We start from the raw sequence: 144179 nt of genomic DNA, 5'->3' as shown, positions 1-144179 counted from the left end.
GGCCCAAACCCTCTAGAGATGAAATGCCTAACTCCAGGTCACTGTGGAGTCTGTTAGAGCTGCAAATATGAATTAGTTGTCAACTATTAAATTATTTGCCAACTAGTTTGATAATCGATTTATCATTTTAAAGATTCTCTGATTCCAGGTCTTAAATGTGAATATTTTCTAGTTTCCTTACTCCTCTATGAGTAAAGTTATGGACAAAATATTTGAGGACTTTTTTTTTCACATTTTTCCCCATTGTCTGCCACAATTAAAGCCCTAAACAGTGGTCAGTTTTTCAGATTCATGCATTTGAATTGAGAATGTGAATTCCTTTACATGGATGCATGTAGCGCTGATGATGCAGTTTGGCATCGCCAAAACTGTCCAATCAAGTCGAGTTATGATGAGCTAGTCCATTTGACTTCATGTTCAGCTCTACAAGGTCTGACCTAAAAGGCAACAATGATAATTTTCGATTCATTTTTTTTCAGGTGGACCAGATAAGTAACCTTAAAGTCTGAGACCTGCAAGTGTACCTAAAGTGAATCTATTATTTGTGGTTTAAAGGGAAACTTTGCCGATTTTTCAACCCGGCTTTGTGTCATTGCAGTGTGGGTAGGATATGCAGATGAGCGGTGTTTGGCTTCCCTCCTTGTTGCCGGCGCCCAGAGCTCCTCGCTCATTTGTCGACAAAAGTCAGGTTGATGATCCGGGCGCCAGCAAGGAGGAGGGAGGTTTGGCATTGTTCGTTTTCCTGAACTGCCCACATTGTAACGATAAAACGATCGGTAAAGTATCCCTTAAGTGCCATAAAACTGAAACAGCCACTCAATACTATTATGATAGTGTTGGATGTTTCCTGTATTGATTGCAGACAACAGCTTTCATATGGAATTCAAGGACACCTGTCACGCATGCTGCACTTCACCCGATATATACATCTTTATTCAGCAGCTTCAAGGACATTTAAAAGATCCTTTAATGCAGGACATAGTGAGATTTCAGTGTAACGCAGAATGAACTGCTCTTAGTTTTGACCGTCTGACAGGAGGTTTTATTCTCCAAACCAGAATGTGCCATTAGGCAAATGGGCCCCGACAAGTTGTCGTTAGGACCTGTCAGCGCTGAAAGATGCTCAGCCGGCTGTCCTCTCACACAGCAGCAGCAGCAGCCGCCGCGTTTTAGTCACCGCTCAGACAACTGAATCATTCAGACATCTGAGATGAAACATCTGTCCCCGCGGTAACAAAGTCTTTGAGCTCGTATGTCATTTGTTAAAACATGAATAGGTTTGAAATTTTTGGGAGATTATTCCTATTCTGTCTGTGTTCTCATAAAAAAAAAAATGAAGGAAACAATGTTATTATATAAATATGCAGACAAATTTAGAACAGGCTGTTCAAGAGACACCTTGTTCTTTGTTACCCGCCAGGTGTTTTCAACGTCTCGTTTAGTCTGCAACTATAAAGCAGCAGGATGTGCGTTAGTCAGCTGGGAAACCAGGAGGAGCAGCAGGGCTCGGTGTTTTCAATCTGTATTTCTCAGTTATGATTTTATTTAATTAAATTCTTGCATGACAACGACGAGCGTGGCCCAACAAAACCTTTAATATTTCCAGATGAAATTAGCTTATTATGTATTTTAAACACCGAACGCACCAGAACGCACCAACCGAATAAAAAAATAAAATAAAAAAATAAATCAAATAAAACTAGACCCATTCAGTGAGACAGCATGGTGGCTTGACTTGGTGGGAGAAGTGACAGCTTGCCTGTATCCAGAGCCTTGAACCTGTCCACAAAAGGTGTGACAGTCGGATCAGAGACACTGATCCAGGTGTTTTTTTTTTTTTTTGTGCCGCACGCAGTATGAACACACAGGTTTAGCGCTGGACTCTATTTCTCTTTTTGTTTTCAACTTTATGTTTATTGAGCAGTTTTATACATGAACATACATTCCAGTTGTTTTGTGTAGAATTCAGTTGTCTCTTATTCTCCGGTCTATCTGTTTTAAATTGAGTTGCATGTTACCCACAACTCATACAGACACTTCTTACCCGTACCCTTGTGGAACATATTTTCCGACAACTGCATCGGTTTGATCTTTTTACACAAAACAGAACAAACAAGGAAACGCACCCCAAAAGTAGCAACATAAAAGCCATGTCATTGACATTAACAGCCACTCTGTATCGCATACAGTTACATAGAAGTCTATTTCTCTTTCTAATTCTCTGTTGTTGTTTTTTTCTTTGCAATCTTTGTGAACAGCATCTCGCTGCTAACATTAGCGTCACATGCTGGACACACTGACCACTATTAAGAATGTGGATCAATAACCCATGCAGCGCTCAAACAGAAGAAAATATATCCCCACATAATGTTGTGTTACACGGACTGGTCCAGATTGATTTTCAGTCCAGGCCAGATCTGGAGCTTGGTCCAGACGTGAGAAGCCCGGTTTTGAACATGTGAACTACATCTGTAAAGATCGATCAAGGACCCTACTTTCACTTCGAGCTTTACAGTTTCACAACCGACATATAGAGCTACAGCGGGCAGAGGAAACAAGTACACGAACTCATGAATAAAATCAATGCCATTGTTTTCCTTTATGCTTCTCACAAAGGCTATTTTGCCCATTTGAATTAAGGATATTAGTTTTCCAGGGAAAGAGTTTTGTCGCGGCTGCTATCCCTTCAGCTCGGCAGGACGGGAAGGTTTAATGATGTTTTGCGTGTGTGTATTTGGGGAAAGATGGACACAAGAGTCCTCATGAGCTCCAGGGTCTCTGTAATGTACGGTATCTGACCTTTGACCTGAAGAGATAAAAGAATGAAAAGAATTTCACAATAAAATGTCATTATTTTTAATGGTTTTCAGGCGGATGGTGAGAATGAAGTCAACAATGAACTGGCCAATCGGATCTCTCTGTTCTACGCCGACGCCACGCCCATGCTGAAAGCGTTAAGTGACGGCACAACCAAGTTTGTATCGGAGGTGAGACTGGCGTGAGAAAGCAGTGAACACTTTGAACAGATGTGTGAAAGCATCCTCTCATTCACTTTTTCCGTCTTTCTCTTTTTTAAATTTTTTTTAATTTCTTTATACAGAACAAGAACCTGCCCATCGAAAACACGACAGACTGCTTAAGCACGATGGCGAGTGTGTGTAAAGTCATGTTGGAAACGCCGTGAGTGACTTCCTGTGTTGTTAACGAGCTGCTTCAGTTCTTGTTCTTTACGTTCATGCGTCTAATCCTTGCTTGGTGTCCTTTCAGGGAGTACCGCAGCCGGTTCACCAGTGAGGAGACGGTGTCTTTCTGCCTCCGGGTGATGGTCGGGGTCATCATCCTGTATGACTACGTCCATCCTGTAGGAGCTTTCGCCAAGTCGTCCAAAATTGACGTGAGTACAGTCACGTTCAGTGGTGTAATAGTTTTAATACCACATTGTGAAAAGTCCTGCATTCAAAACCTTATTTAAGTAAAAGTATTGTCAGCAAAATGTACCTAAAAGTACTCATTGTGCAGCAAAATGCTCCCTTTCAGTGTTTCACTATTATATATGATGTTTCTGGATGAATATTTGTAATATTTACTGCTGTTGAGGTTTAAGGTTGTGCTAATTTAAACTCATTTTATATACTGTTGAGTAGTTTAATTTACAGCAATGCATCATATTCTATAAGATCATCACGTTTGTAGCGTCAGTAGCGTCAGTCAATGTCCTGTGAGAACGTTGTATCTCTAAAATTTAAATCTATTCAACTTTTCAGGTCACAAAAAGAGCCCTGTTTTCAGCTTCATTGCGTTTTTTTCAGCTGATTCAAATGTTGTTGTTTTTTTTTTTATTGTTTATGTAGCTTAAGAAGTAGGATAATTTTTTTCCACACATAAAAGAACAATATCCTTCAGATTATCAGAAAAACTCAAATCCATAATTTCATCATTCTTTTGTTTTCACTGGACAGGAAGGATATACAAAAATGTAACCTGAAAAGTAGCTAAATCGGATAAATGTTTTGCAGTATAAAGTAGAATGTTTGTAGTGGAGTAGAAGTATAAAGTAGCATAAAATGGTACCTTAGATTTGTACTTTAGTGCAGTACATGAGTGAATGTGCCACCACTGGCCATGTTTGCTCCTCTATCCCACTTCAAAGCTTGCTATATAAAGCTAACAGCGCGTTTCTTGTCCACAGATGAAAGGCTGCATCAAAGTCCTCAAAGATCAGCCTCCGAACAGCGTAGAAGGCCTTCTCAACGCTCTCAGGTAAGCTCATGTTGAAACCAAATTGAGTTTTTCCTCATACAGCCTAGCATGTAATGTGATTGCAGCTACAGTTGTGGCTTTCATTGGAAAAGGAGAATGCTGCTCATGCAGTGCGTTGAATGATATGGGGCCTGTTCATGAGCAGCAGACAGACCTCTTGGTTGATTTCACTCCCCCCTCAGCACAGTGACTCATTCTCTGCATAGTCCAGCACGGATTCTGTCAGCTGTGGGCCCTTTGTGCCAGATCAGGGTCGGGTGTCAAGGCCTCTCCATAAAGGCCGATTACATCTGACACCTCGTCCCCCCCCTTACAGTCTCCCAAATTTATACCCGCTTCGCCTAACGCTTACAGCTGCTGCAGATGACAGGGCCATTTCTGTGGTGACCTCACATCTGTATCTCTCTCTCTGTATCTCTCTGAGGCACGCCAGCGCTACTCGGTCGCAAAAAGTCACTCTCATGCAGAAGTCGCCAGATTTTCTTTTAGAGGTTTTATCTCTGATCTGTCAGAAGATGACAAAATATTGTTGATACGCAGTGTTGGAAAGTAAATTGAGTACTGTACTTTGAGGTACCATTTTTATGCTACTTTATACTTATTAAATATTTTACTAAGCTTTTACTCTGTACAGTAGTTACCTGTTACTTTTTACTTTTTGTTTTTCTTCTTCTTTCCTCTCCCATTAATCATCTCACGACCCTATCAGATTTATCTTGTTTTAGCCATTTTCTAAAGCAGAAATGCTAAATATTTGTTGGTTGCAGCTTCTGGGATGTGAGGATTTTAGGCTTTTATTTGCAGTACATGAAATAAAACCTTTTGGATTGTTGCTCGACAAAACAGGACATTTGAAGAAGTCACATTCTGCTTTAGGACATTATGGTTATTTTTCACAATTTTGGCATTTTATAAAAAAAACTTGTTAATCAATAAATAATTAATATTCAGCAGATTAATCTAATAATGAAAATAATTGTTAGTTGCAGACCTACTAGCTCCAGCTCGACCACCTACAACAGTAAAATGCTGCTTCTGTCTGTCTGTCTGTCTGTCTGTCTGTCTGTCTGTCTGTCTGTCTGTCTGTCTGTCTGTCTATCTATCTATCTATCTATCTATCTATCTATCTATCTATCTATCTATCTATCTATCTATCTATCTATCTATCTATCTATCTATCTATCTATCTATCTATCTATCTATCTATCTATCTATCTGTCTATCTCAATGTTTTTGCATTGTTGTATAGGTACCATTACTAAAGCAAATGATCTGTAATACAGATTCTCTCTATTTCCTCCAACACTGTGTGTGCAGGAAGACGTGATCTGGATGCGTTTTATTTTCTCACCTGCAGGTACACAACCAAGCATCTGAATGATGAATCAACCAACAAGACTATCAAGAGCATGCTGCAGTAGGACTGAGCTGCTCCAACTGCTTGCCTCACACCCTGCTGGGGGGAGACGCCACTCTCCTGACTGATGTCGGTGCACAGAATGTTTTTTTTTTTTCTTTCTTCTTTTGTTGCTTTTTTATTTTATAATGGAAAAAGAGCTAATAGCTCCGCCCTCTTTTATAATGCAAAATGCTACTGCCATTATGAACGTCTTTTTCTGTGCCAAAAAGATGTTGCTGAGGTAATGTTTTCGATAAAAGGCCATGCGACAATGGCAGCTAATGAAAGCATTGTGGGTCCTCTGGTGTTTTTAAACTCGTTTTTTCCCTATATAAGGGACGGGAGTGCTTTGACTTGAAAATTTAAAAGAGAGAGAGAAATATATAGAGAAGTATATATTATTTTTGTTTGATTCGTTATTTAATATTACATACTCTGCATGATGAAAATTGTCTTTTCCTTCTATTTAAAAAAAACTAATGGTTCAGTTGAATTTGTCTGCTCTATTGTGCATTATTAAATGTTTTGTTATTGAAATGGTACTTGTCAAAATGAGATTTAAGAGTACTGTTTTTATATTTTTTATAGGTTTTAAATTTGTGCATATGTCTTTTTTTTCATTTCGTTGTGTTGTATTTTTCATTTGAAAACTTAAAACTGTGATGTGTGCTAAATCAAATTTTAAAATTGGGAGTCTGTACTGTAAATGAGCAGTATGCTGTGGCTGGAGAAATTAAAAGGAGAACTCTTGTTTTCTACAACCCGCCTTGTCAGGTTTGATCTCTTATCTTGTATTCTCGTCTCCGGATGGCTGGGAGTAAGTTTTTTTTTTTTTTTTTTTGTTCTCATGTGAAAAGCCATGAAATAAATTCTCATACTCAACCACTAGACAGGCAGCGAGGAAGAGCGTTCAGATCTCACAGCTTGATTAAATACACACAGAGGCAGTTTATTTTCTTTGAAATGACCTCAACTTCTAGGAATAGTTTTACAATATGCATTTTGGCATCTTTAAGCTCATTATTTTGGTTTTTGGGCCTGCAACTTTACTGTTTTGGTTTTACACACATCTGCAGCTTTTTTCAAAGAAAAAGCTCTAAAAGCCCTCTGTAAACTACCTGTTCAGCAGACCGCAAACAGCAGTTAGAGACTAACTGGTGAACATAGTGGATCATTTAATCCAAAATGTCTTTATTGTTTTTTTTGCATGGAGTTGAAAATTATTACAAAGTGACAAGGGCAATATAACAACGCAAGGAAGTCCTGTGATAATGGTCAAGTCCCACCCACCCCATTTCCCCACTGACCACACAATCACACTTTCACTTGGCTTAGAGAAGGCAGACAAGCACTAAAAAATATATAAAAGTAAATCAGCAGGTTTGTGATGTACTAAAATACATTTTGTCCTCTAGAACTTGAAATTAAAGTGAAGAGTGCAGACAAATGAGTGTATACTTAAGCATACATACAAACGCATATCAAAATAAAAAGGGAGGGGGGTAGATAAATAATGGAACGGTAATCGAGAAAACCTTAATAAAATAATAGTAATGATAATAATAAAAAGCAATGTTAAAAACAAAGCAACAAATAAAAAAGGGGGGGGGGAGGGGGGAGCTCAGCTAGTTGTCAGATTCTGCAATAGTCCGAGAATCAATGTATACTAGGAAGGGTTGCCTTATTTTGTAAAAAGTATCTAAAGAACCTTGCAAGGAGAGCCTACCTCCTTTTTTTTGTGTGATACAGCGCAATATTTCATGAATCCATTTGTTATGAGTCAGAGGTGCAGAATGGGTCCATTTGAGAAGAATAAGCCTTCGAGCAGGTAGGGTAGAAAATGCAAAAAATGTTGTGTGGATTTAGGCACATTATGTGTGGAGGAGATACCGAAGAGGGCGACAAGTGACTCAAAGTTTAAAATTGGGAGTTCGGCCTGACACTTTGCTGATTCTTTAAAATATTGAAGTCCAGAACTCTGATAGCTGCGGTCAAAACAGAAACATATGGCTAATAGTCAGCAGGTGACGGTATCTATTACACAAGTCTGTCCTGTCGGGGTACATTTTGGCCAGTCTGGCATTGGTGAGATGGACTCTGTAAAACTTTACACTGTAAAAGGCCTTGCCTTGCACATCTAGAAGAGGTATGTACACAGCCCAATATTTTCTTCCACTGTTCGTCAGAACAGAGAGATCCCGAGGTCCTGGTCCCAAGCCGCCCTTAGAGAGTTCAAACGGTTAGGTGACGGATTGCGGATGTAATTGTTTATGGTTGTTAAAAGCCCTTTTCGCTTAAAATTGAGAGCGAGGAAGAGATCCATCGCTGACTCTGGAGGACGATTGGGGAACTGGGGTGAACTAGATTTTGCGAAAGGCCTTTGTCAAACCAGGTCTGGAAGGTTGGATCGGAACAGGAGGGTAGGAATCGGTAATTGCAGAGAATTGGCGTTAGGCCTGATTGCGAGTGCAGGCCAAAATCTTTTCTAAACTGGTCCCAAATCAATGTATTGGTTACAATTGGGTTGGGGCTAACTTGTCTGACTGACATTGGGAGTTGAGAAAAGAAACCACTGACCAGAGTGAAAAACGTACTGAGGTTTCAAGCTGAGCCTAATGTGGTTTTTGCCAGATGTTTTACATGTGTTCCAGAAGAGAAGCGTATTAATATTACAGGAAAAGTAGTAATAGCGGAGATTCAGGAGAGCTAGTCCACCTTTGGATTTAGGAAGATGAAGGGCTGTTTGTGTAATTCCTCGCTTGCTACCCCAAAAGAACAAGCCTATCAGCTGGTCGAGCTTAGAAAAGAAGGATTTATTAATGAGAATAGGTACATGCTGAAAGAAATAGAGAAATTGTGGTAATATTGTCATTTTAATCAGATTGACACGCCCAATTAAAGAGAGGGGGAGCGAAGCCCATCTAGTAAGTTCTGATTTACAGCACTCAAATAATAGGTTAAAGTTTTTAGTAAAGAGCTCCATAAATGAATTTGTGACCGCAACACCAAGATATTTGTGGCCTTTCTGGAAGGGAAAGAGCCCTGAGGGAAACAATAAGCTGCAGAGTTAATAGGGATATAGTTGCTCTTTCCAAGGTTACGTTTTTAACAGCAATAAAGTATTTGCCGAATTTGTCCAGTATGTTTAACATTATAGGGAGACTGGATGCAGGATTGGAAATATAACAGGAGGTCGTCTGCATAAAAGGAAAGCTTATGGGATATGCCTTAGTGTGAGACGCCCTCAAACCTTCCTTCACTCCGAAGCCATATGGCCAATGGTTTGACTGCCAGGGCAAACAATAATGGGGATAGGGGACAACCCTGGCGGGTGGCCCGGTGCTATGAGAATAGACCTGACTTTATGCCATTGATGTTGAATGAGGCTACAGGAGATGCATAGAGGAGTTTTATCCATGCCACAAAACCTGGACTGAGGCCAAATTTATCAAGAGTATAAAATAGGTACCTCCAGTCTACATGATCAAATCCTTTTTCAGCATCTAAGGACGAAACTATTTCGGGTGAATTGGTAGAGGGGGGAAAACAGAATATTGAGTAACCTCCAAGTGTTTGAGAATGAATGCCTACCGGAGATGAAGCCGGTCTGGTCTGGATGTGTTAGGGTCAGCATGACTCTCTGGAGACGGCCAGCTAAGACTTAAAGTCCACCTTCAGGAGGAAAATCAGCCTGTAGCTACTGCAAAGAAGTGGATCTTTGTCCTTTTAGAGTAATAAGGTAATTGAGGCCTCCGACAGAGTAGGCAGAAGATAACCCTTAGAAAGGGGTCAGCAGAGTGTTGGGCATCTAATCTTAAAATCTAATCTGATATATCCTTCAATTTGGAGCACTCTGACTTCTTGAAGCTGGAGACAAAAGAGATAATTTGATCGTGTGAGGGGAACTTAGTCCTCCAGAGGTCTGTTATGCCTAGTTGGTCCGCATGAAACTTGAGCGCTGGCTGATTTAGACAAGGTAGATGGTTTAGTGGATGACCTGTCAAGATCTGTTTCTTCTGTTACCAGATTAAAATCGCCTCCAATTATTATATGATGATCAGCAAAGTTAGATATATTGGAGAAACATTTAGATATGAATTTGTCATCGTCCCAAGTTGGAGCGTATATTGAGGCCAGGACCACGGGAGTGTTCTGTAGCTTGCCTAGAGCTATAACATAGCGCCTATTGGGATCAAAAACCAATGTAGACGGTTCAAACGCGATGTCCCTATGCACAATAATAGCAGCCCCTCTAGCCCTCTCGGAAAACCTTGAATGAAAAAAGTGACCCATTCAAGTTTCTTCGTCCTAGGTATGGAGATGCGAACATATACCTCCTTTAAGGTGTAGGTGTGAAATTACCTTGTTGGCTTTTGGCAGCATTGTTCATCCCTGTGACATTCCAGCAGATGAAGCGGATATTTCTACCACTCACTAGCATTGCCCAACGATTGAGTACCTAGGAGCCAGGTGGTGAAATTCTAATTTGTACCTCTCTAAACGCGTGCTGGTGTCAATATCCATAACGTTGCAAAACCTACCGTGAGAAACAACAGCACTGAGTAGGGCTTATACGTGTAACGTAATGCAGGAGTATACAAATCGAACAGCCGTTTATTCCGTTAATAGTAGTTAACAAAATGTTAACCCTCCATCACTCAAATTAACCACAGTTTTAGCATATTTCAGTCTGAGTCCGTGGTTGTTTACAGTTAGCGTCACAGCTAACAGGCCTCTCGCCGAATAGTGTTACCCCAAGCTAAAGAGCTGGATATTTTCCTCAGGAGTTGGTAGAGACCAAAATCAGAGCTAAAAGAGAATATCGGACTTACATCCATCAGGTGGATAAATGCTAATGTTGCTCCGTAAGTGCTGGATGTGTACATGTTTGCTAACAAGTCCGCCAACTTAAATGGTGTTGTTATGTCAATTTTGCATTCACAACTTGTTTCCACTGCCTCCAAATGGCCAACAGAGTCAGTTATTGCAGGTTTAAGTATAAAGTTAGGCTTGTCCAAGCATAGTTGTATTTACACTTAAGTGTTTGTATGGATTAAACAATGTGACTGAGGTTTGGGTGGATTGTTTTTTTGTTTCTTACAGGCTAGCTTCCCTCGTTTTCTGTCTTAATGCTAAGCTAACCGGCTGCTTGCTGTAGCTTACCTTAAAAACATGAAAATGGTATCAATCTTCTTATCTAACGCTCAATAAGAAAGCAGGTACGTGTATTTTGAATGTTGAACTATTCCATTGAGCAGTAATGAATCAGCAACATTAGCAAGATAGGACAGATTAGTCCCAGTCTCATAAAAAATAAGAAACAAGAAAAGTATTGTCTTTTTTTCAATATCGTCACTGTTACATATTCACTTAATCTGCTTTTCAATTTGAGCTCTTTTTGTGACCACTCTATGTCTAATATAGTTAATAGCTCATTAAGAAAAAATGTTTTATGATGTCAGTGGCAAGTGGTCATCTCCTTTCCTTCTCCTTTCATTAAAAAGAAGCTTTTCATTATTCAATTTTTTCATCCTTACATAATAAAGCTAGTCTCCTTTTACTCATCCTTCAGTAAGAGAAAATGGAAATTTCCTTTCAATTCATTTTCGGTTCACTAACCTTTTTGTTTTTCCCCTGGTTTCAGTAGTGCTTTATAGTGAGAAGGGGGCTACTCTTGGGTGGGCACTGCAGCACTATCAGCAGTGCGTTGGAGAACTTCTCAGGGTCAAAGACAGAGAGGCAGCAGAGTGTGGATGGGTGTGTCCTCTGCAGCATCACTGCACTAACCGACATGGGAAAAGAAGGAAACGGGAGGGAGTCAAGGAGGGAGGAAATAAAGTGGTTTAATCTTGGGTGGGTTTTAAAGTCCTTGAGAGAGAGAGAGAGACAGTGGTAAAATATGGGCAAGTGCTGACTTGTGTTGCAGTTTTTTTATTGCATGAATGCAGCTCAGTAGGGTTGTAGAAGATGCACACTGTAAAAGCTGCCTGTTCGTCACCATGAAAACTTGTCCGTGGGCAGCGGTAACCTTATTCTGATCTCCCACTGTGACCCTCGATGCAGAGGCTTTCACTCATCCTGCACCATCACCTGCTGCAGGCAGAGACACAGCTCTGAAATCCAGATGAATGATTCCTTTCTCAGGAAGGGAAACCTTTCCTCTGAGCTGTTTAGATTCCTCACACCTGACAATTGTGCTGTTTGTAGGCGTGGCTGCAGCCAAAAAAACTCTTATGTGATCAAGTCAAAACCAAACTGCACTTTACACCCAGATGGTATCACAGATTTATTTGGGAGGAAAATAATTTGATTCTGTAGTCAAGTCAGGTCCATTATATTTATATTGCCCAAAATCACACTAATTTGCCTCAAGGGGCTTTACAGTCTGTTCAGCTGACGACAGCCTCTGTCCTTCGACCCTGGATTCAGATAATATATAAGGAAAACTCACCTTAAAAAAACCTTAACAGGTAAAAAATGGCAGAAACCTCAGTAAGAGCAACAGAGGACAGACATAAATGCAATAGATGTCATGTGTACAGAATAACCAACAATAAAATTACAATGTGGACAATCAGGATGACAAAATTACTGTATAAATAGATTGATCTACAGTCCGTTATGTCTTTTTTTGCAGCAAGCATTGTTTAAAACAATCAATGTTCCTGATTAAGATTTGATGTTAATTAAGGATAGTGCTTTAATTGAAGATCTTTTAGGCAATGTTATTTCTGTTGTTTGAGTAAAACATGAAACAGGAGGAGAAAAATAACTTTTATATACAGTATATAATTTACATATATATCATTCATGCCGTGAATCAGACATACAATGTTTTGGGGGCCCAACATAACCTCGGGCATACATGTATGTTATGTTGAATTTTGTATTTATGTGAGGCTGAGTAATTATTTAATTAGTATGAGGTTGATATACTGTGCTGTTAGATGCTTGTGTGGATGCACGATGTGAAGCCAATGGACTCTGTGCATGTCCAACCCCATTAAGGTGTCTGTGTTGGAGAAAAGCAGCATACAGAAACAAAAAAGAGACAGCTACAAACCAAAAATTTTATGAGGCGACATTTCGGCCTTCAAGGTCCTTCCCTGACGGAGATGTTGACTTTGAATGTTGGGACTTTTAACTTTTAAAATTATGGATGGGAGACATTTTTTTTTATGTGGTGTGTTCTTTATGTGACTTGCTAGATGTTGTAATTACCATGCCAGTGCCACCCATTTATTGTGCTTTTAAGTTTTGTATAAGCTAGTTTAATTTTTCATTTTGGACCATGTGTCGTCCTCCACACTGAATTAAAAAAAAACAATAGACTAACCCTGTTCTTGATGAGTTATCTGTGGTAAGGATGCATTGTGCATAGAGTGAGAGAACCAAGCATTCTATTCTGAAATTGAAGAAACTAAGGTTTTATTATTTTATTGTAATTTGAGATATAATGTTCGTAGAAAACAGAGAGTGAATAATCTCATTCAATGCAGAGACGTGACTTATTTTTTGCTTGATTTGTGCCTAAATGCACTAAGTGTGTGCAAGTAGGAGTAGCCTTTTTGTGTTTCTTTTTCCTTTTTACACCTGCATTTCTGCAAAAATCAAGCATATTTAAAATGTCTTTATGCTTTTTGCTATATTGGGATTTAGAGTTCAGACACATCAGGAGGACAGTCTACAAAGTGATCTGACACACACAGAGGAACATTCAGGTTTAAACAGTTAAATAAAACAAAACAGCACTTTGACTTTATTTTCTTTCTGCAAATGACTGATGACAATGTGAATATACAGATTAAGGTAGTAAACAGTAAATTGATTAGTCGACCCAAAATAAATTTATGTGAAACTATTTTTTAATCGATTAATTGCTTAAGTCATCTTTACGCACAAATGGCCAATATTAGCCTACGTTTTAACAGCTTCTCAGTGGTGAAGATCTTATATAATAGTAAACCAAATAACATTCTGGTTTGGTAATATTAGTTGGAATAATATGTTTAAATATGTGGAAAATTATAATTGAATAATTTTGTACTTTTTCATAAATATTAGACATATGGACTAAACAATTAATCAGGAAAATAAGGCCTAAATGCACTAAGTGTGTGCAAGTGGGAGTAGCCTTTTTGTGTTTCTTTTCCCTTTTTACACCTGCATTTCTGCACAAATCGAGCATATTTAAAATGTGTTTATGCTTTTTCTGCATTGACCCATTTGGGAAGTGGAGTCTTTCATGTGTTACCGTGTGTTACTGTGCATATGAATCATGCCATTTTCATACTCAATAAACCATTCAGTGACCTCATAGTGCCCTATAGGGAAGCATCTGGATTTGAGATGTTGCTCCACTCAGGGCTTTCCCTTAATTTGACACCGATCTGGATATTTTTGTATTTTCTCTTTTACAAACCATCAAAAAATATATAAATTAGTGTTTGATTAAAAAAGACTTGCTCAGTTGTCATGGAGATAGTTCAGTTGTGTCATGTAGCCTAACCATCTCCATGATAATTGAGCAACTCCATCCTCTGAGAAAGACCAGAGAAGGTTGAGATTGCTTGGTCCAAATGCTGTTTCCAACGTCTCTTCGAACCCTTCGATTAAAGATGTAGTGTTATTGATCCTTTAATGTGTGAGAACCTTTACTGTTGGAACCTAAATTTCCTCTGCTCTTTTAAGAAAGCAAGTCAGTCACTGAAAATATTCATTGATCCTGGCAGCTATGAAACCCAGAACTGGCTTCATTTTCTCTCTTCTTAAGGACTCTGACAAGATCTTATACAGCATCAGTACAAAATAAGGCAATGCTCAATAATTTCTTGTATGCATCCTCAATCACATGGCCCACTGTAATCTCCACACATGGGCCCCTAACAGAGGACCATAACAGCCATATGAGAACATCCAGGCGGCAGAGGAAGTGAATTATTATGTTGGTAACATCTCAGAGATAACATCTCTTTCTCATGAACCCGATCGCTCCGAGGGCTTTAGGACAGTTGTCACTGTATCTTTTATATTGTCACAGTACGACCGAAAAGCGGATGTGTGACTATATTCTAGGGTACGGCACAAAGAGTGAAAGGATATGGAACTGGTTTGAAACATTTTGATGTTTTTGTAGGACAAATCTGCATCCTCTTACATAATGAGGCCTTTTCTAAACACACATTGAGTTTGACTGATGTGTTGACAGTTTGACATTTGGACTATTACATTATGTGCCACAGTGAACTGGCACAACTGTCAGTTATTTCTGAGTAAAGAGTTTCTTCTTTTATTCCAGTGAAAACCCCGGCAGCCTGTTCTGTCCATAAACCGCAAGGCCCTAACACATTGCTCATCTGTCTCTAGGGTGAGACAAGTTCACTTTTCTGAGAAAGACAACGGCTATCCTCTGAGACCACCCCGCCACCCTCTCAACCACCCCTTCACACACAAACACACTCACAGATGTAGACCCCCCCCACCCCCCAAAAATCCCACTTCCTTCTGCACGTTGCTTTAATCGGGGGAGTCTTAGTTAATCAGTCGTGTCAAAACATTAACGGCTCATTGAGGATCACGTTTCATGCCAGCAAAACTGAACCAAGAGTGCTGTAATCTCTGTTCGTTGGGCAGATAGCACTATTTGCTTAGGCAAAGCATCGGTGCTTTATCAGGAACTAAGAGTCGGTGAAAGTATTGCTACACATCAGGGGGCACTCAAGTTCCTCTAAAATACTGTCAAAGAAAGTGGACGTTTTACACCAAGAAATATGTGCTTTTTGTTTTGCTGAACTTTTGCTCATAAACATTATGTAACACATTGAAAATTAGTTTTTCTATATTGGGATTTAGAGTTCAGACACATCAGGAGGACACTCTATACGAAGTGATCTGACACACACAGAGGAACATTTTAAACAGTTAAGTTAAAATAAAACAAAACATCACTTTGACTTTATTTTCTTTCTGCAAATGACTGCTGACAGTGTGAATATTCAGATTAAGGTAGTAAACAGTAAGTCGATTAGTACCCAAAAGAAATTTATGTGACACTATTTTTTAATCGATTAATTGCTTGAGTCATCTTCATGCACAAATGGCCAATATTTACAATATTAGCCTACGTTTTTACAGCTTCTCAGTGGTGAAGATCTTATATAATAGTAAACCAAATAACATTGTGGTTTGGTAATATTAGTTGGAATAATACGTTTAAATATGTGGGAAATTATAATAGCTAGCTACCGGCAGGATCGAGACAGGGAAGGTGAATTTAAACAATGTCTGATTTGAAAATGCATCTTGTTGTCACGTAAGGTCCCTGTTCATGTTGCACAGACATTTTAATTGCATTTTGTGTCTTTAACAGACACAAAATGCAATTAAAATGGCACAAAGGCACTCTAAAATATGCCCTGACAACTGCTGTTTTAGCTAAGTGGAAGCTCGTAGACGTAGCTGCAGCTACTCCGTGTTGACTGCACCAATTCGATTCCTTTTTTTATCTATCGACTCGCATATTTATAGTGATCAAGATTAATGTAAAAATTGGCCGGAATTCTCCTTTAATGTATTACCATGAATGTTGACATCAGTGGTGTCCAGAAGATAAAGCCTACTGACTTTAGTGATCCCCTGACCTGCCCTCTCACTTTAAGCACCATCATCAAGTCCAAAAAAAAAAACTTCTGCAAAACAAATACATTCCCATCAGTTTGTGTTGAGTGCTAATTATCAATATATTTAGTACAGTATTTTACAGTGACAGTTGTGTGCAGTTGAGTGATGATCGTATTGTGTGGATTGTTTATCTTTTATGCTCATGCTTCACACCTTCATAAGTTGTGATTTCCTTGTTGACAGTAGAAACAATGCTCTACATGTACTTCGATGTCCTCTCTTTTTGCAGATTCTCACATCAGCCATTCACACACAGAAGACCAACAAACAACTGTTATCACGATGGTTGCCACATAGATTTAGGCTAAAGATGACGGTAGCTTTTGCTCGTCTAAAGTCTGAAGTGAATCTTACTTTACTTATAAACATAAACACACACTGGTTCGTTTTCATGAAATGACCTCTCTGCTAACAAAATAGTTTTAACACGTGGTCCATACCAATTTTTTTCTGGTGTTTTCGACCACATCAGTCTTCATAAGGGGTGAAGTTTGCGATTGAAAGCTCTGGAAAAGGCTAGTAAATGGGCCTTGTGTGAAATTATTTTTGCCAAACTGTTTCCAAGATCCATAATAAAATGTTATGCTCAAAAGGAATAACAATACCACTTTCTAATTATACATACTTAACAAATGCTTAATGACTTGTAACTGATGTTGATTAATATTAATAACTTATTAATCAATGCTTTAATTAATTAAATTAATTTACCATCTGGTAGATAAAACCCCAGTCAGATGAATTAAAAACAACCTGGAAACCCAAAGGTTGTTGGTATTAAAGGTGTTTACTTATTTTGACAGATTTCCCCAATTCATTACTAGTTGATATAGTATTACAAATAATTTTAAATAGTATTTGAATAATTTATTAATGATAAATTTGTTAGAAATGTATGCTATTAGAAAGTGTTCAATTAGGTCTTTTACTTATTTTGACTAATGTTTTTGGAAATCAATTACAATCTATAACCATAAATGAATAACTCATTAATAAAGCCATTAGCTACAAGCTTACAAAGTATGATTTATTAAAAAATAGTACTGAAATATCATCTGTCCAGTCACAGATTTTGACAGATGTTTTCCAGTTTTGACAGGCCAATCAAAACAAAAGTGTTCCGATTCAAAAACTAAGAATAACCTCAAAGCTTCAGGTTCAGATTAAAACCTGAATTGGGCATTAACATTTTTTTGTCCGCGTCTACAAAACTGTCATGCCCACATTCACTTCCACTTGCAGTTTTGATACACCCTGCCTATTGCAATTTCCTCAGACGGAGGTCCTGAAGGGAGTCAACCGTTTTCTGTCTCTCTGTAGGACCATAAATCATGGCTCTGAGTCCTGATGACTGTGCAACTGTGGTCACAGTCTCCACAATCAAGCTTTTTCTCCAGCCATCCTGTCACTGAGTAATATCCGAGAGAACGGCACAACATTCAAATGAGAGGCCTGGCTGTGTGTGAAATCTGCTAGTGTGGTCTCACCAGGTTATTGTATTTCACTACTCGTCCTGTTCAGGCTAAATGGTGAAATAGTTTGAGTTTTTTATTCTTGGTAACAGGAAGTCTTGGGTACGACAGTGGGGACATGTTTAAGACCTTTGTAACACTTACGAAGCTTAGCATAGCATAAATACTGGAAACAGGGGGAAACAGCTAGCCTGGCTCTGTCCAAAGGTAAAACAAATCAGCCTCCCAGCACTTCCAAAGCTTATTAATGAACACCTTGGCTGGAGTCTTGTCCAGCACAAAACCTCCTGTAAAACCTCAACTTGTCAGTTTTATACTTTATTTGTATGCATTAAACAAACAAGGTATTAAGTGTTTATTGGTGAGATCTAAAAGTGCTGGTAGATGTCTCTAAACAATATGCTAATATAGGTTGTTTATTCCTACCCTCTAACACAACCCACAGAAGCCCCACTGGTGGCAGGGAATACGACCCACAGGAGCTTTTTTCATCCTCATATCTAAACCAGACAAATTAACGGCCACACTTTTAATCATGTTATAAGATGGTTGGGGTGTACCAAAAGTACTTGTCCAGTTTAGAAAAAAGCTAGTGGTTTTGGTTAAAATCATCTGTCCCTTAGCAGCGGCTCAGTGCGGAGCTTAGCACCGCCCATGATGATTGTGATTGGTTTAAAGAAATGCCAATAAACCAGAGCACGTTTTTCTCCCATCCCGGAATGCTGTGTGGACTAGCCAGACCCTCCTCCGCAGCGTTTGGAGGATGGTCTAGCAAAGCGAGACTATCTGTTACTCAACTTATCTTCAGGTTACACACGTGTCACAGAATGTGACGTAGTTTCATTTGTTCCGTAAAGTAACAAAAAACAACTTTCTGTTTACTTTTATTTTCAAACGTGACATGAAACAGGGTCTCCTGGTTGAAAGTCCTGTGTTTGTTTGACCCATCAACCACCCGAACCTCTACCTCCTTACGCAGAATTTCTCATCACCTCACTTCCTGCTTTGCTCTCACTATAATTACGGGAGGCAACTAGAGGGCAGAAACAGAAATATGACTTGTAATTGCTACTTATGGGAGCGTTTTTCGGGGGAGGACAGTCTCAGCTATTCCTCGAATTCCAGTCTTTATGCTAAGCTACGATAAGCGTCCCCTGGCTTCGGGTACATAGTTAATCTTCTCGTCTATCTCTTAGCAAGAAAGCGGATTTCCCAAAATGTCAAACTATTCCTTTAAGATCACATGTGATGTGTGCTATACTGTGATATTATGCATTTAGGTTTATTTTGTCATAATTAGTCATAAGATGCAGTGCATTAATGCGTGGAATTGTTCCTTATTTGTTTTCTGACATTCACCTGATTTCAGAAATGTTTTGATGTTATATCGACAACAAAATAATGACGATCATAAGAATACAGTTTTGACAGCTTCAAGATCACGAAATAATTATTTATGTTGAGATCATAAGACAAACTGTTTTCTCTTTAATGCTCTTAACAGGAAAAGAAAACATCTTTATCAGTTAATTTATGCAGTGCAAAAAAATGTGTTTGTGACTCATGTGTCCCTTTAACAAACAGAGAGGGAAGGCAAATGAAATGCATTTTTATCACAGTTTTTGGGTTTAATGTCTTCACAATGCTCATATTTTGAAGCAATCAATTAATTGATGTTAATTGATTGACTATCACAGGCCAGAAGAGTAGTGGAGTGAAGTAGAAATTAGATTTTTTTATTTGAAAATGATTATATCTTCAAAGTCATAGAGTGACAGTGATACCATCTTTTGGCTCTACAATGTTTCCCTCCAAAGGCTGATGTAGTGTATTTATATTGAATTAGAAACCAAGCAGTGTGTGTGTGCGTGTGTGTGTGTGTGTGTGTTTTTGAAAGAAGGGAGGGGTGTGTCAGCCGGTGCAGTGCTGCTGCTGCTGCTGACATTAGCCGAGAAGCTCCAGCTGCTACTGAGCGTTCACATTACTGTAATCAAACCCTGTTGGCACCAGTTACACTGTTCGTCTCCACCTCCAGCCTTCATGCCATGCTTCAGGATTATCTTACATTACTAGAAAGGCCGCTGGAAAAGATGTCCGGCCTAAATAAGGCTTTTTAGGTGAGCAGATTTCTGCATGCGGGTTTATTAATTATCTTTGCACGTTTTAAAAATAAATCTATAAAACAAATGTAACTAATGTCAGATAACTCCACTGGCATTAAGCAAGATTCAAGTGGATGTAAAATAATGTCACTTTATTTCATGATATGCTTTAGGACTAAGATGCATATTCGCTGCAGTGCGCAGTCTTCACCAGCAGCACTCTCATCATCACTGACCTCTTACTCTGCAGGGCGTGTCGCATGAGGAATGAATGGACACCAGCAACTACAACTGCAGCTATTTGTATCTAACATACAAGAAGTCTTTTTTTCTTTCTTTAAACATGAGATCTAACATCATGTCACTTTACAAACCATATCCTCTGCAGCTTAAAAAGAATAAAAAGAATCCAGCAAGGTTCTTTTTAATTTACCTTTGGCATAATATCCTTTTGTTGATATAATAATGATGTACTTCAGAGAAAAAACTTCCCAATGTTACGATTATTTTTGACTTATTCACACCCACAAACACACACACACACACACACACACACACACACACACACACACACACACACACACACACACACACACACACACACACACACACACACACACACACACACACACACACACACACACACACACACACTTGGTCTGGTTGTGAGCCTGCAGGTGGTGCAGTAGCATCAGCTTTGGCTTGCAGCTCTGTCTGTCAGCCTCTCCCTGACTGGAAGAGGAGCTGCTGACTGGAACATGTTTCCTCCGCTCTGCTCTGCAGAGGGAAAACACTGATTCAGCTCACATGGGAGAACCCCATCTTTGGGGTAAGTAGGGCCGAAGATATCAGCACCCCTGCTGAAGACACCCACTTCCCATCCCCATCACATCAATCTCTGATACAGAGCACGCTGTTTAAAGATTTTTTTATACTGTATAACACAGGTATTGATTTGCTGTTGTGGCTAAATCTATTAGCATCTGATGATGCTGAAGATTTCTTTGGGCACGTTTAGTTAAATGTATATTTGACATTATTAGCAGCCCAGGTTTACGTTCAGGCTCTTTGATGTGTCAAAACCATACATTTGCTAATCCCAGTGCAGCATTGTTGGTTGTCAGTGTGTTAGAGGAGCCTCAGGGTGATGATAAGTGACTGAGCCCAGTTGCTGGGTGGACGACCTTCGCTGGGCTTTACAGCCTGGCAACACCCTAACACTTTCATATGCCCCTGCAGAGGGTATCACCCCCCTTTTCCTCCTTCCTCTTTCACAACACCCAACCACTACCACACCCTCACCCTCTCCTGCTACTCTACATGAATAATGCAAGGAGCTTCCTCGATCGTCGCTACCAACATGCCACGGCATGTTTAATTCACACTAAAGTCAGACAGATATCCCCTCGCCGCCGCCCAGATCCGTAAGCCGCCTGTCGGCCTCAAAGATGTCAGCATCAGATCAGTGTGTCTGCATGCTCAGTCTCCTTGACCTGTACATCCCTGCAGACAAGAGCAACCCTGGTTTTTAATGGAAGTACGGAGCTGGAGATAAATATTTGCATTTAATTCTGGACACCCTGTCACATCCTGCTGAAAATAAATGTGCTTCATTCAGTCGTCCTTTTCCATTCTATTTAGCTGCTGTATTGTTGTTGTTGTTTGTTTGTTTGTACCTTTTCAAGGTGGCACCAATTCTACACTCTTAAAAACACTGTGAAATAAAATCAAGTACTTATATTGTGCTACTGCATTCATTGTTCTGCTTCTGTATTGTGTGCTGAACATTGTTTTTTTTTAATTAAAAACCCTTTTTTTCTGTGTCTGATGACACATTCTAGAGTGTCTGTTAGATAAATTGGTACAGTTTTTTGTAGGAAACCCTATATAAAGGGTCAATAATAAGAGCTAATTTGGGTTGTCAGTTTGGGAAAAATCCCTTTGGATAATTGGACTATGTGACCTCTGACCTTTTGGAAAAGGGCTGCAGAGGAGCCGGACTAAAAATACATTTCATAACAAGCATTATTAAGCATTTATTGAGAGATTGCTAGCATTTATAACTGCATTATTACCAAGAAAGAATATACGCCAGGAAAAGGGATTTTGCATTGACATGGCAGACCATAGGTTGTTCCTATGAATGGCTTATGGCATAACTGCAAATTATAAATCCTTTATACAGGGTGCTTTATACATGTATACAGTATAGTTAAATGTGATTTGGGATAAGCTAATCCCTCCAATCCATATATCACATTATAGATGCTAAAGGTTCTCGAAATTACTACTTCACTGTGTTTTTCAAAGAACACCACACCATGTTTACCTGTACCAAATGTTTACCTGGACTCTTCACTGAAGGTGAGATGTTCCCCAAACTCAACTGTTTTGTGTATCATTTGCACATGCATGCACCCATGAGTAACCACCTGTGTTCCTGTTTTGAAAACAACACGCTTCCTTTGCTCTAACAGACAGTGTTGCCACATCAGAGTTTTTCACCCTTATCTGGCAGCCTGATCACCTCTTCTCATTATCTTATGGCACAGTCCGAGGGGCGGCTTTGGTGATGCATTACCGACCCTCCATGGCCACGTCAGCGAGGGATGACGGAACTTTGATGAACCATTTGTTCCCCTATGGGACTCTTGTCTCCGCACCTTTCTGAAGTGCTTGATTTATTATTTATCTGTATTCCCGCCAGGGCTGAAGAGTCATTAGCAGGAAGGTCCCATGTCCAATACTTATATTTTGTCCTACAGTCCTAACACATTCAGCTCAGATGGACTGGAAACTGTTTCCAACTATATTAACCTCCTCCACCGCCGTAACAGGTTAAACAGCAAGGACTCAGGACGGTACAAAGCAGATGCCCAACAATGATATCGTGCATCATCCCGTCTCTCCTTAGTATGTCACCTCCGAGTGGTGAAACGTCCAGTGTCCAGATGGTCCGGCATGGAAGACTCTTGATCCTTGGAAGCATCATTAATGTGCCAATGTTGGCTGTTACCAATCATGTATTATTTCTCTTAGCAAAGAATACAAGCACTTTTAATATCTTAAATACTAAACATTTATTTTTTTTATTTATTCCTTTTTTGGTTGCATTTCACTAAGAAGTCAGTGATGTTCACAGAATATTTTTTACTCCTGCTTCCTTGCTGACCCACATACAGATAATACTTGTTTTGTTTTGACACAAAGACTTACACTGTATACAATATGATGATGCTCTTGATGACAGAAGAAGATTCAAACAGGATGTGTTTACATTCAGTAAATGGGTCGAAGGCCAAAAGTTGTGTTCATGTTTTGGATTCATTAACATCACCTTCCACCTTCTTTATGATACGTTTAGATTTAATAAGAAAAATCATCGGCTAAAAGCCCAATGAATCTTGAATAAAAATACTCCCATACACTGTCACAATTTCTGCTGGTATATTTATTTTTATGACATACTATACTATGACTTTTTATTATAAATTTTTATGACATACTATACTACGACTTTTTATCACTTTTATGTCTATGATTTTTTTAATGGCTTTTTTTCGACAAACAGTTTATCACTTTTTTCGACATGCTATACTATGACTTTTTTTGGTATGCTATACTATGACTTTTTTCGACTTGCTATAATATGACTTTTGTATTACTTTTTTTGACATGCTATAGTATGACTTTTTATCACTTTTTTTGACATGCTATAGTATGACTTTTTATCACCCTTTTCGACATGCTAAACTATGACTTTTTTATCACTTTTTTCGACAGGCTAAACTATGACTTTTTATCACTTTTTTGACATACTATAGTATGACTTTTTTATCACTTTGTTTGACATGCTATAGTATAACTTTTTATCACTTTTTTCAACATGCTAAACTATGACTTTTTATCACTTTTTTTGATATGCTATAATATGACTTTTTATCACTTTTTTCAACATGCTATACTATGACTTTTTTTATCACTCTTTTCAACATGCTAACAATGACTTTTTTGCAAAAGCTGGAGAGGGGAATATGGATTTTTAGAGATGAAAGTATATAAAAGGGCTTGGGAACGGGAGTCAAACGCGTTTACTACTCGTCCGCCATCTTGTCCTCCAACAATTACTTTTTTTATCACTTTTTTGACATACTATAGTATGACTTTTTATCACTTTTTTCGACATGCTAAACTATGACTTTTTTCGACATCCTACACTATGACTTCTTTCGACATGCTAATGCTATCACTTTTTTTTGGACATGCTATTGTATGACATTTTTGGACATGCTATACTATGACTTTTTTTGGCATGCTATACTATGACTTTTTTATCACTCGTTTTGACATGCTATGCAATGACTATTTTATCACTATTTTGACACACTATGGTATGACTTTTTTTGACATGCTATATTTTTTGGTATGCTATACTATGACTTTTTTCGACTTGCTATAATATGACTTTTTTATCTCTCTTTTCAACATGCTATACTATGACTTTTTATGACACACTAGAGTATGATTTTTTTCGACATGCTATACTATGACTTTTTTCCACGTGCTATACCATGACTTTTTGATCACTTTTTTGACATACTATAGCATGACTTTTTCCGACATACTATTCTATGACTTTTTATCACTTTTTTCGACATGCTATACTATCACTTTTTTATCACTTTTTTTCAACATGCTATACTGTCACTTTTTTTTCAACATGCTACAGTATGACATTTTTGGACATGCTCTACTATGACTTTTTTATAACTTTTTGACATGCTATAGAATGATTTTTTTCGACATGCTATACTATGACTTTTTGATCACTTTTTTGACATGATATACTATGACTTTATGATAACTTTTTTTCGACATGCTCTACTATGACTTTTTTATCACTTTTTGAGACATGCTATAGTATGACTTAGTATGTCATAAAAAGTGTATGATACTGTACTTTGACTTTTTAATCACAATCACACAAATACTTTACGATGACTTTGAATCACTTTTCATGACGTACTATACTATGACTCTTTTTATTATACAGTGACTTTTTTACTAGACTATAGATTAGTACTTAGAGATCTTAGACTATAGTATGACATTTTATAACTTTTCATGATTTTTTATGACCGACTATACTATGACTTTTTCATCACTTTTTTGACATGCTATATTATAACTTTTTATCACTTTTTTGACATGCTATACTATGACTTTTTTAGGTCATAGCCTACTACACATGACTTTTTAATGTCGTTACTGACATCCTCCAAGAGAAAATAAACTTTATTTATTCATCACATGCAATTGTATGTGTATAATGTAGTGAAATTCAATCTCTCTATTTAACACATCCATCTGGCTGGAGGAACCAGGTAACAACCCTACTATCTTATGGTTGAAGGACGACCCGCTCTTCTTCTGAGCCACACTATACATTAAACATACTATGACATTTTTTTTGATTTTTTATCTGGCATACTATTATATGCCTTTGTAATGACATTTTTATGACATACTACACTACAACATTTAAATGACATTTTATGGCATAATACTATGCTTTTTTATGCCTTTTGATATGATTAACATAAAGGATTTTGTATAAACAATGGCGTGTAAGTGTTGTAAAGGGAGAAGGTGTCCCTAATGAACTACACGCCCCACACACACACATACACACACACACACACACACACACACACACACACACACACACACACACACACACACACACACACACACACACACACACACACACACACACACACACACACACACACTCACCATATGACAACCTCATTTAAAGACCCTTGAAGCACTCATTCATGTTTAACATGCCTTACTTTATTGATTATGGTTGCTGAAATGCCCTTTACACCCAACAAGGAGCCTCCTGGGAGTCTCAGAATCTGCTCCCGTCCAGGTTTAGTAAATAAAAGCCTGAAAACAGATGTCACTACTCAGATAGTTATCAGGAGGAAGGACAGTGTACCCAGTAGAGCGATCCTGGCTGACAGAGGTCATGTTCTGCGGTGGGAGAGTAACTGAGCACATCATTGAGCGCTTAACTTGACCCTCTGTGAGTTATTGTGTAGAGGTGGTTTGGTCAGCAGGGAGGCCCTACTCAGATCACTTACATCCCACACTACCTGGGGTGCTCCAGAGACTACCGTGAGAAGATAGTTTGTGTTTGGTGGTGTAACATGTATGGGTGTTAATATTACTATCAAGGGAGAGCTTCAAAGAAAAAACATTTCTGCTTCAGCTGAAGTCATTTTCTGTGTTTCTCTCATGCTAAATTTATATAAAAATTGAGCTGCCGTACATCAAGCTCTTTCCTTTTCTCCCTGTGCAAAGTGTTCCCATCATTCACTCAAGACTTACTTAACCAGCAGAGTAGAGATGAAAGCTTGAGCATTCGAGTACCCCTAAGATCCTTTGATGCCCAACCATGAAGTATGTCTTAGAGCTTTTAGCATTCCTGACTCTGGAAATCAGTCAGAAAGATTTGTTTTTGTCTCAGAGAGCAGGAGGTCCTCACGGTGAACGCTTTTCCTGAATTGAATGTATGTTGTTAGACTGTTGAACCGAAATGAACTGAGTCAGGTACTGCGTAGCCACAGTGTGTCTAATCTTACCATGCTTGTTGCTGCAGATAGCACAACTGCTGGATTCAAACCGTTGTTGAGCGTTGAACGGGTGAAATGGTTTATGATAATGTGCAGCAGTTGTGCATTGTTTGTTCCAGATATACAAAGCCAACAAACGTTTATCTTCTATTTTGAGCACAGCTGTCTATTAGCTAAGTGCCTGTAAGCCACTTTTTTCTGCTCTCAGCTTTTTGTCAACTCTGCAGAGATTTGGGTAATGGCGCTCAGCTTAAGGAACAGCTCTAAGTGTACAGACAGACTTCATCTCCTTTCTTCAACAGGCTTCCCTCACCAAAAAGTCCCAAAGGCCGCTCTCTGCTGCCTGCACAGGCCCTTGTGGTCTCAGCAGCTTGGGCTCTGGAAAGCATCGCACCCACTCAGCTGTCTGTTCCCATCCTGAGCCGACTTCCCCTCTACTAACCACTGGCAGTATAACCCCCACTAGGATTGACAGCATCTGTCAGTGTCACTCATTCATGCAGCTTTTGAAGTTTGACCTTTTGACTGTAAACACTATTTGTTTTATCATTATTCTCCACTGTTACACTGCTACGAGGGAATATTACTGCTCAACACGGCTGTAAATATCCTCTTTCACCATTTTGTGCACAGTATACGACTTAATGTCAAACAATAATTCATACATGAGAGTGCATAAGCAGATAGATTACCTGCAGCAGCACTTCTCATTGAGCTTTCCTTTCAGATTGAAAATAAGAAACAGGACAGAAGCTTCATGATGCTGGCGTATAAGATCACGCCTTCACCCTTTTTATTAGAGGCACTCACTGATCCGGGGAAGTCGTTTGTCAAAGGCAGATCCCCTCAGGAGCTCTGCAGGATTTAGGGGTTTCCTCTGCTGTTCATGGGGCACATTTCCCAGACTCACACTCATTCATAATGAGTGAAAGCATCCAGAGGAGAAAGGAACTGCCTCTCGCCTCCATTCAGCAGCCCAGGCCCCTAATCTCTGGTGGGACGGCCCACAATGAGAAAGGAAGGCCAGCACTCACATCAAGCACCGGCCTCTGTAATAAAGGCACAATGACAATAGATAACATTTCAAGGTATAACATGGACTGCCTCACTGCTGCTGGAAACTTTTAAACAACTTCAAATAGCTTGCATTAAACCACATTCCTTTGTCACACATCAGTCATTACTGTGTCATATAATTACCATGTGTCACCTTGGGCAGATTTATTAGTCTAGTTTTGAAAAATACACATTTGTTTTACTTTTCAAAACAAACTATACTACAGAAACATATGTTTTGCCAGTAAGTCATGCTACAGCACAAATATGTGTGTGATCCCAAACAAAGACACATGGATGAACATAGTGTATTTACATACAGTAATGTACAGTTAACCCCTTAACATACAGTTTTCCCTTTGGTTTCTCCTTATGTACCTTTAAGGTTATTAAAATCATTGTCAGCTTTTTCAAGCTCTTCGGTAAAGCTATATGATATACAAATGTTTTGACATAATTTTATTCACATTTTCCCAAATTCACATATTTGGTATGTTTAAAAAAAATTGCGATCTGCACTAGAATATGAAACACAGTTCTGTGGGTTTGAATAATGCTTGGCTGCACAGCATGAATTTGTTATGACACATCAGTTAGCCACTGTTTGGTAAAGGTGTGTTCACGAACTAAGAAAAGCAGCTGGATTTTAACCTGCGAGACACATTTTATAAGAGTTTTACTAGCTGAAGAAGTAGAAGATATTTCTCAGCCAACGAAGGTCAGTAATTTATTAATAATTTCCCACAGAGTGCAATTTGGTACGAATTATGGAGGAAAATTATTCATTATTATTGTATTGCATTGCAATAATAATAATCTTGGTTATGCTACCAATTACTGGAATTGGAATTAATTAATTGGACACCAAAAATACAAACCTTGCATACTATATAGAGATGAGATAATATTGACACAAATATATACAGATCTGTAAAATGTACTGTATATTCATAATTAATTGCTGGCTGTTGTAGTGTTGGCAGTACTGTACATCAATATTGATCGGCAATAACAGTTCTACATACATTATGTTTTGATTTTTATCAATATATGCTTTGCATTAGTTAGTTGTGAAAACAGTTTGGATTCAAAACAGCAACCTGGGAAATTAAATACTTACAGCAGTGTATGTTTGTGTGTGTGTTGTTTGCATAATGAGGTGCTATAACCGATTGCCTGGAGGCAGTCTAAAAAAACTTCACTCTGTGGCTCTGTGACCTCATCATCACCTGGAAGAACACCAACAAGCACGCATCACTTACTTAAAGCCTACTTCACACCTGCTGCAAAACATAAACAAGTAGATACTAATTTGTCCTCCGTCTCTTAACCAGTTCAGTCTGGTGCACCAGAACCGGTAGCCTAGTTTAAAAAAACAAAACAAAAACAGCCAAACAAAGCCAGAGGACATTTTGGTAAATAGCAGTAGCCCTTGGAGCCGGTGTCTCTTTCCTCTTCTGGTGTTGTTGCTAGGAGACAGTGGGTCTAAAAATCTGGCTTCGGCGAGGTGCACCTGCTTCATGGGGTCTGGCACATTCAGTGTCTGCACATTCAACACATGGGAGGAAGAACTGATCTGAGCTGTGTGAATCTTGGGGGAGTTTCCCTGCTTTCTATCCTGCTTCTCGTAATTAGATAACTGAGCTGAGTAAAATCTTCAGGGACAGGTGTGTGTGAAGTGCGTGTGTGCAGGTGTTTTCTGCTCTTGTGCCCATACTGTACTGCACATTGCAAGTTATTCATGCTCTCCCAAAACTACAGAATGTCCTTTGTCTGTCTTTTGTGAGTCAGTAAACACAGCGTGGGCTCAAAAGTCAATAAAGGACAAAAGGATTTAAAATCACGCAGTTATGTGATTTATTTTTTATTTCATTTATTTGGATCCCCATTAGCTTCAGCATAAGCTAAAAGCTTTTCTTCCTGGGGTCCTACAATCTGAAGCAAAGCAGAGCATCCTCTCTGAAAGCAGTCACACCCCACTACAGCTCATCTCAGTTAGGTCTATAAAGACGGAAAAGACTCCAATTCTCTGTGAGAAAAATGGGTCAATTGCATTATAATTCACTGACATCACATGTGGGATGTGAGCCAAGGTGGTAAAAGCACATAATGTGTGATTATATAACTAGAGGTTTGGCTTTAGGGTAATCTCCAGTTGCTTTACTGTTGATCTAACAGCTGACTGGTGTGACCCTGAGAGCATCAAGAGGAGCTCTACTGTACACGCCATCATGTTGGGGGAAATTATATCAGCTTGCATACCTTAAATACCTTCACACCTTTTCATTGTGTCAGATACTATTCATGGGGAGTAAAAAATAGACCTCTTTTACAGACCTGTACAGAGGAAAGTGAAACAAAGCTCCTCACTGTGCATCACGTGAGGATGAAAATAGCACTTGAGACACTTTTCTGTTGTCTGATTGGTGCTGCTATGTGTGTCAGCCTCCTTCTGTGTGGCTGCTGGGCTCCACTGTACTGTGCGTGTGTCAGACTGGAGCGCCTCCAGCTCCAGTCTGGAAGATGATCAGCTGGGCACGACAGGGTCCTCAAGGGAACCAAAGCCAACAGCCAATAAACACGTCCGTATCTGCGTGCTGACCCGCTGAGCTGCAGAGTGTTAATTGTGCTGTGGGTCATTAGGCAGAACACAGGCATATTTCAGACCTGGCCTCTTTGCGGGCTTTGACCTTCTGCTGGGCACCCTGGGTAATACTGGGTGTGCGCGCCAGCACCAAACTGACTGGTGTGTGCCACCAAGCCAAAATTAACACTTTTTCTTCATAAATAATCATGAGGGTAACTGACCTAGTGGCCGTGTTACCAGATATATACTGTATAAACTTCTATAAGTTGGTTTTACTTGCTATTTAAAAATATGTATTTATTTATTCTGATTTCCTAGTTTATTTATCCTCAATTTTTGTGATTTTTTTGTACAGTTTACATATTAGGAACTATTTTCTACTTGGGTAGAAAAAACACTTAAATCTGTTCTATTGGGAATGTGCAGTCCACTCAAACCAGCTTTGGCCAAAAACACTTAATAATCATACACCAGTGTCTTTGAAAACATTTGCCAATTTGGAGAGCGTTGTTTAAAACTCAGTTCTCAGAATTCCAGTAACTGCATGTATGTAGTCTTACCAGCCATCCTTTAAAAACAGCATAACTTGTTTGAAGCTTGAGATTTTAAAGAAGAAGTTCACCAACAAATTATAAGCAAATTAACTCTCACCAGAAGTATAATGTATCGAGCCAACTGGTTTCAGTGGGATTTACTGTGGTTTGGAAGTATCTGTTTTAGCTCACACTAACTCAAAGCACCAAAAACCTCAACAGAAGTTCTCGCTCTGAATATAACGACATGGTTACTCACAATAATGTGAACAATAATGTGTTTGTTCCTACAGTTAGCACGCACACGTTTGCAGAAAATAGTTAAAAACACAGTTACAACACATTTATGGGAACATTCCAGCACCTTTCTGATAAACACACCTCAGCACATGCACAAACACTACTATTAATTTTAAGGTTCAGTGTTCAGTCTGTATATTCTACATGACATCTGTGTTTAGTTTGCGGGGATTACCTCAAAATACTGTCCAATAAGCGCTCTCTAATGTGACGTTCACTACTTTTGTTTGTATTTGTTGTTCTCATTTACTAATTAGGTATGTTCAGTGGAGAAACATTTGTAGCTCTTTTGTATTTTTTGAGTTTCCAATTAAGAATTAAACTCTATCTTCCCTCTGTTGCACTGAAGCTTTTTTGTGTTAAGATTCAGCAGCAGGAGCACAAAAACACACTTAGTCATGAGCACAGACATCAACACAAACAAATAAAATAAATAGAATTAATTTTAATAATGATCCAATCTTTAAAGTTATTTAATATTTACAACACTTTACTATCAGTATCATTTCCAGGAATACAAAATGTGATATAGTAACTGTCCCGACTCCCAACACATTTCCCATGCAGTCAAAAATCTCAACGGGGGATACAGGATTCCCTTCTTTTAAATTTTGGATTAAGGGTAAAAAATATAGGAAAGAGGGCACCACTATATGACCCTTTTACCTTGCAGAGAACTTATTTCTGGAAGCCATCACTGTGATTTATGAGCCCACTCAGGTCAATGGGCTGCTCCATTTAAGAAGCTCAGTGAGGCAGATGGGGAGAGAGTACAGTAAGACTTCAGGGAGGGCAGGAATCATCCGCTCTGCTCGTTTGATGTGTCTGTCTGGGGACGGGCAGATGAGACTTGAGGTATGTTTGATGGGTGCTGGTGGTGCCCGCTGGTGATTTATTTTTCCAGTTTTTGGGAACAACAACCCAGTGCACTGTTGGGAGTCTTTTTTTTGTTAATGTTTATTTGCTCAGTGGGGCTAAAAGGGTGCAGGGAAAAGTAAAGTAAAAAACAGATAAGGGCCTGGAGCTCCAGACCTATTTCATCCACTATCCTCTCCTCTTCAGGGCTTTTCTCTTTAATAGGCTGCTGTTGGTGAGCAAGTATGTGCACTGTTATCCTGAATTAGTTGAACACAGAGCGATAAGTTGATGCAGTAGACAAATCAAGTTTACATTAGTAGTCATTAAAAATCATTAGTAAACATCATTTTTGAGATTCATGTTGTCTAAAATAAGCATGTTAAGTTAAAGCTTTAGTGCGTACCTTTTTATATTAATGGACGTCAGTTACATTTAAGCCATTGCCTAATGCCTTGCTACAAAGCTAATTAAGACTCAGCTCCACAAAACTTTCTCTGTATTTCTCAGTATGGGTATGTTCAGAAACTAGTGAAGATAATTACCTCTTTGGAAGAGTCCATCATGTTTTTTTAATCCTCCGCGTCCTCCTTGGCTACAAGCTACTATGTGGAGGAGGGGTGGGGGTGGTGCGAGATCGCGGAAGGCTTGTGTGTGTGGACGCACCGACAGTGTTGTTGTCATTACTTAGAATTCCTCAAGGGGGAGACAGAAACTACGCACTATAGCTTTAATCATGCAAAGAAACATAACAAATATAAAACATTAGGCTACTTATCACTACTAAAGAAATAATTTGTTCATATAAATATTGTTTATTTTCCTTTATGACAGTATGACTTTAAGAATAATGTATTCAATACATTTATTCCACAAAAACAGAAAGGCAACAGTAAATGTAGATAAACATGTACACTAAATCAACCATACAAAACTAAAACCCAGATAACATAAATGCACACCCAAAACATTAACAGAACATTATTAAAACACACATTAACTAGGACAGAAACTGTTCCAGAACATATATTTTCTTTGTGTCACGTCAACAGTTCAAATCACCCCGCCCCTCCCATACAGAAACTTAAAATCCTTAGTCTCTCTGCTTAATATGATCTGTACACTGCATACTTAAGCTGATTATTACAAACAACTAATGTGACTTAGTGATGAATATGGCTCCATTCATGCTGCCTTTTTATAGTGGTGGTACACACACTTAACTCTGAGTGAACCTACTCAGAGTTTTTTTTTTTTTTTGGGGGGGCTTTTCCATTTTTTAGAAAGTGGATAGATAGGAAACTGGGGAGAGAGATGGGGTATAAACACGCAGCAAAGGGCAACAGGTTAGATTTGAACCCTGCGCCACTGCAGGACTCAGCCAACATGGGGAAAACGCTCCTACTGGGTGAGCTAGAGGCCGCACCAACCTACTCTGAGTTGATTGAACCAACTCAAATCAGCTGTTCTGGAACGGAAAACTCAGAGTTTCCCATCTCAGGGTAAATCAACTCAGAGATCAGGGTTAGACTCAGAGTTTGTTAAACCTCCTGCCTGAAACGAACCCCACGGCAATAAAGACTTTTTTCAATGTTTACCCGTTCTGGACCACTCTCATCCGCAGGCACTAAAATCCAGTATGCTATCTTTTGGGATATTTTCAGCACAAGAAAATAAAATCCTTCCTTCTTGTGTCACTACATGTATAGGAATAGGAAGATTACTGATGAACTTCTCTTTCATCACATAACAGCATTTTAAATTATATTGTGTGTTAAATAATATCAGGAGTATAAACTGTTCAACGAAAGCTACGGTGGGTGTTGAAATTCTGTTTATGTCCAAGAAGAAATTCCACTTGACATTTACATTCATGGTTTGAACCTCTGGGGTGATTCTCAGTAAATGACAGATCAACAATATTAAGAGACAGTGTCTGTCTCTTTGTTGTCTTAGAGACACTGCAGAGGCTTATTGTCCAGAGCCACTCCCACTATGGCACAAGCCTTTTAACCTTGACTTCTATCACAATAACAGTATTTCCATCAGACAGTGCAGAGTACCCTGGCGGTTTGCATGTATGTCGCAATCAATCTCCTTCTGCCAGCCAACAGGGACCTTTCCCAAGGCAGCACACAGAAATGGAACACTGAGCAGCTACCTTAAATCCCATCGCGTCGAGAGGCTCATTCAGTTTGAACATCATATTGGGTATTCACAAATTCTAGTGTTTGTTTTATCCTGCAGAAGAACCAAATGGGACACAGAGATAACATGACGAGTGCCATAAAGTTTAGAAAAGCGAAAGTAAATATTGTTCTGGTCTTTTGAAATTATCATGACGCTACTTTGTGGGGGAGGGGGGTTCTCAGGTTTCTAGAATTTGCTTGAGGAATATGTTTTAATAGGTTGGGAAACCTCTTCTAAAAGCTGTTGGATAAGCTTACAAACATATCATGGTTGAGCTAAAATTAGAGGTGCCATCAGTTTTAACATTTTGGACATATAAGACAAGGTCATTTTATTTATATAGCAATTTTTATGCACAATAGTTTTAATATTTGAAAAGCAATAGTAAAAAAAGTGGAGACAAAATCAGTGTTGAGCATGGAAGTTCATTCTTGTCCTTGGAAACATATCCGTGATAAAATATTTGAAACTCCAGGCTAAATAAGTTTTTTGCTGGAGCTTTTGATGGAATCTCCCAGACTTCTTCAGCAAATTGAAACTTGACCAACAATAATCATTAAAATGTCTTTCTTCATGTCCAAATCCATCTTTTGTTTTTAACTTACTCTTACACTGCAATATCGTTACTATTGTACGGTTATGAAAACATTGTGGCTATGACAAAAGAACAAATTATGGTTAGGGTTAGGTATCTTGGTTAAAGCTCGGGAAAGATCATGGTTATGGTAAATACAACTTTTAATTGTAGGTCTGTGACAGGTCGTGAAGTCTGGTCTCCTGCATGAATCCACCAACCTACCATCATACCCGTACTACATATAGGGTACAAAACTTCCTGCATTGGCACTAAATGTTGGCATGGGATGTAAATCGTGAAATGTGGAATTGATTCAATTTCTAGGAATCCTGGACTATATAACAACTGTGGTTGTGTGTAGAGAAAGATCACAGACTTGAATGGCCTCCTATCTTTTTAGGGCCGTCCACTAACTCTTGGTCGATGAAGTTTGACCTGTTCCCACTCAAATCTGCGACTGGTTTTGGTCTGGTGTTCACCGATAGCTGATGTTGTCTGCTTCTTTGAATCTGCTCTATAAATATAAGTTAAAGGTCCCATGACATGGTGTTCTTTGGATGCTTTTATATAGACCTAAGTGGTCCCCTAATACTGTATCTGAAGTCTCTTTCCCGAAATTCAGCTTTGGTGCAGAACTACAGCCACTAGAGCCAGTCCTACAATGAGCTTTCCTTAGTATGTGCCATTTCTGTGTCTTAAGCTATTGAGGAGGAGAGTGGGAGTGCCAAGGTGGAGGGTGGGGGTGTGGCCTTGACCAACTGCCACTTTTCTCATTTGAAAGCCATGATGTCTCTCTCTCATGGGTTGGCCAAATTCTCTGGGCGGGCAAAGCAGAGAAAGGGGAGGTAACCTTGCTTGTTATGACCTCATAACAAGCAGATTCCAAAACGGCTCATCTGAGCTTTCATTTTCTCAAAGGCAGAGCAGGATACCCAGGGCTCGGTTTATACCTATCACCATTTCTAGCCACTGGGGGACCATATGCAGGCTGGGGGAACTCATATTAATGTTAAAAAACCTCATAAAGTGAACTTTTCATGCCATGGGACCTTTAACTCTTATTGTTGTGTTACACAACAACTCACTGTAATAATCAGTACTGACTTGATGCCTGCGACAGTTCAAATAAGCTGCGGCAGTTGTATAGTTTTTTTTGTCATGTTGTTATCTACACTTATTTTCTCTCCCCATTTTATCTGCATTTTGCTACTGTATATAGATTTGTTCCTGTTTAAATAAAAACATCACTCCTGATGTCATCCTTTGCAGCAAAGATAAATACATCCTTGATTACAGTGGTCTATATGGAGAACATCTCAGGTTGCTCTTTCCTTGCAGGGTGTGATATGGTTGCACATTCCTGTTTGAGGGGTTGGCCTCGATGCCAGAGAGGACGGACTCGTTCAACTGCCGCCTCGTATTTAGAATTCATGCGTCCACTCCTGTTCATCTCCTCACCTGTCAACCAGCTCCTCATTCCTCAGGTTCCACTAAGGTCAGGCCCTGGATTCTATGGAGGTCACTGAGTCAATAAGAGCGACACGAAAGTGAAGCATACCGTGTCCTCCAGGTGTGAATTTGGCACATGACGATGATGTCTGATGTCATCCACAGTGAAGACTGGAGGGAGACCAATGTTAAACTTTCCAACTTCTGACGTGTCCTTTGGTAATACAGTGCTGTGATCAAAGGAAAAGTACATTTTCAGACAAATATAGCGACTGAACAACATTTGTTATGGCATTATGGAGGTCGCCAACAGTGTTGTCATTTATTAAAATTCCTTATGGAGGGCAACAGAAACTACGCACTATAGCTTTAAGTAAGTTCCCCCTTTTTATGCACAAATTGAAAATGCACATAACAATAGGTGGATATAAATGCACTTAATCACACACACAGACACACAAGACAAGTGAATACTAAGCACACACATATGAATGCACTAACATCTGACCCCCTCTGAATGAACAAGCACTGTCGCAGATAATAGTAAAACAAGTATATATGTAGATTTTCTTGAAACAGTACATAAGCCCCCCTACAAAGAAAATAAATGTTTTAAGTCTGTTAATCAGAGGAGTCAGGCTATGGATTCCATTAGCTACAGCTATTACTTGGTTAATTTAAAATGCTAATTAAGCAAATCAGCCAACGTTAAGGCATTAATGTTTGCTTCTTCTGAATACATGGTGAGCAAATCAAGTGCAAAAGTGTGGAAATGATCAAGTTCTCCACAGACATTAATTAACCAAATATTTTCAGTTCAATACTGACATGACCATTTAAACCTGAAAACAATTACAATACCACACTGCCAGAGGGAATGCTATGCCTTTATGTCATTATGTATTCCTGCCACTTAAAAGGCTTTCCAGTCGTGCACGTTGTGTGTAAATAAGTGTAATAATCCAAGATTTAGTTTGGCTTTTGAGCCTGTTGTAGTATTACATGTCGGCCAGCTTCTACATCCTACTTCTTCTAACGTTATACCAAAGAAAATTGACTGTAAATATCAAAAACCCTCCATAATTATTTATTTTTTTAAAAGGTCAATGTAATTAACAATTTGCTGAACTCCTATCCCGGAGAGCAATTGTCCAATCGACGCTAAGCAACCGTCAAGCTTTGGATTTCTCCACATGAAATGAACCATGGGTCTGTAGTACTGCAAGAGTGATACTTGGGCAGCGTTAGGGCAACATTATGGCAGCTCCTGCTCTTTAAGGTAACAATCCAGCCAATCTCGCCACCTGAAATAGCATTTTGCGTTAGCGTATGTATGCCAAACACACTTTGTCTTCATCCTAAAAGAATTTTTTGTTGTATGGTTAAAAAGCAACACTAACTTATGTTATATTTGTCCAAGTATGTAAGTTAAGCAGCCAAACGTTTATGTTAGAATGATCTAACATTTTCTTACATTTTACATTTTCATCTTACAGGGTTCTCATTCATATCCCATGTGTCACTTAAACATACATTGTTTAACTCCACCCACAATCGTTTACTAACCTAACTAAGTGGTGTTACCCTACAGGTTTAAAAATGAAACCAAAGGGATACCCAGAGTATCAAAAAGTGACGCCAAGGGGTCCTGACCAAGCACGTTGAAAAATGATGACAAAGAGGTACCCAGAGAGTTAAAAAGTGATGCCAAGGGGTCCTGACCCAGGGTCACTATTTGACAAGTTGGGAGTGAGAATGTGTTTTGTTAGTCGGTCGGCGGCTACAAATGAGAAGCCTATCTCAACCTATCTGAAATCAAGCACCCATTGTTTTAAATGTATCAAAGAATTTCGAAATGTAGATCTCCCACTGCTATTATTGTAATCTGATTTTAGGGGTACCAAATATATTAAGTGTTACATACCACCATACCCATAGGTTTGGTTCTACAAAAGACTAACGATACACATAAACAATAAACACAAGAATACTCATTCAGTGTTAACCTAGATTGTATTTATTACTGCACATAATTAATAATACCACCTTTTTGGGGATAAAGGTGGGGTTAAAAATGTATGAAAATATTTGCCACATAGGGGGGCCAGAGGAGGGTCGAGGCCTAATATTACAGGGGGCCGGGTCACCCTTGACCACCCCCACTAGAACCACCAGTGCTTTTGTGTTATAGATTGTTTGGGACAGTGTGTTGTTCTGATCACCGAGATAACTGTTTTGTCAAGATAGGACCGGGGACACAGCAATCACCTTTGAAAGTTTGACATTTTGTAGCATCAGTCGGCCTAGTTTTTAAAAGAAAGAACCAGAAGCAGACACACACAGCTTGATCTATAACCTCCACTTCCCCTGTTATTCTTAATGTTTCGCTTTAATTAGATGGAGGACCATAAAGAAACTACAACCTGAACTCAGTGGAAGTCGGCCAGATGTTAGGATGTTTGGACCACCAGGGTTCAGACCAGTGACACCAGGGGACGTTCAGTACTAAGGCCAATTATCCCAGCAGGAAATGAAGGGTTCCTATTATTAGTCTAATGTAGCAGAATACAAGCTCAACAGCATCTCTCCACATCATTGCTGCAGCATAAACCACTGTTATTCACTTCAACTTCACTTAAAAAAAGAGTTAAAATGATCTGCTTTACTTGATTTCCAGGTAAAAAGTAAAAAGTAAAATTTATTTATACAGCGTTTTACACAGACAGGGTCACAAAGTGCTTTACAATGTGCATAGACAATAAAAACATAATAGAAAAATAGTCTAATAATAAAATAAAGTAAAAATACAACAGATACAATTATCAATAAATAAAAGACAGAGGTTACCAAAAAGCTAGCCTGAACAAGTGAGTCTTCACTTGTCCCTTAAAACAGTCCACATTCTCAGCAAACCTAATGCTGGATGGCAGAGCATTCCAGAGACTGGGTGCCATAGCGGCAAAGGCTCTATCCCCATGTGTCTTCAGACGAATGCATGGCATGGATAGCAGATTTTGGTTGATAGACTTGAGAGACCGGGAGGGGGTGTGTAGGTGAATTATGTTGGCAAGATAAACAGGAACCTGACCATGTAGAGCCCTATAGGTTATGGTGAGAATTTTGAATTGGATCCTGTAAGTTACAGGAAGCCAGGTGTCTAAATTTAACTTGCTGTTTAATGTGTGAACCATTTTAACAAACTTTGATCAAACTGATGGTTTTCTGTTTTAGCCCATTAACTACAGATTGCCTGTACTCAACATTAACATGAACATTTTGCAAAGTTTACCATACGTTTTCAGATGTACTGTATTTCCTACCTTCCAGGAAGGTCATATAAACAGTCTTGACTAAAACTTGCTTCAAAATGTTTTGGTAGATTTTTTATCATCACACTTTACTGTTATGGTTTCAGCATTTTGCCTTGTGTTTTGTGCTATTTCTGTTGCTTCTTTGTAGTTTTCTGTATGTTGTATGTATGTTTTTGTTGGTTATTCTGTATTGTATAGGTTTTGGTTAATTCCTGTGTTCTCTGTTCTCCCTTGTGTTGTGTCACGTTTCTGTGTTTAGTTGATTTCATGTTTTCTGTCCGTTTTTCCTGTTTCCTGTTTTATTTTGATAGTCTGGTTTTCTGTCCAATTTACTTCCTGTTTTGCCTTCTTTGTCGATTGTCACGCCCCGCCCTGATGTGTTTCACCTGTTGTCTCACCTGTTCCTGATTTACTCATTACCTCATGTATTTAGCCTCTGTGTTCCCTTTATCTCTTGTTAGATTGTTTGTCTTTCTGTAGTCTGTATCCTGTTGGTTTGGGTTTGGAATCTTCCTTGTGTTTTTTTTTTTTTGTGTTGTCCTTGTCTCTGGAGATTTTTTTTGGATTTGGGACTTTGCCTTTTACCTGCCTGCTTCAGTTTTGGACTCCTTGTGTTTGCTTTTTGCCCTTTGGATCCCTTTTGTTGGTTTGTTCCCTACCTATACCAAGGTTCAAGAAAATGTATTGTCAAATTATACTTAAATGGAAACCAATCAATTTGTAAACTTACACTATACTTTGGTTTAGGTGATAATATAACCATTAGGGCTAAATGTATTTTGTAGTTAATGGGTTAAAACACGCAGAACCACAGGTATAGTCCTTTAAGGAGGAGCAAAAGGTATTAAAAATTATGTGCATCTGTCGGTTTCTTCCTGCCAGTCTGGGAACAAAATGCCAACATGAATTTACAGCCATCTGTGAATCCAGCTTGTACCACCAGCCACATGTAGACATCTCAGGGCTCCTCTGATAATAGGAGTTAATAAGCACAACAACCTAATTACACTTCATAATGGAGATGACTAGCATGTCTCAATAACACAGAGAGGGGTCCTCCATGAACAATGGGGTCCGTTGCTAGCAGGGTGCAGACCTCCTGACTGTGACCCTGACACATACACCCACATCAAATGACTGCAGACAAAAATGTGGCCGTTGCTATACAGAAGGAAGCTTTTAGTGTTTTTTTTTTTAACTATTGAGTGGGCAGTTCACATGATAGTTTCTTTATTGACACTGAGAAAAGACCGGAGGCCACACAGCATATTTTTTGTATTTTATAAATCAGGCAGGGGTCAAACAAAAGATCTGCACACTGTTCAAATAGCTCCTAATAACATAAACATCACTCAGGTTGTTTTGATCTGCATGATTGTCAGTCTACTACTTCTAGACTGAACTCATCAGAGCAGTACTGGGGCCTGTTGCACAAAAGTAGAATAAAGAAATCCAGGATAACTGAAAAAGCGCAGCTTGACTTACTGTGATCCACTCATCGCGGCTTAATCGGTTGCATGTTTGCCAAGCCAGGATAAGTATGTGAAGCTATGTCAAACCAGGTGTAGATAGCTGGGATAAGTGCACGTTCACGGCTTTCTTAAATAGACCACGGTATTGATCACAGATTTACTGATGCAGAAATGGAAAAGACGTGTGCAGCATATGTTTCACCCGCTGAGCAGCAGCTTCTAATGGAAATTTACGAGGAGGTGAAACATATAATATGCAAAAAGGGAAATACAGCTGTTATCAAACGAAAAAAAAAGCCCGACAGACAATAGCGGACCGAATGAATACGTATGGATTTAAAAAAAATCTATTTAGTCACTCCATGTTTTAATTGCTTTAATATGCTTGTTTTATGTGGTGTTTTTTTTGCTGTATCTGTTTTATGTGCTAAATGTGCTGGTTAATGTAAAGTTTCTTTGAGTAGCCTGTAAAGCACTATATAAATAAAATGTATTATTATTTAGTCTACTTCGCCTTAAAAGTGAGCAGAGGGAATTCTTGTTCCTGGGAAATTTATAAGGACTAGGCTTAATTTCAAAGCGTATTCATAATGCGAGAATATGTTTTACAAGCATATGCACAAATCTCCATAAGCTATATCTAACTCTAAATATCTTTCTACAATTAATGTTCATACAGAACAAGCATGACTGGACAAAAACTAGAAAAAGAAGTGACTTCAATACACGCTGTAAGCATATCTGTAAAACATTGTAGCCTGTTATTATTCATGTTTTTTTTCTCACTCCCAAGATGACAAGTGACAGCCCCAAAATAAAATGATTAAGAAGCTTTGTGGCATTCCAACACATTCTCACTCCCATTTGGTAAAAAAAGGACGTTTGATCAGGTGCCGTTGTCGTCGTTATTGATGCTAAAAATCCGCTTTTAGAGTCTGCTGCACGGTGTGGGAGGATCCCCCTGCCTCCCCGCGTTGCACGGGCGGGGACACATTTCACGAGGACAGCAGCGGAGGAAAAGCCCATTTCCTCCGTATCGTCCCACTTTTTACCATTACCATCTCAACAACTGCAGTAGTAGGATTTAAATCAAACTCGTGACAGCAATAGTGACAAGTAATGCATGTTAATAAAATGAAGAAGAACACATTCAGAAGACAACGGAATAACTGTTAAACACATTTATTTCGGATCAGAGCGGCAGCTGATTTATCACATCAGACTCCAGGATTAATCTTAGCCTGGCTGTTAGCCTGCTCTGGACCAGGCTAGCTGCAAAGAATAAATTGCCATGGTTACTTGGCTGGGTTTAATTCAACCTGCTTTTGTGCAACCAAGTCAAAGCTAAATTCATCCAGGATAACCTAAATATCCCGGCTTAATCCCTTATCTTGGTTTTGTGCAACAGGCCCCTGGTTGTCTGTCTGATAAAGAAAATAAAGCAAATATGGAAAATAAATGTAAAAAAATATTATAAAGAACACTGAATGATGTTGAATCAACTTCATCATTAAAAAGTCAGTAAAATACAAAACATAAATTATAGCTACCCTGCAGTGATGATCAGGAAGAAGCAACTTAAATTTGCAGGGATGGTGTCAAATGCACAATGGCTGATTTTGAGAAGATGTGACATTGTGACCATTGAGCTTTGAACTCACAACCTTCTGGTTCTAAGGCAAATGCTGATCTCAGTGAGCCATTACTCAGGTAATGACGCTTATAGCTATTGAGGCTATATTTTCTTGAGTCAGCCTGGGTTGACTCAATAACATGATTTTCCTAAACTGCAACTGGACTGATCGTTAATCAGAATCAGATGTGTTAATGCAGACACACATTTAAAATATGCAGGGCAGTTGCATGATTAGATGTATGATCATCTTGCAACACCAGGTGCTGGAACTCAGAACAATTGAGGCCGTAAGCAGTTTCTGATTTCAGGTAGCTATTATCTGGGTGATGGCACAAGTGGTATTGCAACGCCTTGTAGACAAGGAGCAGGCTTGCATGAAAATGCTGAATTTTAAGCTACTGTAAAAAAAAAAAAATTCTTATTAGAAAATTCTGAGAATTTGTGTACTTGATTAAGACAACATAGAGATGCCTGTCATTTATTTTCACAAGGATCAATAAATGCCAAACTGATGTTTAAAGATGCTATATTTTTGCATTGACTGCAATGCGTAGATGAGGACACATTTAAAAAAAAATTTAAATTCACTTTTTGAGATAAAATTCTAAAATTTTGCACACCAAATCTACAATGATCTTCAGATGTTGTGAATTTTTTCCATTTGTTTACACTACTGTATGCAGAAAAACGTTTTAATGCACTGTGGGCTCGATTTTTGATGTATCAAAAATCTGAATGGAAAATTTGTGGAGGACAGTCTGAAGATGAAGTAGCACAAATTTGGTGTCAATTGAAACAAAAATGTGGGAGGAGATAGGTTTAAGAAGTTTTGCATTTTTTGCAAAAAAGTAGAGTGATGGACCTCAAAATTGACACAAGGTAAAAGCAGAGTACAGTTTCTGCTCTATTGGATTATCCAACATGGATTACTTAGGAAGAAGAAGAATATAATACAGGCAAAACAAGTTTTGCAATAAGTCAACACAAATGTAGCATGAAATATAAAACATCAGTGGTCCAAGGAGAGTAAATCTGATGGTCACTTCAGTCACAGCATCTATTTTCCTGTCCTAAAGCTTCATATAATTGCAGCCTACTATGAGTTAATAGTCCTCTATTTTACAAATGTTTTATCTGTTGGTATGCTGGTTCAACAATGAAAAAAACCTACTGCACAAGCTGTAGTCAGTGATCCTAACCTGTTGTAGTGCACTCTGGCCACTCTGCCTTCAGGCCATGGTTAACAATGTGCCGTTTCATGTCAGGAACAAAAGAGCCAAACTAAATCCTCCTTATATGTTCAAGTTGTGGGAATTCCAAGCCCTTACCCTGGTCATTAGAGCTGTCTCATAATGAAACTCAAGCCTCACCTTGACTCATGGATAATGCCAGTAAAATGAGCCAAGCAGGACGTGCTTAGAAATGTGTGGGAGTGTGTGCATGTGCATGCATGTTGTATTTATCTCAGGAAGAAATATTTCAGGATTGCATCCTTGGAGTGTAACATGTTTACCAAGGACAGACTACGTCCATGAAGCTGTAAGTGTACTTTGTGTCTCTTTCCCTGCAGCTACTTCTTGTTCAGGATATCTGGCTGTTATTTTCTCAGCTACTGTGTGTGTAGAGAAAATGTCCTAACTATCTGATTTATTGGGCTACACAAACATCATACAAACCCAAACCGCATGTGAGCTAACCCCTTTTTTTTCCCCTCAGGGCTACTCTTTTCCGGCCTCTCATGCCCCTTACAGAAATATGCAGGAGGTTGTGGGGTCAGCAAATTCATTGCAATGAAGGTGCTACCAGCGAGAGTGACTCGTTTGATCTCAGTATGGTTCTTGTCTCCAATAAATTAACCAGCAATCGAGGCGATTTAGTTTGGTTGGGGGCCATTTGTGCAGGCATCATTAACTGGCCAAATGCAGGTATTTATAGGAAACGTGTGCTTTGTCCTTATTGAAGCTCTTTGTAGAGGGTAAACGTGCAGTGCAGGGGTCCTGCTTAAAATTGCCCAGATTCAGTACCCGGATGATGAACTTTCAGGGGAAAGTATAATAACTTTTTTAATGAATGCATTGCAGAGGTGGTGTTTTTTTCCCACTTCAAAAGCCCCTCGTTTCTCATATAAATGAAAAGGCACTTATTGCAAACAGAAGCCTCTGAATTATGCTTGACTCAATACATCAGTCCCTTTGCAGTCAATAAAGGCCTTTAGTTGAACTGCTATCATCATTCAGTCCAGATGCCCAAAGAGATCATAGTTTTTCATTGAAAACCATGCTAATCTTCATGGGAAAAAGCTCTATAAGAGAGTAAATTGCACCTTGTACACCTCCACATTTAAGCTGGGGCTCTATATGCAAACACCCACCACTTCCCTGTTATGCTAAACCTGAGAAGATGCTTCCTCTTGGCTGCTTCAGTAATGATCAGAATGGGAGGCTTTGACACCCTCTTATCTTACTTCTTAGTTTCAGGAAAGTGTGCCAGGCCAGACTTTTTCTGCCGTCAATGGATTTCACATGGCTTCCTCTCCGAGAGCTGCCGTGAAGTCATCCGCCAACACTCCATTCCAGGTGGTCAAAGTGTCTGTCTGTTCGCCCACGTCCCCACGGCAACCTTTTTGGCTTTCTGCGAGCTCAAGCAGAGGAGGTTTCCATGAGAAGGATGTCTCCGCTCTGAAGTATCATCATCTGGCCAGACTTCCTTTCTGGTTAACCATGTGTTTGATTACTTTTATATAATTAAATTACTCTTTTAGGGTACCAGTATGCACACTGCTCAGGCTTTTTTTTTCCTTCAGCCATTAAAAACAACATTTCTATAGAGTTGCTTTCTTGTCTGACTAATAGATATCATACCATAATCTCATTATTGTGTATCATTTCTACAGTTATTTAAGAGGGAGGAAAGATCTCTGTCAGTTAGCATGTAAGTGTTGCTTGGTGGCTAGCAGGACATATCTATCTATCTATCTATCTATCTATCTATCTATCTATCTATCTATCTATCTATCTATCTATCTATCTATCTATCTATCTATCTATCTATCTATCTATCTATCTATCTATCTATCTATCCTCGGACAGAGCATGATTAAATAAATAAGGTACAACAAAGCTAATAAGCTACGATAGCTCAAAGGTCAGCACTGTGAAGACTGCTTGCTATTGGTCAATGGCGGGAATTTGTGGGTCAAAAATCAATAAAATTGAACTCAACGTGTGGATTTATTTTAAAATGATTTATATGTATTCATATTTTACTTTTTTTAAATGGTGGTGTGACTGGACCTTTAAAATGCTGATGCATGATCAAGTATTTAATAGTACCTAGTCTAAGAGCTTATTTGTGAAAGAACTTCTTATTTCTAACAGATTAAATAAGGCATCAGCAAGGAACTTGAACAAATCAACACTAAATGATGATTTTCAATCATTAAAGATAGTTTTATCTAGCCATACAAACTCAAAGAACAGTCTGGCACAGTGGGTTAAAGCTTCTCCATACATTGTTGATCTGTATAGGGAGAGGCTGCCTGTTGAACATACCAGAGTCATTCACAACTCAAGCCCTGTGGCCCCAAGGGATGTTTATCTTTCATCCGTCCAACTCAATATTTTCACATCAACGGCTGTGGCTGCTTGTCCCTTTCTGTGTAAAAATCTCTCCTGCTCGGTGACACCTGCTGATGTTGTAACAGCCACGCAAATGATTTACAGTTGTGGGGAAAGACTCTTACTTAAACGGGACACCACGGGGGCTGACACAGAAATAGTATGTGTGGCTCAGGCGTGTGTGTGGAGAGGGTGGCCCTTCTGATGAACATACATGATTCATGCCCATAAATACTCATAAACACTTGGATGTATGGGCTACCGTACATATGAAACCAGGTGTAAGATGTCTGCTTGTATGTGGCACAAGCTCATCCCTGTATATTTTTCACTGTGTGTGTGTGTGTGTGTGTGTTATGTACTGTAACATAAGCCAAGAGACCATCTCTAGATTCACCCTCTAAAAATGGGGAGAAGTCAGCGACGTAAAGTTTCTTGGAAACAGGAGTCGCTGTGTAGTGTACTTTGCTAAGTTAGGACACATCTGTCTATGTTCACACGGACACACACTCTCTGAGACAAACAGCTGAGATTCATGAAGCTGTTTTTGTGGAATGTGGAGCTGGCTCAACAATTCTTCACATGTCACTTAGGTTAAGTACAGTCAAAGGTCAGTAACGGGTAAGCAGTGTAGTACACGTGTTAAATCGCAGAACAGGAGTTGTGTACTAATTATACCTATAAAACTCAATTACTACATTACATCTATTTAAAGCAAATTAATAAGTGAATAATATAAATAATATGTTTGGAAATCAAAAGCTGTATTGTAATAAAAAAAAATAAACAAAATTGGGTACTGTTGGGGTAGTGTAACATAGGATTGTTGTCTGAGCAGGCCACACACAATTGGTCACCCGCATGTAATGTAGTTATTATTAAACCACACAAGTTTCCTGCAGCATGAGATCCACATTCAGACACTGATTAATATAGGCAGCACTTTCATGACATGGATGGTAATTAAACATGATAACAAGTTTGCTGGAGTGACATGTATCATAAGAAACATGACACATATGCATCATTTGTAGGATTTAGGCTATTTAAGGTTAGAAATATTTAGAATTTGTGTCTGTTCACCTCAGATTTGTGTCTTGAACTTCACACCAGGGGTTGGCACATGGGTTCAGTGGGCGTCAGGGTGAGGGTGGGAGTGATGGTCACAGTCCTGTCCTGGCCCCTCTCCTGCAGCGAGGCCCTGCTTGCTGACAGCAGAATGACATCACCAGGGGGGCCCTTTGTCCCCGTTTGTGGGAGCGTTGAAATTTTGCACACAAAGGCTGCACGGCGCTCCTATCTCCAGATCTGAGTGGACGCAGCACTTTTGAAAATCCCTAACAAGATTAAACCATAGCGCAATCAGCTGTCAGTCCGCACACACAAACTGCTTCTCAGAACTCACATAGGATCTAAGCCCTGCTGTTTAAACGGAACACGCAAGGGCCACATTCACAACTATAGTGGGTCAGATGGAAGAATATACTGATCCACAAAGGCAGAGAGCACTACTATAGAAGATATATAATTGAAAGAAAGTGTTTGAAGTTTTCAGGATGGCCGGTCGTAATGCCTTAAAGTTTTCTGTCTGTTTAGACTGATTAAGAACTTGCATAACTGCATTAGAATCTCTAGAGTCCATAGTCCATAGTTATAGGGGTTAAGTGTCCGTTATGTTAGTGTCTAATATTAATATAGTATATTTAAATCAATGACGAATTGACAAACAATTTAATGTATTAAAATATGAGGTCACTTAATCACACCAAATCAAATTAAATGAAGAATTAAAAGCTGGGATTTAGTAACTGCTACTCTGCTAAGCTAGTTACCATTAGCAAGAGTTTAGCTAGGGTTTTTTCATTGACATATATAAAATGGACCAACAGATCCTGTTGCTCTGGACGGAGACCAGTGAAGGCTATTAGAAGCACTTTTCCGGTGATGGCCAGCTTTAATGCGCAGCCTCCAACTGAGAGAGACAACGTAAATGTGACGTGAGCAACGTGTCTGAAAGTTGTAAGTCTTCTGGTAGCTGTGCCAAGAGAAATCTCAATCATTCCCAATCTTACAGAGATGGAGAGTGTAGGTATATGTAAGGAGATAACATAAGCACAGGCTAATTATTGCTAACTAACATGCTAGTTAACATTAGTAATTAAACCTAAACAGCTAACGTAAGTCGAAACTGCCTGCGAGCTTCTCCTGTACTATACGGTAATTCCTCTACTGTGCGACAGTAAGTCACTTGGTTATGACACAATCATTAGCCTATTTTTACAAAAGCGTCTGCTACGGAGCCATAACGTGAGGTACAAGGTAATGGAGCCTTTTATACATTGTCGTGTTTCTTTAGAAATAAACAATAGACAAATAGAGTCTTTAAACGCTTCAGATGTAAAGTTATTCGCAGTCAAGTGACGTAAAAAAAAAATGGCGGTCAGCGGAATGCTAACAGGAGGTGATGGCCAAGTAGCAACAAAATGGCGCCATAGATGGCTCGAGTTCTGAAGGGAAGCTTACCCCCTTGGGTTTTTTTCAATTTGTTTTTATCATTACAGAATTTAGCTACTTTTTCAGTTATGTGGAATAAAAAACTGAAAGAAGATTTAGATCGATTAATAGATTAAATATGTGATTTAATTGTATCTTAATCACACCAAAGCATGAATTCCACATGTCAAAACCTGAGATGGCAGTTACTATTTGCTACACTGCTAAACTATGCTGTTAGCAAGAGTTAAGATGGTTTACCCCCCCTCAATTATGACTGAATATAGCTACTGCCTCATTTATGTGGAATAACAAACTATATTGTAAGTTTGATAATAGATTAACCTACAATGTATGTCTGATTTAAAGATAATCGGACCAAAACATGAATTCTACTAGAATCAAAAGCTAAAACGGCAGCTAACTGCTACTCTGAGCTAGTTAACCTAGCTAGCTAGGAGTTTGTTTGTTTTTTACCATCATTATTTAACTACTGCCTCATTTAGTTATATGGAATAACAAACTGAATTGCCAAGATGTTGATTATTCAAAGTGGATATTTTTGAATTACAGATTAGTTTCAGTGAAAAATCAGTAGCATACATTTAGTTTTAGCTTTAGCTAAAGTTAGCTGTGGTGGCTATACCTCTTAACTGCACCCCGGCATAACGCCCTCCCCTGTTTTAACTGTCTGTCTATATGAGAGAATTTTAGATTCTGTCTCACAGAACTATACATTTCTATGGTATAATGTTTTTATATATTAAATCAGATTCCATAAATTCTAAATTTGACAGATTTTTTTTTTTTAATTTTAGCATTTTGGCTTTAGGCAGTTTACTGCAACTTGAGTGATCTCTATTGGTCTGAAAAATTAAAAATATAATTAACTTGACTGTTCTCATGAAAGATTTTAGCTTAGCTTTAGATTTTACAGTAGCCTGTCTGTCTATGTTTGTGTTGTGTCTGTACATTGCCTGACCTCTAGGTGCACATCCATCCTGTTGCATCACTGTGCCCTTGAGAGCTGCTGACTACACATAAATCAAGGCCATAAGTGGGATTTTTCATCCTCTTTTATTTCAAAGAAATGTCTTTCCTATGTTTGTACACTTAACCCATTGTGCCAACAGATGAGCTGTTGTTGCTGTTGTCCAGATGTGTACCTAGCTCAACATTTTCATATCACATATACGACAAAAGGCACTCAAAGGCACACCTGATGAATAAAATTGTGTAACAGTATATGTCAGGATTTCACAGCTCGTGTCGGATTTTCTTCTTGTGTAGTTGCTATGCAAGCCTCTCCCTGGAATAACATATTGTAATTTTTTCAGGATGCAAACAGTTAAAAACTGTGAGGCTGGTCCTCCATGATACAGCTCATGGTATCTCATGTGAATTTCAATTTTACAGGCTGCAACTTCTTATCTAATCTGTGTTGTGCAACTTTCAACATCAGACCTAAATATAGAACCAGAACTAGGTAAAGCTCTTTGAGTCTGGCCAGGTATATACAATATACTTTTACCTATATTATTACTGGTTACTGGTTTGTGTTTGATGTCCAAGAACAGCTGACAAAAGAGTTCTTAAAAGGTCCAGTGTGTAACGTGTTTAGTTGTTCATTATCAAAATCTGTGTTGCCAGTTCACAAACTTGTCCTTTTTCATGAATATTTACCACCACCATCAATTCCAAGTATTCCTTTTGGCTTGAAATTTTACATTTGCATTTGCATGAACTGGGATAGACATTCCATATTCATGCGCCATCTTGAAATACGTTAGCCGGTAAGGGACATACAGGATATACTGCCACGCCTTTCGCGTTTTCGCTGTCACATGATAAAGTCACAGGTGCTGCTAATGGGTATTGTAGCTTCCTGGCCCCGGCAAGTTTGAAGAAGGAAACATGGAGGACCACACGTATTCAAGATCCAAATTTCAGGAACAGAAGTCTTCTTCTTCGCCCAGAAAAAGAAAAAGGATATTGAAAAGAGCAAGAGACTTTTTGAAGCGTGAAGGCTACCGTAGCTGTAATACGTACTTTGAACGGCGTGGCGTGAGAGAGTTGATTGCGATATATGATCTCAATGCTAGATGGGAGAAAATCCCACACATTGGACCTTAACGTGAATTTTAAGGGTTAAACTTTTAGATCCATTTTTTTTTACAGATTCGACAAGATTTAACCTCCCCAGGGCTGTTTTTAATTGAAAGTGTCTTCCTCAAAAGAGTTTTAAACGGGTGCCTTCCACAATGGGAAGCTGATTACCTCAATTGCTGTTCAATGCTCATTTGTTTCCAGGCGACTTGCTTTGTGTGTGTGTTGTGTGTGTGCTCTGACCGTAAACACTGAACATCTGATGACATGTGCATGCATACATTAACGATATCATTGGCATCAGTGGTAATAAGATCAGTTTTGAGACAATTGAGATGATTTCCTTTAAGGATGCCATAAGAAGATGTTTGGGGAGATTTAATATGAAACAAAATTTAATGAGCATGTTAGTGCACTTCATTTGAGACTATATATTTATAACATGTAGCTATATTTAGTAGGGCATAAACTTTCATGTAAATTTAGCATAGTGAGCCTAAATTGAAACCTTAACTTCTGGTGTCTCTTCCAGAAGTGAGAAAACCTCATTCAAATGTCATTAACATTTGTAACAATCTAATAACTAAAATTGCAGCATTCGAAACAGTATGGAAACCGTATGTTGTGTGGCTTGTTTCATATACTGTATTTACAGAAGGACAGAAGATGTTTCAGTTTCTTATAGCAACTGCAATTAATTGATCATAGAATATGGAAATTAAACCTCACAGATGCGCTTAATTTTTTCAGAAAGACAAATTAAAGAAATGTTGAATGAGAAATTGCATTGACTTACAGAAGCTATTGGAACAGAGGTTAGCTCTGTACTCCAGGTTAATTTAATGATCAATTAAAGTAGTTAAAAATTTAACAATGGGTTTCAGGGAATGAACTCTCTGCTTTAATTTCAGACCTGAGACATTTAGGGGGTGATGAGCTGACATGAAGACCTTAATGAGGTGCCAATACAATAGGAACACAAATAGGTCAATTTTCCATAATTAAGATAAAGGGCTGCCTTTATTAGTGAGGGCATTTTCATTGCTAACAAAATGGTGTCACTTGGCATTTAAGTTAACTTGTACAAGTCATGTACAAGTTGTTCAAGTCATGTGTCATGAGAGGCATTTTGAATCTTAACACCAGTCTTTTTGATAATTAAACACCAGTGGGTGGGAAATCAAAGGCAAATTTAAATAAGCACTATTGTCCACAGTGTTGGCACATGCAAAGCTAGTAAATTTATTTCTGTGGTAAAAAATAACTACTCTCATTTAGAAAAGCTTCCGGCTCCAGAGTCTCTAGTCAAGGGTTTAACCTCTGTAGTCTGGAGGTTAACACCACAGCTGCAGGGTCTAATCAGACTTTGCATAATTAAAAAGAGAATCAATGTGGAACAATTTAGGAATACTTTAAGTACTCCATTCCTTTTGTACTTCTTTGGTAGGCCAATGTGGTTCAAAACGGCATGTATTCAGCTTCTAACACAGTGAAATACAAAGAAATGGTTAATGTTCCTTTTCCCCATCTTCTAAAATGTGTACCTAGTAGGCAGACAAAAAAAAATGGAGATTTCCAAGTTGTGTTTCATAACCCGTGTCACTGATGCTGCATTAAACATTTAAGTGACAACAAAACCACTGAATGCACATCTGTCAAATCACTACAAACAAGTATTTGAGAAATCAAAGCCTGAAAGACCTCTCCACCCTGTTGACCCTGACACAGCCGTCTGTAAATTCAGCCGGGGAGGTCAGACTGGTGTCAAGCCCTGCGGTTCAAAGGTGAGAATAAGACCAGTGCCGTCCTGGAAATTAGACCAAACTAATTGTCCATCAGTCCACTTTAATTACAGTCGAATCTAAAGCAAGTCTAGTTAACCCATTCCAGGGCCATGACACCAGGCATGGGCGGGGGTTGTGGGTTATTATGGATGGAAAATTAAATTATGTATGCTGCAGTGCGCTGGACACAAAAGCAAATTCCCAATTTAATTAACAAACAAAGACCCTTAAACAAGAAGCAGGCACAGTGATGGTGTCACAACAAATACAGTGCAATCTTCAAAACATTTTTCCTAAAGAGGCCTGAATTGACAAATTCCCTTTTTGAATTATCCTGAAAATGGATCACTAAGTCTGTATTTAACCCAATAATTTAAGTCTCCACTGGTTGTTCTGCAATACATTCACTGTAATATATTATAAACTCAACTTGACATTTGCACATAAACATATATTTTCAGATTGTAAAACTTTTTTATCTGAACAGATTTACATCACAGTTTATGTCAATCCACATGGCTTAAACTTCAGCCATATTTACCATTCCTGCCTGTCCCAGAGGTGAAACCTGACCCTTGTTAAATTGCTCGTTGCCCGGGCTAAATCCCTATGCCTATGTGGGAATTGTGATTAGCATATTAACATTAGCATATTAGCATGCTTGCTAGTTAACAGTCTAGGTGATTCCCCAGTTACTCCTGCTGCAGTCTGTTTAACTCAGTCAGCAGCAGGGATCTCCATCTGCAGACAGCAAGCGCTCCCTTGGTGAAAGGTTTAGTGCATTTCCTTTGATCAGATAAATCCTCATGCCAATGGATGCACCGCGCCTTTTTCTGTCTCTGATGCATTCTCAACCACCTCTGGAAGATAAAGCCAGTGATCTACAGTCTTGGTAACCCAGGCTGTAAATCTAGAAATGTGGTGGCATCCTTATTTCTGTGCAGAACATGTGAAGCACTTAATCTCAAAGATGGCGTAAGTGCACTCCAGTCTGTAGAGCGCTCTCTCTTGAAAGTGCCACCAGACAGAGGACTATAGGAGTGTGCAGAAGTGGCTTGGACATGTATGGAACATGTGCTTGGTTGTTTTGTTGACCCTGATCTATGCATATGCCCAAGTATGCTCTAATAGTGTTGTGCTCTTGGCTGCATTCCTTATCTCTGCTCAAAGTTTGCCACCCAAGGTTTGAGCCACGAGTGGCTCTGGAAAACTGCTATAGAATATCATCCTGCAAGCAATTCTGCTCAGTGTGGAATGCCTATTTTTGGCTGGACTGTTGCATTTTTCTGCATGAAAAAAAAAGAAAGAATCAAACCTTCCTGACAGCGCTGTTGAGCAGTCCCAGCCAGCTGTGAAGTGTTGCTTTTAAGGACTCTTACTGTAAAACATATGGCTGCCTTCCTTAAATCAAGCTATTTGTGGCTACATGATTATAGTCTAGACATGCTTCTGCATTTTAACATGAATCTGGAGTTACATCTGAATCTACAGATAACATACACAGACTTTGTGCAGTAAAAACAGGAGTCTGGTACCTTGTCAGTCAGAGGAGGGAAAAACCCATTGGCTGTAAATGGAAATGTCACTTAAGAAATCAGAGGCTGTTTGTCAAGTTAAGATAGATTTTGATTGTTTTAAAAGGACTTAAGGATTAAAGAAATAGTTGGACATTTTGGGATATGTGCTTATTTACTTTCTTATTGAGAGTATGACAAGATCGATGACAATCTAAATAAACTACAGGCAGCAGCCGGTTAGCTTAGCTTCAAGACTGGAAGCAGAGGGGATACAGCAAGCCTTTAAAGTTCACTAATTAAAAACTTTGTTGTTCACTAATTAAAAACTTTGTTGCTAGGCAAACAGTCAAGACTCCGGGAAGTCACAGCACCCAGCGAAGAAACAGGGTAGATGCTAGGCTGTAATTCCTGAAGGACAATACGGATTTCACTTCACTGCGACCAAATATTCCCAGTGTTCCCAGGGTGTTCAAGTAAACCAGTCAAGTGTCTGGCAGAGGGGAAAAGATCCAGACAGGAAAAGCTTTATTTTTGACATCACAGCTGAAGGATCAGGTCCAAGTACAGGATGAGGGAGGTGGAGGGAGGGATGTGAAGTTTTTCAGGAAGTAAATGAGTTTTCAATTCACAGCGGATGCAGGATTGGAAAAAAAACTTGCCGTTGTTTAATGAAAATGTATACACTTGAGCAGTACTCAAGTCAACTAGTCAAACAAAGGACCCTGTTATCTTATAGTTATGAAAAAGCTCATAACAGGTTATCCAGTCTATCCAGGATTTCGCGATGTCACGATCGCAACAATTCACGCAAATTCAACCAATCACCGTGAATTCGGTGCGACTCGCACACATCGCAATTTTACCGCAAATTTGACCAATAACCGGAGATTTCCGCGACTTCAACCAATCACAGCAGTCCAAAGTGCCAGACGTTGCATCAGTATGTGACTCCCACTGACCAAGCGGGAGTGAACACACACGGTGGATGCAGGAAAAACCAAAGATGAGATGTACAGGATGACTTAAATTGAGGATAGCTACGCTCGTTATTGTAAGTGCAACGATAAGTTAAAGTCCAATAAGTACTTCATCCAACTGTATGAATGTGTGTCCCAGGCCAGGATAGGAAATTAAAAAACAATGAAAAGATCAAAGTACCAAAAAACAAATGTCACTTTTATTTTGCAATTTTCACCATCTCTCACAACTTCATTGCAACAAAAATACAAAAGACATTGCAACTTTTATCGCAATTGTTTTAGAAAAGCTCCCGCAAAATCAGGCATTTTGGGCCGCACCAATCTCAAAAAAAGGCAGCGAAATCCTGAAGGGACTGGTAATCACTCGAGATGCCTTTGACTTTAGATCCTGATTTTAGGCTTTCACATTGCATCTATTAAAAACACATGTTTAATGGCTAGCAATTACATCTGAGGAATAGTAAATCTGCCCATATAAGTAATGAACATACACCCCTGAGAGAAGTACAATTATGGTCTTAAAGCATAAAAGAGCTACATATGTTGGTGATATAATCTTGATGTAGACACCTAAATAAATCGGCTTCAACAGGGATTAGGTTTAAATTAATGGACGTGTGTTTTAGATATTGTAAGCAACATATTCCGCTATTTTGACTTATACTACAGTTCATCCTTTATATTAGTGTTGACAGAGAGTAATGCATGAAATCATTAACATCACTGATCCCTTTTAGACAAAGTTGAATTGCTAATGCCAATCAGAAGCGTATCCTTTGTCTTGAACACTGTGAAGCCATGAACTGTATGATCACATCCTTTTGCACGCTCAAATGCAAAAGGGAAAGTCCATCAATCAAAGTGTCCTTTAGGGGAGCCATGAAAGGCTTGATGTTACGCAAACAGTAATTTGACTCGTCCTACCTCTAAAGGGGCCCAGGCAGTGCCACGTTGTCCCCCTGCGCTGAGGTTCACAGCGGGGGTCTATATGGGCCAGACCAGGATTCCTGCATCAATCTGGAAGTGTCTCCTCGTTCGGAGAAGAGAGGCTTAATGGAAGAAAATGTACCACCTCATCACCACCTCCCAGGGCTGCCATAATGGAGCATCCATGGTCATTAAAGGACCGTACCTCCCACCTCAAGAGTCTCTATTCAGTCTCTGTCATCATTCACGGCCATCACTTCCTCAGAATTTAATGGTTTTGGAGGTCCCTTTTATCCCATTGTCTTTACGCTGCTGTGTCCCTTCCCCATTTAGGAGCCCAAACTAGAGGACGGGCCTGTTAGTCGGGCGTTGGGGATGACCTCTGCACCTCTTCACTGGAGACTCCTTAAGCTTTGTTTTGGGCCTCTGTCCCCCTTGCCAAGGCAAATCAGACCCCAGGCGGGTCATGGAGAGATGGAGCCACTGGGGGTCTCATTGTCTTCCCATTCACATCATAGACAAGTGGCCCGGAGTGGACATCAGACGCTCCCTATAGCCACACACACTGAAGGGACAATGTCCACACAAAGTGACAGCTCCTATTGGGAGAGGAATGCATGTGAATCAAGAAGGTTCAAAGAAGCACGCCAACAAACCAACGACATGGGAATATTTGATTGCCAAGCGCTATTTCTCCCTCTTCTATCATCTTCATGCAACAATGAGGGAGATTACAGTCAAAACGATTTACTGTAATGTAAAGTTCATCATATAGCATACTTAATGCATTCGGAAGGTAGTCGTATGAAGCTGAACGTTGCATTTTCCACCTGCTTTATTCAAAAATCCCTCTGGAAATCAGGAGATCCACCAAGGACTGACCATAACAGGCTGATTCTCAATTTGTGCTTTAGGGGGCAGGAGAGAATCCGAGGGGAAAAAAATTGGCTGGACCGCACAGGCAGGGCCGTAAGGGTCAGAGCGAGTCTGTGGCTGGGGGGTAAGATTAGGAGGCAGCTGAGAGAGGGCACGCGGCCATCCTCCAGTACATATTCCCGCCATGGCCCGAGGCCAGGAGCTGAGGATTAATACAGATTAAAGAGAAGGGCTGGCGATGGCAAATCACCAGCAATCATTCCCATGCATTTTCTAGTCGTCTTTCTGATGACAATGTGCATTTTAATGCATGCAAATCAGGGTGCAAGGCTTAATTTAGGAGACTGTGACGAAACTCATACCTCGCTCATTAAATCACAGATTCATTCAATTGCCCTCTTGGACACTTGGCAGGCTCTGCAGATCCATACAAATTATGGGGTATGTTGCTATTGTGTGTCACTAATTTACTGAATTTCCTGTGTTGGCTCATTTCTGAGTTTGTCATTGAAGCAGCTCCCGCCTGATACTGTACATTTTCTTCTCATCTCTAATTTTCCCATCTATTCTCAAGTGGTAATGTCATGATATTAGAGCACTAAAGCCTCCTGTAGATCTTTTGACCACCGATTCATAGGCTCATCACAGGACATATTGCTGTTTTGTTAGCCCTGTGACAAGAAGCTTAAGAAGTTCATCCTCGGCGATACCTGCTGAGTGTTAGACCTGAACTGAATAGCAGTCTGTAATAGTCTTTCCAGTGTCTGGAAGGGGTGCCTTCAATTTAAGTGTAATCATATCTGCAGACCAGGAAACTGGAAATCCATGTTTGAGTGCCAGGTGAGTGGGAATTGGGTCTTTTTCAGACTTCCTATTATCTACGGTTTGCAGCCAAACAAAATAGAGGTAGGTGATAAATGAGTGGCTGAGGGGTTTAAAGGCTTAAATCCTGAATGAATTAATCATCCATAACATTTTGTAAAATATAAAAAGGTTTATTCATAATTCAAATGTTTTTATGAGACGAGGCAATGAGAAATTTAAATCACTCATCCTCATGTCATGACTAGTGGTTACCGTACAGCTTTAAAGCATCAAGCTCACTTAAAGCTGGAATCTTGAAGATTTTTAATCACACAATGGTGATTGAGCCTATGGCCCGCTAATGAAAGTATTGCAATATTTATATATTTGCAGTATTATGAACTCTGTGTCTGTGGTGACATTCCCGGAAAAAATGCTTAATTATATTTTTGAAGCACCCTTACTTAGCATTTAGAGAATTCAACCAGCTTTTATCACGGCTGCCACTTAAATACTCAGACCCTACTCATTTCACTCAGTTAAGAACCTTCCTGAGCAAATAAAGCCCATTCGATCGCAGCACATGAGTCACTGGATAAAGGCACAGTCACACATGCAAGCAAAGGGGTGTATGAAACATTTACTTCCAGTAGCAAAGCAAATTCGCATCTTTGCATCGCATGGAGTTCTTAATGTAGTTTAGAAAGCACTTAAAGGAGAACTCCGGACGATTTTTACCTGAATCGTGATAGCCAGATGGCTACGAGTAATGTCGATAGGCAAAAAAAACGACCAAAATCGGGACTAGCAAACTGGAGTTGCTGCAGCTATGGCCAGAACTCCCGGTTAGCTAAAATGCCAGGGGCATATTTTAGAGTGCCTTTGTGCCTCTTAACAGACACAAAATGCAATAAAATTTCTGTGCAACATGAACAGGGGCCTTATGTGACAACCAGATGCATCTTTAACTCAGACATTGTGAAGAAACCGTTTAAATTCAAAGTTTGTACTGTCACTTACCTTGTATTCATACTGCCGGTAGCTAGATTGGCCTGCTAGCTGCATAGATGCTTCCGGGATGAGGGGGTTCAGCCAGTTTTCGGTGATAATCATCATGCAGCAGTTCCGCTACTGAAGGCTAGCTGCACACTACTGTTTACCATTTCCTGTAACAACTGAATTCCCACGGGACTTCAGTCTGAGACTACAGCTAGCCTTCAGTAGCGCTAATACTGTACAAGCCACAGGCAACATTTGGACTGTTTCCATGTAGTTACATAGTCACTGATATGGTCATAACTACTACAGTGCTCAATTACCTATTTTTGAGGGGGAAATAAACTAAAACTTTTCGTCGCCAAGGCATGACCTTTCCTCTGGAAGACATACCCAGACCACCGGGTGCTCCGTGGATTGTTGTCGGCAGCGAGAAGCGACGAAAGCAGAAGTGAGGATGTGAGGCTTGATTGCCCGGCTAAGGACACTACACTGCCAATCCTACTACTCACCAACGCCAGATCCATCGCCAGATCCATCGCACACAAAATAGATGAGCGGAACTGCTGCGTGATGATTATCATCGAAAACTGGCTCAACCCCCTCATCCTGGATGCAGCTGTGCAGCTAGCATGCCGAGCTAGCAGGCCGAGCTAGCTACTGGCAGTATCGATACAAGGTAAGGGAAAGTACAAACTTTTAATTTAAAAGGTTTCTTCAAAATGTCTGAGTTGAAAATGCATCTTGTTGTCACGTAAGGGCCCTGTTCATGTTGCACAGACATTTTATTGCATGTTGTGTCTGTTAAGAGGCACAAAGGCACTCTAAAATATGTCCCCACAACTGGAATTTTAGCTAACTGGGAGCTCTGGCCATAAGGTGCAGCAAATCCAGTTTGCTAGTGCCGATTTTGGTGTTTTTTTCCCCCCCTATCGACAGTACTCGTAGCCATCTAGCGATCACGATTCAGGTAAAAATTGGCCGGAGTTCTCCTTTAAGCAAATCACTGGAACAGGCAGATACAGAATTACACTGTATGCGAGACATTGTCAGACAGTGATGAACAGCTCAGTCCATATGGTGTGGAATGGTAGTTGGAGAGGTGCCAGTTCACCTCTTGCGGAGGTGCCCTTGAGCAAAGCACCGAACCCCCAACTGCTTGGGGCGCCTTTCATGGGCAGCTCCCTCACTCTGACATCTCAGTGCATGTATAAGGTCTTGTTTGTGCCTGTGTGTAATGCCATAACAACAGAGTGTCAAAATGTAATTTCCCCTTGGGGATCATTAAGTTATGTCTTCTTCTTTTATACAATATTGGGAGCTGCAGGGTTTCTCCCTTATATAGTTCTTTGTGGCTTAAAGAGGATCAACTGAACACTGGAGGTGTCTGAGTTCACCCCCTCACCTCTCTGCCTTTTACTGTTGCCATGTCGACGTCATGGAATGTGATGTCATCGCCAGAGCACACACACCGCACATGCTCTCACCTGGTTTCCACAGCAACCAAACCACAGCAGTTTCCTCCCTGCACATGTCGCAAGACGTGTTCAGTTAAAGGGATCGTGCATACCTAGAAAACAAGGGAAAATCCAAATAGCAGCCGTGTGCAGATCACACGTGTGTGTGCTATGATGGGCAATAGCTTTTTCTCTGGTTTTGTCTTTCCTTGTCTCAAACCAGCATGTCCTGTGTGACTCACGACAGCTAAAGATTCAACACCATTATCAAAGGCTCAGTTTGTGATACAGTTTTGACTGCACACTCAAGCCCCAAGACAACAAACTTGGTGGTTAAAAAAATGCATTTCATTTTAAGATCCTTATGAGCTTCATCTTTCACTTTCAGCTACAACAACTTATCCGGAGGGCAAAAAGTCAGTAGAAGCGTCTCTATGGCTAATGCTGCAGATTAAACGCATCATTAACAGAGTAGATTAAAGTTTCCGGCATGGTATATATTGTAATCAAACACTACATAAATATTGCACAATAGACCACAATCCTCTACTCATATCAAGTTGATTTTCTAGCAATAATAATTGAGTCACATTCACTTGTAGCCAAATCTCTATGTAATAATCACACTAATGTGTCTTTTTTGATCCATTAAACCCCTCCGTCAGAGCCGTAACCAGAATCTTAGAGATTCTGATATTATGGGTCCTAAATGTTGCTTTTCTTTGGATAAGAAGTTGTTTTTTGTCTGGTTCCCAGACACATTTCTTAATAAGTTCTGATCTTTTGTTGGAAATGTTGACAAAAATCCTGGTATGGAAGCAACGAAAGGAGGCTCCTTAAAAACGTTAATGTTGATTTTTATAATCCACAATGCCGTTCTTTAATCCACACACAATAAATAAACACATCCATGAATAAGTATACACAGAATATAAGATACTGGAGCCAAAGCAGTAATTTAAAAATAAAAGCAGTCTCTGATCATTACCCTGGCAGACTGTTTTCTATACTTGATGTCCAACAAAACCGAAAGTCCTCACAGTTTAAGGTTTTAAAAAACCTACACATCCCTAAATGCTGAGGACCACCTCCGTGTCCTCAAAGGTAGCTACAGACACATAACACATAGCCTTGTCAACAAAGTTACTTGAACATAGCATATAAACAGCAAACTCTTGAAATTTAAAGGAATACTTTTACACTTATTTGTTTAGCTCATGAAATAGTCCAGCACAAACGGTTGTTTTTGCACAGATTAAACAGCTGACAAATAATGTATTAATTAGTGAGCTTTAGAGAGGCTGATAGGGAGATTTGCTGTGTTTGTTTCCAGTCTTTGTGCTAAGCTAAGCTAACCAATTGCTGCAGCTTTGTATTTACTGTACAAATATGAGAGTGGTATCAGTCTTCCCATCTAACTTTTGGCAAGAAAGAAAATAAGAGCATTTTCCAAAATGTCAAACTATTTCTTTAACTAACTTTTCCAAGTGCAGCACAAAAAGAAATCTAAAATAATGTACTCTGTAAATCTCAACAGCAGCTGCAGACAGAGGCTCAATTATGTTATGTGATCCAGTGGATGGCACAAAAAGCCACAGGTGACTTCTCGTTTAGTAAACTATATAGGAGCCTCATTTTCAGAGTGTTTGCCCCCCATCAGTCCTGTGCCAGCAGAAAGGATGAAAGGCTGCACAGGTTTTGTGCTCTACAATTAAACAATGAGACAAAAGACAACGTTCAATTGACTTCAGCCAACTCTTGTGCACATTGTGTACAGACACAAACACAGAAAGAAATACTGTACAGTGGGTAACCACTTAACAGGCTCAGACTGACAAACAGCTGGTAATGGCAGTTAATCAAGAACCTTCTCTCTCTCTGGCGGTTGACAGACCACACGGTTTGACTTCTAATAACACAGACGCACATTATCCAGGCACACACACACGAAGCATGCACACGCTCACTAGCCTACACACGGCCTGCTCGGCGCTGCGCCAGGCCTTATGTGTAACTGGCATGACTGGTTATCTCCATGGCAACAGGAATGTTGGCCCTGGCAAGAGCCAAAAGAGCAGCTGGTAGGTAGTGGCAGATTAGTCTCCAAACAGATTTATAGCCAGTCAAGTACTGCATGCCCTTTGAACAGAGGAAGAAATGATAAAGAAGCCATTAGAGTGAAAGAAAACAAAGCAGGGATTGTAGCACAACTGAGTGAGGCCACTGACTGAGAGGAAGAGAAACCTTCTTCTAGTCGATGTGCCAGCTCACTGGAGGTGTCGAGTGCGAGCGAGGATTTTGTAGCTCAAAAGCAAACGATCAAAAAGGAGCTCCAAATTACTGTACTGTGAGGTCTCGTAGGGTGGAATGAATTTCAATTGATAATGTAAAGTAAATACTCAATTAACCAATCTTTTGTCTATATCAACAACGTTTCATTTCCGGGATGTTAAGGTGCTGCCGGAAATTCCGCCGGATGTCCCTAATTTTCAGCTGGATGTCCGTCACCTTCCGCTTTCTTTGTGTTGGCATTCTAAACTTCGGTAGATTTCTGAGGACTATGGTTAACTGCTCCTCAGATCTCTGCAGGGTAAATCCAGACAGCTAGACTATCTTTTGAATCTCAGTTTTCTGTTGCACGACTAAAACAATTTTTGAACGTACACACACGCAAGTTACTTCCCTATTTTGCAGAGGCACCGCAGAGACGATTGCGTTTGGTTTAAAGAAATGCCAATAAACCAGAGCATGTTTTTCTCCTATTCCGGACTGTTGTGTGGACTAGCCAGAGCCTCCGCAGCGCTGTGGAGGTAGGTCTGGCAATCCGAGACTAGCCAGTTTTTTTATTGTCTGTATGTTGTATGTAGAGCAGAGTATAGACCACCTGCAGTCAAAAACCTGGATTTCAATAATTTGGATGTTGAATTTATGAATCAATAAAAGCTAGATTCATGATTTTTATTCAAAAAACTAAGATGGCGTTGTACTTTACACAATATTTTCACGTGAACACAGAAAACATCTGCTGAAAGCCATATGACTGAAAGCTGCAGAACAGCTACATGATGGATCTTGTAGTAAGTGCTGTTTCCAAGGTCAAGAATGAACTTTGAACTTCAGCTTTAGAGTCAAAGTGGACGAGCAGTCCTTAAAGAGATGTGGACTTCTTCAATTCCACAACTGGGCGAACTCCATCTGCTCATGACTATCATGTAAAGCTCCAGAGCAGCTGCTAGATGAAGATTGTGGTAAGGATGTTTTCTAGACTACAAACTGCGGGAACTGATTTGTTTATATTGAAAATCAGCGGTCTTTCTTATTGGTGGCCGCTGTCCATCATTTATTGATTGATCAGTGTTACCCAGTCATAACTTCAGTCACAAATATGTAAATTAATACCAACATACTCGCAGTGACAGACTCCACTGAGTAGGTGAGTTTGATTAAAAGTGACAATTAATAATATGTATTGATGCTTTTTTAAGAGGAACTATGTACTGTTAAGTTTCAAAGATTTATTGGAAATGAAGTTAGGATGACTGCAGAGGACAGAATCACTGCTGCCATATTTCAGCTGTATCCCTCCCTTGTTATCCCTGAATGAGGGGAGCCCGGTTAGTTTTATTTTGCAGCTCCAGTAAGACCTTTGAAACATACTGATGTTTCTTTTCAGTCCAGGCTGGGTACATTTAAATCACAGGTTGAGCGTAACTTTTATCATTTGATGACATCAGGATACATTAAATATCAGCTATAGGTTGATAAAAATCATATTTAATTTTCAGGCTAACTGTGGACATATCCGGTTGATGCAATTTCATGATATATTTTAAATTAGAGCTGTAAAAAAAAGAAGAAAAAAAAAGAAAAAGAAAAAGAAAAATCACATTGAAGTGTAAACTGTAATAGCATGCTTTAGATTGGTGTCAAGCCGATGTTGATAAACTGACCAAAATCAACTTTTCAATATCATTTGAGACTATGTAGCTGCTGTCAGCATCATTCAACTTAGAAGTGTGAAAGTAGCATTTGTTTGTTTTGTTTATTAATACATCATTCAAAATGCAAGCCAATGCAGCATGTATTAGTGTTACAATGAGCTACGCATGCCCTCCTGGTTTAGTATACTTTTGCATATGCAATTGGTTTTATGACTTCAGAAAACGCCAAAACACATTTCTCAGTCTGGCATCAGGTGATTTAAATTCAAAGTGAGTCCGTTTCAGAAAAGTTGGTGTCCATTAAAGTGTTTTATGTTAGCTGCTGTCACGATTTACTGACTTTTATTGCAGCATCACAAAACAGTAAAAAGTATGAGCAACAGAGACATCATTTTGAATATTGCTGCTTTGAGTGCTAATGAAATCCTTACAGGTGCTGATATTAGGTTAACGCCTACTAAAACACAACTTCCTGTTTCAAATGTTTCCCTCCTTTTACCGTTAAAAATAAACAGACGGAGAGGCAGCCATTCAATTTAATTATGAATTATCATTTGGAATTTAAATAATTTAAATCATTTTCACACTCTACAATAAAAAGTTCTTATGCTGCAAGTGCTGCAGAGCCATCAGTCAGGGTGGGACAGCTGATTACATTGATTCAGTTTGACTCGCTGCAGTATTCCCAATCCAGTCTGACTCAGGAATATCTGTCCGCACTAACAAGCCTCCCCTTTTTGCAGAGCTCATCATGTTAGCACTTTGCTGCACGCTCCAGCAGCTCTGAACAGATAAAAGGGAGCATAACCAACAATGAAGGCGGTGATTAGCACACTGTGTAAGTTCATATTTAGCAGTCAAAGCTTATTTGTGCAAGTTTGTTTTAATGCTTGTGAGGAAATGAGGGCTGTAAGTCTGTCAGTGGGTGTTCGGCTGGCAAGAGGTCAGAAACACCTTACTGCGGCCACACACTTTAAATTACAAACTTCCAAAATGCACTTGACGTTGCTGCCATTATCTTGATGTCAACATGACATCACCGGTGAGCTTGTGTCAGCTTATCAAAGATAATCACCTTAATGCTGAGAAGCTACATGCAACCCAGAAAAAATAGATAAGGAGTGAGCAGGATTTGAGCCCCTCGATGAACAATTAGGAACAAGTCCAGGCATGTCGGGCGAGCGCCCCACTGCCATCGCGTCAGTGGGTGAGCATGAAGTGCAGCATGAATCCACAGACTGTTGGGAGTTTTTCTACAGACCAGCAGCTGCCTCGTGCAGCTGTCCGGGGACGCAGCTTGTGAAAGATCCAACATTACCGGTCAAAACAACAAACCACGAAATCAGAACAGGTGAAAAAAAAAAGGCCACCGCAAAGAAGCTTGCTGCAGATTCATTCAAGAGTCCAGTAAGTGGAAGAATGCTGTGCTTCCAAATTTTCTTACTAAGCATAAAGGGATCCATGAATGGAATACTGAATGGGCCTACTGGGAACAGGCCAAGGGGTCCAAGGGGTCAGGTACAATGTGTAGGAATTTCTCCCATCTAGCAGTGAAATTGTATTATGCATTCAAACGAATAGTGCTCTGTAGCTCCTCGCTTTTTCAAATGCGTGTTACAAAGACGGTAGCCGTTATGTAGCAAGAAGCTATGACAACATGTCTGCCAATTCTCCTGTGGCTCGGCATAAGTATGATCCTCCATTATGAACTAAAGTGCAGTGCAGGCTTTCAAATTTGCCGGGGCAGTGACAAACGCCTCTCACTGATCTCCTTCTGTTTCAGCTGGTTTCAGTCATGTGACGCTGACTCTGAACGAAAACGCGTTGCTATTGCTTTATGTCCCTCTCAGCGATTATAGTTTTTCAAAATGTCGGAACCACATGGAAGCCTCCTTGGACTTGCCCGTCCAATGTAAATACAGATAAGAAATACTTCGGGCCAAATCCAGCCCCTTACAGATTATGATACGGCCCGCATATCAATTTAGGTTCACAATAGGTTTTGGCCCACCTAGTTGTGCGCCAAAACCAAAAACACGGGAAAGTGTTTTTTTAACTGCAGTTACACGACACTCTTTGCCGACTCTGAGACTCAGAAATTCCATATTTAGGCAGAAAGATTGTTGTAAAAAATTGTTGTTTGCTTGATTTGCTAAATTCTATGATGGCTAAGGAACATTTTTGCTGACTTGTGTAGGGCTTTAAGTCGACAAAAATGCAACAAAAAGCATAAAAAAAATTTCAGAAAAGGTGACAATTTAAATAAAAAGGTGACAAAAACGCCTGAGAAAGCCATAAAGAAGTCGGGGGGGGACATACACAAATGAGTACAGCGGTACAGCAATTTCAAAAAAGCGACGTGCAGTAATACAGTCAAAGATATTTGACATTTTCAATGAAACAAAAGAAAGTCAATAAACTCTCCATGTCTGGTCCTTGAAGTGATTCTCTTTTTCCAGTGTGGCCCTCTGGGATAATGAGTTTGACACCCCTGGCTTACGAGGCTAAGTCAGATCATTGGCAGAGGTAATTTTACACCAATGAGGACATATTTATGAATGAAGACATTGATTTTAGCTAATAAAAATACTTAAAACACTACACAGTGTACCTTTAAGGGGATTGTTAACATTTCTTTTTTTTTTAAGATTGATTTTTTGGGGCTTTTTCCCTTTATTCGATAGTAGATAGACAGGAAAGAGAAAGAGAGGGGATGACACTAGGGCTGGGACGGTTACCGCATTACCGCAATACTGCGGTCACGTGACGTCTACTGCGGGTCTGAGCTCGTCACCGTCATCACCGCAAAAAAAACCATTGGCCTGCACATGTATGCACGTTTTGTCTAATGACATGGATTCACTGATTCTTATGACATGAATTGTGTCTGATGACATTGTGTCTTATATGGATTCAAGGCTTTCTAAACAAAACTTATCAAAAGATGGAGCAAATCCGACCTTTCGAGAGTTGGGGAGTGCAATGTTCCATGACACATAACATTCACGCCATTCACTTTACCGGCAGTATTGACGATAGATAAAGCCACCGTGTCTTGAGAAGCTCTAGCTTGTCGTTTTATTCACTTTAAACTCACTTTACATCATCTTTGCTAACTCTTTTTCCTCTGGCTTTTCCTCACAGCGGCTACTCTCCGTTATCGCTCGCTCTCCTTGCGTGCTGACACAGGCACTGACGTCACTCACTTAAGGCACCCTGCCATTCTCGCTCTAACTTACGCTACGGGTTGTGGTATACCGCAATACCGTGGGAATTTCTAGCTTTTCAACCGCAGTAAGAAAAAAAATCTATACCATCCCAGCCCTAGATGACATGCAGCAAAAGGTCGCATGTTGGATTTGAACCTGGGCCGCTGCAAAGGACTCAGCCTACATGGGGCGCACACTCTTACTGGGTGAGCTAGAGGCCTCCCCAATTGTTAACATTTCTTATTAAAAAGATAAATCAAATGACAAAGACACACTAAACAGCCACAAAGAGATGTAAAAACACCACAAAGAAATGTAGAATCACCACAAAGACAGAAATCAACCACAAAGAGACAGAAAACAACCACAACACAACCACAAATAGAAAGAAAACAACCACAAAGTCACATAAAATGACCACAAAACAACCACAAAGAGACACAAAACGAAAACAAGACATAAAACAAGCAAAGAGATGCAAAGCAACTAGAGACGAAGCAGTTGTGTGTCTCTTTCAGTCTGGGGGTCTTGGTCCTATATAGGAGGGCGGGGGGCCTTTTAGACGTCTGGGCCCAGGGGCCCATTGTCTCATAATCCGTCAATGACAGGATGGACAATGACTCCATTTATTTCTTAAGCCTTAGCCTGAACACTCCACTGTATACAGTACTGTATCAATCAGAACTTTAAAATAAAACTTTTACAACATGGAAACACACAGGCTAAAGGAGCCAGTGTCTCTTAAAACCTTCTCTTATGTAATTCTGTAGCTTGTTAGTTGGCTCAGTGCCTCAAAACCTAATGAAAGAGCTTACAGAGAAGTTCAGTCTTCATATAAAAAGTGCTAAGTCCACACATTAGGGCCTTTAACTTGTCCTTAACCTCAGAGAAGCAGGAACAATGGCTTTCAGTTGGAGATAAGTCAGGAGCTTCTGTACACTTTCCAAACTGGGGTGTATACGAGGAGGGTGGCACTTTGTAGATGCAAAAGGAAGGAATATAGCTTGACACTGACATGGATTTTATAGGCAAAAGTAGATTCTGTAGTGTTACTGTGCACTCTACAGTTACTTTAAGCTTTTGTAATTGAAAGAAATTTTGGGAAATGTGCTTATTTTTTTAATAATCACAGCTAAGCTAGGCTTTTGGCTGCAGTTTTGCATTTACAGCACAGATACTGTATGGGAGTGGTTAGTGTTCTCATTTCAGTGTTTCCCTAAATGTCGAACTATTCCGTTAAAAGCTAAAAAATGTGTCTTTCCAGCAAAATGAGTCATTGCTAGTCTTGAATTGTAAAAAAGCCATAATGGTGTTTATTTTTTACTTGATCTGACACATTGATTTTATTATTTTGCACCACATGTTGAATTTCATGAAAGAGATGTGGTATTTGTGAGATAAAGATAAAAGATTATCACTTTTTGTGCAAAGCAAAAAAACATTCTAAGAGGAAACAGAGGAGAAAAACAGAACCACATTCAAGTTTTGCTCTGCAAAGAAGTTGCTGAAAATAGGAAAATCTAAATGAATCAAAATTAGTAGCCTTTTGTAATATTTTCCATCCAAACCCAGTTACCTGTACTGCAAGAGGCAGAATTTCCATATGAATCAGTATGTGGTTTGTTCTGAAGTGGGAGAAAAGTGAAAAAGTACAGGCACCATGGTTTCTGCTGCAGTGGTTAATGGATAAACAATGGATTGCATTCTCCACTCTCCTTCTTCCTTGTCTTTTTATAGATGCCTTTCTTTCTTTTTAATGTCTCCTTGCTATTCCCTTTGACATGGGTTTAAACCGAGCCATATCATTAGGGAGTCAAGAGCATCTCTGTTGTGCCTGTGAGGTTTCCCCTCTCGGTTATATAATGATCTTCCCGTAGGCCTCTTCTGGTGTTGGCGGCGCTCCCTGCCTGCTAACCCGGCCCAGCTTTGGCCCGGCTCCAGTCCAAACAGAACCCACTTTGTCCTCGACTCTGTTTTTGGCACCAGCTGTTCGTGCACGACTCCAGCAGCTGACTCCTTTGTTTTACTTACAGTCGGCTTTTTCTTCTTACATCACACTTCTTTTCTTTTTTTCCCCCCTCGAGTTTGATCTCTTTTGCAGGCCTCGCTGTTCCCTCTCTCTCTCTCTCTCTCGGTTTTTCTGTTTTTGTCTCATTTTTACCTCACTCTCGCCTCAAGCCCCCCACTGTCTGCAGGAGAGGCTGTTAGAGCTGTGATGTATGAGGGGCAGCTGACGCCCACCTGCTTCCCAGCAGTCAGTCTGGAGGGTGTTTCTAAGCTCCACCATTGGCTATTGGCTATACACTCGGCTCTACGGATGAATCAATACCAACTGCCACACCTGTCGCAGCTCCTGGTAAACACTGGCCAGGCTCACTGCCGTTAAACCATTAGCAAAAATGACTAATGATGAAATTATTTTCTTCTACCACTGCCAACAATGTGTCATAATTGGTTATTCTTCTACAAATTTATGATAACCCACTAAAGCTGAATTAAGCCGTATTTTATGGAGAAAGGACGTCGGCTTCATTAGCAATGATTAACAGCCACAGTAAGTGCTTTGAAACAGTAAAATTCATAAAAAGGAGAAAATTGGCGTAATAATTGAGAGCCACTGATTCTCCAATAATCTCTCTCCTGCCGTCAGCAGAATCTCCTCTTTGCTATATAAGCTTTGTACAGGTTAAAAGGAAAGCTGATGACCTTCTCCTTGTTGTTAATAAATGACTGATGAGTGGTCCTAATGATTTTATGATTTTATGTTCACAATGTTTCAGTCTCAAAAATACAGACAATAAAAGGGGAAGCCTTTGGTGTCGGGTGGTAAAGCAGGCGAGAGAGTCGTTTAATAGCTGCAAAGACTCACAGAAAAGAATCAATTAAAATTGTTAAAGAGCACTTTTGGAGAACAATGCCAAATTAGAGTCAGCTCTTCAGAAGCTGTCGTCGCCCATTTCCATTTTTATTACAGACAGAAGAAGAAGAGTCTCAAAGAAACAGGGCAATATAAACAATGAGGTCAGCTGTCACCCCCATCATGACTTTATTATTGCCTCCATTGATTGTCTCAGCCTGAGTCACTAACTGGTAATTGAGCTGAAGGCTATTGATTTGATGTCCAGGCTAATTGTGTGTTGGAGCTGAATAGCAGTGTAACGTGACAGCTTTGCGCGCCGGTGATGTATAAAGTTTGAATGTTATTTAGCGCATCTGTCAGGTCAGAGTGTAAGCGTGGCTGCTACCTTATTTCTATAACGGCTCAATGTGTTAAATTGATTTGTGCTGCAAGCGTTTCTCCTCAGCGTGCTTTAAATCATGATTGATACAGTATATCTAATTGGCTGGCAGTTGACCATAAAAGTTGCCAGTCTGACAACACTGCCTGCTATAATGTTGAACCATTCCAAAAAAGAAAAAGATTAAGCTTTAGAGGTCGGCTGCTTCTGTTTCGATTAAACTTAGAGAGTTTTGATTGATCTTGTTATTGATTGGCCGAAGGGGCACCCGCATGATTCATTGTAAACAATGTAAAGTGTGTTTTTATTTTCCTTTCTGTCCCTGAGAAGATCTATTATGAATGCATTAGTGGACTTGTGGATGCATTACTTTAGCATTAGGTTTCATTTACATAGCCTCAGGCGCTCCCGCAATTCGCCGCAGGGTTGTGCGGCTGTGTGAGAGGGTTGCCTAAATGGCCCATTTGTGTGATGTCATGTTGTATACACCCTAATATAGAACAAGTAGACTTTATATTTTACAATTGTTTTTTTATGAGCTCGACATTTCCAACCACACTTGAATGCAGCTTAATTTTACGGAGAAACGGAGAAAGAGACGAGGGACTGTGCTTTGTGCTGGAGCTTGTTGCAGGAAACAAACAGCTGTTACAGAAGCTTTTAGGCGGTAAAGTGCTTGTTGTTCGTTTTTTGCCCTCATAGTTTTTTTTAAACTTTCTTGTGGCAGCGATAGGGGCAGGGATGTTTACATTTTACTTAACAGGACTCTCACACCGCCTCAAAACGGACTGCCAAGTCTGATCATCAGTTGCATGATTGGCCAATGCAGCGTGACGTTGGGTTATGTCTCTCCAAAAGTTGAATCAGTCTGAACTTTTTCAGCTCATTTTTATTCTGGCACACCCCTCGAGCCCCCACCACTGCAGCCTAAACCCACTACCCCCATTTAAATGAATGGGAGGACTAGCGTTTTCGCCAGAGCAGTAAATCTTGTCTGAATGCAGTCTTATGGTGCGTTCAGACCAAGGCATTTTCGGCGGCGCGATTATTTTATTTATTTATTTTTTGATTAGGACAATGCACATTAATCAACATTTCTGTAAATGCGCTTGTGTTAGCCAGTCTTTTCAACTGTAGTCCTAGTTACCTAGCATGCATGTCTTTATGGTGGGAGGAAACCCACGCAAACACGGGGAGAACATGCAAACTCCACACAGAAAGGCCCGGAACGACCTGGATTCGGTCTTCTTGCTGTGAGACAGAAGTGCTAACCACTGAGCCACCGTGCTGCCACCACATTGCCATTACATACAAAGTCAATGCAAAAACGCAGTTAGACGTAAAACATAAATCATATAATAATCAAAACATAACTTACAGCATAACTTGTTGAATTCTAGCAACCCAAATCCAAACAGAATGTAACATGGAATCTTACAACAAACCGCATCATACTATTTAATTGTTCCCCACCCGATGATTCACTCCCTATCTGTGTGTGTGTGTGTGTGTGTGTGTACTCACTTTGGCTGGGGAAGGTGATGCGCCCAGGAGTGTTTTCCAGCAGGTACCGTTCGTGCTAATAAAGCGAGAACCAGGTTATTATTTCCTCAAGAGATTTATTAGGATTTTTTGATAATATAATAAAAACGTAATAATTTATTAAATAATAATTTCACATTAATCACTCACTTCAGCTTAGCGTATAAGAGGTCCAGGTCTCCTCCAAAGCCAAAAATGTACCACATTCCTCCAAACTAAGAGAGACAGAAGGGGAGAAATTAAAGTTAATAAATATTCTCTTTAGAGATTAAACTAAATTAATTAAACTATTGTACTATAGTGTTTATAAACATTTAGAGCAGCACACAAGGGCAGATTAATCAAAAAAGTAGTTTCCTAGATATGTCAGTAAACATTTTTCTTGCAATTTTAATAGATTTGATCTTTTTCAGTGAGGAGAAAAACAATTTAAAATAATTTATAAACCAAACAAAGGAGGTTTAGAACATCTCCACTTACTGCAATGAATATGATATTTACCCATAGAATAGTCATATTGACTAAATCTGATACCGATGAATCTATATTATCCATATAAAAGAGGATGTGTGGCAAGGTAAGACTAGGAATATTATCATTCTTAAGTGACAGACAATTGTGTAGCTCGGACCAGAAGCTGTTGGACACGGGGCAAAAAAAGAACGTGTTTCAAAGTCTCATCAGCCACCTCACAAAATACACAAGGGTCTACTTCGAATTTGAATCTTTTTCTAAGAAAGTCAGCGACCGGATATATCCTATATTATTTTAAAGTGAGTCTCTTTGACTTTTGGGGAAATGGGCCATTTAATGAATTTAAAATGTGTTTTTTCTATGGACAATATGTTCGGAACCTGTACACACAATCCTGTTATAATCAAAAAACAATTTAGATTTCAAATTATCTTAAATGTATTTATTATTACATTTATTGTCAACTAAAGTACAATCATTAACAAAAATGTATTCTTGCATATAACAATGTGCTTTGAATTAACTGTAATAATGGTACAGGTATTGCTTTACAGATGTTATTGTATTCTCTATATATACAGTTTAAATTATATTTGTCTAAGAAAGCTTTATATTCCAAAAAGTTACCATTATCATCGATTACATCATTCACAAACACAATGCCCTTTTCATACAAATCATACCTGAACAATGATTTCCTATTGATTATAATGACCCTACTGTTCCATAAGTTGGATCCATGTGGAGAAAAGTTGTGGGTGAATATCATTTTCCAATACTAGAGAATTTTTTTTGTGGAAGTTTGATAACTTAACAGGAATTTTGGTCACCTCAAAATCACATTGCAAAAGAAAATCAAGCCCTCCTACTTTTTTTAAATAGATGTCTAGGTATGTGAAACCACATATAATCTATCTGGTTGTGATAGATATGTTTTCAACCAGTTAATCTTAAAAGGTCCCAAACATTGATTCAAAGTCCAAGGCTTTGATACACCCATATCATACTATTTAACATACTATGATAGGTGTAAATCGAGCCCTGGGTATCCTGCTCTGCCTTTGAGAAAATTAAAGCTCAGATGGGCCGATCTGGAATCTTCTCCTTATGAGGTCATAAGGAGCAAGGTTACCTCCCCTTTCTCTGCTTTGCCCGCCCAGAGAATTTGGCCCACCCATGAGAAAGAGACATCATGGCTTTCAAACGAGCAAAGTGCCACTTCGTCACACCCCCATCCTCCACCATAACCCCCTCTCTCTCCTCCTCAATAGCTACAGACACAGAAATGGTACATACTGAAGAAAGGTCATTGTGGGACTGGCTGTAATGGCTGTAGTGGCTGTAATTCTGCACCAAGGCTGAATTTCGGGAAAGAGACTTCACATACAGTATTAGGGGACCACTAAGGCATATAAAAAAAAAGCATCCAAAGAGCACCATGTCATGGGACCTTTAATATAATGGGTTTTATTTTTCCACAGGAATTGGAAAATAATTGAGTTGGCTTTCTTAATATTACTGGAAGAAACATACAGGGAGTGACATGGATAAATTACTTTGGAAATACCTTATGTTTTAGATAGAGTAACCCTACCAAATATAGTGAGGTCTCTGGTAAGCCAGCGACTCAAAGACTTCTTCATATCTTTTAAACTGTTAGAAAAATGAACATCTTCCCTTCTGATAGCATTTTTAGATAGAACTATTCCTAGATATTTCACTTCAGATTTAACCTTGATTGAAGAGATGATGGAATCCTTTGATGAGTGAATGGGAAGTAGCTCACATTTCTTAATATTAAGGGTTGATCCTGAAGCTTTAGAGAAAATCAATACTGAATCAAGGGCAACATCAACCATGAATTTATTCCTTAAAACGATTGCTGTGTCATCTGCAAATTGACTAATTTTAAATTCCTTATCAAATATTGAGATCCCATGCAAATCTGGTTTGTGATAAATGAGCATGATGATTGGGTGCTAGAATAACAGTTTGGGAGAAATCGGGCACCCTTGTCTAATACCGTGGAGCACCTCAAACCTAGGAGTTATATCAGGATTCAGGGACACAAAACTATATATGTCAGTATAAAACATCTTAATTATTTTACAAAAGTTGTTCCCAAAACCTAAAAAATCTAAGATTTCAAATAAAAAGGCATGTTCAACAGTATCAAATGCCTTATAAAAATCAAGAAATAAAATAAAGGCATCAGTATCAATGAGGCCTCGATAGTCAAGCATGTCTGGTAGCAATCTGGTCACTCATCAATAATATGTGATAATCCCTCATTCAGACGATTATCATAGACAAGTGCCAGCAATTTATAATCATTACATAACAAGGTAATTGGTCTCCAATAATCCAATAAAAGATTATCTTTGTTAGGTTTGGGGATTAGAGTGATGAGCCATGTTTCATAGTGGGAGAAAGATTACCTTTTGAGATAGTCTAAATATGCATTATAGAGCATTTCCCTGAAATCACTCCACGGTTATCCCATCTATTCCAGGTGATTTCCCCCCTTATCTGTTGAACTGCCAAGTGTAGCTCCTCAAATCTTAGCTCATCTTCCATAAGTTGTTTAAAGTTATCATACATTGTCTTTTTAAACCCATGAATCTTATCTAAGAAAAAGCAACAATCTTCTTTAGAAAAAAGGGATTTATACAAATTACTATAAAAAGCTTTGATGTTTAAGTTTACTTCTTCTTGATTTTCGACAATAATATCATTGATATTTAATTTCCAAATTTCTTTCTTCGTCTGTCTTTGTTTTTCCAGATAAAAAAATAAGACGAGTTTTTTTTCCCCTTCTTCAATCCAACGAGCCCTTGAACGAATAAATGCTCCCTTGGCCTTTTCCAGGTATATATGATCAAGATGGGACTGTAGATTGTTTAATTCAGTCTGCTCTTCCAGTGTCAAATCATCTTTACAGCACAGTGTATTCATGTAACTAATGATGTCTTATCTTTTTAAGTGTTGATGATTGCTTACTTGTCCTAATAATTATCTGTTTAACTTTGAATTTGAACCATTCCCATTTACTCAGAAAAGACATTTCCAATTCACCTACTTCTTTAACCAGTTGTTTAACTACATTCCAAAACTCAGTATCTCTTTCAAAAGGGTATTGTTGAATTTCCATATGGAGTTTATGTTATTCTCTCTTCCACCCGGAGAAAGTGTCAAAGATATTACACAATGATCAGTCAGTGGCGATGCTGAGATTTCACATCTATTTACCTCATTAACTAAATTGTCTGAGATTAACCAAAAATCTAATATTGAGCACTGGCGATTATTAGATGAGTTGAACCAGGTAAATGGTTTTCTGGTTGGGTTTTTCATTCTCCAATAATCTATTAGATTGGCCTTTGTGATCAATTCAACTATTGTTTCATCAAATGTGTGGCAGTGTTTCTTTGATGGTAAGCAGTCTAACCAAAGATCAGGGGCCAGGTTACAATCTCCCCCAAATATTACAAAAAAAGTATTTAGCATTCTTTAAGCACTTACTTAAGGCCGGGACAAATCAGGCCGATTATCGGCCGTGGGACAGTCTGGCGAGGTCAGTGACTCGGTGTGTCCCGTGCCGTCGTCAGCCTGGGGGGCTGTCGGCGTTCATTTTGGCCGACCTGACATGTTCGGTCGGCGGCAGGGAAGTCGGGACTCACCCGGAAATGACGAGCGGAATGAGGTGACTACAGTCTCTCAAAATCTGATCAAAATCTTTTAAACTGACCTTTGTTGAGCTGAAATGAAGACAGATTCAGCAACTGCACGGCCTATTTCTCGCTTAAAATGTTTTCGGAAACATGTTTCAGTGAACTATTTTAGTACAATATGAGATCGTATTCTGAACGGCCACCATGACAGTCTGGCTTTCAATTTCCGGAGAAAACAAACACATGTGACGCGTTCGTCCAATCAGCTGCCGGTTTTCATTTCTTGGGCAACATTACAGATTAGCGCCGCCTGCTGTTATAGAGATGTATTACGTCTCGTCTCCTCTCGTCTTTTTGGTCTGCTCTTTTGGGCTATATGTGTCCCGGCCCTTAAGGATGAGAAGATATTTTGATTCTGTGCTCTTTTGTTATAACCATACACACATAACAAAATTTAGTTTATACCATTCATTTCCATTGCGACCATCAACCAATAGCCGGTAGAGTCACTTTTATGGTCAATACTTATCCCAGGATATCTATTTAATAAAATCATAACTCCTGCAGAGTGTGATGTTCCATGACTGAAAAAGATAGTCTCCCCATTGCAATTTCCAAAATGTTGTGTCAGCCTCAGCTGAGTGTGTTTCTTGTAAAAAATAAAAAAATAAAAAAATAACACAATTGGCCTTTTGCTCCTTACAGAAAAGAAAAATAGCCTTACGTTTTACATTATGTTTCAACCCCCTAGTATTTAAAGAAATAAAGGACAACATTTAGGTGATAAGCTAATAACCTATAAACAATGCACAAAAGAATGTAACGCAGTAATGCGCAGGAATGAGTAATTAGTCCTAAATGTAGCCTACATGTTTTGTGTCACTAACCCTCTTAACACTATAGAGGGAGAAAAAGGAAAACTTCAAACCGAACAGCTATTGTAGCAATTTAAATATGAAATCATTTTAGCCTACTTTGTTGTATTTTTCTTAATTTTGGCAGCCATGAAGCTATTTCTAGTAGGCTATCATAATAAGAAATATAAAAGAATGACCAGTTGTCATAACATAGTATATGAATAGGTAAACAAAGTAAACATTCAATATCTGCCATATGCTGGCGTGCAAAAATATTAGAGTCATCAATGTATCATTGACCATGCTCCAATCATAACATCGAGTTATTTAACCTCAGATGTTCAGTGATGCATTAACAAACAAAGTGCGGGTAATGTAATACTTACATATCGGAGCGCTTATGTCAACCAAACAATAAGATTAAAGTTTCTCAGTCAAACGTGAGTGCAGGATGGATTTTCCGTAGTGTTGTATAAAGTACTAGAAAGCAATACTTGAGTAAAAGTACAAGTATCGTACTAGAAAAAGACTTTGGTAGAAGTGAAAGTTACCTTTTAGAATATTACTTAAGTAAAAGTCAAACTATCTGATATATACTGTACTTAAGTATCAAAAGTAATTTTCTGATATTTAATGTACTTAAGTAAAAGTAAAAGTTTTTTTTTTTTTTTAAAGCAAGCGGTTAGAACTTTTATTCTGGCTTTCTTATAGTAAAGCATAAAGCATATTCAGGGTTCCCATATCTTCTTAATCTCACTCATCAAATCAAAATCACATTCTTTTCTAGGACTTTTCAGGCACAATTATCTTAAGTTCAAATAACAAATAGCATATTTTTAGAGCTGATATCAATGTACAGAAACATTTCTTGTAACACAAGTGTATGACGTTATCTTCACCACTACCCTGTTCACCGAGTTCACCACTATCGTTGGGGTGGTCGCAGGGCTCAACATAAAAAAAAAATCCCCACTGGCCCCCGGGGCCAGTAGATCAGGGTTTTGCTGGCCCCTTCTACATTTTTACTGGCCCTGAAAGAAATATCATAGGTGTGATTGGAAAAGGACAAAAAAAGCAAGAAAATATACGCCGCACCTATTCTTTAGAAAATGTTTCTAACCCAGCTAGCCACTGCCACTGGATGTTGTGCCATTAGCAGCAAAGCTAGACCAGGGGTCATCAACTACATTTTTCCAAGGGCCAGAATTTTTTTAAGCAGAAAATAAAGAATAAAGAATAAAGAAAATAAAATTATACCTAATAGGCATCATCTTGTTTGATATTTTCACTTTCTTACTAAATTAATGCTATATTTTTTACATTAGTAAGCAAACCCCTAAAAACATGGAAAATCCATAATGATAACTAGATAGGCTACTTAACTAGAAAATGATCTCAGATTAGTCCTGTATGATTAATTTGAAATAAGACAATTCTGTTGCTAAATAATACAACACTGTCAATAATGAAGAACGCGTCATTCACGTGTATATTAATTAGCCACATGTAGGCCTATTTGTTTTGGTCTTATAACACATCCATAGGTTTACCGCTCCAGCGGAGAGGATGGCTCGTTTAGACAGCAGCTACGTTTACAAGAGTTTGTCCAAAGTTCAAGATTGGTTGCAAATTAAGACCAACAGACTACAAACTGACATCTTTCATTTTAGCTCGTTTGTAAAGTCGCTATTTGCAGAGTAGAGCTGTGTTTGCACAGCGCGGTGGACGAGAGTGGACAGCGCAAGCTGAAATATCGGTTTCTACGTGTTTCTGCCTTTAGAACAGGTACGTGGGTTATTGATAAGTATTGACTCTTTAATCATGGAGGTTTTATTGTAGGCTACCTACTTACAGTAACGAGTGTAGCGTTAGTTCATCTGCGCCATCGGCGGTAAATAATCCTCGGTAACGTTTCCAGTCAGTAGGCTACATGTGCTGCGTGAAGTAACGCACACACCAGTGACTGTGGCTGCAACCAGCCCGACATACGTTTTTACTGGCCCCGGGCAATCGGGCCATTGCGTCTACAATAACGGGAGGTCCTCCAGTAGGTGCTCGTGCTTCCATGGCGGTTTCAGTTGTGCGTCCTCCTCCTTTAGCAACAAACAAGCGCTGAAATAGAGCGCGCGGCGTGCGGAGCGTGCGTAATGCAATCTGGAGCAGTGATTCGCCAAACCTCCCTTATTGCAGTCACACACATTTCTTCTTATTTTATTTTTTAGTAACGAGTAACGAAGATGCTTAGTGGAAATATGACGGAGTAAAAGTATACATTTTATCTAGGATATGTAGTGGAGTAAAAGTGAAAGTTGACATAAATTTAAATAGCGAAGTAAAGTAGCTACAGATAGCCTACTTGAAATTTCTACTTGAGTGCTGTAACGAAGTATTTGTACATTACAACACTGGATTTCTGACATTCAAATGATAGCAGAAACAAATGTTCAATTAGGCTACGGTCCACTCTCCGGTTATCGATCAGAGCGTATCCTTCCTTGAAGAATGGCCTTTTACCTGTCTTTACAGCTTTGCGCGCGCCTCCCGGTCTTCTTTCGAGGAGTCCTCTTTGAAACGTATGTGCATGTCTCTACACACTCTCGCATCCTTCGACTTCTTCCAAACATCATCCCGCACCATTCTCATCCCGAACTGAATGATGAGTGCTCTCGGTGGGTTATTTGAGGTAGCAGCGTCGCCTTTCCTTCCCAGCCGGTGAACGGTGTCTCGCAGCCGCTCCACAGACATTGGAACAACTCTTGTCAGTATCCCGATGACAACTTCTCTCGTGTCCTCTCTATCCTTTTCAGGGAGACCAATCATCCTCAGATTCCACCTTCTTTTGTACCGGGTTTGTTCTGCACATGCTTCTTTTAACAGGCTGTTTTCTCTCAGAAGGCCTAATTTCTTTTGAAGCACCCGATTTTTTCACGGTTTTCTTTAGTTGCGGTTGTGTTAGCTTTAATACGTCTGTTCGTCCATTTTTCTGGTCAGAGCTTGAAGAATTGCAGCGCCAGTATTCGCATGCACAATTTCACTTTGGTGTCTCTGTTTCTTTGGATTTGGCTGTTTAATAGACCTTTTTCACGGCAGACATGTTGACATGTCATAGTAGGAAAAGCACAGGTGTATTCAAAACCATTAATGATAGCTGCATTCTACTTAGGAGAGGCCCTGGTATTGTACATGCTGACTCACTGAAATAGCTTACTGGGACACTTGATGGAATGGAGCCATCGTTAAGGTTATCAATTTCAGCTGTGCTTTTCCTACTATGACAAGTCAAAATGTCTGCCGTGAAAAAGGACCATTGGCGTATGTTCTTTGTTCATTTTGTCTTCTTTGGATGAATGTAGCTCCGCTTCCATTTCTTCCTCAATGTCAAAATCGTCACATGCCTTGTGGAGAGCAGCCAAGTTGTAGTTGTGATCAGACATGATTCCAAAAAACAATAATGTTGACACTATGTTAAATAGCTGTTAAGTAGAGGGGTTGTTATACTAGTTTATCACATTTCAAGGAATAAAAAGAAACTTTTTACCGGAGCCTGCAAAAGTGCTGCCGCTCACTCCGCCATCTTGAAAAAACCCTCAAACGTTTGGCATAACGCCTTAAAGGAGGGCACATGATGACCTTTCACATGGAAGGTCATCATGTGATGTAAAATGACTGACAGCGGCAAGGTAATTTAATTTATAGCTAAATTATTATTAATTATTAAATTCAATTATTAAATTAATCTTTTTGATAAGAACCATGGGCAGGCCTTCACAAAAAAATTTATAAAAATAAAATGGTCTTGAAAAAAGGCACTTTGGACATCAAGGAGCAAAGGGACACCTGTGCTCCCTCAGTATGTAATTCTGTGCTGTGATGAATCAAATAATGTTGCTGTTGTTTCAAATTGCTTATTTATCTCTTCCTTTTTACATTTTTTTTGTCAGGAATGATTTCTGTGTTTGAGGATGTTGCTGTGCGTGAATCTTATCCTCTTCCTTCTTACACTCTCTGTTTCAGCATTTGATTTGAGTCCTGCCACTGTTCTAACTGCATCCACACTTCTTATTGACAACTGTGCTATGACGGTTTTGCATCATTCTGTTCCTGCTGCCACATTATGTAACTTCTTTTGTTTCAGAGTCTGTTTAGCAGTAGCTCTGTTTGTGCAGGGTAGGCTACACTGTGACATGACCAAACAACAAGCCTTGAAACATTTTGTCTGTGCAGGAGAGATGGATGCCACTTACTGTATCAGTCAGAGAGATTAGTGAACAGGAAACTCAAACACCAACACCCTCTGCTTTGTGTAGACACATTTATTACCAAGATGCTCCACTAATGGCTACCTCTGCCCCTTTCTGTCTGTTTGAACGTCTCTGCCTCTGCCTCCCCTCGTCTCAGAAGCACTACTTAGAGAGTGATGAGGAAATGGCCTTTTCCTGGTGTACCTTGACAAGATGAGGGGAAAGTATAAACCTGTGGTTAGTGTGTGTGTGTGTGTGTGTGTGTGTGTGTGTGTGTGTGTGTTTTCGTGGGTGAGAGTGTATTTTACAAAAGTCCACACTCAGCTGCCTGTGGGGAGAATTTGCTGTGTAATTACAGAGGAGAGAGCAAGAGATAGGAACAAAATAGAAAGTGTGTGTGAAGCTGATAGGAATGTGCTGATTAATGGGCAATCGAAGACAGCGTCCCTAAGCAGCCCGCCTCATTACCGTTCAGTCTGACCCAACGCTGCCTTCATTAGGCCTTAAAACAGCCTGTTAAAATACTGCCCGTGTGTGGTATCCTCATTAAAGCTACAGATGATAACCAAACAAAGGCCAGATTCCCTTTGTCAGTTCAAAACACTCAGACCGCTGAGCTTCAGCCAAAAAAAATAAAAAATAGACGGCTTTGTGTTGGGGCTTTGTATATGGGGTTTTCTTTCATCACTTTTATTTTTCTTTCATAATTGTAGAGAAGACAGGTTTGGTATGGGAAAATTAAACAGCCAGATCACCAAAGTTACCTTTAAAAAACTTTTCTCAGTAATCTCTGATGCAGTGGTCCCCAACTTTTTTGGCTTTTTCCCCCAGAAAGGAGAACTAATCAATATCTTTATATTTATAAAAAAAATATATTAAAAAAAATATAAATATGGCAGTTTTCAGGTGCAAAATTCTCTAAAATCCCACTATACACTACCTACTGAACACCAAACAGCAGACAGACACAGTTAGCGACTAGCTGGTGAACATAGGGGAGCATTTAGCAGCTATAGATGTTTCCCTCAGGAGTTGGTGGAGCCCAAAAACAGAGCTAAAAGGAAAGTGAATACCAGAATTACCAGAGACACGATTCCAAATGAATAATAATGTTGCTACGTGTCTTCTGGTTTTGGTCAGTGCTCACACTTTGCTCATGAGTCTGAGTTCCACCAACGAGTGGATAATTGTTAGAGGTCTAAAGAGTGAAAGGTGGCATAAGAAAAAAGATTAGAGAAAAGTCACAAAACATAAAGATATCGCTTCAGCTCACTAAGGTGTAATTTTTGCCACTTTATAGTGTAATTTGTTGAACAGTACTAATGGTGTTCCAGTGCAGCACGTATCAATACATAGCCTGAAGATTTAAGGCAACAAGATGTGAAGTTAGGGAAGAAGGGGGTAACGGACCCAGTTTGAAAAGCACCTCTCTACTGGTATGTAGCCGTCCAGATTTCCAGGTTTTGAGATATCGTCTCTGAGATTTGTATTTCTACGGCAATAAGCTGGAGGTGAATGGGAATTGATTTATGGTCCTCACAGTGTTTAAAAGTTAGAAATTGTGTTTTTTCATAATTTGGTGCAATCCTTAGATTCAAAACAACATTGCACAGCAACTTCAATACTGATGCTTTCACTTTCACCTGTAAAACAATGTCAATAGATTTCTAGGCAGACTTTCAGAGTGATTACACTTTTTCCGAAGAGTTCAATGAGGTTATAAAAGAGCAGAGATCAAAATGACTTGATTATTGGTGTCTCAGCATTGTCAGTGATGATTTAACACCAGCATCACAGCACCTACGTGCTCTGCTTAGTCATGACTTCAACACCATCACAGACACTTACTGGATTTCTGAATCCAATGAATGTGATTGAAGACTGGGGTTTAGATGTCATTGTGGCTGAAGACGATTATAATTAGGCTGCGGAAAATTCCTGCTGAGGTCCATCTGTACCTCTTTAAAAAAAACTGTAATGGTGAAGAAAATTACAATAAAAAGGGTCAGATCCCAAAGAGTCAATTTGGTACAAAGAGGGCAGAACTGCAGGTCAGTGTGGGCTTTTTTCAATCAAAGTGGGAATGTTTCTGCAGCAGTTTTGAATAAAAGAGGTCAGGTCAAAAGGCTTTTTGGATGATGAATGAGCTAAATCTTACAAAGACTGCCAGATAAGTAAAAGTGATGAAACAGCCACTGGATGTCCTGAGCTTCATCACTGAGCCTCTACCTGCTCATTCATATGAGTCCCTAAAATGAAACATTTAAAAATCTGTGACTGTGCCGCCCCTTTGTGCCGCCGTCAGGTCACATCGACCGTTTGATCAATCGTGCTCGCAGGTGCTGTCTGGAGGATATATCGCTGTGGTAACAGAGACGGCCATGCTGGACAGTAGAAGGGAAAGACTGACTCATCACGCTTAATAAAACAAAGAGCAAACAACAAGTGCGTCAGGGACGGATGTGCCACAACTATAAATGTCAAAAGCATCATTTCCCAGGGAGCGAGGCAGTCGGATCACAACAGAGCTCTCCAGGCAGTGTGTTATGACAGAGAATATATTACAGCCGGCTGACCTCATGATCATTTTCCATACCTGAAAAAAATATTTTGTATGACGTGATATCAGGTAGATGGAGAGAGAGACGTTTTTATTAACCTTATAACCTAATATATAGTTTTATAAACCATAACTTATTTTCAAAGTCCCTGGAAGTTTGAAGGATTTGTCTACTGAGATCAACTTCTTGACCCTAGAAACTATCTCAATTCAAGGTCCATTTAGTGGCTGTTGAGGAGCTTTTAATCACATCACTCCATCTTCCTCAGAGTTTGCCCAGTTGTCATGGAAATGTAGATGTTCAATTTTTCTAAACACTTTGAAGGGGATCTCCACCTGTTTTATACATGAACATTTGTTTACAGGTCTTGGTTGTAAAAAAGACTTTTGATCTGCGTAAAGTCTGATCACTTTGCCTCAAGTGATGTCACTTAAGTCAGCGTCAGTTGGGGCTGAAGTTTGAAAATGAGAAAAAACAATCTGGGGGTGTGTTGGAAGGAAGTGAGATAACCAGACCTCTTTGTCTTTGTCTTTACTACAGGCAGCATCTGTAGCATAGAAATGAAATGGATAAAAAAGGCAATTAAGCTGTTGGTCGTGGTAATTTGTACGTGGTATGTACATATCTGTATGCATATGTATAAAACTGCAACAGATTGTTTAGAAAAGGGCTGACAAATGTTGACACGCATAGATTGTGACTTAATTTCCTCGCTGCGGCAACCTCAGTCAACCTCAATCACTTTCCTTAGCAGAGAAATCTCCACTTTTAAGGACGCATTGAGTATTCAAATTCAGTCTTTCTTTCTTGAAAACAGTGAAAGTATCTGTCTGTGGGAGGTTGTTGCCAGTCGGTGTAAAAAAAAAAAATCCCTTGCTTGTTTTGAAATACAGGATGTTTTAGGAATCAAATGCTTTTACAGTGTTTTAAAAGTAAGCAAGGCATAAACAATGTCTATTTCAAGAGACTGTTGTTTAATTCAGAGGAAACAAGTAAAGAGAGTGTGCTGCCTGTTTGATTGTATGTTTGTTAAACTGTCACAAGTGCTTCATACAGGCTGCAGTGTATTCGGAAAAAGAGGGAAAGTACGTCACTACAGCTTTTTAAAACTCCACTTGATTTTAAGACTATAACTCAGGAAAATCACCAACTCTATTACTTGTAGGGTTATTGATAGTTGGATTTTATTGCATTGAAAGTGCCCCTTTTCTTTCTTTCTTTACACACGGAGATGCTCGACCACATAACAGATACTACTCTTTTACTTTATGTGAGTTCCCCGCCTACTCAGGGTGCTGATGAGATGCACTTTTATTCAATTCAATACAACTTTTTTTATTTTATTTTTTAGAGAGGTTGAATGCAGCTATAGGCTATAAGCTTAAAAACGGTATGTGGAATTGCATTAATCAATAACTAATATCTAAAAAAAAAACAATCTAAAAGGATACATGAGATATAGCACATGTTAACTGCTGCTTTGTTATTAGCAGTAGAAGTGTAGTAAGTATACGTATATATGTTTATTTTGGGGTGAGGGTGGGAGGGGGATCTTGCAGTTGTCAGGTGTCCCACCTCATTGTTCATTAAAGAAAGCTCATAATGAGGAGACTCATAACTGCCTGTTGATGAATATGATGTGTTCCGGATAAAAAGTATTTAAAACACAAGCATCTGAGACTTTCTGTTTCTCTTTTGGTTTTGGTAGATAGAGGGAGCTACTCTCCTGTAGGTACTGACTCTGAACCTCTGAGTGTGACAGTTGTTTTTCATAAATTTCATAAAACAGCATATCATCTTTGAGGGTCAGTGTGTCACACAGTTTCCACCTTTCACAGTAATATGCAGCTCTATCAGTGAAAAACTATCTTTTTCTAACATCATTGATTTTACACTGTATTGCTCATCTTCAGCTTCATAATTGTATTTAGAGGTTGTACCAGAATAGGTTTAAATGGTTATTTTCAAAAAACACCATATTTTTGTCGTACTGCACATTGCTGCAGCTCCTCTTTTCACCCTGTGTGTTGAGCTCTCTGTTTTATCTACAGAGTGAGGCATCACACTTCTGTACCATCTTTGTTGGGAGTCGCACATGCGCAGTAGCTAGGTAAGGACTACCAGCCAGTCAGAAGCAGAGTATGAGGGCGTGCCGTGCTAGCACACTGGTGAGCGTTATAACGTGTGTTACAAAGTGACACACGTTTGTCTCTGAAGTAAAGGCTGGACTACAACAGAGCTGTTTGGAGCAGTTTGTGAACAATGTTTTCTGTTGGAGATGGTAAGTCCCTTTGGGGTGGACTTTGGGCTTTTTTACTTTGAAAACCTATAACATGCACAAAAAAATATATAACACAATAAAGGTAAGGGAAAAAGCCAAAAAACATAATATGAGCACTTTAAGATTAATAATTTTTATCCCGAGTCTTACGCTGACCTTCCTCCTGTTCAATTTTTAATGAGAGGAGATTGGATGGTCAGCCCCAGCTCTTCTACATCCTTTCCTGTTTTCTACAAGTACTGGTATTGGCTTTATTTGATTTGGGACAGTTCAAATTAATGCTCTGTACTCCAAATGGCCATCTGCTCTAACCTTGTTTCATCGACCATAAACAGGCCGGCTCCATCAGTGAAAAAAAAGGTCTTGGCCAAATATTTGCTGCTCTTCGACCCCATTTGGTTTAGTGTGTTCTCTGTTTGCATTTCAATGACCCACGGTCAGTGTCAGAACGATGGCACGTGTGTCCCTGACGAAGAGTCCCCTGATAAGACGCTAGCAGAAGAGAAAGGGACCGAGGCCTTGTGGGATAAGAGCAGGGTGAAGGATGGAGCAAATGCAGACCGGCTGCTGATTCACTCACCCCCCCGCATACACACACACCCACACACACCCACACACACCCACACACACACTCACTCACACACATGCACACACTCCAGCTCTGGTATAAATCTCCTCACACACATCACACAGCCTGCTGTACCACAACCAGCTCTCTGATAGCTGCTGAAGTCTTCTTGTCTTGTGTTTCCTACCTTCAACAGCTCGTATAATATTCTTACTTTAAGTGTCAAGAAAATGCATCAGGGAGCAATTGTTATTCATTGCTTTATTATCTGAACGGCACTTGTCGATTAATTAACACCTCCCATTGCGCATCTCCTCTGTCAAGCATGCCTTTAATCCCCATGCCTCCTAATTATTGCTCATGCAAATCACAGATCAGGGCTCACCAAAATTTTTTGAAAAAAGCGAGACGGAATGCGAGGGTGTGAGAGGATACGAGAATGCAGGAGTGTGTCTGTGTGCATGCACGGGTGTGTAAGTGTGTAGCACCTTTTTGGAATTGCAGCAGATTTTGGAATTAGCTGAGGAGGACGGGATTGTGCGGATTAGGTGGAGAGATTTTACCAAACGCACACTCCCTATGTGTAATTCATTTTGGCGTCCTTGAAATTGCTACTGTGAGAAATTCAGCAGCTGCAACAGCAGCACTGAGAGGCCTCAAATAGGCAGAATCCAGCCCCCCTACAACCACCCACGACACCCACACCACCACCACACCTCCCACGTTTCTCTGGAGCATGATTGCATGAAAGCTGACGGGGGTGTGAATGCAATGGTTTGGGTTTTTGTGAATTTTTGCAGCTCCTAAAAATATTTGAGCCTTTGTATGAAATGGATGACATATATCAGAGTTTGATGCCTCTCAATGTGCACCCCTAATCCTGTAAGAGTGTGTTAAAGGGTTGGTCTACTCAAATCACTAATAAACATACATTCGTTGTATCTAGCCACACAGATAGTTTTGGTTTCAGAGACTTCTGCTTACACCTCATTTTGATGAAGGTAAATGGATTTTTACAACTTTAAAAAAAATCGACAGTTGAGAAGCAAACCCAACCATCCTAGTTCACGTCCAGCTGGGGATTTTTGTTGCATGTCAATCCCCACCTCTATCTCCTCTCATTTCCTGTTATCTCTCCACTGTCACTGTCCAATAAAGAAAAGTTGTCCAGAAACAATATCTTGGTAACCCTCGATAATCCACAGACCTGGATTCATCTGGAACTATTTTCTACCAAAGGGCCTGTAGATTATCTCAAGTAACCAGGACTCTGTTTCTGGAAAGATGCATCGCTGTTGAGATCTTTAGATGTCATTACCCAGGGCAGAGAGCACCACATTTAAATTTAATTAACTTTCATTGCATTTGGGTTGAAAACAAATTCTGACTAGGCAGAGATTTCAAAACATCAAAAAGGGAGAAAAGCTGGATTTATACTTGATACAAGGGGCTGGCAGCCCCACCAGAGATACCTACAGCATCCAATAGCATCAACACAACTCTAAACTGTACAACAGGCCATTTCGTTCTTTTTATACATCGCCCACAATAACTGTGTTTACATCATTTAATATACTTTTTAATATAGAGCTACGGTGGCATCCATTACAATGCCGTAACCTCTTATTATGCAACTATACACCCTCCTTAAAGGAATATTGTTATATTTTAGGAACTACTCTTATTTGTTTTCTTGACAGATGAGAAGATTGATACCATTCTTGTACCTGTCCGTAAATATGAAGCTACAACCAGACTGTTAGCATAGGTCTGCCAATAAATGCCAACCAACCAATGTTTTTTTTTTGTACAGATTAAACAAAAAAGATATGAAATGTTAATTAGTGAGCATTAGAGGTGCTGGTAAGTGAATTATTTTACCTTTGGACAGAGCCAAGCTATCTGTACCCCTGTTTCCAGTATTTGTGCTAAGCTAATCGGCTGTACTTTCACATTTAATGGAATAACATGAGACTGAAATCAATGTTCTTAATCAAAAAGCGAATAGATTTCCCAAAATAAGTAAAAACAACCAGGGGAAGTGACCCCTGAAAGGCCTGCTTGACCCCATGCCTTGTGTGTCTTCAGAGAGCAGAATGTGAACTTACATCAGAGAGCCAGAAGTAGCACCTGAATTATAGAAGACAGAGCGGAACGTAAAGGTTAGTAGCACAGGTAGCACAGATACACAGCTCAGGGAGTCAGGTGTTTATAAAACTGTAACATGCACTCATAAAACATCATTGCACTGCAGTTGCAAGATAAACACTGTTATAGCCTACTACCTGCCAAGGCCACTTAGTAAAAAATTACAGCTTTTTTCTTTTTCCTGAATGCTGCTGCAAGTTATATCTGTAAAAACACATAGATGGATGATGAAGTGCAGCATTTCATCAAGCGTAACTCATCGTCAACATGGCCTCCGCTGCTGTGAAGAGGGATCATAAAGTTCCCAGCTGCTACCATCCATTCAATAAAAGATAAAGGAGAGAATGAAGTGTCTCAGCCTGTGATGTGTAACTTCCGAGCTACCTGTCGTGTGTCTCTCTACCTGCTTCGGCTCTGCAGAGCACTTGAGCTCAGAGAGGTCTACTTGAAGTTTAGCCAATCAATTACAGCATACAGCATACAGCATACAGCGTACAGTAAAAGGGATTATATCACCAATCCCCTGATGTCACTGTAAAGCGACAGAGGCCTTAGGTCAGGGTGAACCCCCCCTTCTTCAACCCCTCCTCCCCCTCTCCTGTCAGTGTGCATGGTGCCGCCCATCACAATCTGGCAGTCAGATCACAGGTTCAAACCATTTCCACCTCAGGACAAAGATGACAGGAGCTTCTGCACATGCTTAGATGCATGCTTCATTCTTTAGCTGTCTGAGTGGCAGAACAACTGACACACAGGAAACAAGGGGCCATATGTTGTGAGCGAAGGTGCCATATGAAGCTATCAAGCCATTTGTTTCTTTGACAGAAAGGGGCTCCAGTTTGGGCTCAGGAGGATTTTTCCTGGAAATGGCCATTTTGTCACGTCCACCAATCAGGGGCCAAAGCTGGAGCCGGTTCCCAAAGCAAAAGTTTAGCTGCTCTGACTGTTTTCATCACCACAACATTTGCAAAATCTGCTCTATACCAGCCTTTTACGGCAGCTTTTGCTAACCTGAGTCAGGATAAATCTGAGGGGCCATTAGATGATAAACAGAAAGAAGGATGAACTAATGGAAAACGCTGTGAATGGCTGGCTTGCAGGCAGATACAGTATCAAAGAAGGAATGGATAAGCAGCCCACTCATAACTCAATTGCAATCTCAAGATACAATAATTCACTCACTAATGAAGATTGACGTTTTAGCAAACCTCATTCTTTATTTTACTGAGACGTCAATCTTTTTTCTGGAAAAATGCAGCAACACAAAAGACTTTTTTTGACTTATTTATTTCAATGGCCAAGTAAGTGTAAACACATAAAGGGAATTTGACTCCAATATGGCTTTTGCTTTTGTTCTTGTGAGTTACTGGATAGTTTTACCCTGCCATCCCTCTAAAACAATTCTGTTTAAAGGATGTTTTTTTCTCCCCACTGTCACACTAAATGTTTGCAATTGGGGGAAATTGTTGGGTCTTTGTAAATTATAGATTGTGGTCTAAACTACTCTCTGTAATCTGTAAAGTGTCCTGAGATAAGTTCTGTTATGATCTGTGTTTCCCCTACCATTGTTTGTAGGGGAAACAACCCCCCGCCCCACCCCTTCCTGAAAGAATGACAAAATTAGGCTATATATGCTATATATACCAAAAACAAAACGAGATAAAGCTGTTTTCACACATACTGTCAATTCGCTTCTCGTTCCTCTCCTTAAAAGTTCTATTCATTTTAATGAATGTAACGGGCTGGCTACATTGCACAAGTAACGTGTGGAGCAAACTTTCCAACACTAGGCCTACGCTTTCGCGAGAGCAGCGCGTGGTGGTGCGGCCCTTTTCTACAGAAATTAATCATAAAGTCATTATTTCTTTTAAATGAAACTACCGATGGAAACGATTTAATGACAGTGAATGAGCGTATTGGTTTCATTTGGAGAGTTTCTGTTTTTATTTCTTGTTTCCCTCACCTGCGTCTTCTGATAACAGCTGCCAGTAGATTGACGTTTCACAGCGCTGTGGCTCCAAAAACTGAGAAAACAACAACAATCCCAAAAAAGCTTTCTGTCTCGCCTGTGATTCACACAATCCTACGCCGTGTGTGTGCAGCAGCAGGTGTAGACAGTTAAAACATACATTCCGCGGCACATACACCCCGCTAACGGTCCACATACGTTACACGTTCAAAGCCAAAGTCGCGCAACCTTGCCCTTATTTTCAACTGTTATTTTCGATAGTTAGTGCTAGTGGTGTTTGGACACCCTCATAAATAGTTTAATCATCACCCGCCCTCAACAACTTTTTGGGGGAGAGTCACCACCCCCCCTGGAAAAAATCCTAGGGGACACACTGGTCACTAAGAAAAATAATTGAATTGAAATTGAAATTGAAAAAAATATTAAAATAATAGACTGAGCCTATTTTTTTTTTACATTTTTATCTTACATCAAGATTATTTCAATGAGTTTCACAGAGAGAGGTACACCGATTTTTAAATGTGGGAAAAAAGCAGCCAGGTATTGGATCGGTATTGGCAGATATCCTGGGTTTAACCTCTGTCGGGAGACAAAAAGTCTTATAGCAACATCCTTAACCAAAAACAGGATCACCAAAGTCATTCTAGTTGGCTAACCTTGACCGTGTATTGTCATGTTCTCAGACCAGCTGTACTTTCTTGTCCAGTACGCTCCTCTTAAACACAGATGGCCCTCAAGAATGACTTGCAACTCAGCGTTTTGTTGAGGTTAAATAAAGGCTGTACATTGTGCTTTGGGCCTCAGAGACCCTTACCTGGGATTAAGTCCCTCCATTAGTTAATCACCCTAACACTAAACCTTCCTAAGCCTGGCGCTCCAACAATAGAAAACATCTCACACAATCAATCAGTATTTTACAATGCTGGTGCTCAGAGAGATCACTGCGCTGGGCGCCGTATTATTCATATGGCCGATCAAATTGGTCGTCTCTGCTGAGACATCTGCTAAGTTTTATCCCTTCCATCTTGCCTCCACATGGCAGACATTTTAAGTAAATTACTAAACACATTCCCCCCGCCGGTGTGATCACTTTATTGTCATTAAAAAGGTTTTGTTGCTTTGATGTCTGACGCTATAACGCTCAGCAGGCAGTACATATGTAGAAAAACAAGGTGGCGAAGCTTAGGATAAGAGTTACTGTTCTTCCTAGATAACAGTCCTGTATCACTCAACCCTGCTTGACCCAATGTGGAATTTCAGTTCAAAGCGGTGGGTCACTCTGACCACATCTGGTGGATACACAAATAAAGGGAACGGACAATTCTAAAACAACATCACAACAGCATGATTTCATCGTATTTGGCAATGATTATTGGACTTTCCCCTGATATCATGTCACATTCAGCGTTCACTTGAGGTTCACATGATCCTGTTTTTACTTTAGTCACAGAATTATTTATACATAGGTATATATATATATATATTTCTGAAGAAAGAAATTTATATGACCACAATAAAAAAAACAGACAAAAAGTGCCAAGTTTACAAGCCCCTGAGCTCTGCTTTGTTCCTGCTTTGCTTTTTCAAGGTGAGAGAAAAAAAAACAGAGAAGGCATGAGAGAGCTTTAACTGTCTTCTGTAGAGCCATTCATAGTCTCTCTACCGCTGGAAATGCTGGTGAGGAATTCAGGGAATGCGACTTCTCAGCAGAGATCAAAAGGGTTGAACATTAACTGCTCTGAACTCTTCAGTCCTCCAGTGCTCCCAGGGACTGCCTCTCCAGTTCAAGGATCCCGCAGGAGCCCTGTTGAATGCTCAGTGTCAATAACAGGTACGTCACATGGAACGGTTACACCTATAGCCACGGGTCATCCCCTTTTTCTGCCCCCACACACACACACACACACACACACACACACAAACCATTAGGTGCTCTTATGCACCCGCGGCTGCCACTATGAGGCAGAGTGTGACTTTTAGAGTGATAAACACCAACGCAGAAATAAGCATTATTTCCAAGGAAAGTTAGAAGCCCCAAATGTTTTTCTGTGAAGGATTATCGCAGACAGGTGGCCTGTGCACGACACACAATTCTTTGGACATTCCTCGGCAGCAGTTTCACTTATCTAAACTTTTGCAATAACTGAACATTTCGTAAGATCTGACAGGTTAACCTGAGGTGACAACTGTTCTCCAGATGAGCTCTCAACACAGGTTTAACACTTTCAGTAGTTAGCCTTCAGGGGTTTGTCTATGTCAGACACTCTACATAAACCCGACTGGGTGCCCCCCATATCTAGGAACTGTCAGAGCAGGATGTAAATGATTGGGCTTAAAGTTAAATCATCCAGATTATGGGCCATAAATAAGTGATCTTTGCACTGAATGCCGCTGGTCCTTTCAGTCAGCCTGCTAAGAACTGTTTAAAGCAATCTGATTAGTTAATGAGCAAATTGGAAATTTGATTCAGTCCAGTTAAATTCAATTCACTTTATTCCAGGCCACGTAAGGAGAAAAGAAAAGAAAGGGAAAGTCAGAACCAGTTGATTGATCGGAGAAAACTGTACACACACACATCCAGCATGCACACAGTCACACACATAATACAGCTGAGGAAGGATTAGTGTCAAACGCTACAACTATTGTACATACAGTATCTCTTTGCGGAGGCCTTGGCAGTGTTCCCAGGTAGTAAGCAGCTACTACTGAACAGGGCTTTGGGTGGGGGCCATGTTTTGACAGTGAGGGATGGGGATGTCCAGGCAGCAGCTGTGGGTCTCTGTCACAGGGCAGGAATGGGAGGTAAGAGGGTTCAGTGGGTGATGCTGCGGTGGAGGCGCCCTCTCTTGTAAGAGGTTTAACCCGCTTCCTGCTGGGGGCCTGGACAGATTTATGACCCGGCAAATTAAATGTTAAAGCAGGATGTTCTGAGGAGCCGGAAACTTGGGCGTGGACTAATCTGCATGTGTCTGCTATGCTATTATAACAGTTTGGGCACCCTGTTTTTAGTAGGAACTCACCTCGCCGCACAGATTTAAAGCAGAAATCGGTATGTTTTCTTTACATTGTCGCCCTCTGTGGTGGCGAAATGTAGACACAGTAATGTTTGCGTGAGTCTGTCACTCCAACTCCAGCTACCAAAGCGTATTATCCACTACTTGCATAATGGAACACTAATTGCAGAAAGGTAGCAGCAAGCTTCTGCCCAAAGCAATGAGAATAAATTGTAGCACACAGACAGTAAAATCCAAGTCTTGATGGCATTAACATGTAGTGTCGTAAAATGACAACATTTTAGGTAGAAGAAGTCAGTGTATTGAGCTGTTGCTGAGATTTTATTCTGAGGTTAAGCTAATTATGTTTAAGGCCCATATGCGTTTTCAACGATATACAGATCATTCATACTGGTACATACATACACACAATTTCAGGTACATTCACATACAGAATTAGAAAACCAGCTTTCTATCATGAATTACAAACCCAATGTCAAAACCGAAATCAATGGATTTAAAATGAACACCAATTTTCAATGGACTTTTGATGGAGGGCCCACAGGGATAAAGTGATATGATGTTCACAGTCAAGCAATGCCTTGCTATTTTTTTTTTATTTGCAAAAATGAAAAGAAAAATTGCATTTATTTTCACACAATAGGTGCAAATTTCACATTTTTTAAATGCAGTTTTGGAGGGGAATTTAATTGAACATGATATGTTAATACACCTAATACATTGGATGTTAATGTCCAACACACTGTATTTATACCACTATGATTTGCATGTATTTTAACATAATATAATATAATAAAGATAGACAATCAATCAGTCTCTGCTGCTTAACACTGCACACTCAGCTGGTTTCTGATCAAAAGCTCCTGACAACACCTTTAGTTTCCCATAGGGGACAGCAGTCGCCCTCTCACATGAATATTTGACAACCCATCAAAGACTTAGGAAAGGAAAAATGCAAAAGAGGCTACTCATAATTATGAAGGGCGCATTTTGCCCCCTCATTTTACAGGCTTTTTATGAACCTTCAAGGGCACTTTTACCCTGAGCCCTTGTTAATTACTGACCCTGGTTAGTGTGTGTGTGTGTGTGTGTGTGTGTGTGTGTCCGTATGTAAATGTTTTTTTGTCTGATTTCTTCATGCGGTCTAGTTATCAGATAGTAGTCTAAAAGCCCCGCAATCTCTCTGACAGACGTTGGCCACAGAGCAGGTAGAATATGTTATGCTCTACAGGATTGCACTCATCGGTGTACTTTGAACTGTCTCTGTCACTCTGAGGAGAGCTGGTTTTCACACTTTCGAATGGGGTCACAGTTTTAAAGAAGGGGCACATTTGTAAAATGAGTTCAAATGTGTTAAGACTCAGTACATTATTTATAATTACATGGTTTATTCAGAGTGATGAAATAATGCCAAATAAACAACTTTAAATAATCTTATATGAAATAATATCAATAATCTAATTGTAACTCCAAATAATTTACAGCCATGGAGAGATTATGAGAGGACGAGCTCTTGGATCCAGACCTGTAAAAGCCCCCCGACCCTCGTACATGGGGGCAAAACTGAGAGACTAAAAGAAACACACAAAGAAAAATGATGCAGCCATGTCGTTTTGTTGTTTTGTGTCTCTTTGTGGTAGTTTGCGTCTCTGTGATCATTTTGTGTCTCTTTGGTCATTTTGTGTCTCTTTGGTCATTTTGTGTCTCTTTGTGGTTGTTTTGTGTCAGTTTTGTAGTTGTTTTGTGTCTTATTGAGGTTGTTTGTGTCTGTTGATGGTTGTTTTGCATCTCTTTTGTTTTGTATTTGATTTGCTTCTCTTTGTGGTCGTTTTGTGTCTCTTTGTGGTCGTTTTGTAGTTGTTTTGTGTCTCTGAGGTTGTTTTGTGTCAGTTTTGTAGTTGTTTTGTGTCTCTGAGGTTGTTTTGTGTCAGTTTTGTAGTTGTTTTGCTTCTCTTTATAGTTGTTTTGTGTCTCTTTGTGGTCATTTTGTTTCTCTTTGTGGGTTTTTTGTGTCAGTTTTTTTGTTGTTTTGTGTCTCTTTGTGGTCGTTTTACATCTCTTTGGGTTGTGTGATTGACTTTCAAATAAAAACACGTTAACAGTCACTTCATACAGAGCCTCTGGTCCAGAGGCCCCATGCCTGTGCCCTGAGTCCAATTCAGTAATCTATCCATGGTGACCACTACCTATCACCTTCTGACTTGTACAGTACTCTCAGAAGAGAGTAACAAGAACGACATTGGAGGGTCATGTTTGTGGACAGTGCAGGTCAGGACACAGCTGAGGTGGCCTGTAGCTCAAAACCCTGAACTGTGAAGTTATTTCAGTCAAAAGTTAGTAATGAGACGCATACTTGTGTGCACGACAGAGACACAGAGGGCCCTTCATGTACACAGCATCCCCAAGTCTCCTCCTCTGTGAGCTAACACAGCCAGCCATTCACTGTCTGTCACACTGCAGCACATGATCCTCACATCCACAGCCGTCCTAATCAGCCTATTTATGAATGTGGTGGCGCATAAAAAAGACATTTCGTCTTGCGGCTGTGACTGCGCACAAAGATGATAATTGATTTATTCAGTTTAGATAATAAAAGCTTCTTCATGAGGTCAAGGGCGTTATCCCCCAGAGTCATCACTGTAGACGCAGTCATTTACTGAGTGCTGCATCATCAAATGTTCCTTCTTACTTGACCTTTTCCTGCTTCTGCATTCAATCGATTTATAGTAAAATAAGTGAATTAATTTCAGAGGTCATGGAGTTGCACTCTGTGAACTCTGTCTTTTTTGGGCCTAAGCTGTCATTTGTGGATGCACATGATTCTATGCTGCTTCTCCAGGACTATACTCATCCTGAACAACAGGCGCTATATTAGGTGGGAGATGCCTCAACGCCACTGCACTGAAAATGACAAGCTTTGATCCAATTGTGGTTTTTGTGTGTGTGAGAGTTTGAGCTGTTTTCTTCTAACATCATATGATCTCTGCCCATCAGATCACTAACCAACACAAAGGGTGGATCACGCAGCTGCTTCTGCGTACTCTTATTGTCTCCGCGATGTCTGAGACTCCACGTCAATTGCTTATTGAATAAAATGGATGGATTACTGTGGCTGCACATACTATTAAATCAGGAAGTGCTGTAATATAATGTTGGACAAAGAGTATGTGGGTCTCTTATCTGTTGTAAACATTGTCTGCCTGTACATGCTGTCTGAATCAGAGCACCCTACGCAGACCAGAAGAATCAGAGAAATGACTGGAGACAAATCTGCATGTGTGACCTGGAAAACCCACATGCTCTCATGCCCTAGAAAACCTTTTTGCACTGAGGTTTTCCAAATTTCAGATCATAACATTATGCAATTATTGTTTGTTTTTAATGCCACAGCTCCATCCTCTGATTAATTTAGCATTTATAAGCAGAATAAAACTTCTTACTAGATTGGGCAACCATCACTAATGAATGGTAAATTAATAACTTAACTACTTAACTAAAGTTAAGTTAAAAAATGGTGATTATATGCTATGATTGATGTTCTTTTAACAGTTTATTGTTGCACACATCATAACATTTTTTATATTATATGAAGTGTTTGTTTATAATAACCAAATGATTTTTAAACCTTTAAGAAATCATTTGTAAACCCTCAATAAACATTATTTGGAAGGCTATTATAAAGTTGCATCTGATGGTTCTAATGCCTTGTTAATGGTTAATAAATACTTTGTAAAGCATCTATAAACATTATTTAGGTAGCTATTATCAGTGCAAAAATAATCAAATAATCGTGTATTTTATAGATCACCAAAAAATATTTAAAGAGACCAAAATTATTACTTGATGCTTTATAAACCATGTATTAATCATTACCTAATGTTATAGTGTGTTATAAATCATCTATTAACTGTTATGGATGCTTCACAGGAGTTTGTTGTACTTTATATTTACATACAACTACACTAATGTGTTTTTTTTCAGTATTTGTTTAAATACTGCTCAGGAATGCTAAATAGAAGAGGTTATAACACACTGTTACCAGATCACAAATATGTTGCCAAACCTGGCCTAACATGGAAACGATGTCCACAAAGTTGAATACTTTCCTGCTCGTCTGTGAATCCTACCCGATTCAACTTCAAAAGACTTGTTCATTAATAATTCTGATTTTGGAGCTGGTCTGCTTGATATTTGCAATTCTGATAACCGATGCTTGAAGTGCAGGAGAGGACAGGAGGTGGAGACGGAAAGATGGGTTTGGGGGAGGTGGGAGGTGTCTACCACTGCAGCTTTTCCCAAATTATACCTCAAAATGCTGACACCCTCTGGGGCACTGCAGCCACATGGGAGTTCATGAAATACCCCTACAAATAAATTATTCTTGAACAAATTGGTATGTGTGTTTTGTTAATGCATATTCCATGCATCTTTCTTTATTCATTAAGATTAATTCTGTACATGAATCCCTCCCTGCCTCATATATTAGCCTACGTAGAAAAAAACTAAAGCTATAGTGAAACTCCAAGAAGTAAACATGCATTTTGAAGCAAAGAGGAAACTGCAGTTTTATTTTAGGTCCATGCTACAAAGAACATGCTCTACATTCTGAAAATATGTGACAGCCATCGTTCCTAGAAATATCAGTGGGGTTATAAGCATGCAATGACTGTGGCAAAGTAAAAACACACATGCCGATCATGGCCTCCATTCAAGATACTTTAATTTTAAGGTTGCAGAGTAAAGTGGTTTACCACATTAGAATATGCATGCAGACTTCCTTCTGAAACGTTTATGATGCAATTTCCTATAGCCTACTGTTGTGCAACGTTAGTGTGAGTTTGTAGTATCTTTAAGCGATAAAGATAAGTGGCAGTTATTGTGTTTAAATCCCTAAAAAAACAGACTTTTTTGGATTTTAAATGTCTGTTTTCTACATTTCAAATTCCATCAGCTGTAAAACTTGTGTCAGAAAGCAGCTCTGAGTGATGTTAGTTTGCTTAACCAACATTCACACACCCTTACCAGCTGACTTATTCCCAGGGAGAGACCCAGGAGGGGGGCATAGAGCAACAGTGACACCCACTAACACAAACCCAGCAGGTAAACAGACAAGCGAGATGTGCCATCCTCTCACGGGCTGTTATGCCAGCCCTTGACAACACAGTCTACTATAAACATACAGGCGGACAAAATGATTCACTGCTTGCAACCTGATCACTTTCCCCTTTCTCATGGCCCTGTCTAAAACGTCAGCATCTGTGTAAACGCTAAGGCAATTCACTTGTTGGCTTCCTGCTGTTAGCCTGGAAAGAGCAGAGGATGAGTGAATCGCTCTCTTTGATCAGCAGCTACTGCCTCTGATGTTATTTATTGTTAAAAGATAATAATTTGTGTCACATTCAAAAAGTTTGTGGTTTTTGAGGAAATGGCAGATTATAATTCAATGTACATTTCTGGTATGTACCATGCTGCATGATTTAAAAGAAGAGCCTTGAGTCAGATGTGATAATATTTTTCCCCTACAGTGCAATACACAAGTTAATTGAGGTGAATACAGCGTAGTGAGTGGATACACACTCTGCTTAGCAGAACTGAGAACCTGACCGACCAGGGGAGGCCCCACCGCAGACAGTATGATTTCTAAATGGCACCTTTATAAAAGCAACACTCGTTTTCACAACCAGTACTAATGCATAAAGAGAACGACAACTTCCCCTAACAATGACTCAGAGTGAAGATGCTGAACGAAATAGATTAAGCAAAACTGAATTTTTCAATACCTATATAGCTGTACATTTTCCACAGACATCAACGGCAATGTCTTAAACACAGCAATGCATCAATAATTATAATCCAGTGACATAATATATGATTCTGAAATGGGCCATTCTGTATAATGAGTACTTTTACTTGTATATACTTATATTTTTATGCTAATTCTTTTACTTAAGTAAGAGTATGAATGCAGAATTTAGTATTTGTAACAGATTATTTTTACACTGTATTACGACTTTTACTTAAGTAAAAGATCTGAGTACTTCTTCCGCTACTAAGGGTTTGTCTGCAGCAGATTGACAGTTATTATATTAGGGTTATAGTTTACTCTTTTGATCCTTGTGGTCAGCACTGATATAATCACATGCAAATCAAGCCAACTGTTCATACTATGTGGGACTCTGCCATGTTTTTTTCCCCTTAGCACTATACCATGTGCTGATGGAAAAACACACATACAAACGTCAGGAGTCATGTGGAAAGTCTTTATTTAAAAAGCTAACAGAGTCACACTGTACATATACTGTAGCACTGACTGACTCACAGTGTTCTGGGATAAATTCCAATTACTACTCCGTCATACATCCACATTAAAATGCAACACAAGTGAAAAGCTCAGCAGTCATGGCCGTGACTTCTTTTGATATAGTGCGTTGGAAATGCAGAGCAGTTTAAGTCTATACAATGTGTGACAGCTCTGTATACTGCGGCTTGTTCAGCAGTATAGGGTGCACTAGCTGCATTAAATTCACTTTCAGTTGTATCATCGTTATTTGTGACTTTGAGCCAAGCCTTTGATTAAAGGCCGCTGTTTAAATTTACGTTGGAACTTTATAGCCTTTTACTGTGCTTTACTGTACTGAATGTTATTTTAAGAAGTCTTTTTAACCCAAACAAAGTGATGGGTTTAAATGAAATAAAAGTGCCCGGCTGGGTATGGAGATCAGTGGAGCATGATTCCTTGAAAGTGCTTTCCCATGTGTGGGCGGGCAGATCTGTTGGACAGGAGCAAGTAGCTGCCTGTGCTGGTGTTTGACTTAGAAGAGGGCATACTTTTGAACACACTCCTGCCAAGTTACAGGCACTCAGAGACCTCCCACAGCTGTCTGACTATTTTTTACACCAAGCCTGGGAAAGCAGGGTTAGCAGCTCACCTGCAGCATGTCTGGACACTTTTTAATCTATACAGACTCTCTGCTCCAGGGAGTAACGGGAAGTATTGTACCTGTAAGATCTGAGCAAAATGGAAAAAAAGATGAGCTAATCTATAATGAGGGCAGCTGTATAATATTACTTGATGGAGAGATAAGAAAATGCTATCATATACAAACATAAAGGTGCACATGTTCATGCACATTAGTTAACATGGACCTGATATTTCAGATAAAGGGATTAAATGACTGGCGGTCTGAGCAGTTACTTGAAGATTTGATCATGAAGACATACTAATGCTTAGAGAGCCTTTTCTATTTTTAACTCACCTCACCCTCACTGACCTTTAGTAGTAAAAATAAGCTATAGAGTTTTAGTCCATAGAGTTTTATCCTCTGAAATATGATCTATGGGGCCACATGTAATGGGAAATACTGGTGCATACTGTTCGTGGTTACACTATCTTTAATTCAGAATGCAATAGATCAAAAGCTAAACGGCAGCATATTTGCATGCAGTTTGACAAAAAACAATTATAAATATCAGTGATTCAAGACAGTATTTTGCCTATGCATGAGTGGTATTTGCATTTGTACAGTAATGCTGCACAGAAAAGGTGACAGCCCTTTGTTTCCCTGTGTGCATGCATGTGCATTTTGCGAGCCGGGCTTAGTATCAGAGGTGCTACCGGGTGCCGTCATGGGTTCACAGAGGGCAAATTTGTGAATGAAGCTCCTTCCATTTATGGTGCTGGTGGAGTTGTCAAGACTAAGAGGAACTTAACGTGATACTTCGATGGTTTCCTCTCTTCAGTTTCAGCTGTTATGTTTCCTTGTCAATGAATTGCAAACCCGCTGCAGCATGAGTTCACTACAGTGCATGTCGTTTTACTCTATTCATGATTCGGCTGCTAAAGCAAACATGTTTTATAAATGTAAATATTGAATTATTTGTGCTTCAGTTAAGTTGTTGCCTTGCAGTCTGGAATATCAATGAGTAACCAAACAGTGTTTAATGTGAACGCTTCTTATCTTTAATAGGTTCTGTTAGTTATGATTCATAAGTTTTTGTTTCTAAGCTTCAGTGGAGACTCTGGACTCTTTCCTTAACAAATTTACTTTTACTTCTCTTACTCTTCAAACTGTAGAAGGGTGCTCCCCTCAAAGCTGTGATCGTGACCGTTTGTCACCATTTCCTGATTAATTTTAAAACTGGATGTATGTCTCATCAGCGAATGAATCATAGTTTCAGGTAGTTTGTGCTTCTCCTGTAATCATTGTTTTAATTATAAGTCAAAGAGACACTTTTCTTCTTGAGATTCAGTGAGTACCAACCACAATAATAAAAACTCTGCAGGTTGTTTGACAACACCTAAAGACATATCCAGATTCCTCAAAGACTCTTCTATCCAACCGGAACAAAAAATATTCTCTCAGCTCTACAATAAAGATCTCCTTGCTCATCATTTCGTACATTAAATTCATTTTTTACTATCAGGTTATATTAATCTTATTTGATTAAACATTCAAATTTACTGTGATAAAAATTGACCCACTGTGGGGTCAATATAGCACGGATGCAATAATAGGTTGACTTTACCCAGTACCTGTGGAGCGTTTCGATCCAGTGATGGTTAGTGTTATTTTTTATATTACTGTTCAAAACAACCCTTCTGTTGGGTTGATTTCTACCAATGGGTACTGGGTAAAAACAGTATTGTGTTGGTGCTATACTGAGTTAACCGAAAACAACTGTATAGGTTGAGCAGCCATAACGACCCATAATTATGTTTCTTGTTTGGCGGCAATGTCTTGTTGCTTGAGCAATTATCGCGAGAGCAAACGAGTAAGCAAAGTGATCAAGTGTAAGTAAAGTAAGTAGAGTATTTTGTGTGTGAACATTGGACCGGAAGGTGTGGATGAAATGTATTTTGTATGGGAGTCATGTAATTCTGTGTGGAATGGGCCACTTACTGGCATGACACGTAAATAAAGTATGATATTATATAAGAGCTCCAAATTCTCCAATTAGCAGGTAGGTTGGGGTGGTGGATTGGTCAAACAAACACAGTACTTTTACTCAGGAGACGGGTAACCAAGTTTTACGGACCTTAGTCTGTAACGCCATGATATGTCCTCATTTTCGTAGTTTTAAATGACTTATTTTAAGCCAATCCCTGATATTTTACTAAGTATTTTTGTTGCCTAAACTTAACTAGTTCCGTTTCACAATCTTAACTACGTGTTTTAACTGCACCCGTTAGATTAAATAGAAGTCCGGTCACATGATTAAAATTTCCACTGCAGTCACGTGTTATGGTCATGTTTAAAAGGCCACCGTGCGGCAGGAAATAGAACGGTCATATCTGTCGTTTAGATATGTGGACGTGTTGAAACACAAGATGCATCCCACTTCACTGGAAAGTCCATTCTCAGTGTATGTGAGCTGGAGGTTTCAAGTTGCATATTGGACTATGATTGGCTATTTGAGAGGTCACAAGTCACGCTAACACGTACTCGTGTTAAACTCAAATTGGAGGCGAGCACAGAGAAACTCCCCTTCAGCAGATGAATGCAAAACTCAACTTGATTTTTGTTTTAAGTCCAGCATTAAAAATATGGTTTATTACAATTGGATACAAAAACTACTAGTAATAAGATGAAAGGCACAAACTGGGGCCATGGGTTTTAAAAGGTAGCATTAGTGACGACACAGGGGCCCACGCTGGATTTGGATACAGGTAAGAAGTCACAACTGATTTCTGCAGAATGCACTCTGTGGTGTGAATGAGACCGCATGTTTCTCACCTCTTGGTGTAAAATGCAAACAATGCGGCTGCTGCCCAGTCAGAGTGAGGGACTTAGCAAGTGGCAGATTGTTGAATGGAGCGAGCAGACCGCTGGCGCTGGTGAACAAACAGAGCATCCACATCAAAAGGCGGAGGGCGTGAACGGAGGCTGGAGCACGGACGATGAGGTCAGCCTGTCATGACATTTTCCTGCACTGAAAAGCTCTGGATGATTATCATACTAAAATAACTTATTGTAATGCAAATCAGCCTATTAGTTATTCCTTTTAATAAATTGTTCCATGGCATATCATCAGCTGGTTAGTCTTTTTGCACTGATTTAAGGTGAGACTATAAGGACATCAAGACTAAATTTAGTGGAGAACATAGTTCATTTAGAATTATGTAGATTTTTCTATATATTTTTTTCTTTATAGGTGTATTTATCATACAGTAGTACAGAAGTACATCTAAAACAGTGGTTCCCAATGCGTCGCAAGATGTTCAACAGTAAAGGAATGCAGAACAAAAACATTCATCATACACAAAATGGCATTATTTGTTCAGACATTCTTCTAACCTGTGTTTTTTCTTGTGATTTTAATCTATTTTACTTTCTCAAGACTCAATTAAATTACAACTGGGAGAATTCTTGGGTTGACTTGGTGATAAACCCCCTTATATAGGCTACTGCATGAAACTGGTGACAAGTTAAAAAAACAAAAAGGTCATGCATTATTGGTACGTCAACCAAAAAAATACACTACAGTGTGTTCATTTCAAGGGGTTAGAAGCCCAAACGGTGGGAAACTGAAGCCCCTTTTACACCAGCCTGTTCAAGGCAGTAATAATGTGCCGTTATTCTGCCTCGCTGTTCTCTACAATAGGTAACGTACACAGAAAGTGGGGACAGAGTTGTTCCGCCATTGATCCGGCAGCGGGACGGCTGGCATGGCGGGACTAAAACCACCACCAAAAAAAACACACACACACACACACACACACACACACACGCTGTTGTGTTACACGTCACGCCTCTATTGCTTCCGTCATGCTATCTAAAAGGGCATCTTCAGAAGCTAGTTGTTCGCCCGTTTCTGGATTTTATGCTAAGCTAACAAGCTGCTTGCCATATTCCAATTTACTGTACAGGTACGACAGTGGTGTGGATCTACTCATGTAACTCATGGTAAGAAAAAGAATAAGCACATTTCTCAAACATTTTGTTACTCTCTTGTCTAACCTCCACTTCTTTCACTTCACCTTGCTCTCTTTCCTGAGCCAGTTAAAACAGAATGACATGTCAAGCTCAGTTAAATTGACATTTAAACAGGTTTACTGGGCTGTAAAGAATCACAGCACATTGCAAGGACATGAGAAGACTTCACAGGTATTCATCATAAACTTCACTTTGTTACACAACAGAAAGTATTAGGTTTCCTCAGATGTTATATCAAAGCCCCTGGAAATGTATTCCTATATGTTAGTGACAAAAATCAAAGTTAACATTCAGAAAGAACTCTTCAGGTATTAGGTTTCCACTCACAAGCTCAGCTAATATGCTTTTCTAGGATTGTTTTGATGCAAATAATGCTAAACTTTGATTGGTGTCTGGAAATATATGATATCACAAGTCAAGCCCAATTAAACTCCGTGAGATACACGACAAATACGGACATTTCTCACAGTGTGAGGCTACGAAACAAATTTATTGCAAACTTTACGAGGGGGATTTCCCTTTTTGAAGTATTACATTTCAGCTAGTGTGTGTGATAGATAATACAACGTACGATGTGATGAACAGTTTCTCTTTCTAGTGTATGCAGACACCAAAAACAAGACATCTTGGGTCACGGAAAAAATCCCTAAACTGAACACCACTTTACAGAGTTGAATGATCAGAGCATTGGTTGCGTGTACACATGCCACACAAGTGTGTGTTTGTGTGTTAAACCCCAGTATAATGAGGCAGTACAGTGGTGGGAAACTCAGTCATCCTTTACCTATCTGGGAGTGAGGGTTGACAGTTTTTCTTTGTTTCCTGGTTGCTGGGTGGCATCCCCCAGTTCATTTATTACCCAGAAGTCATGTAGTAATTTTGTGGGGGTTGAGAAGCACAACAGCGCGTTCCTGTACTTTAGAAAAACAGGCAGTGGGAGTTGACAGAGGTTTATTTTAATGAGGTTTGTGTTAGTTTAACCTCTCGCTCTTCTTCCAGTACAACCCCGGCTTCACATGAAAAGCGAAAAAAAGAAATCAGACAGCTTGACCTGGCACAGTCGTAACAGTTGTCTTATGAGTGTTTGAATGCGAAGGAGGGTTAAAAGAAATACAAAGTGACAGTGGCAGAAGGATATCTAGTCCAGCGAGCATGACTAAGCGCTCAGCTGACCACAGCCAAAGGTTTCTGCTGGGCTGACAGAAGTGAGAGGGATGTAGTGTGAAGTCCACGACCAACACCAACACCTGCTCTGTGGACTAACCTGGAGACTGAACTGGAGGAGGCAGACAGTCAAAATGATTAGTCAGCTGCCTTAAAGCAAACTCGTCAGCTAAATGAAGTGTAATGTAATAATATAAAAAATGCTTCTCCACCTGCTTTAGTCGCTGCAAAAAATACTGTAGGCCTACTGTGTGTGTGTGTGTGTGTGTGTGTGTGTGTGTGTGTGTGTGTGTGTGTTTGTTTAAAGGAGCAGTTCCACCAGCATTGGTACTCTCTGCTCGGGGCTTCTCAGGTACTGCAAGCATATCACTCCGCCCAAGTAGCAGTGCTTCGCCTTTCTGAGAATATAGGTCCCAGTTTATATACGGTTAGAAGATGGTTGTGTCTCATGTGACCTTGTTATTTGTACACGCTGTGACTATACAAATCACAACATGTAAATAGAAAAAATGTTGGCGTTATTTTGTCACTTATTGGGAGCAGTAGGCTAGTTGGAACCGATTACCTTCAGGATCTGTGCTAGGCTAAGCTACTGGTGGGCCTGTAAGACAGAGTTACAACACGAACGGAGATGAGAAGGGTATGTATGGACTTTCCAACTCTGGGGGTTACGGTGAATAAGCTAAAGTCCCAATAAGTCAGCGTGTTCCTTTAAATCTTATCTAAAAAAACTATCAGTACAAAAACCGAAGGGTAAAAACAACAATTTGCTATGGGAGGTTATCTGCCAAGAAATAGTCCAGCACATTAATGGAAAACTGACATTTTTAAACTTTGGTTTTTGTAAAGTCTGAAAAAACATATAACACGTTGATTAGTGAGCTTTTGAGGTGCTAGTGGATTTTGTTACCTCTGGACAGAACCAGGCTAGCAGTGTCCCCTGGTTTCCAGTCTTTATGCTAAGATAAGCAGCTAAGCTAATTCTCTGCCAGAAAGTGGATAAGTGTATTTCTCAAAATGTCAAAGTATTGCTTTAATCTAGAATTGAAAGGATTATTCCAGTTTATACAACTTGGGTCTCATTTACGTAGCACTGACCATAGTCTATTGGTTATGATAACTTTGTAATTGCTGAGATCTAAGAACATGCTAAAATAAAGTCTGATAGGACAAGAAACACGAGCAGTCAAACAGTCAGACAGGTTGTAAACACGTCAACAGTTTAGCCAGATTATCTATCACTTCACTTGGAGGTGAAACTGAAAGCAAGATAACCCGTAATGTTGGTAATAATCACACTCACTGCACTTGAAAACTGTATGTGCATGACTATGGCAAAAACTGTAGGTAAACTGTGCAGTCTGTATACCGTTTAAAAAGACTTCTGGTCATAATTTTACCGTTCATCTCCGCTTCTGTGGAGAGGAGCATGTTATTTTTTTCCTAACATTATCTGGACCATGCTGAGCCTTTAACCTGGGGGTTTGTTTAAAAAATTGGCTGCCTTCCCAGATCCCAGCAATTACTCGTGTGAGAAAAAGTTATTATTACCAATAAAAACAATCACCAAAACTATGAAAATAAGATCAGAGTAATAAAACAAAATATAAACTGCAATAACTGGAAATTCTGCAGGACAACACCTACTGTAATTCATAAAGTGAAACCTGTGTTGTGGTTAGGCTTTTGTAATAAGTGCACATACAGTGTCTTGTGTGTGTAATTGACCCTTGTGAGAAGTACGAGGAGCTCATGTACAGTTTAAACGCTTTCACTCTCTGCAGCTGTAAACAGGAGGCAGCGATGCAGAACACTCAGGACCGGCTTCAGTGTAATGAGTACACTTCACTCCCTTGTTTGCCTCGAAGAAAAACACACGTTTAGTAAACATCAGCCAGAGTGAAACATTTATTCAGACAATGTGTGCAGCTTTTTCATAACATACAACAGTGTAAAGTGAGCGAAAAGACATACAACGTGCACACTGAATACACAAGTAAAGATTTATGTGGTTTTATAAACTATTGCAAAACAAATTCCATTCCAGAGGAATGGAATTTGCTTCATTTACACTTCATCACAAATTCTCAATGTATAGAGGCCCAAAATTCTCATGACCCCAGCAATTAATTTGTAAAGCTGGGAATATTTGAGTAGACTTCTCTATTGTCTGTTTACAAAAGCATGAAGATGGATAACTTTAAACCTAAAAAACTCATTCTCAAATGGTATTAACACCCTTCCTGAGTGAGCCAATGACAAGTGAACAGCTATAAGTACCAGTGTGAATGCACCCGGGACGCATTCAGGACACATTGACACATCGATCACTCAGACCAGTGTGTTTTGGATGTTATATCATACTGTCGGTGATGCTGCCTGCTCTTAGGCCGGCTTCACACTGTCTGCGTTGCGTGAGCGTGTCAGCTGCGTGGCGTGTCCGTTCATATTTCGGCTCCCATGTTAACAGGTTAGAGCTTACACACTGCCTGCGTGACACGCACGTCTCAGGCACGGCTCGAGCCGCACCGAAAACGCATGCATGCTAGAAATAGAACCGACACCTATTTTTAAATGACGTTTAATGACATAAATGTACGTGTTTATTTGCATACAGAGCAGGGAAGTGAGAACTGATAACAAGTGGTCACTCAAGACACATTTGGAAACACATTCTACTGCCAGGTGTAAACACACGTACTTAGAGCTGCCCACTTGTGATCGGATTACTCAGGACTAGTCTATATCCACGACATTTTACTTCCGGGATTGTTCAGGTGCTGCCAGATATTCCGATGGATGTCTTTCATTTCAGCCAGATCTCTGTTACCTTCCGCTTTCTTTGTGTTGGCATTTTAAACTCTGGTCGATTTCTGAGGACTATGGTTAACTGCTCCTCAGATCTCTGCAGGGTAAATCCAGACAGCTAGCTGACTTTAGACTTTAGTTTTTGGTTGCACGACTAAAACAATTTTTGTTCCCACCAAAGAAGTTCCTTCCCGGGGCTATTTTGCAGCAGCACTGTTGCTCCGCTGGGTGTTAGCATTGTCCAAGATGATTGTGATTGGTTTAAAGAAATGCCAATAAACGAGAGCACGTTTTTCTCCCATCCTGGAATGCTGTGTGGACTCGCCAGACCCTCCTCCGCAGCGCTGTGGAGCAAGGTCTGGCAATGCGGGACTACTCAGGACAGATATTAAAACCAGGTGAGAGCAGGGCCTAAGATATATTAAACAAATATCAATCTCCTTCAACTGTTTCTGCATTTGAAGTGAGCCAATTGGACCTCCTGATCATTTAGAAAGAGAAAAGGCCTTCTTTGACTCCTGAACTCTGCACAGAAAAATCGCTCAATCACTATCAAGGCGACAACTCAAACATCCAACAGGTGACTGAAAAGCCCTGAAAGGAGAATGCACTGCACATAAAAGTGATCAGCACTGTCCCTTTAAGCAGACCAGCATGGCAGTTGTAACACTAGGTACTTCCCGACTACAATGTAGATCACCACAGGGGCCCATTCAGGGTGTACATGTCATCTCAAAGAAAGGGGGAAGTAGATAGTATTAAAAACTATACTGTGTGTGTGTGTGTGTGTGTGTGTGTGTGTGTGTGTGTGTGTGTGTGTGTGTGTGTGTGTGTGTGTGTGTGTGTGTGTGTGTGTGTGTGTTCCATTAAGATGCAGTGAAACTGAATCCAACACTGACTGCTTCCACCTTTGCATCCTTCCCTTTCAGATCAGTATCTTCAGTCATCTATGAGCATGACAGCTGCAGTAAAAGCTTGGGACTGCATGAGGGTCTGCAACACCACCCACCCTGCAATATAGAGAAAGGAGAAACTTAAGTACTGGTATGACTGTTTGTGTTTCCATAATGCAAGTAAAACTTTCAACTTAGCAAATGAACCGCTCCTTTCATTATGAGTTGTAGGTGTGTTGCTGTCAAATTCAGATAACGGCAGAAAAAAAGAAACGCTAATCTTTAGAGTTAAAACACAAATGTACACAGAAGTCGATGTATCTGATCAACAAGTAAGGAGAAGACACATAAACCATTCAAGTTGCAGTTTACATCCATGTCTTTCCAGACTCATATAATTAATAAATGTAGCAAAGACTTTGAAGGAATTTAATAGATTGCTAGAGTGCCGTCAGAAATTCTGCCGGATATCACTTTTTTCGGCCGGATGTTTGTTACCTTTCCCTTTCTTTATGTTGGAATTTTTAACTCCGGTGGATTTCTGAGGACTATGGTTAACTGCTCAGATCTCTGCAGGGTAAATCCAGACAGCTAGCTAGACTATCTGTCCAATCTGAGTTTTCTGTTGCACGACTAAAACAACTTTTGAAAGTACACGTTTCACCTAAACAAGTTCCTTCCCCAGGCTATTTTGCAGCAGCACCGTGGCTCTGTCCGGCCCATGACGATTGTGATTGGTTTAAAGAAATGCCAGTAAACCAGAGAACGTTTTTCTCCCATCCCGGGATGCTGTGTGGACTCGCCAGACCCTTCTTCGACGCGCTGTGGAGGAAGGTCTGGCAAAGCGAGACTACCAATTCAGTATCTGACCAAATGTCTCCCCTTCTGTTCCTGAGATATGCCATTCAATAATGGCCAGAAAAGCATTTTTGCAGAACATTATACAGCGAAGGTGGCCTTTGAACTTTTGGGTATAAAATTTCATCACTTCATAATTTTATCCTATTAGATATTTGTGTGAAATTTTGTCATAATTAGCATAGTATGAGATCTTGAGTTATGGCCAACCACGTGTTATGTGACGTCACAGTGACCCTAACCTTTGACCAGTTCATCCTTGAGTCTCCAAATAAAGTATGCTTGTTTTCTGGATGGTGGTCTACTTCTGCATTTAATTTCTTCTAGGACATGCAGTTTCCCACTTTTATTTTACCCTTAAAAGGTGCAGTAGGTAAGACTTATAAAACTAACTTTCTGTCATATTTGCTGAAACTGATCCTATGTTTGAGTAGAACTACATAAAGCAGGTCATTTAAAAAAAGAATCCAGCTCCTCTGGCACCGCCTACAGCCTGTAGTGCGATTTGCAAAAATCCACAGCTCCCTGTTCAGATGCACCAATCAGGGCCAGAGGCGGGGGGTTGTCTAACTGCTCATGCATACGCATTCATTCTCCCTTGTGGGGGGAGGGGCTTAGGAGACTGTTTTGGGCTTTAGCGGAAAGGGGGGGATGGACTGAGAAGTTGTCGACGTTCAAATTTTTTTACCTACAGCACCTTTAAGTAGCTTTGAAGCTAAACTACAGAATGTAATAATAGTACATGGTACATCGTAGTAGGATAATGACAGTGAAGCAAAATATAACAGCCATTAGAGTCGATAAATCATGAACACCTACAGTATATAATGTTTGTTAACATCAGCCACCCTAAGCTACTGGTCATACCTGACCAAGCTGGGCCAGCTCATAATTTAAGCCATTTAATGAGTTATATAGACTTAGACTAAATGTCCTGTGTATCTTTTCAAACACATTTCCCCCAAAATTCCGCCCGACATCTTTGGTATTTCCTAGAATTTAAGTTATGTGGGCTGATGAACCTGGTTGAATCTTTGCTCATTTTAGCTAGCTCTCAGTCTGTAAACCACATGACAGTTCAGAGTATCTTCTGGTTGTAAAGCCAAGGACAACATTTCAAAGAAGTGGCACTGACATCATAACAGACTGCTCAGCATTCAAATGGACTTTCTCCACTTCCTGTCGCTGCACCTAAAGCTGTATGTGTGTATATGTGTGTGTGTGTGTGTGTGTGTGTGTGTGTGTGTGTGTGTGTGTGTATCTGATGGGAAAAGTTACCCTGGAAAGCGTATGCAAAATGACATGTAGGCGAATGTGTTGTTGAGTTGCCTTGTGTTCAAACAACACCAGAGATTTGGTTGTAAGTGGAAAAAACATAATAATGTTATATATCACAGGTCCTGAGAGGGTGCATGATGGGGTCTTGAAATACAACCCTAAAAAATGTGTCCACACACACACACACACACACACACACACACACACACACACACGGAATGAGATACAGTTCAACTCTCCACACACATTTGCAAATAATTGCCTCCACAATTTAAAAGCAGGGTTTAGTTAATGGTCTAATCACTAAAGCCCTGGTCATTTTCTTTCTTTTTTTTTCACCCAATTTGGTGATAAAACCAAAACTGATTTTAACTATTTTACAGGACTCTAGTGCAGAAACAGCAGCTAAATCATCTTATCTTAATTTTCTATTATTTTCTGTTTGTCACATTCAGGGATGAGTGTCTATTTGCACAACTTTTGGAAACTACAAAAACATCTTACATTTCCCATGATAAAAAAAATCAGTGGAGTGCCCCTTTAAATGAAAAAAAGCCAGGTATGTTTCACTGAAAACCAATACAAACTAAAAACAATCAGCCTCATATAGTATATTCAAAAAGGCCATGTCTTTTTTGCTGCTGACATATTGGCTGCTTCCATCACTGTCCCATTATAGGAGCATTAATTATATGGTTCACACGGGGGTTGACTTCTTGTGCAAAAAGCAGGGACGCCATGTGTCAGAGAAAATGTATTTCCAGGGGGCTGACAGTACATTTAAAGGAATGTGGGCGAGGTTGTAACCAATACGACCCAACTGGCACCATGCCCCGCTGCCTCCTCACGTGTCCTCACACTATTTGTGGATGTTTGGTATCTGAGCGCGGCCCGGCTAAAACTGGCACCGAGATGAAATCTGCTCAGTCACATGTACCTTTACAGCGTGGAGCAGCTCTTATGGATAGATGGGTGCTGCAAACTTATATATGTGCTCTGCACTCTCATTTCTGCACCAGTGCTATTTATACATGATAAGCAGCAACCAAATTAACTGCTGCTAAAACACTAGCATGGAGGAAAGCTTGCATGACATTTGCTACTCTGACTTTGGTTCGCTGTGGGGAATACCATTTCATGTGATGTTGAATAAACCAGGTCACTTGATAACAAGGGGATCGAACGGATGCTCCCATCTACAATGGGTAACAAACTGGCTGGCTGTTGGCCATACAAAAAAATCTAATGCCATGATGCCAGCTGGATTTGTCAGTATTAGAAGAACACATTACACTGGAATCAACATCCAAAATTAAATCAAATTTAACTTTTATTATCTGAATGAAGAATATGGTCAGAGGTCCATAGAATGTGCAGTAGCAAAAGTACAAAAATACTAAAAGTATGAGAGGAACAAAACCAAACAACAAAAGCTTTAAGTTGTCTGAGGATGCTGTGTGCACAGTCTCCCCAACAACCCGCCTTAAAAAAAAAAACGCAATAAATTACAATTTCAGACTCTTTGGTCCACCACACCTGCATACACACACAGCCGGTCACTCTACAAAGTGACAGGCTGTTCACATCTCCGTTCAGTCTCCTCATGCTCTCTGAGGTCACCTTTACTGTTTTACAACAAAAGTAGTTCTCACTAACATAACACTCGTTTCTATTGTCAGACAACTTAATCACTGTACATGTAAACCTACGGTCATTCCCAGGCTGCTGTGATAACCATTTTCAATGGTGACATTGTCTGTCAAAGTCAAAGCAAAGTGCTTTGGCCACTGTGCCGTTTTCCCTGTACACAGTGAAACACCAAACCGGTAATTTCTTTCTTTGAAAAAGCTTCGTACGAAGAAAAACACTGTATTTTTTAATTTCAGACAGAGGGCTGAAATTGAGAGAAAAAGATGCATTTACAAGTCCTCCTTCACCCCGTTAAATCCAGGCGGATCGAGCGGGATATACGATCTGCAATGAGCTGCTTCCAACTAGCTGAATGAAAGCAAAGTCAGCCCCTTTGAGTCACCAGTTACTAAACTCGTCGAACTCCAGCTGCTTCATATCTCCGCTGTAACGTGAACCAGCAGGAATGTGCAGCAGTGTCGATGCTAGCAGCAGCTGCTCCAACGATGATCTGCAACCCGTCTTTCATCGACAACAAGCTCATTACCTGAAAACCTCTTGACCGGACTGACAAACCTGAGGGCGACTGTCACCAGGAACAATACTGGAGGGGAGGTTAAAAGGTCTGACCTGGACTGTTCTGGCTTTGAAAGACCACCCGGAGCTCACTGATTATCACCATGAGATACTGTACACTCAGTCAGAAAATATTGTTACTAAACAGCAAAGCAAGCTGCACATGAGCGCACTTATTTACAGAATTTAGGTGATGTTTATAATATTCAGACGACTGAAACTCTCCCTGAATGCAGCAGGGGAACCTCGTCACTTCACACTGCCTGATGCCGAGTTCAGGGCCAGGCTTTCCTTGAGAGCTTGAGCCTCATTAGTAATCTGTATTTCAGAGATTTACCCACTGACACGCTGACCGACAGCTGCTCAGAGGAAAGCCAGCAGGCAAAGAGGAGCTGTTCGGCAATGGGGCACTTCCTAAAATCATCCATTTACAAAGCGGAGATTTCTCCTCATACTGAGGCGCTGTTATCCACTGGAAGCCTGCTACATCTTTCTCTGCCAAACCAGAAATACATTGGCACAGATTTTCCAGCTACTCTTTGTAATGAGTCAGCATTGCTAATGTTTCTCTTCACACAGCTGCTAGCCTCATAAAAAAATTGCCAAGGACCACACATATGAAAAACTAGGGGGCATTTTAGAGGTCTCTTCCTGCCTCTCTTGTAGTCACATGAATAGCTACAAATGAGACCACAAGGAGAAATTAATGCACCTTTTTATGTCTTTGAAATCAGTTCAATCGGATAGAAACGAACAGCTGATGGAGCAGCGTGTCAAATCAGGCCGCTATCGGGTTCAAGGTGCAGGGAGAGCCTCGCCTCCTCGACGTCTTTTTACACGAGGAGCCAGTGAAGTAATCACAGCTGCTGCGGCTCTCCTATAGAGGCCGAGTGAAAGGTCGTTCCTCCAGCTGAGGGCTGTAAATTCAAGACATAAAACGGGAAAGACGTACGCTCCATTCAACAGGTGCAAATCCAGAATGAATGCTCACACTTTTTTTTTTCCTCTGAAGGAGCGAGAACAAAGAGGAGCAAGACAGGAGCATTCAGCCTGGAGAACTTACGATGCTTAAACGGCCCTAATTAAAAACAATGATAGTCCTTCATGAAACCGCTGCAAATTACAGAAGATGGACAGAGACTTGGCCCGTTTGACTCATTTTGAAGCTATACTCTGTCGCGTGAATGCAACACGTGAGGAATGTAAACAATCAGATAACTATATCTGACACACAACATCCACGGGATCTCAAGTGAAACTAGCTGAGAGATGTAAACCCTCCTTGCGTCCGTTTGCAGAGTGCTGCACTTCTCAACTTCCTCTTAATAAAAGATCTGTCACATGAGATGCAACTAATGAAAGTGAAATAGGGACCATGGTTGTGTATAATACTTCAGTACAGACAACAGGAGATGAATAATGTATGAATGCTTATTTTCTAACATAAATCTTTTTGCTGATACACATTTAATTCCTGCCAAATGACAGCTCAGCCATTATTCAAAGTAAACATGCACACTCAGATACTAGATGTTTTACAAGTTTCTGTGAAAAAGTGTATATTATTATATTATAGGTGACACTCCAGACTGAATCTATCGTATGAGTATCAAACACTAAAACACACTAAATTAAGTTTATGGTTTTGTCCTTCAGAATGCCAGTATGGCATAAAAAATGATCAAAACTGCCATCAAAACTGCACAAACCTCCACTCTGGCATAATTTACGTCGTGGCTGTACACTCAGTATGCTCCAAACAATCACATTCCTTAAAATTTGGCTAAATACAAGACTTTAATTGGTCTAAAACGCTCTATCCTCGCTTGTTGGCTCATCTGACAAACTCACTTCCTAGTATAGTTTTACCACTTGGCTCCCAGACATGACTCTTCTTCAATTAAGGGACTTCCTCAATAACCTTCTGTTCACATGGGAAGGAGAGATAAAGAGATGGGAAAGATGTAGGACTTCCGAGCGTTTGCATCACGGGGGAACTGGAGATGGTTGTGTTGTTGCAGAGTTGATCATGTGAGGGTTACTGTGCATTGATAGTATAGTACGGTCATTGTTTAAGTCATTTTTCGAACAATCATAGCAAATATGTGTTGGCTCCTGCTTCTTGAATGTAAGAATTTGCTGCTTGTCTTTGTCTTGCATTCTTTCAACTTTAATGTCTTTGTATTTTGGAGCGTTGACCAGACAAAAAACAAACATATGAAGATGTCACCTTAGGCTGTGGAAATTTTTCACTGTTTTCTGACGCTATACAGACCAAACAATCAAAATAATCTTCTTTCAGCCCTATAATATAGCACTATATTTATGAAATGTCGGTTTAAACAAGGGGCTTTAGTTGACTTGAGGCATCCATATTTGTTTGCTTTTTTAGCCATCTTTGTATTATTGAGCTTTAGTTCCCACAGTTGCAGTTACAACATCACAGCATGAACACCTGAGTCAAGAAAGCCAGTTCTTCTGACCAATGGAGGAGCAGAAGACAAGGTATTCTGACACGTGCAATCCAAGGTACATGCATACTAATGAGCTCAACGTGGTCTTCCATTCCCAGACCAAATGCTGTGTTTTTGTGCTTCTTGCAGAACTCTCAATGCCTTTTATGAGCTTCAAATACAGATTGACAGCACATTTAATGTTTAAGAATAACCAGAGCTATTTTTAAATTAGCTACGAGTTTACCGCAGCACCACAACCAATTAATAACACAGCCAATAAATGCAACAACAAACTGAAGACCCTTTCAGACCCGGCCAGCTCTCTTGTCTGTCTCGACAAACTCTTCGTAATGTTGGATTGAGCCCAAAGTGTGAGAATTCACAGTGAGCAAGTGGGTGTGTTGATGACGTTTCTATTGACTCATGCAAAACCAGAAGAAAACAAACATCCGAGGGTGAAGAAGAAGGGCGAGTTACACGAAGACGGCAACTAAAATCGACAGACAAATTCAAGGAACGGCAAGAGACTCTGCCGTTTATGACCAAATTCCGCGTCCTGTCCTGTCTGCTGCACGGTCTACCCAGCACCAACCCTCGTCTAAACAAAACAGAGTATTTCCAGTAAGGGAGATACGACAATCTCCTGCTGTGTGCTACATGTGTTGAAGGGCAACTTCGGGCTATGTCAGGACCTGAATCATTGGACATAGTCCGAGTGTAATACGATAAAAGACAGTAAATCAAGTTAAACATTCTGGGATAGGGAGAAAAACATTCAGGCTTGTTTGTATTTCTTTAAACCAATCACAACCATTTTAGGCGGCGCTAAATCACAGATGCAGCGACGGCGCCCTTGCAAAATAGATAGCGGAGATAGCGGAAGGGGAGGAGAATGCCGGCTGAAATAGGCGGACAATGGCAGGCTTTATCCCAACAGTCTACATATTGTGAGTCAGACTACACTTCACAGGGTCAAGGCCAGGGTTAATTCATAAATTGAGAAGAGTTCACAAAATCATGTAAAGAATCTCCCTATACGAATCCATTGTAGCTTATAGAAAGTTAGTAACTGTACTATGAAGGACAGATTTTAGCACTTTGAGGACTCACTGGGTCACAAACTAACTTGATTAAGCACAGGCATTGTCCACAGTGTGCACTGTTTCACTGACTTCCTCTGAAAATGAGTACAAGTGTGAAATTGCTCTGCGAGTAGAAATAGAATAAGCATATGATTCCTATGCACTGATCGTCATGCTGACATAAGACTGTCTGTTCTCAACCACATTCATGGAATTTCACCCTGTTTATTCTTCTTTCATCTTCACTTCCAGTCATTGAGAAACATCCCACACAAATCCAATAACTGAACAACTAGGCCTCACATTAGCATTCTGATGAGTGTTTATTTCCTGCTGTAAGAATGACACCATTATCATTTTCAAAAAAATCAGGAAAGAAATGTAATTTGGGTTTTTCCACTTTCTTAGCCGCTAATTTGTTTAATAGCAGAAGTAAAGTAAAACTCCTAATTCAGTTGCAGTTTCAGTGTATACATACAATACATACAAAATGTATTAAAGTACAACTTTGAGGTACTTTATACTTCTACTCCACTACATGTTGGAGGAAAATATTGTACTTCCACTACATTTATTTAACTTTAGTTACTTTGCAGACACAGATTAGTAGTAGAAGTATATTTTGATAATGACACGGTTGTACTTTTACTTAAATAAGCGTTTGCAGGACTTTCAATTGTAACTGAGTACCTTTAGATTCAGATTATTACTACAGAATATAACTAACTCATAAATTATGGTGTATTTTTATAGATTAAGCTACACAGCAGTATAGTTGAAATTAGCTCCATTGTTACCAGCTTCAACATTAAAGTGATGAACACATAAAGTAACAGTTTGCAGGACTTTTACACTGTAGTATTGCTACTAAACATCTGAATACTTATTCAACCACAGTACCTTTTTGAACTTTAATATAAATAAAGTTTATGAGAACTGTCGTGGTCTTTGAAGTTCATTTCTTTTTAATTGACAGCTTTGACATTTTCAGTGATGTCAGTTCATCTGGTTGACCCAGCCGTGAACCATCTGATGCTGCAGATAATGAAGATATATCTGATTAATGTAAATGTCACAGGGGATTTTGTGTAGTTTTTGTGCCCAGAGGGCAGCAGCTGAAGCTTGCATGCTGCAAAAGAAACAGAAAAAGTTGAGGCACGTTCTTGAAAGATGCCAAAGTGACACGTGACAAATTGAGGAGGAGATCATAAGTCTTATTCACATATCAATAACTGGGGATAATCATAACTCTGAGAGGAACATAACAAAGGGAGAAACATTTAAAACCAAAGAATGTCATCATTTCACGTGGGATTTTACATTTACTGTATGAATGAGTTAAAATGAGGAAGTTGAATAGCATCCGTTAACTGTTCCTCTCCCACACTTTAAAAAAGGGTCATAACCTTTCTGACCAGTCTAGACAGTGGACACCAGTCTGTGTTTTCCAACAACAGCGACCAAGATTGTGCCTAAATTGACCTCTCATATCATTACTTTTCACCGTGCGTCCAGACCCTTGTAAACCTTACTCTTACACATCCCAGCATGCCGGTCATTTTGTAGAATATCCAAAAGCTAACCTAGCTTTACAGGAAAAAAATCCGAGGCACATTAATCAACAACTGGTGGTGGGAAACTCAAGGGACAAACTGGAAGCTGTGGTGTCCTACATTAAAGACGTCTATGTGATTAATTGTTGCCCTTTCACAATGAAACTGTAGGTTTGGCTGTGAAGTTTCTTTATGGACATTTAAGTCAGCTTCTTTTATCTGGGTTGCAGAAGTTGGAGCATGCCCCCCCCATCCATTTCTTCCGCCGCCTTTGAACTCGCTCAAACATGGAAGGCTAAATATTTACACGTCGGCCCTTGCTTGTTTAATGTTAAAGGCACACTCACACAGCAGAGTAAATTAATGAAAAAGCTTTAGACAAAACACCTCCAGTGGCTGATGAGTACCAGGCCACTTTACAGCGCCGGTCCCACAGGTTCAACCTCCTTTTCAGGACATGGGAGGCAGCGACCCGGGGTCTGCACGAGGGGCTCAGCGGAGAAGCAGCCCTGCTGACACTGCTGTCTCTGTGAAAACAGGCGATCTGTGCATTTAAAGTTGGCTCAGGCCCAAAGAGATTAAACGGAGGTGAGCTGGAATACCATGTGAGGGTATTACAGACAAAGAGCCATCTGATCAGCTGCGAGCGTACCATTCACGACCACAAAAGAAAGGAGGTCTACAAAGGCATGTAGCGAGGTTTTCTTTTTTCTTGATTGACCGTTCTCTAAATCCTCCCCTGAACAGCGATTGTCCAATCACAGCTTGGCAACTGTAACTAGCTCTGCTAAACGTTGGATTCTCCTGGTTGTCGGAACGCTGTTGTTTTTTTTTATAGTCTTTGAAAACCAAAAACACAAGAAAGTGTAAGGAATTCATTACTTAATTAACTAAACTACTAAACTAAATTGTTTGTCTGCTCTGTTAGCATGTCCGACTAATTAGCTTACTATCCGTGGTAGTAAGCTAACTAAGCGTTTCTTACAAAGTCGAGGAGCATTTGTTACGTTGTCGGCGTAGTAGCATTACTTGTATTAATTCTACATAAATGAGAGATTTTATTGTGGCTTTCTAGCATTTGAGTAGAAACAATGTTGAATTGAAGAAAAGCTCAGGAGGCAGAAGTCCGTGCAAAAAGGGCGGGGGTTTTATTAACCAAAAATCACAATGAAACAGAGAAAAATAACAGTCTCACAGCAAGCTACTATCAACAACATCTCTCCCACAGTCAAAGCCTAAGTGGCTTTATATACCCCTCCTGGCCCCACCCTCACTGAACTAAAACAATGGAAAACCAGAGAGGGAAATTTCTACTCAAACCTGATCCCTGCAGGAACATAGCAAACATTTGAATGCCAAAAATATCTCATGGTGAGCAACTATTAATAAAGTCTTCCCCCAAGGATGAATTGTATGCTTACTAGCCAACAGTGTATGATGATCACACAGACAGAGGAAGAGACTACTGGGCCCTTTCCTCTTCAGATAGCCAATGACAGTGACACTAATAAAAAAAAAAAGGTAAAATCACAATTAGAATACATCACCAAGGTTTATACCCACTGCACAGATAAGCGCATTAACCTGATTAAGGAAAAATATATTTAATGTCATATATTATTGATTAAATTAGAAATTAACCAGCTAATTGATGGCTCCACTGCACAGGTGGCCTGACTGAGCCTAATGACAGGGATTGCTGTAAGAAATGTGAAAAGGCAGTGACATGATGGGAAAAAAACTACGGACAAAAATATTTTATTTAGATATTTTTAGCATTCTGATGTGTTTCTCAATGACAATTTTCTGATTTATTTCTTCATGTCACTTTTTTCAAACTTTTTTTCATTTTCAAATTCGATTTCTGTCACTGTGAGGGTTTGAGGGGAGGGTGTGGGGGCAATTATTGTAGCAAATTATTTGCAAATGTGTGTGGAGAGTTGTGCAACCAACTGTATCTCATTCCGTGTGTGTGTGTGTGTGTGTGATCAGATTTGTAAATGTCTAAAGGAATCTCTAAATGCATACTGATATTTGTGAATGTGTACAGGAACTTGCAAATGTGTAAAATAATCTGTGTGTGTGTAATTACATTTGTAAATGTGTAAAATAAATTCCAAGAATCCGCATACAGATTTGCAAGTGTAGAGATTTGTAAATGTGTAGACATATCTGTGAATGTGTACATAGATCTATGTATGCGTAGAGAAATCTGTAAATAAAAACACACTATACATAAATAAAAAAAAAAAAAAAAAAAAAAAAAAAAAAAAAAAAAAAAAAATTGACTTTGTCATGGCAGAAAAGCAGCAAAATTTATGTGTAAAAAGACTTATCTGTATTTCCAGCGCTTGGAGCTAAATACTTAAAACTTTTCAGCCAATAATATATATGTACGCATTTACAGATTTATCTACACGTTTACAAATCTCAATACACTTGCAAATCTGATGTTTTACATATGATAGCTACTATTTTTTCATAATATTTTCCATATAATTGTACATTTTTCTATTTAATGTATGATTCTTGACTTGCAGTGTTTGCTTTATATCTTTTTATATTCTTGTTTTATGTTTATTGTTATGCACCAAAGTACCATGGTAAATTCATTGTATATGAAAACCTACTTGGCTATCAAGGGCCTAAAAAGCCCCTAAAACAAGTCAGCTGGAAACATGAAAAAGTAAGCACGAGACAGTGTTCAACCAACTCATGGAGATAACGTTATCTTAATTAGTTAGCGGCTGTAGCTACAGCTGATAAATCTGAAATCGACAGTTGTCACCTAGAAATAAGAATCCTTCTTTTGTCTGCATCCGTGTAAAATCAATGACCTTCTGTTTCCAAAATTACTAAGAATTTCGAGTGGCAAATCTGCCAACATTATCATTGTAAACTGCCTGTGTGCTGTGTAAGAACGGAGCACTAGGTATAGCAACAACAATTAACCCTGTAACCTGTATTTAGTGAACGCCAAATGGTGTCAGAGGTGTGAAAATCTGTTGGCTTTAAGCCGCTTCCTTCTGTAGTAGTGCAACCAAAACTGCCCCTGTGACATTTTTCTGCCAATATAAAGCCTCGCTGAGCCAAAATGGGATGGGAAGAGAGTTTTGACGATATTTTTGAGATGTGTGCTGCAGGAAAAAAGGGAGGAAAGATTGAAAGAATGAAGACAAAGTGAGCAGTGAGGAAAAAGAGCTGCGAGAGCAGGATTGACTCCACCCTCTTACTCTTAATCAGTTTACATTTAGAGATCTAGCTAATTCTCACAAATGAAGCATCTGTTGCAATTCCCCACTAAGTAGAAAAAAGGGCCTGGGTCAGTCAGAGAGAAGCAAGAGTTCAACTTCCAGGGAAAATAATCAGGGGAAGGAAGCTTTTAATAAATGTGATCAGCTAAAATCGGTCACAAATGCTTTGGACACAGTCTTCAATCAATGTAAGGACCAGTTATAAGACATAAAAGAGCCTTTCCTTCATATTCCAAACACCTGTGTATAATGGCATGCAATATAGCCCTTACTATAAATGCCTCATGTCATGTTACAGAGTGAAACTAAGCAATCTCACGCCTGGGGGTAGCAATCTAATCTGTGGTGAATCAGCAGCAACTGAAAAATTCCCTCCTGCTTCTCCCCGATAGTGAAAAGAAACAACAGCCATCAGCAGGAAGGAGGAAACAATGTCCAATGTCACCACAGAAGAGAGAGGAGGATAAGACATGTTCAATTCTCAAAAATCTGACGGTTAAAACAAAAGATTTGTACAGTTGTAACAATTAACAGGGAGTTTCTAAACTGTCTTCTCGATCCAAGATGTAGAATTCATCTTGAATCAGAAACAAACAAAGACAATCTGCTGTGTGAATGAAAGGCTCAGGAGACATGGCAGAGCACAGACGCTTCTGGGACGAGGCATTTTTATTCAGTCTAGTGCTGCATTTGTCTCATTTGGCAGAAGCTGGTGATTAGATTTTACAAGTGCATAAGAAAAAACACATTCTGGCACAAAAACACTGAAACCAGAAAATGTTTAATTGGCTTTTACAGCGTTTGGATCGGGCACATGCTACTCAAATCCGACGCAGAAGGTCTTGACCTGAAGCTGTTACTGACTGAGACGTTCCTGAAACTTAATCCCCTTGGGAGGTGTCTGTCAGCAGATTAAATAGATTATATCTGCATATCGTGGAGAGGACTGGAAGGTTTACAAAACAGCAGAACTTTTTCTTACAAATTTATTGTTTAAGTCAATTTTTTAAACAAAAATGTAGAAAACTTTCTTGTTTCAGAATCTTTACTGGCTTTCTAAGTTTTCTGTGGTATTAGAACAAATGTCTTCAGGTTTTGGATTGTTAGTTGAACAAAACCAGCAATTTAAATACATCAACTTTGGTTTTGGGAACATTTATGGACATAAACCAAAATTGAGAAAATGCCAATAATACTTAGTTGCAGCCCTAATTTTCATTATCAATTAATTAAAGATGGAGAACTCAACTTAATGTATCATCAGCCCATCAGTTACTGTGACTGGATGAATGAAACGATAAAGGAAACATAGATTTAACTATAACCTTGGTGAAAAATCCAATTCAGCATATCGGATCGGTATTTACCTACAAATTAATTAATCATTTAGCCCATACAATGTAAGAAAATAGCAAAAAATGTGACATTTTCTAACACCTGTTTTGTCCAAACAGTCCAAAATCCAAAGATAATCCAATTCATCATATCGGATCGGTATTTACCTACAAATTAATTTGACTCATTTAGCCCATACAATGTAAGAAAATAGCAAAAAATGTGACATTTTCTAACACCAGTTTTGTCCAAACAGTCCAAAATCCAAAGATAATTAATTCAAAAATGATTTTAAAAGAAAAAAGAAGATAGACCTTCACATTTGAGAAGCTTGAACAGAAAATACTTGTAATATTTGTTTGATAAACTACTTATTTTAATAATAATAATATTTTAAATATTAATTATTTTTGATCAAATGTATTTCAGTCAATTAATTCGTCATCGTATTCTTTCAACACTTATATGCTGCATAGTTAGACGTGTGAGACGCAGTCCCCAAATATGTCCTGGTTGCTGTTTAAAGCAAACATGAAATGGGATTATAATGATGTGGACAAGCTATAAACTATGGTCCCTATCTTGCACACGGCACAGTGCGGCTATTTTAAGACCGTCCAGCGCCCACGTTGTTTAAATAGCAAATGCACCTGCACCCATCTGTGTGCCCATGAGCATGCTGGTCTTACAAGGAGGTGGGTTCAGGTGAATTGTTGGCGTATTGCTATATTGAGACGCGTTTTCGCGCATTTGACCAACAAAAACCTGCTCTAAAGTCAATAGCGCAGCATTGCATTGTTATTTTAACAGCGCATTACTAAAATGCACCTAGGCTTATGCACAGCGCGTGCACACTCAGGGAAGCGCAGCAGCACACAAACATGAAAAAGACTATAAATAAAAATGTTACGGTGCAAATCCGCCATCATAATAGCAATGCACCAAGGTACAAACGCGCCTGGCTTTTAAAAGGGAATGGGAGATGACACTCCGATTGGTTTATTGCATGTTACGCCCAAAACACACCTATCGATTAATGAAGACACTAAGTACAACCCTTTTGAACCAGGCACCCGGCGCACAGACCCTTTTTCCGCTGTTAAACTAGCAAAAGCGGATTTGGACATGCCCTAAACGCACCTAGATCGTTAAAATAGGGCCCTTCATGTACTATAGCAGCATAAATAGAACGTCTGCACAAACTCACACTACATTAAGACCCTGTAGGATGGCAGCATTAGATCCGTCATTCTGCCAGCGTGTTGTCCTCCTGCATAGTGGGGACGAAAAAAGGAAAAGAGGGGATATAGCTGACAATAGCGGAGCAATGAGCCGTTGTTTTTTAGAGTAACTTTGTGAAGGTGGACGAGTCACAGAGGTCCCCTGTAGGTCATGTGGCTGCGCTCAGGAACCTGTTCACTGATTAAGATGAAGGATGCTGAGCACATAAGGTGCAAACGAGCCGTGGGCCCCAGGGGGCCCATCTGTTGTGGGCAAATAAACGGGGCTTCAGTGAATGAGAAAGCAGCCCTAGTCTTCTCCTGCGAGGCCCAGCAGACAGCTCCATTAATCAGGAGCAGGATGGGCCTGCTGGGCTTGCAGTGACAAGTCAGCAGTGGCACAAACTCTCCTCCTCCTCACACTGTATCTCCATTAGAGGCTGGAGGTGTCGGCTGGCTGCAGCTTCTGTTCCTCTGTTGTCGCTCTCGATGTTTTCACAACTGTCCTCCAAGAATAACTTTAAAAAAGTGACACAGGAGGAGCAGGGGAATCATCTACGGCCTGCCATTAATCACACCAATAAATAAACATTTGTCTAAGGGGCACCTTTACAGTAGTACTGAGACTGAAGGACTTCAGCTTGACTCAGCTTTCTGAAACAGCTAACCCAAAATTAAGAAATTTAGGTTCAGAATGATTCAGTAGTGACTAATGTGTTCATAAAAAAAAGTCATACTTTACTGAAATGGTCTCACCACAATCATTAGAAATCTTCCCAAGCTAGGAGGTACAGATCCCCACAGAGGAATGCAAAATAAATCACCAGATCATTAAGAGGAGAGAAAGCATTTACAAACAAAAACATTTTTGCTACAAAAAGTTATGTTTATGGACAATTTTGTATTGTAGTAAGTATTAACAGAAGGGTATAAGGATTGCCCTGTGAAAACGTGTTGTACAATCCTCTTATAGTACTCTAAAACTCTGTGGCGTCTTATAAGCATTAAAAGGCACTGATGCATTATTAAAAATGGACTAGGACGTTCGTATTTCATCTTCTCACCAGCACCTTTTTGTAATGCAGTGGTCTATTTTCGGACTCAACGCGGCCTTAGCCCCAATTGGCAGACATGTCTCATGCATCTCGAGCAGTAAGATAAGACGTGTCCCCTCAGAAATAGAGTGGGGGGAGGGAAGAGAAGAGCGGAGTGAGAGGGTGCAGGCTGACATGTGGAAAGGAAGATGGAGAAGAACTTTAATAGTATGATTCAGCAGAGGTATCAATTCCCACAGATGGCAAGCTGGCTCCTATTGACTTACATAGGAGGGGAGTAAAGAGGCAATCAAAACCACCCCGGGGACAGACAGTCAGCACATCAAAAGGGAGGGGGATCAGTGTGCTCAAGGCTCCCCATCTGATTCAAGTCGGAAAGAATGAAGGCTGAGCTCTGTGAAGTGTGAAGTGAATGTTCTTTAAAATGTCCCAAAATCAAATCAATTAATTTGAAGGCAAGGCACAAAACCTTTAAATGTCACTGTAAACACAAAACTATATATCTTAATGTATCCTTCCTGTCATGAGACGATGGATTCCTTTAACTGGTGTATTGTCGGTTATCTCGCAGACTCCCTCAACTCTATCCCGCCTGCTTCTATTCATCCAGACAGACAACTCTTGAGTGACAACCCAAGCTTGTCTGAATGGGGACCGAGCTGTATTTGGTCAAGACTAGGTGTCAGAGGATGTCCAGTGACACCTAAACGCACTGTAGGACAGCCGCAGACGTGTCTGGTGGTGGTATCTTATGGAAGCCGGCAGCTTTCACACTTTCTCAGCAGCTCGCTTTGAATAAAACAACAAGAGGAGAAGACAGAGCAAAGGTGAGAAAGTTGTTTCCACCTAAAGAAGGAACGACCTGCAAGCCAACGATCTCACCTCTGCACTTAAACAGTTCCTCATTTGGCAAATATGACAATGGCAGGCCAGTCTCGCTCCAAGGAGTGAAGCTACATTAACCTTTTGCAGGGACTTTTAATCAGTCTGATGAATTCTGCCAGACAGACAGCAGCCTGACCTCCAACCCCTGATGAGTGATGGAGAGAGTTGGCACTGACAAGACACTATAAATATTTCATCAACAGTGCTTTAATGATCATTAAACTGCACTGTGACCTCCGCTGGTAACGTGATCCTGTGTTGTACTGTCTGGTTCTCTTTGTAATAAATAAGGATGAAATTTCCTGTAATTATAGGCAAAACATTGCAAACATAGCCCAATAAATAAAAGTGAAATGGCAATGTGACAGATGACAGAGTAGTGTTCTGTAATATTTCCAACACGGCTCAAGTTCGAAGCGATGTAAATTGATTGATGTAAAAGGCTGCCGCAACACAATTTAATTTCTTATGAGTTGAAGATAATAAAATTTGTTCAATAAACCACCAATTTTTGTGAATGTGCTTTAAGTTGTGTAGGACATTCTCCCCATGTTTTTGAGGCCTAAAGGAGGTAAAAAAAACAACAACAATATTTCACATTTCTCAATGTCTTTGTCATTTGTTTTTTTCTCCTGGTTATCAACTCATGACCCCTCAGTCCTCAGATTTATCCCAGGTTGGGAACTACTGGGAGCTATTGAATGCCAAAAAGCCACCAACGTTGGGTTTATGTGGTAATTCTGGCAACATGTCAAGATTACTCATTTTATGTGCATAGAGTTGGCATGCGTCAGCATCATCGCAACGGCATGTGGGCTTTACCTTTCACTGCTGCGGGCAAACAAAAGGTGTATCTGTCTTGTGCTCCTCCTCTGCTCTGTCAGCTCAACAATGAATATTAAATGTGTGGGCATGTTTCCTTTCAAACTCAAAGTCCTTCCACTAGCACAGTGGCAGGACACATAAACACAGTATGTAGGTCAGTCAAACAAACCGTTTGTGTCTGTTCTCCCCCCTCCATGGCCAAGGTAAACGGACAGCCAAATCAAACACATTGTTTGCTGACTGTGACTCATTTCACCCAGAAAACCTGGGAAGTGGAGCAGGGTTTGCCTCCTCCTTGATGTTGTCCTCCACACTAACGTTTGAGTGTGAATGTTTGGTGTGAGCAACCAAACATCTAGCGGTCGGGCTGTCTGACAGCAGCTGAGGATCACGTTTCCTCCATCTCATGATTGATAGTTCACTCTGACCTCTTGTGTGTTTATAGCAGTGTCATTTTGTGGCGTAAACTGTGCCAGGCTACTTGTAGTGAGCAGAGAAAGCAAAAAGACAGAGATGTCATGCGATGAATTCCATTAAATCCATTCAGTGATTTATACGGATAAAACACACGGCATGTACAATTTTCCATTTGATATATAATGGTACAGCCATAGAAAGCAGTGTTATGGGTTTCTGTATTGCACTTAATATAAGTGGGGTTCAAGAGGTAAAGATGAGGTAACTCTTAACTGGATATGTCTTTGTAGACCCACATAATGTAGACTAATTATTGTGAGCTAACTAATTCTACCACAGTGAAGAAAGGTATTTTTATTTGACAATAATACTAATAAAAGTACACACTAGACTGCATTCTCTTAGTAAAAACAGATGCGGCATGGTTTATTTTAACCACAAAAAACAATAAAACCTGACAAAGTTTTAGTAGAAATGTTGGTGCTTGTTTTAGTTCTGGTTCTTAGATGTCTGAGCAGTGGAAGGCAGCGTTTGCTGATTAAACACGTTTTTTTCTTTTCTGTGACATGCTTAAAGTAACTAAATTTTTTTTTTTTTTAAATACATATGTTTTCATCTACCTGGAGTGCTATTTATAAATCTAGATTGTTTCGGTGTGAGTTGCCTAGTGTTGGAGATGTCACCCATAGTGGGTTCCGCCATCCATTCCGACATACCCCCACTCCGACATTGACGTCTAATTGTCGGAGTGGCGGCACTTCCATTGTTTTCAAACGTCCCACCACTCCGACAATTTTTGTTTCCATTAGGGTTAGGGTTAGGGGTTAGGGAATAGCAGCATGTCGGAATAGAAGCATGTTGGAGTGGCGGCATGTCGGACTGGCTGCATGTAACCACCCATAGTGATGTCTGCCTCCCCTTGAATATAATGGAACTAGATGGCACTCCACAGACATTGTTGTGAGCAGTTTCATGTAGGAACTATTTCCTTTCTACCAAACTACACACGGCAACTGTATCACCGCACAGAAGTCCCTTGTGGTCAGACATGCTAGCCTGTGGAGATTAGTTTATACCAAATACTGCTAGCACACCTAAGCTAGCTAACGTTACACTTGAACACGCCAAAGACGCCATTAATGTTGTCATACGGTTGGCGAGTGTAGTTCAGTACAAAGACAAAAGCTGAGTACCATTTAATTATATTCAAGAGAAGGCAAACATCTCCAACACTAGGCAACTCACACTAAAATAATCTAGATTGATATATAGCACTAAGAGGAAAAAAGTTTTTATTTTTTTTATTTTTGAGTGAACTGTCCTTTTAAGTTTAAAGTTTTTTTTCTGCCCCAAATGAGAGGCAACTCTTTTATACCAACAAGACAAACTAAATGCTAACATCAGCATGCTAACATGCCCACAATGAACGTGCCAACATGCTAATGTTTAGCAGGAATAATGTTCAACCACTTGTGTTAGCATGCTAGCATAGCACTACTACAGCTCAGGCTAAACATTTTCATTAGTTTTTCCAGGTCATAAACTGCAATATTGGACAAACTACAACTATATATATGTAATTGTCAAGATGATCCCCAAAGTTAATACAATTAATCCTGTATAGGGAACATGACACCAAAATACATTTTAATCCATCTGATAGTTGTGGAAACATTTAACTGAACACCACATTGCAATCTGCTGGTGGTGCAGGAGGAAAGGTCAGTGTGCACTCGGGCACCATAAATGTCTGTAGATGGCAATCCATCCAGTAGTTGTTGAGATATTTCAGTCTGCACTAAAGTGGTGGGCTGACTCACTGCATAGTGTAGCTAAAGGGGAACAAATAGTATAAGCCAGTCCTTCCAGAAAAACGCTGAGTTTTTTGTGATTGTTGCGGGCAAAAATCCTTGATTATGCGGCACGTTTTCTTAAAAAATGCGATGGAATATGCGGGATATTTATGCAATTTTATGCGATGAAATTGCAGGAACTTGCAAAAAATGCGGGAACTTGCAAAAACTGCGGGAACTTGCAAAAACTGCGGGAACTTGCAAAAACTGCGGTTTGATGAAAAAGAGAAGAAAAAGTGATTCCCCTAACACCCTGCTTTTTTAAAACTTAATTTCCAAAAATAGTTTACAGATATTCAGTCATTGCAATAAGTAAAAAAAATAAAGAAATTTCAGATAATATCAGATATTAAGATAGCTTTCTTATTGGATACCAACTTAAGAGACTCAAAATACATGTCAAATTCAACCTCCAACACCTGCTTTTCGAAGATGTTCACGTCGCGTAATTACGTCACTTCATAACGTTCCCATGGCAACAGGGGAAAATGGCTGCTCTTGTGTGAAGCAAACACAAAAAAATTTCAACTTTCTGCTAAGCTATATGTGACTTTTTTTGCAACGAAAATGTGGGGATTATGAAATCATGCAAGCGCCGCATATTTTGCGCGGAAATTGGCAATTTATGCGGCGAAAATGCGGCATATTTGAAAAAATGCGGCCCCCGCATGAATATGCGGACTTTGGCTGATTATGCATTGAATTATGCGATCGCATAATCACGTTTTTCTGGAGGGACTGATAAGCAGTCTCTCAACTAATTGCTTTAAAAGATGCAGAATGAATATTTATAATAGAAAAAAAAGAATGTGACAATACCAGGTTAGGATAATTTTCTAGTCATTATTCAGTTTTAAAACTCCGGGAACATTGAGTTCTGTTGCATGCATTAAGAAGGTCACAGGACATCAGTTTCATTCACTTGTATGGAGCGACTCAAGGCTGGACATTAGTGTGACTGATTGAAACACTGAGTCTGTAATTCCTTTTCTGGAGGGAGATGTTAATGTGCACGGACACTGATTGGTGAGTCCTTGGATAGTTTTTCTATTAAGGGTAATTCCTCTTTAACATGTGTACACTTCTACTCCTGCTGCACACTGTCTGTCTCTTTAAACTCAACACTACTACTCTAACTTGTAAACATAAGAAACAGACACAGCCTCTCTTGTTTAGTCCCAAAATGCAAATGCTTGGTATTCATGGAATTTTCAATATGCAAGTCACCTCCAGCCAGAGCCATCAACCAAAACTATGACGCCAAGCCATTTCCAGGAATACATTCACACAGGAGTTAAAGTGGTTTGTCCTTCAATAGCAGTTTGTAAGGCTACATCTAATGGTTATTATTATTTATAGATTATTAAGTGTATAAAATGCCAGAATAGTAAAACATTCTCATCAAAATATTCCCAGAGCACAAGGTGGCATCTTCAAATTGCTTTCAACAGTCTAAAACCTAAAGATTTTCTTCAAACAATTATGATTATGTCCTACTGTTGAGTACCAAGATGAACATCACTACGCACAAATCTAATAGGAACGTACAATTTCACACATGCCACAGATTCCAATTGCTTTATATACATATTTGCCAATCTGTTGTGACATGAATTAAAAACGGGAAGGAAGTCAGTTACAGCTAAATACTCAAGATAATTATGTCAACGTTTGTTTTACTTCAATATACAACTATACTGTATACTGCAGCATTCCTCTCCTCCACCAGGACTTGGCTTTAAAAACCTGCCCTCCTCTTGGCCTCCTGTGTGAAGATCTGCACACAGCACGCTGACGGGAAAACCTGTGAGCTCTAATCCAGCTGGAGCATCCTGCTTTGATGAGGATCGTCGGTACAATATTGCACACAACAACGCACTCTGCTATGCACCGACGTCCCCTGCATTCAAATAGAACAAAAAGGACCAGCTACAGGAGCTTTATTCCATCAGTGCTGCATCTGAAAGTTGATATGTGAGGAAAAAAAGGCTTGTCAGAATGACTTTCGATGAGACTATGATGGTTGAAAGTGAATGCTACACCTACTTACTGGTAATCTGAAAGAAAACATCAAGCTAAAATAGAAACACTTTACATGAGTTTTTTAACTGTATATTGAATGTATAATTTTTTTTATATTTAAAAAGCATAGGTTAGCCAATGACATCTTTCACCAGAGGGACCAATACTGTTACATAACAGCCAGACTTGGCTGTGAGCTCCCCACACTACTGCTCCAAATGGTCTCTTTCTAAGACTCCATACAGTACTAAGGCCTACTTACTTATTTAAATTTGAGAAAAACATATTAGACAATAATCTCAAATACGTACATTATTTGCAAACAAAAGTTGTGAAAAAGATGACGACTAATCTGTACAAGGTAAAAATGTGATGATTTGTAGCCTTAACTTTTAACAAAATTAGGAAGATATGGAATGAGTCAATGAGTCATGAAGTATGGAAAGTCAAACTAAAATTATTTATTTTTTGTGTGCAAAGAATCTGTATATACTGTATATGCTTGATGTGTACTACTTGGTCAAATTATAAATCTAAATCTAACTTTAAGACCTAGCTTAGCTTATAAGTGCCCATGCCATTAGCTGGTCATTTGTTGTCCCCACAACTGGAAACATTTAAGCAAGAAAGGTAATGCTAGCTAAACCTCCTCCTTCCTATTATGTGGGACGAACATGAGGGTATGAGAGCTGTCAATGACTCAGGTTTCGAAAAATAGCAAATGTAAAGCAAAGTTTAGCGGGGAATAGGGATGTCAATACCAAGTCACATTATCCTGAAACAAGCACTAATGTTAGCTAATGTTGCCAACATCTCTATATGAAAAACAATGGCTGAGAGAAACAGTCTTTCTTGCAGTTTGGGAGTTCCAAGTGAATTTTTGAAAGTCACAGAGTGTGAGTGTGCACAGAGATGAGGGAATATTCGACTACTTTTAGGACCCTATCTTGCACCCAGCGCAATTGACTTTGTACACAGACACATGTATCATTCCTACTTTGCACCCGACGCACAGCGGACTTTTCCCTCCACAGACTTTTTTTAAATTAGGGAATGAACTTGCTCTCCCGGGGGCGGTTCAGTAAAAAGAGGAGGCGTGTTCTGGCGCAAACTTTCCTAGTGCTATTTTGCAGTTTCAGAAAACAATTCCGCCACAGACCAGGAAAAACCTAGTCTAAAGTCAGAGGCGCGTTATTCAGATGCTATTTTAAGGGCGCATGCTTGGCCGTAATGTAGAGTGTGCACACCGCGCATACACTTTACAAAAATATTTATTAATTTAACTTTTTTTTTCAAAGTAAGTGCTGTAGTATAACAAGCAGGAGACAAGTTATAATTGAGGTAAGTTTGGAGACATTACGTTATTTAATCATTAAATTAATAAATATTTTTGTTGTATCTCTTTTCGGTGTTGTAATTTGTAGACGGCCCTAAGCACTCGTCTAACTGCAGGCAGCAGCAGCAGCAACAGAGAGCAGAAGAGAGCAGGCAAGTGTTCATAAACTTCTGGTGTACTTACAAACTTTCCAATCCATCGTTTTATGAGTACATAACCTATTTGTACTAGTGTAGAAGTTTGGTATCATTTCGGGCATCATTAGTGGGGTCATTTACGAGATACATCACTGGATCCATTAGCCTCTGCGCTAAGATATTCAGCTGATAACGCTACTCTACGCTAACTCTCCCAATGTTAGACCCAGGTGAAAAAAGCTTCTGGGGGGGTGTTTGGCTTGAGGTCATGGTGCAAAAGACCCTAGGGTGAAATTACTCCGAACCATCACTTTAACAGCACCATATGTCCTTCCAAATGTTTAATGTTGTGAAAGGAAAAAAACTGCTTAAATTGCTAACCAGCGTTGCTTGTAGAGCTGCACCGATCACATCTTTCTAGGCAGATTGCGATTTTCTTTGAGTTAGGCCAGCCGATACCGATTTTAGCCGATTCCAATTTCATTTTTACTAACCACTTTACAGCACACACACACAATCTATCTTTTCTTTAACAGATAATGGATCCCTATAAAATATAACTATATAAAGTACTCCTGGTGTGGGAAATTCACACACATCTAAAGTGCAATGTTAGAACCATTTCCTTCTTTTCACATCCAATATCCAACTAAAAAAATTTGATTTGGGTTTTTGGTGTCGTCCCTCCACGCCCTACTTTTTCCTTGCAGGTGTTGCATATTGCAAACTTGTTATCTTCTGCACACACGCTGAAGAATTTCCAAACAGCTGACATGTTGCAGGTTAAGTCACGAGGGTCCCTACATGTGCGAGAATAGCACAGACACGCGCTTCACACCGCGAGCGGGTTCGCGCGACACACAGAGAAAGGGAAAAGAGACTGTGCTGTCGCGTCAGTGTGTGCGTGCGTCCTTGAGAACTGTAACTCGTATAACTTATGTTGTCAGTTAATTGTAGCATTGACCGGCATGAAATCGGCACATGTCAGACTGACCTGCTGGTCGCCAGTCATGGCCGAGCACGTGAAAACCGGCCAATTCCGGTCACCAGCCGGTCTATTGGTGCATCTCTAGTTGCTTGTCAACATTTTTACACTACACAGGGCTAGTTCAGTAGGTATGGCACCACAGAACTGTTGCCATGGAAAACACCCACCCAGATGTTTGAAGCTACATGCTAATTCCACACATAAGTCTAAAAAAGGTTTGAAAAGAATATACATAATAGCAGTATCATTATAGTTTATATTTCTTTGCACAAAAAAAAAAAAAAATCACACTTTAGTTCCATGTTAAGTATATGGTGGTGTTGCATTTAAGAGGACATGTGTCACATTCCTCAGCAACATACTCCTAGATACTCTCACGTGGTAAAATGAAAACACTGTGCAGGCAAGACGCTGGCAACAAAACAGAGGTTCTCACCGCCAATAAAAACACACGGACAGCTCAGAAACAGACCATGCCAATGAGGCAGCGTATTCCCAAAGAGACAAGTGATGTCATGAGATAATAATGATGCTGTAAAAAGTGCCACAGCCAGAGAGAAAAGTCTAGCTGGCTACAGTTCTGTCTTCAGGAGCATGAAACGCTTTAATCTAGTCCAGCTCTGAAAAATACAGATTACATAAGAGCAGACCTCCATGTATTCCTGGGCCTCTAAAGTATCTGAAACGTATGTGTGCAGTCGTTGTGGCGAGGCAGTGAAGTTAGGCTCGGTGTAAGTTTGACTGGAAAACACACAGATCTCTCAGAAACACTCTTACTTACACAACTTTACTGCAAAGTGTCAGACAAGCTGAGCGCTGATGTAATCATAGCAATGCAGAAAGAAAAAATCCCTACCTTACTCGAGATTAGCAATGGATCTATGGACATGACTCAACTGTATTCATCAATATCTCTCTAGAAGACTCACTTTTTTACATGAAATAACTACAACATTTAAAGCCTTTGATAATAGGTAATCATTATTGACATTTATCAAGTAAAAATGCCAAATATTTTGGGTTTCCAGCTTCTCAGATGTGAGGATTTACTTATTTTCTCAGTTTAACATCACTGTAACTTGAATATCTTTGTGTTTTGGATTGTTTGTCAGACAAAACAAGACATTTGTGATAGTGATGGTCCTTTTTATGTACTTTCTGACATTTTATAGACTGAATGATTAGTCGAATTCATTCACCAGATTAATTGATAATGAGAACAATCATTCGTTTCAGCCCAGCCCCTCCCTCTGATGTGTTAGCATTAGCGTAACATTTGAGCCACAGAGTTAAGCATTTGTTTATCTTGAAGATAAATAAGCGACAATCCAGAATCTGAAAGCCGATTAAATATGAATCAAGATTCTGTTGCTGTATTGGATATTTCTCGTCTAAAATGTTTTCACAAACTGTTCAGCTGTAATTTGAAAAACGTTTGTGACCAGGCCGCTATGTTTTTCCTGCTTCAAAACAGACCAAGCACCCATTGACATATATAATATGGACCAACAGATCCCGTTGCTCTGGACGGAGACCAGTGAAGGATATTAGAAGCACTTTTCCGGTGATAGCTGAGCGTTACTGCGCAGCCTCCAACTGAGAGAGACGACGTAAATGTGACGTGAGCAACCTGTCTGAAAGTTGTAAGTCTTCTGGTAGCTGTGCCAAGAGAAATCTCAATCCTTCCCAATCTTGCAGAGACGGAGAGTGTAGTTATATGTAAGGAGATAACATAAGCACAGGCTAATTATTGCTAACTAAAATGCTAGTTACCATTAGTAATTAAACTTAAACAGCTAATGTGAGTCGAAATTGTCTGCAAGCTTCTCCTGTACGGTACAGTAATTTCTCTACTGTGCGACAGTAAGTTGCGTGGTTATGACACAATCGTTAGCCTGTTTTTACAAAAACACCTGCTACGGAGCCATAACGTGAGGTACAAGGTAATGGAGCCTTTTATACGTTGTTGTGTTTCTTTAGAAATAAACAATGGACACATAGAGGCTTCAGATGTAAAGTTATTCGCTGTCAAAGTGGTGCCAAAATGAATGGCAGTCAATGGAATGCTAACGGGAGGTGATGGCTTGTTAGCATCAAAATGGCGCCATAGGAGCTACGTGTTCTGAGGAGAAGCTTAGCCCCTTGCAAGCACCGCCCCAACTTGCATGTGTCGCTTAGCGCTATCCATTGCTCTGATTGGTTGTAGGTCTATATAATTGCGTGCAGAGGCATTAAGGTCTGCAAAATTAACCAAGAGGTTTGAGACTAATACGCATTTGCGAATAAGTCTGGCTAGCTGTGACCTGTAGTGAAGTAAAAAGTAAAAAATAAAGTACAAGTAGACCTACCTCAAATGTGTACTTGAGTAAATGTTCTGATTTACATTAACTGCATTATAGGAATAAACAGGGGCTAGTTCCATCCCTACAAACCTCTACATCAGTAGAATAGTTCTTCTACCGGACGCTGAGCCAGTTTGGACTTAAAAAGTTTAACTCCATTCATGTAATTAAGTATGAAATATTAACAGGAGCAATGAAAAAGATCATCGATGCAAGCAACTGAAATACTGTGGGTCATTTTGCAAAAAAGAAAACCTCTCCAGATACTCACGATGACCCAGGAAGCAGGATTTCTGTACTGTAGGTGTTTTGCAGGTGAAAACACATTTAAGGTTAGGGTAAAAACTGGGGTGAACGCCAGTGTGTAACAGTGAAATACAGCCCCAGAAATGTGGTTTAACACCGCGGTTATTTGTAACCAAGACTCGTACAACACTTTTACTTTTAAACCAAATTGAACCCAGTTTTAATGTAAAATGCCCCTTTGTAGATGTCTTTTGATGATCCTGGATTCTTTTCCCCCAAAATGACATCATCTCCACACAGGGATTCAGTGTTATCCTGAACAAAAACTTCAGGAGGGTAGATGCCCGTTGTCATGGAGGCTTGAATCCAGGTCTGCCAGTTACAGCAAACTTCCTCTGTTCACAATACACCGTCCTCCCCACCCAGAAAGTCCACACAATGAATCCACACTAATCCCATCTTTTGTGGTTCTCCCATGTCTCAGTGTGACTGTACCTCATGTCTCCACCATCTCTGCTTAACTGCTTTTGATGTGCATTCACATGCCAGGAAAATAACAATATATAGTTAAGAAATATTCCTTTGTTGCACACAAGCAAGCTCCAAATAAAAATGCTTATAAATTCAGGATAAGGGAGCCGTGAGCACTACCTGATGCTATCACAGATGCCTTTAATCGTCTTTTGTTATGATCACTGTACCATCACACTGACAGCAGACATAAAACGATGCTTGAAGCAGCTCTACACGTTGTGCTCCGTGGAGAATAAAGGGTTGGAAAATAAACAGTAGGCTAACATAAAACATTAAGCAAGCATCAACAACAGACTAACAGAACATGCATGCAAACATCTCCAGTCGTATTAACAGAAGTTGGACAGACAATAGAGAAGCCAGACGAAAATAACACTTGTCCTGAGATAGTTTAAGACAGCTTTTACATTCACATCATACTAAAACTCCGAAAAGCCGTGTAGGCTACATGCCCACAGCGAATATTGCTCCTTTAAATCAAGTTTACTTCAGACACATTGAAAGATAAAGAGATTTTACTGCATAACATCATCACGTCTATTAATCAGTGTATAATTAAACAATTAGTTACAAATGATGAATGCAATCGATAGAAGACACATAAAGAGCTCTTACCGCTTTAATCTCAGTTTTTGTTGCTGCTTGGTCGCTTTTATATTCCTTTTTTTCTCATGATGAGTGGCGCGTCTCACAGACACAAATCTCGACCTCACTTCCATGTGCTCGCGACCAGGACCACGCGCTCAGGGGAGCGCTCGGGATACGGCGCGTGACGTCACGGCGAGACTGGAAAGCCGTTCGAAAAACCGGCACAGTATCAACAATAAATAATAGTTATAATTACGACGAAATGCAGAGACTTAACTATACGTGGTACTTCACTGCCACATGGGATGTTAATTAGAGTTGTTTTTATTTGCTATTATTTATACATTTACTTTGATATTCACACAAAGACATAGCCTAGTTAGTCTACATTTGATAGTTTATTGTCGAAAAACACACTATATGGACTAATCTCAGTCATTCAATTAAGGGATTGGATCATCTTCATTGCCCAAGTATGTTTAAGCATACCATTTGGAAGTAGCGTTCAATATAGCTACTTACACGCAGTTCCAAGAAAAATGTTCAGGAAGACAATCATGTAGGAAATTAAGTCTGTGTGCATCTATTGAGGTTTTTTTTAGGTGTTTCTGGTCCATATTAAAAAGCAAAACACATCTAATTCAGATAGCTGAATTCCCTAGGTTGTCCACGAAACGTGTTATGACACTTTTTGGTGAAATGTGTTCACTTTAGCATCAATAATTTTGGAATATCTTCAATAATAAGCATTCATTTTGGTTAACATTTGCCATAGTGCTAGTTTAAATGACTATGCATAAATCCTGAGACCATGGTCAGAGTTTACCTTCTCTTTATGACCATGAACTACAGCATCAAAAGAAAATGCACCTTTAAGTGAAAATGAGTCATTTTTACCTTAAATGTACTTTCAATTTTACCTTCTGTAGTAAGAGGGAGAGGAGTGACAGCTAAACATGAGCCTCGTGGTCCACGTCTGAGCCACTTTATTCAAATCATGCAATAATGTATGAGTCTTGTCTCCTGCTGACCCCACTCTACTGCAACATGTACCCCCAGCACATATCAACATGTATCTGTGATGAAATGTGTGATGTGTTTGTTTGCACTGCAAGAACAAGGACACAAATTCAAGAAGAAATTTTTTTTTATATTTCAAAAAGAATCTAGAAACATAATGAAAAAAAAAAAAAAAAAAAAAACACTGGGTCTGAACATCCAGACAATTGAGATCCAAAAATACATTTCTTAGGAAATATTAATTATATACAAAACATAAAAATTTATATTTTAGTTTGGGTCCTCAACAGGGTAGTCCCATTTTTTTTAATATTTTATTAATAAAAATAAACTTTTAAATATTTAATCCACCCATAACTTCTACTGAGGCAGTTTTAACATTGAAATCAAACAAGATTTCAAACAACTTAATCAATTTTGCATTTGCATGCAACGACAACTGTACACCCCAAGTCTTGAACTTGCATAAAAATCAAAAGGCCAAAAAGTCTATGATGATTTAAACTTTAAGCACGAGAGCTCTGCAGCTGTGCGAGTCTCTGCTTTAAAAGTTCACTTTTCCTCCTCAGCTGTTCTTTAACTGAGAGAAGTCTCTGTTCGTCTGACTGCATGCTGTAAATACACTCTGTAGCCTTCTTCAGGATCACCACTTTGGCTGCCTTTTCGTTGTTGGCCACTTCAGGGATCTCATCCCGCAGGGCGAAGAAGCTCAATTTGAGCTCGTTCCTCCTCTGGCGCTCCAGAACGTTATGAGTCCTTCTCTTGTCATAGTCCTCCGTATCAGACGTCCGTGGGCTTGAACACTTGCGGTTGGTGCTGATCTGTTTGAGGACCCTGCTGTGACCGCCACTTCCACTGGTGCTGCTGGTCTCCAGCTTCAGCCTCTTGACAGCCGGCTGCTCGTGCCTCATGGATGGATGGGCGGCGTAATTATGCTGGTGGGTGGAGACGTGGCACCTCTTCAACACGAGTGGGCTGGGGTGCCTGTTCTCTGCTGGGCTGGGGTCGCACCGCTTCACCGCCTGCCTCTTCTCCACTGTGACCACATCAATCTCCTCCTCTTCCTCCTGGTCCTCTTCTTCTTCCTCCTCCTCCTCCTCCTCCTCCTCCTCCTCATCGTCATCATCATCTCCATCCTCATCTTCTGCAACACAAAAATCAAAAATAATCACACGGATTCAGCATCAAGTTTGCAATTCGTTCACACTGCATGCTGGCAGAGGGAAGGGTGTGGGGTATGATCTCTCCTTCCACATCAGTTGATGGCTTAACATTACAGCCAATACCACAGCGGTCTACAACATGTCTATCTCCTGCCTGGAAATCTGACAGCAAATCACAATAATTTCAACTGAGTTGGCATCGTTTTAGTCTAAATAGTGGTTACAATCTTTAGAAACTCGGCAGAGGGATATTCCTAATTGCACAGAGGGGTGTGACTGCATGATGAGTGCATATGCACAGCTTACCTGAGTCACTACAGCTGCTGCTACTGCTGCCGCTGTTTGGTGGTGTGTCCAGTCCCAAATCCTTACTAGGCGGCGTCCCTGAGCTCTGCTTGGGCGTTTCTGCTATCGGGTACGGGAAAACCACAGATGGATCAATGCACTCCGAAGCGGAGGTGTTCAGGTCTTGCAGGTAGCTGCTGTTCAGCCTCCATGCAGCTGCTCCGGCGGGCTCCGCGCAGTCACCGACCGCAGACTCCTTCCTCGCAGCGTGCAGGGAGGCGAGCCGCTCGGAGACCACCTTCTCCAGCTTGGCCGCCGCTGAGAAGCCGCTCCACATGCAGTCCTGGATGATGATGGACTTGAGGAAGGTCTGGGAGTAGTCTGCGTCGCAGATGATGCTCTGGTTGACCACGTCGTCACCCAGGAACTCGGTTACCATCTCCAGCTGATCCGCCGTGGAGGGGAAGAGGCTTGAGAGGGACGGCCGGCGGCTAGGTGAAAGTGGAGGGGTCGGGAGAAGTTCAAATTTCTTCCAGATGTCCTCGCTCGGTGCCGGAGGCTGAAGCTGCTGAGGGTAGAAATCCTCCTCTTCGTTGTCATAGTAGAAATACGGTTGAAGAGAGTCGTAGTCGTAGTCATAGTTTTTACTCGTCAAACTTGAATTCAGCGGCATTTTGTGTGTCTTTTTTTCCTTATTGTGAAGCTGGTTGAAAGAAAAAAAAAATTAGATGTTGATTTAATTCACAAAAAAGGTCTGCAGGTTCAAAGCAGCTGCTTGGCACTGATCCTGCTCTGCAACATTAAGTGTAAGCAACATCACATGGGTCACTCCAAAACATCGACTGTCTTTTGCACGCTTTGCATACATGCACCAGTGTTGCAGCAGAAGGTGCTTAACTGGGAAACTGATCGTAAATTAAGCGCAAGAACGGAACCCCCACCTTCACTTAACTGCTACTGACGATAAACTTATATATTTTTGACTAAACTGTCGTGGGAAGGTGACGTGCAAGCGTCCAGAAACCCACTCCCATCCCTTAACGTTAACGTTACCTTTTAGATTTTAAACTGTCGGCGGAAGAAGACGGGGCGAAATCGACCCAAAAGGCGCAACAAAGGGCAGGGAAGTTATTCCAATACGAAAGTAACATTAAATCCTTCCAATCCTTCGTTTTCAGTGAGGCTGTGTGAAGTATGCATGGGAAGTTGAAGGGCTGCACGAGCGACGCACAGTCTGTCATCAGCAGCGTAGAATCACAGCTGAGAGCTCCGCCGGCTGCAATAAAAACAGGCGCAGCACTCCTCCACTCCACTGATGTATCCTTCCGCTCGTTTTCCCGCGAAACACTCGCCGGCATTGAACATCTAACACATCTCAAATAAATGTTCTGCTTTTATCACCGGAAATAATCCACACAAAACATAAAGGTTGATTTAAACTCGAAACACGTGGTTTCATTAGTATATTTATTCACTAAAGTATGTATTTTCTCTTTACGTTAGGTCTATTTCGGTGGTGAGGAAGTGGGAGGGGCCATAGTAGAGTAGAGCTTCCATTGACGGGAGGCATGCAGAAAATACTAATCTATGTAGTAGTAGGAGATAATTAGGATGAGTTATGTTACTACTATCCCGCCTAAAATATCACCAAACATCTCATGAAGTCTGCTGCACATTTCTCTTTCATCGTTATCAATAAATAGATAGATTTACTGCCTAAAAGTTGATTAATTTCTTTTGCACAAACCACAACTTTTTAAAAAAAACCCAATTGTTAAGCGAATGTCTGCAGAAATGCAATACAAAAAATAATGCAACGCAAAGGGGCACAGGTGCAGGAGCGTACCTCGATCTGTCGGCAGGCACTGACAGCTCTGACTGAAACAGGTGAATTCAACAAACAGAGACACTCAAAAAAAATGAGGTTTGTGGGGTAATGTATTTAAATTAACATGCACCAATAAGAAATCGAGTGTGTGTGTTTGATTCTGACAATGTAATGCAGCTCGGGTTTTGAGGCTGGGCAGATTGGCACAAATTAACTACAGGAAGGAAGCAATTAAAGGAATTAGCTGGGTACCGTAGTTGGATTGAGGTGTCCTCCTCTGCTGTGATGGGGAAGGGGGGATTAAACGGACTTGGAGCGCCCTCTGCTGGTCAAAGTGCTCTGGGAGTGGACAGCAGCCAGGTAGGTGCAGGGTCAAACCATGGAGGCGAACATAAACTCCACAAACCATCCATGAACTGAGGGATTATTGATTTAAAGTAGATTAAATAAATATTGTTGGGTGTAACACTATAAATGGCTCAGTAACAGTATAGTGCTGTGTGTTAATGGCTCTTTTTATTGGGGTTAATGGGTCACTGGGACTGTCTGTGCTTTTATTCTGTTTGTTTTTAGGTCTCAACCACAAGATTTGAAATTTTTTAGACCTGCATGTTCCCTTTAACTTCTAACTACTTTAAGACTAAGTGAGATTTTCTTATTAGTATAAGGAGTGTCCACGAGCTCACTGAGGGATATGTGGCACATTAACGCTCATGGGCACATAAGTGTCAGAGGAAAAAAATAAATCAATAGCCGAGCAGGCAAATGAAGGGGAACGGAGAGAAGGAGACAAGAGGAGAGGAGAGAGATTTCTTTTGTTATCAAGTCCAGAGGAAGTGGAAAAGAAACCCCAAACTAACATAACACTATCTCTCCTATCCTCTGTACTCATTCCTTCATCCTTTCCATCCCTTCTCTCCTTTCCTCACTTTGGGATGCTGTGTGGAGGATAGGGATCATAACCGCCAGACTCATGTGTTGTGGTCATTGTGTTTATCGGCTCCGGATGTTTCTTGTGTTACTGTGTTTTCAGAGCGTCTGGAGACACAGAGGGGAGCTTTGAGACTGGCTGGCATCATTTCCTCTGATAAGTGGAGACTGAATGTGCTTGGGAGAAGTTTGATTGTGTTTTTTTTTTCTCTTTCAGTAAAACTGGTTCTACCACTTTTGATTGACACGGTATATTTTCCTTCAAGGGCAGAAATATCCAGCTATTGGCAAATGAAAAGTGCTATTTAAGTGCTGTATCAATCTATATTATAAGGATCAAAGTCAGTCATTAAGGTGGGTTCACAGTGTTCATTTTTAACACTGCAATCATTCGGAGCAGAAATTGGCTCAAACAATTCAGCAGAATGAGTTCAGCAACCAAATCCTTCTGCTAATACTGGTGAGATAACCCCATCATAGCAGTAAAACAACCACATTGCACCATCAATGCAAGACAGTTATAGCTTATTTCACACTCAAAGGAAATTCAAAGTGCTTTTATAGAAAAGATGAAAGATGTTAAATAATGAATAAATAAGAAATACTATACTAAATAGTGTTTTAACCAAAATAAAAGGATGAACTGAGAAAGTATTAACAGAGAGTGGAAGAAGAAAGTGAAAAGCTGAAGATATTTGTGATGTCTTGCTGTAATTAAAATAATTCCAGACTGGGAAAGAGGTAGGATTGTTGATGTTTTCTTTATCGATTAATCAGTTGATTATATTTTCAATTAATCAAACATTTGTTTAGTCTAAAGAATGTTACAGGAGAATGAAAAATGTCCATCATAATTTCCCAGCGCCCAAAGTGATGTTTTCATATTGTTTGTT

The 144179-nt window shown here is 39.8% G+C and overlaps 2 protein-coding genes and 1 long non-coding RNA gene across 6 annotated transcripts in view; 1 reads left to right on the top strand and 2 right to left on the bottom strand.

Moving 5' to 3' along the window:
* fam49bb (family with sequence similarity 49 member Bb) overlaps positions 1-6420 on the top strand; it is a 38158-nt gene extending 31738 nt beyond the window's left edge. The window contains exons 8-12 of the mRNA XM_039790486.1: positions 2871-2987; positions 3101-3180; positions 3268-3394; positions 4190-4260; positions 5618-6420. Coding sequence (XP_039646420.1) covers positions 2871-2987; positions 3101-3180; positions 3268-3394; positions 4190-4260; positions 5618-5681 — 459 coding nt within the window. The 3' untranslated portion in view covers positions 5682-6420. The remainder of the gene's footprint in view (positions 1-2870; positions 2988-3100; positions 3181-3267; positions 3395-4189; positions 4261-5617) is intronic.
* Positions 6421-35660: 29240 nt separating this feature from the next.
* LOC120551926 lies at positions 35661-138252 on the bottom strand. 3 transcript variants are annotated; one of them, XR_005637934.1, is made up of 6 exons: positions 138088-138252; positions 72159-72223; positions 71991-72045; positions 47221-47338; positions 44985-45151; positions 35661-36331 (listed from the first exon to the last, which is right to left on the bottom strand). It is a non-coding gene; the product is annotated as an uncharacterized LOC120551926 (long non-coding RNA). The 3 variants fall into 3 exon arrangements; XR_005637935.1 differs by lacking the exons at positions 44985-45151; positions 47221-47338; XR_005637933.1 differs by lacking the exons at positions 35661-36331; positions 44985-45151; positions 47221-47338; positions 71991-72045; positions 72159-72223 and adding an exon at positions 107776-109708.
* A 998-nt stretch (positions 138253-139250) lies between these two features.
* myca (MYC proto-oncogene, bHLH transcription factor a) lies at positions 139251-141803 on the bottom strand. 2 transcript variants are annotated; one of them, XM_039790897.1, is made up of 3 exons: positions 141582-141803; positions 140550-141231; positions 139251-140224 (listed from the first exon to the last, which is right to left on the bottom strand). In XM_039790897.1, the coding sequence occupies exons 2-3, from the start codon at positions 141199-141201 to the stop codon at positions 139587-139589; spliced, it is 1290 nt and encodes a 429-aa protein (XP_039646831.1). In that variant the 5' UTR covers positions 141202-141231; positions 141582-141803; the 3' UTR covers positions 139251-139586. The 2 variants fall into 2 exon arrangements, with proteins under 2 accessions (XP_039646831.1, XP_039646832.1); XM_039790898.1 differs by having other exon boundaries at positions 139251-140221.
* Positions 141804-144179: the final 2376 nt, after the last annotated feature.

The sequence above is a fragment of the Perca fluviatilis genome, chromosome 22 (genome assembly GCF_010015445.1).
Source record: "Perca fluviatilis chromosome 22, GENO_Pfluv_1.0, whole genome shotgun sequence".
Taxonomy (NCBI): domain Eukaryota; kingdom Metazoa; phylum Chordata; class Actinopteri; order Perciformes; family Percidae; genus Perca; species Perca fluviatilis.
Note: the sequence above shows the minus strand (reverse complement) of the source record. Positions and strands in the feature narration are given on the sequence as shown.

Excerpts from the sequence above, each read along its gene's own strand:
- myca (XM_039790897.1), bottom strand. The coding sequence starts at position 141,201 with ATGCCGCTGAATTCAAGTTTGACGAGTAAAAACTATGACTACGACTAC. Across the intron at positions 140,225-140,549 it reads CAGCAGCTGTAGTGACTCAG|AAGATGAGGATGGAGATGAT; the intron begins GTAAGCTGTGCA and ends TTTGTGTTGCAG.